A 144179-nucleotide genomic window follows, 5' to 3' on the forward strand; every position below is an offset into this window, starting at 1 on the left:
AACCCAGCAGCAGTTTAAAACAAAAACAGGGACAAGGGACATACATGTTGGAGTCACCAACATATTTTCAATCTTGTAAAGGGTCATTGGCTTAGAAAAAATGAGAACTTCTGGTTTATGGTAACTGAGAGTGTTATCTAATACATTCTTGTATGTTGTCATCTTTATATAAAGAAAAGATTCATACTCTCATGCATATCTGGCATTTTTGCATTCATAGATAGCAACCAACATTTTTCTCATTCTATTTCAAAGAACAAACAAGTAGTGTTGTTTCTTCTGCAGGACTGAGTACCTGACTCCGCCCAGAAGGTGGCGCTAATGCACCACTGACAACCATGACACCCTGACAACTTCAACAAGACCCAGAAGATTTGTTGGACTTCACGTCACGCTCAGATTGTTTGCAAACTTTGCACTAAATAAAAGAGGACTTTATCCTTTAATGCAGCGCACTCGTCGGGCAAAGTCAGTGTTTTATTACGGCTTCCAGCTTACTCATTGATTCTCTGGTAGCTAACTGTTAGCTTTCTTCGTGCACAGTTTATATCAGAAACAGTCTGCACAGGAAGACACTGTTGTTAACAGGCGTCCATAAGTCCACACAGCTGCACAGAGAAATAATGAAGATGGGAACAGCACTAATTTATGACGAGGAGATGACCAAATACAAACTGCTCTGGGTTGAGTAAGTACATAATTGCAGTCATAAATTGTGGTGCGTAAAAGTAGCTGATCAACCAAGCATGAATGAGTATTGCTTATTAGAATAATTGCTATATCACGGATGGGTTCATTTTAACTAAAACATATCAGCTATTTTCATCTCCATGCTCATAGAATGATGTCTGTACTGCTAACATACACGTTACTGTAACGTCGTTATTATCTGTATCTTAGGGAAGTGTATCAGGGGTTAAATATTTGATCATTTAGTTTTAAAGTATTTTCCTTCAGATTGGTGATTCTTGTCCTTAAATTATTTATTTAACGTTATTCTCTGGAGTTAGGTATGTTTAAGTGGTAGGAACTGAAGATGCGGTTTGGTGTAGGTAGCCGGGTTGGTTAGTGAGGAGCAACCCGTTTTTGCGCCAACCACAGACCCGCGGAAAATCTCGCGAGAGTGATAATTTTAACAGTAACCACGATCTTTGCCTAACCATAAGTGTTTTGTATCATTAAACCTGCACAGATGTTAACTACAGCGCTGATAAATCATAAAACATAAGTTGTTTGTACAAGGTGCTAAATGAAGGAAGAACGTGTACAAATCTCGCGAGATTTACGAAAATCAAGGGATCCCTTCTAGATAGGACCTCTCATGCAGAGAGACATTTGGGGATGACTGAGTTAGTTTGATCACATTAACGTTATCTGGTTAACGCTTTAAGACTTAAACAACCAGAAAACTCTTTTTCATGTCTTTTTTCACATAGTTACTTTGCGCTGTTCATCACTTTTTATTTAGTCTTTGCCAACCATCTCTTGCTGCTTCAGCTTTTCTACTCAACAATAACATATTTGATATAATTTGAGATATTTAAGGCGATATTCTTCTGATTGTGTTTGTGCCAAATCAGACACAGAACAAGCAAAAAAAGACAAACAACAGTTCTGCTTTTATCAGTTCAATATGGTAAAGATTCTGCACATTGAATATTAAATGTGAGACTTTTTCAGCTTAAACTCAGTGAATTTTGAAAAGAAATTCTCATTCACTCATTTCATCTAGTTTCTCAGCTCTATGTGCACAAAAGTGAAAAAAACAAAATGACTAGGCTGCTAATCACAGCATTTTGAAAACCAAATGGTCAAACACAAAGTTGTACTCCAAATCATTTCAGCATCAAGCCTTTGTCAGGGAATCAAACAGATCAAATGGAGCAAAAGGCCCTTTTATATTGTCTTCCACTAATAGGCATCTTCCATTTGGAGTTGCTGTATGTAAGCATTGCCAGTGTTTATATTTACTTGCTCTTTAATTCATCATACCCTCTCACTTAATTTAAAGTGCCTTTTGTTCCACTTAATCTGTCTGACTCCCTACCAGTTAGATTAACCTGTCAGAGTTTGTCTTACTGTCTAACATGACCATGCCGTGACAATAAAGGCATTTTAATTGTTTTTAAAAAAGAATGCTTTTGATTTTTTTTTTTTTTTGTGATTTTTGAGTATACGTGTCCCTCTCCAAAGATCATCTCAAACAAGTGCATTCATTAGTTCATAATATACAAATCTTGAACTCAAAATTCAGCACATAATCTAACTGTATGGAGCTTTTTTTTTTTTCTCCAGTCCTGCGTGTAAGATCGAGGTACCCGAGCGTCTGACAGTGAGCTATGAAGCTCTGATCAGGAATGGTCTGGCTGATCGCTGTGTCTCCGTACCTGTCCGTGAGGCAACAGATGCAGACATTCTTCTGGTTCACAGGTCAGTCTTGATGTCCTCAAAGTGTTCCCACCGTGCTCTGTTAACTTTTCGACCTCTGCATGCATGAGCCTGAAATAAATATTAGAAGTCACTCAGCTGCGTCTACTTGGCTGCTCCCAACAGTGAGGAGTACTTGGAGGCAGTGAAGACAACACCCTATATGACTCTGGAGGACCTGAAGGAGTTCACCCTGCAATATGGTGACGTCTACTTCCACCCAGTCAGTCCTACACATAATATTATTATATTCGTATCTCGCCTTTGTTTATTCAGTGGTGTTAGAGGGACAGTGTCACTCCCGGCTAATTATTTCTCTTTCTTATTTACTGACCTAGAACATCTATCACTGTGCCAAGCTTGCTGCAGGGGCTGCACTGCAACTAGTGGACAGTGTTATGACGGGGAAGGTGAGGAATGGCATGGCTCTGGTCAGGTGAGGCTGTTAACCAGTCAGACACAGCAGTCCTGATGATGCCACATTGAGTGTGCACAAGTCTCTCTTTTGTGAGAAAGGTCGCTTTTGTTTGTGGTATTCAGCTTAAGTGCTGGAAGGTGTAGTCCACTGATAAGCTGATAGCCATGTAATTATGTCATCACAGCTCAGACTTTCTAGTAAGTGTTTGTGTCATGTAAAGTGAGAAAACTCCTGCACGCTGTCAGCACTGACTTAATCAAGAAAGCGAAGTTTTGGTCATGGACAGTTGTCAAGTATTCGCTCAAAATTGTTTTTTTGTTGTTTTTTTTTAATCAAGCAATCAATGTAGGAATCACATTACAACCACATGAGAGAGTCAGTATTTAAAATAATCTTTTAATGAAGACAAACATTGGAGCCACTTATTCAGGAAAGTTAAGAAAAATGTTGTGTTAAAAGGCACCAATATTACAAAAAGAGGCCAAAAAAAGTTCATTGGTCATGGTGAAAATTTGAGGGGAACAGTTTTAGAATTTTGACATAGAGCAGCTTTCTGAGATTTTTTTTTTTTCATTTTTATTATATTTTTTGTATCCTCACAAACTAAATGCCAAGCATTTTCTTGTAAGTTGTAAGACATTACTTTGTTCTCTGTATAGACTAAATCAGGGGTCCTAATAATCATTGATCACAGTAGGATCACTATGGATTACAGTCAATCAAAACAGCCAACCGTATTTCTTCTTTGTTATTCCAGCTTCCAAAAAGTGTGATAAAAGTTTAAATATTCTATTTCTCCTTTTGTTGCAGACCCCCAATAACCCACTCAAGGACCCCTGTTGATCCCCAGACTCCAGTTTGAAAACTGCTTGACTAATTGATTAGTAAATTATTAAAATTATGATGTGCATTATTTCTCTGTTGTTGTTGACAGACCTCCAGGACATCACAGTATGCACAGTGCTGCCAACGGATTCTGTGTGTTCAATAATGTGGCCATAGCAGCTCGATATGCAAAGCAAAAATACGGGGTTAAAAGGTAACGTGACTTTAGTTTTTTTTTTTGTTTGTTTATTCCTGCAACTATGAGAGAGGTGAATTCTCTAAAAGCTGCCGTATATTTACATCATTTTGTTCTTTCAGGGTGCTGATAGTTGACTGGGACATACATCATGGTCAAGGGGTGCAGTACTGTTTTGAAGATGATCCGAGGTGAGTCTTTTCTACTGGAAGGATCCTGAATTTTATATGTGAATGTTCTCTTCTGGCATATTAAACTCTGCATACTGTACTTCTTTTCCCCCAGCGTGCTCTACTTCTCATGGCACCGCTATGAGCATCAGAAATTCTGGCCTAACCTTAGAGAATCAGACTACGATAATGTCGGCAAAGAGAAAGGTGCAGGATTCAATATCAATGTGCCGTGGAACAAGGTGAGTAACCACAGGCTGATGTTTATGTTGCTTCACAGTGGAGCAAACAAGTAGCTTTATTACATTTTGAAACTGAAACCAGGAAATATTCATGTGTTTTTTGAGTTGATGTAAGTGCTATAAAGCAATAAATCCACTACTTAATATCAAATTTAATCTAACTAAATTTAACTACTCTTTAATTAACTAATCCTGATCACAAATTTGCTTTGATGATCTGGTGCATGTTTGTGTATTTATTACTGAGTTTCCATTCTCATATTTCAGGTGGGAATGATGAACAGCGACTATCTTTCAGTCTTCTGTCACGTCCTGCTGCCAGTCGCATATGAGGTTAGCCATTCTGGAAAATTCACATTTTTCTAACAGGAAATAAATAATGTGTTGGAGATTATTTACCCACGATTCTTTGTCACAGTTTTGCCCAGACTTGGTCCTGGTGTGTGCAGGCTTTGACTCAGCCATCGGTGACCCAGAGGTACTTAATATAAATCATCATAACGAAGCTTGAAATTTCAGTTACAGTAGTACTGCAGATTTTTGTGTGGATGCTTTATATGGAACACCTTTGCAGTCTATTGCAATTCAACTTTTCTGCCATAAATTCTACCTTTACAAAGTTTATAATGTTCAGTTTTCGGTGACATTATTTTAGAATTTGTAAATTAAATTATATATTTATTACAGGGTGCCTAAAGGTCCTTAAAATCTCTTAAATTTACTAATAAAAGGCCTTGAAATTTTATTTTCAGGGTGAAATGTGTGCCAGCCCAGACATCTTTGCCCACCTCACTCATCTGCTGATGAACCTCGCAGGAGGGAAACTGTGTGCTGTGCTGGAGGTCAGTCTGCACAACATACTGTGTATTTAACATCATCACAGATGTATGAAACAGTCTCAAAAACGTCTTCAAAGTCAACACCTGCCTTCCCAGAGACACCATCCGTTCTTTTGTTTTTTTTTTCTGCTGTTGAATTACTTGTACAACAGTGTTAAAACACAAGCATCTGATCTGTCAATACACATCTCCGTGTTACTTTTCCTAGTTCTAACCATCTGTGAAAGCTCTGCATATTTCTGCCATCATGTTAGAGGAACTTTGGGTTGTAAAAGATTTCACTGTGTGACTGTTTTCCAGGGAGGATACAACTTGACTTCCCTGCACCAGTCTGTGTGTCAAACAGTTCAAACTTTGCTTGGAGATCCTGCGCCTCGGCCCTCAGACCTCGATGGTCCCTGTGTAAGGTCTGTTTCACCGTCACTCGAATTCACGTGCCAGACCTTTATCTTGTATGCGTGTGTTTTATAATTGTAATGTATATATAAGTTTTCTCTTTTCAGTGCAGTTGAGTCCGTTCACGGTGTCCGATCAGCTCATAAGCCGTACTGGTCCTGCCTCAAACATGCAGGTATAATATGCACAGAATTTTTGAGCTGTTGATTAAAAGAAAACTGATTTACCATTGCATTCCTTTACCATGTTCAGACTCACTCAGATATCACATTCACAATTTGAAATGCATCCGTCTGCCAAATTGGGGAGGTCAAGATCCACTAGAATGCATTAAGAAATGCAGATTTCACTACAAAATGAACTGCAACTCGCTTAATTCTGAACCAGTTTTCATGAAATTTTATTTGTTAAAAAACACCAGAACTCGAACATGATAATGGTTACTTGGAATTAAATTCACTTACTGAGGGAAATCAAATCAGCTCTATACCAAATCATGAACCTTCTGAATGGACACAACTTCCACTGGAACAAGCAGGTTTGATTTGGAATAGAATTGGTTTAGTTATTAAAACAATAAAAACTCACAAAAGGTGAAATTCTAAATAATTCAAACTTGATGTTGCCTATTTATGAGAGCCTGCTGGTGGAAGTTTCGTCTATTCAGCAGGTTAATGTTTTGGTATAGAGCTGATTAGATTGTCTTCAGTTACGGAAATTAATTCCAACAAGTAACCAAGTTCTCACGTTTATTACAAAATAGATCTAATGAAAATCAGTTCAGAATTAAGTGAGTTACGGTTGATTTTGTAGGTCGGACTTCGCGATCACTCCTGTTTATTTTGTTCCATTACGTTTATAGTCATTGCTTCAAAAAGTCTTTCATTACTGCTTTTTTCAGCCGACCTACCCAACTCTGATGTCAGCACAAAGCGTGTTAAATTAGAAGAAGTAGAAGAAGAAGAAGAAAAACCATTGGAGCAGGAAGAAGAGAAGAAAAGTGCAGAGGAAAAGGTGTGGCCGGAGCCTCCGATACGTGTCGCTCCTCCTGTTCGCACTGCTGTCGTTCTCCCTGATGGCGTAGCTTGTCCAGACGGGTGTAGAAACTTCACCTCATCAGAGGATCCCGACTCAGCCATAGTCAGAAAACTCAGGTATACAACTGTATTAGTCACAGTAATGGACTTCATTTTTTATTATTGACTCAGAAAGAGTTTATCAGAGGAGGATTAGTAATTAAATAATAGTTATAACCATGATTTTAGCTTCTACGTTATACAAAAATGTGTTGTTTTTTTCACAATAAGGGAGAATTTCCTCAAAGATGCAGATGACAGCGATACTCTCACAGCCCTCTCCAGTCTCATTTCCCTCGTAGAGAAAATGGAGAAGAATGAGGTACAGTCATGGTTTTATTTATGTCTTTTCCGACTGCTTTGATGTAATTTTCTTATAAATACAGTTTTTGGTTTTGCTGACCTGCCTGCATGAGCTGCACACTGATGTCATTATACTTAATTACTGCCTCTCAGATCTGCAGTGGCTTGGCTCTGGTCCGTGACGTCTCCATGGCGATGATGTGTGTTGTCCAGCATGCTCTCAGTAAACGGTACAGCAATGTGGATCTAACCCTAATGTACAGCCACTGTATGTTTTGATATTACTGAGATAGAAAAGTGACAGCTGGCTTTTTAAAAAAAGGTTCTTACATGGGAACGTCCACCATTGAAAGAACAGTTTGTTTGTTTTTTATTTTGAGAAATACACTTAACTTGGTTTCTTGCCATGAGTTGAATAAAAAGGCTGATACCACTCTCACGTCTGTACACAAAGGTGATGTAGCCTAGTCTACATACCAACACCCCTTATGCTAACCTAAGGTAACAGTGTCCTGGCTGTAACTTCATATTTAGCAAACAGACATCAGAGTAATATTGATCTTATTTAACTCTTGACAAGTAACAGAGTATTTGCCAAAATGTTGAACTAACCATTTCTAGTCTTTGTGCTAAGCTAAGCTAATTAACTGCTGGCTGCAGCTTCATATTTGACATACAGTCATGAAATCTGCATCGATCTTCTCATCAAACTCGCAGCAAGAAATAAAATTAGTGTATTTATCCAAATATAGAACCCGAATATGTACTGTTTTTGTTTGTGAGTTTGTTGTCTGTTGAATGGAGGAGAAATGTTTACAGCGTCCATAAATAAAAGTATACAGTATATCTGTGTCAGACTGTTCAGAGGTAAATGTTTTCTCTCAAGCTGACTTTACAGAGTATGAATTTACATGTTTATTAAAAGCTATTTTTAGTGTATTATATAATCTGATTTGATGTCGTTTGTTCCTCATGCAGGGTTTTGGTTGTGTGTGTTGGGGACATGATGGGCCCATGTCCCGGCACAGAGGATGGGTGATTATCATTTGTACTCACTGTATTACACTTTGTAATAGAACTTGTCCCCCTTTTGAGCCAATGAACAGAAACATTTGTATGCAACAGAGTGAACAACATGCTGACAGAAGTCTTTCCGTCTGTAGGAAAACACTCCTGGTGCATTTCTGCAACAAGGAATCTGAAGAACAGAAATGCAAATATTACATTCCTGTGTGTCTGAAGAAGGTACTGTGTATTACTATCACGGTTAATTTGTCATGTGTTTTTTTTAAATGGTCTTTTTTTTGTTGTTTTTTAATATTTGTGTTTAAATATTCTATCTTTGACTTTTTATCATACTGTGGGTTTCTGGTATCATTGCATCCCTACAAGATATAGTGGCCAAAAGGTGATGACTAATAAATAAGAAATGCATGAAATTTTAAATACTTCTGATATAGACATATTATAATTTTAGTTATATTTAGGTTTTTTGCGCACTAAAACAAAATTTATCCATTTGGTTTAATGTAATGAACACAAATTGGACTTTTTACAGTATCTCAATAAATATTGCATCACATTGTTATTGAGATAATACTGTCTACATGCACAGGATGTGTGTGTTTTGTTAAATCACAAATGGAAGTGCATCCCAAGTGTGTGTGTTTGTCCCCCCTCAGGGCTGCAGTGACGTTTCTGGGTTCATGCAGGCCGTGTTGAGCCTCCTTCTGCCTCTGGGATACGAGTTTGATCCCAGTCTGGTTCTGCTGGTTCGGGGGCCAGATTGTGGACTGTGTGACAGTGTGTGGCAACAGTTGACAGGCCTGCTGCAGGGCCTGGCACGGGGACACACACTGGCACTCATACAGGTAAGAAGACAGAGTCTGGTTTCACCAAAGTACAGTAAACAACATCTCATTGCTTAAGTCTTAGGCTTTATTTTTGCAGAGGCTTAAATGGCAGCATGTTCTACTTTAGCGGTCAGTAATTTTGTCTTTTCAGGAAGGAGACAAGGCGAGTGTTGCCCCCACAGCCTCCTCTCTCCTTGGGGGTGCTGCGCCCTCTCTGGGGCAGCTTCGTGCTTCTCAAACAGAGGATGTGGAGGCGCTGGAGAGGCTGAGACAGAGACTGCAAGCAGACTGGAAGCTACTGCAGAATACAGGTGAATTCACAACAGCAGCATCACATGATAACATTAAATCTGACATTAGCAGAGCTTAAACTGACCTTTACTGTATTAATTAGAATTTCTGTTTCCTACAAACAGTGCCAGAAACTGGAAGAGGTGATGAGAACTGAAGCTGATCCTGCTCCTTTTTGTAAAAAAAAAAAAATCATAAAACATGATAAAGTTTTACATTTTTGACAAATAAAATTAACTGTTTTTCTAAAATGCGTAATCAGAATTAATTAAAATATTGTGAGCCTGTTGGATTGATTCACACTGATTTTGATACATAGATTGACACACGACTGCAACATCGTAAAAGAATCGTTTACATCAGTAAATGCAGACGTTACAGGTGTTATGAATTATGATGAGATGAGAAACACAAATGGTGATTTTTTTTTTTTCCATTGATCACTCCAGCTCTTATTTCTGTGTGAACTGATTTCAGATATTTGTCGTCAAAACATAATATTTTCTCATTCGTTTGTTTTTATGTTATGATGATGATGTCTGTGATTTTGGAATAGTAAATAATAATGTAGGCCCCTCAATTAAGGGTCAGTCAGTCACTAGTCTTTATATGTGGTTTGTAAAGGTGTTTCATTATGTTTGCAAAGGGACAATAATTTTGGGATGTGAACTGTATATGTTGAGGATAATGTGTGATAATATTGATAATATGTGATATATGTGAAGGTGTGTAAGTACATTTACTTAAGTACTGTCCTTAAGTACCATTTTAATTCCATAGCTTGGATTTTGAATGAAGGATTTTTACTTCTATTGAAGTATTTTTATAGAAGGGTACCGTTACGTTTACTTGAGAGAATCTAAAGTCAAAAGTCCACTTAGAAACTTTTAGAGGACTTTAAGCCACATGATGTTCATTTCTCGAAAAAGTACAATGTGGAGGACAGTAACTGACAACATTTTATTTTTTCATTTCTTCATGCAATCCTCCTGCTCTGTGTTGATTAATTCACCCAATGATAGGAAAGCCCCCTCATTTGTGTAGTGAAATAGAAATGCATAATAATTGTAAAAAGATAATACAGATGACAGAATACATACACAGATGAATTTATGTCTTATTTTATAAATTAATTTATGCTTACATTTATATTTGATATTTTTGGTGCATTTGATTGCATATTAATTTGTTTATTGAGTCATTTCTTTTTTTTATTATTATTTTGGCAGTTATGATCCTCCATACTATGAAGGTCTGAACAGTTTGTTTCTCTCCACCAGATATTTATTTATTTGTTATTTAACAATAAGTATATAAATCTGAATTTTAGCCTAGGGACATTACTGTATATTATTATTATTATTGTCTTAACCTTGTTAAAGCCTGCCGCTGGGGGGCGCTGTGGGAGGAACCGTCAGTAAACAGAAGCAGATGAAGGTTTTTTGCTCACATGTGAGTCATTCGTCTGTGTTGATGTCTAACAAGCAGCGCTCAGTCCTCCGGTCTGTCTGTTGTCTGACTGCCCTGAATGTGTCAGTTTGCCGTCTTTTCGCTGTGATTGGATCGTACACCGGTGCCTGAATGCATCACAGGGAGGAGTGACATTATCAACAGACGTTAGACAGAGAGAGAGAGAGAGACCACAAACGCATCATCCACTGAAAGATGTCTGGGACCGCAAAAATGAAAAAGGACGAGTCTTTCCTCGGGAAATTAGGAGGGACCCTGGTGCGGAAGAAAAAGTCTAAAGAAGGTGAGTTATTTTATGTTTTTCTTTGATTTTTTTCCTAACATCATGAAAGGCCTCTGTTCTTTTTGTTCTCCTTGTATTTCTGTCCTTGGTGCTGCAATCACATGATGCGCTATTAAAATATATTCTCCTCTGGGACATCACTGCACTTTAATCATGAGCTGTACACATGATTTACAACATTTATACAGACATTTTAGTATCTTTCTTTGACATAATATAGCAATTCGGTTGTTGCACCCACTTTCTTCCGATTACTAATCAATTATATGTTCAAACATGAACATATTTGGAGCTCTGGTGTAGTTTTAATAAGGTTTCCTCTACTTTAAAGTGAATGAGAGGGGAAACAAAGCCTCTGAGTGACTTCACAGGAATTCAACATGAGGTAATAAACATAAATAGATCCTACAGTCAGTGACCGGTGACAGGAATGCAAGGTTATGAAGATAAAGGTGTGAGAGGATTTCTCTCCTCGCTGTCTTTTGATTTACAACACAGCCTTTAAATTTTTTGTCCCAGTTTTCCAGTTGCTGCTCAAACTATTTTCTGCCCTCCCACAGGAGAGTCACCGTGTGGTAAGACAGACAGCTGCAAGGTTTAACGCCCCAGTGTGTGTCATCTGTGTGCGTGTGCGTGTGTGTGTGTGTGTGTGTGTGTGTTCACAGGCATGTGTTTGTAATCTCCATTAAAGTAGGTCCACCAGCAGGAGGACAGACAGAGACATATTAATTGCTTTGGAGGCTCATTAAGTTCCATGTGTCTCAGGGTTTTAACAGTTTGAATTCTCTCAATCAAACTGTTGAAATGAGTAGTTCAGCCTCTGAAGATTTGTGAGACAGTCATTAGTATTTCTTCCAGGCAAACAAAACTGAATACATCCGCATGAAGGCTTCTGGGTGACGTGTATAAAATGATGCACAAGACATCTGCATACAGCTTTAATGAACAGCTGCAACTATAAGTCAATTAATCAATTAGTAACTGGCAGAATATTAATTGCCAATCATTTTGGTAATCTATTAATTGTTAGAGTCAATTTATTAAGCAACAATTTTAAGGATTTTTATTTTTATGTTCCATATCATTGTAAATAAATATTTGCCCTTTAGACCTTTAGACTGCCAGTATGGTGCTCAAAATAATGAGACAGCATCTCAAAGTAATGATAAACTTTCATTATTTTGATAAAGTTCCTCAATATTTTGAGACACTAACTCATTATTTTTGAGAAAGTCCCTCATTTTAATGACTTACAGGATCTTCTTTTCAACGTGTTAGTGGAAATTGGTTTCCATAGTGACCCTAGTGTTTGGTCTACAGTATTTTCTATGGACACTCCTATTGTTTTATACACTCTGTTATTAACAGAAAAAGAACTGAAAATAACTGTCAGTTGCAGCCCTAATATACAATACTGTCTCACCAGAGTAGAATAAGGTGATTTTTTTTTTTTTTCCAACCGATTTAAGGGTTTAAACAGAGAAACCCGCAGACTGTTTCAGTCCAGCGAGTTAATTAGACGATAATCAAGAGGTGGAGTCGTGGTGTAATGAGGTAATGAGAATAATTGTCTTCCTGCTTAGTCTTTTGCTTGAAGCTTCATGTAGATTTGATGTAGATTTGCTGTTGGTGAGTGTAACCTGAGACAGGATTAAAAACCAGTGGTGACTCTGGAAGTCACAAAGTTATGAAGCTGTTGCATAAATGTGAGAGAGAGAGAGAGAGAGAGAGAGAGAGAGAGAGAGAGAGAGAGAGAGAGAGAGAGAGAGAGAGACTTAACTGATTTAGAAATTATGATATTTCATGCCAACATAACTAATATGATTAGCTGTGTAGCTGATAGACCAACTAGAAGAGATCTCTTCAGACATTTGTCTGAAATTCTGTCATAATTATTATATGAATTCTGAGTTATGGCCAAAAGTGTGTTTTGTGTTGTCACTGTGACCTTTGACCACCAAAATCTAATCAATTCATTAATTCAAATCGGTTTACGCCTGCCGGAGATATCTAATGCGTTGTTTCATTTATTTTTCAATCAAAAATGCCAAGCATATGCAGGTTCCAGCATGTTAAATTTGATCATTTGTTGCATTTATATTCCACACTTATAGTTCATTACATATCTAAAGGTTATGAACTTTTGGTTTGGCCAAAACAAGAACTTTGGAGGAAAAAAACCTGAACTGATGTCTTCAGTGTCTTCCGGTTTTGTAAATTAAGCAACATCTAAAGAAAATAATAAGCAGGTTAACTGATAATGGAAATAATCATTGATTGCCCCCCTAAATTCAACATTAATATAACAGTCTTAGAAATCTTACATAGTAACTCAAGTTCAGACTTTTGTTTAGACGTAGGAGAGAATCTTGTAATCTGAGAGTCTGAATCATTTTTATTCTTTGTTCTAGTATGTAATGAATGATAGAATATAAAAATGTAATGTTTCCTTATTTGTCAACCTCCAACATACTCACCAGTGGTCCCTACACTTTCTGTGAACAGATGTCTGTAAGTCGGTGCTGTAGGTGATGAATTCTGCAGTGTGGACAGAAGGGAAGCCCACACAGACACACAGCTGGTGTCTGGGAACTCTGTTTGCTTTGAGTGTAGTGCCCCTGTGTGGCCAGAGTGGATTAAAGCTCAGGTGGTACATAGCTGGTTTTAAATGTACAAGATCTTGGTAATTTTAGAGTTAGAAATTAGAATAACAGGAGACATATTATATGAGGTTTGGTTTTGCTGATAGAGCACAGTTAGCTTGTGGCCTCCCATGTTGCTGCTGTTGTGGTTTCTGTTACATCTGGGTGTGGTACCTTATCCTCTTTAAGGGGAACACCCACAAAGACGAGTCGCTGCTGGAATAGTTGCTTCACATTTGCTGAATAATCATTAACGGCATAATTGGTTTGTTCCTTTAAGAAAGGGGACGTATGGTTTCTTAAATCATGTTGACGCTCCTTAGCAACCAAACGGACATGTTTTAGCGCAGATTTAAGCACTTAAACCCTCCTCGTTGTATCATAAATGTGATGGAAAGTGTTGCTCAAGGCTACTTAAGAAGACAAAAAGGAACATTTTTGTCACAGTCCAGATTGCTGCGGTTGCAGACCCAGTTTTCAAACACACTGTGTGTTCGTGGCTTTTTGCTGTATATCCTGATAAACTGAAAGGAAGTCTGCTTCTCTCTGACAAGGCACAGCTCCCTCTGCCAGCAACGGGCACAGCTCTAACAGTGAAAGTTCAGTTAAGGCAAAAAAAAACAGTTTTCCTTTATAAGGACTGACAAGATGGGTGTTATGTCACATCCTCACTGTTATCATCCTAGGTTAAAGAGTATTTACACTCTGAAAATTCAAAATTTTACCATACATGTTTTAGGATGGATGCCGATAATAGTAAGTCATCTGTTTCGTTTTATTTTGCTTTTTCTCTCACTTCACCTATTGTTGCTTTTATGAAAAAGACACGGAGAGGAAGTGAGTACATTATGCATTAAGTTTGAATTCCTTATTTGTCCTTATTTGTTACTAACTTAAATCAACATTACCAAATACAATATATATTTTTATCCTGTTACTTTGTGTCTTTTGCTCATATAGTGACTTAAAAATTTTGGCTTTTCATGCAGATACTGTAAAAATTATAAAAACATCCAAATCACTGAAAGATAACATTGACTCAACAGTTTTGGTAATCTAGAATTTGATTTAGATCACTGATGGTTATTATCCTACAGAAGAATACTGCTGTGAATATATGCAGTCATCACGGTTTACCACATGCGATGACATGCATATTGATAAATATATAAGTAAACTTTACAACATTTACATTGTGGTGTTATTTTATTTTTAAAAAGATGCACTAATCTGTTAGTCTGTTGTTTATCATGAGAAATAATAGAGTTCAGAAGTCAAAGGTGGCCTCACCCAGCCTCACTGGTTGGGCTTAGAGATGTTCCAAAACCATTTTTTCATTCCCGCTACCTGTTCCAACAACTTTGCATAATGGCCGACACAGAGTGACCTGATACCAGTCTGTTAAAAAAATGCAAAGCAAATGCAAAGCAAAGAAAAAACAGATGCATTTTAAATTTCCCAGACTTCATATCATTACACAGGACATCCTTGAAATGTTTATTTTCCAACTGTAAAATATCCAAGCAACAGTTCAGTGAAAGAAGACCCTCATCAGAAGCATCTTTTAACTCTCAAACATCAGTATTGCTAACAAGTTTGCCTTAGAGTCTGAATAACATTCGCTTCCCTCTATCCTTTGACCCTTGATGAGAAAACAACCTCCGCACACACAAACCTTTAACAGGAAGAAATGATCAAGGGAGGATCTCAGGAAGAACAGCAGATTGTCATGCAGTAGGAGTTTCATGTACAGGATAGAAAGAAGTTGCAGTAGTCGAGTTACAATATGGAGTAAACAGAATTACAACATTAGGCTGCTAACAGCTCATAACATATGATAATAAGTGTTTATTAAGTGTAATAAGTTAAATAGTTTGAGCTGTCATGTTTAATACCTGCTGAAGGCCCCCTGTGGAACACACTCAGTGTCACTGTCATTTCCTGGCTGCTGTTACTCACTGCTGCCTGTGTTGGTGTAAATAACCAAAGCTATATTTAAGGTCCGGTCTGTCTTCTCCGTAGTGCTGCATTATTTATATCTCCCCCCGGTGTGCCACAGTAAACCGCCTCCCCCCTCGGGAGCAGTGGAACCAAAAGACGAGGTCGATTTACGCTGCTGTTTTACGATGCCGGCTGATTAAATACTATGAACATTTCTGTCTCTAAAGCGGAGGAAATCTGACCATATGCTGCTGCTGTTATTCTGACTAATCATTTTGTCTTTTCCCATAATGGTTTGTAATACTGCTGAGGAGCTTTTTATATGAATTTGTGCAATGAAGGCGGTGTAAGATAAATGCGCTTGACTGCAGGCTTTGATTTATATTCAATTAGGTAATTCTGTTAAGAGGAATACAGCTGCTGCCTGATTGATTATCCGCTGCAGCAAAACATATTAAAGGCTCCATTCACATGCTTATTGAGTTATTCACTCAAGGTTTATTCTCTTATATTGCTGTGAAATTACTAGACTGCAGCTAATTTTAACAAAAACATTAACTTAGCATTGGTTGTAGGAGAAAATACTCTTTTTATGCCATGCTGCGTGCTGGAGCTGCAACAGTTCATTTATTTAGTTGTCAGCTATTGCCTGTTTGAGTATATTTTTTTTAGTAAAACAAAGGGCAAAATTCTCTGATTCTGGCTTCTTAAATTTGACTGTTTTCTGGTTTCTTTGCTCCTCTATGACAATAAACTGCATATATAGGGCTTGTGGACAAAACAAAGCATTTTAGGATGTCATCTTGGGCTTTGAGAACATTTTATAAACCAACTTCTCGATTAATCGAGAAAGTAATCGACAGATTAATCACCAGTGAATAGAATCATTAGTTGCAGCCATGCATTTGTTCTGATATTGAATTAAAGGATATCCAGTCGACACCATACCTGTCATAGGTCAGCGAAGTCTGTCCCGTGTGCTTTGGTGCCTTTACGTCCAGTGTGGTGTCCCCTTCCTGTCCATGCACACACACATACAACACACACGCAATCCTCAGCGTCTCCTGTAACTGGACCGCTGAGGTGGGGTGGAGGGTTGTGACAGAAATAAACACGTGATGACGCCCCTGCCACTGCTCAGCCCAACAGACTGGGATTCACACACACACACACACACACACATACGCACATACGTACATACACTCCAGCATTTTCTACCTTCACTGCCATCAGGGGGGAATCCGGAGGTTTTGTAGTGGGATCATGGCGGGGCTGCTGTGTGGGACCAAGAGGAAGAAACAAGGTAGTTTGAATGTTTGTGGTTTTGAGGAACTTGGAAGTGGAAATGGGGAAGCAGGACTTGTCACCTTAGTGCACTGTAGGTTAATATGCAGCAATGTGTTGCGTGGGTTGTTTTAAGAGGTCATCGAGATGTAAGTACTGCTAGTCACTGTCTTTGTGAGTGTTGCTGGTATATTTCTGGACTGGAGAGTGAAAGCGTTTTTATTTCCATGCCTCATTCTGCATAAATCTGCTGCATTAAACAAATTACATTGTATAATTTGACAATTTTCCACTCACATTTTGCTTGGCTGTGAGCTCAATGCAAAGCGGCGGTAATGCAGTCAGATGGACACAGAGGGAGGAAGCAGCACAATTATGATGAAATGCAGCGAGCTCGCTCTGTAATTACAAAGCAAAGTGCTGATCTGTTGTGAGATTCAAGGCTTGAATCAGATAGGAAACCTGCGGGGACCCTTCCTCCCGGGATAATTCTGTACATCCTCTCTTCACACAGGCTTTGAAGTTAAGATTTTGTCCAGATTATATCATAAAAACACAGTTCCCGTCTTTCTTTTGTTATATTTTGAATTTAATTCAATTAATAAAATAATTTTACATGATTTTAATTTGAAAAAGAGCTTAAAGTGCAGCCATTTTTTTCCACTCTGCCTTCACCTTGGTTCTGCATGTACATTTATAAATAGCAAAGTCAATGTAATGATAGATTTGAGCCCATTGATTGTGCTCCAGACTGTTGCGGGTCTTACAAATTGAAATGCGGGATGATAAAAGCAATGTGGCCATTAGACGAAGAAAGCCTTGAAATCCCTGGAGTGTCTCTCCAGTCAGAAGTGAAAGCGCCTCTCTGCAGAAATGGATTTTATCCAAAGCCTGACTCAGACTGTGTGTTAGTTACTTTTTGTGTGTCTTCTCACCTTTGGAGAGGCCATATTATACTCTTTTTGGTTTTTCCCTGTTCTTTTAGTGTGTATCTTTTTGCACATGTAAAACTAAGTTCTCTTTCTACCCATATTTTTAGTATGTTGTATGTTTACACTGGAAAAATAATAATTAAACACACTTTTAACTCCTGAGATACGTTCTTAAATCACTTGATCTTAAGACATTAATGGACACTGCTGCTCCATAATGCAGTCTGTAGTGGAAAAGAAAGAGGCATGTAGGAAGTGACAGACATGTGACAGCACTGCAGTCACTGCAAAATGTCATATTATCACAACATGGTACATTATGAAGGGTGAATTGGTGGAATATAGTTTATAAAATGAATTTACTTTATGATTGTGCAGATTTGAGAGTCAAATAGTTCTAATTTAATGGTTTAGCAAGAATGTCTGTCTTAGGACCGTTAATAAATAATTACTAAGTATGAAAAAAACAGTTAACATGTTAAATAGAAACAAAAGGCTTTTAAACAATTTGGCTTTTTGAGTCCATCATGATCTGTAAATACACAGTATCATCATTTGACACAACTGTCTTTCACCTATTTAGAGAAAATATATTAAATTATTATTGTTATTATTAGTAATAGTAGTTGTAATGGTGATTAATTACTTGGCACTAATACTGAAAATTTAACTTTATTCTCAATCTTTGGACTTTATTCTCAAAAATCCAAAGTAAAAATAAATCTTTTTCATCTCATTTTCTTTCCCTGGGCTTAATACATGCTTACAGTAAACACAGAAACATTAGAGAAAAAAAATTCTGTGTTTAAAGAAGTTCCATGCCAAGTTAGTCTTGCACTTATGTAACACTGTCAGACTGATGATGCGCAGCCCTTTAAAAAGGATCAAAGTCGATGCAGCAGAACTGGGTTTATCGTCTTTTTTTATTCCACACTCTTCTTCCTTGTAAAATCCTGGTGCCAACATTACCCACAGTACATCATGACTGCTGACTTCTCACTGAGAGATGCAAGCGTGTCACACTTGTAGCGGCTAACGTAGCCTCTAGCCTCCAGCAGAGATGAGGAGCGGGCTACAGAGGTCTGGTAACCTCACCTCTCTCTTAATCCACGCCACCTGATTCTTATCATTTTCAAACTCGTAGTCTGACTCAACTCACACTGCCTCAAGTGATATCAAACTTCAAGCAGCTCCCACTGAAGCCACAAAAGGGTTTTTTCACATACGCCTGCGCTGCCCAAGACCTGCTAACAGGCTTTGATGTGTAAAATAGGTGGAGCTCCCCTTTAGGACTGTGGTAAAAGATTTAGAGTCCTGTGAAACCTTTATAAATCCAATTGGTTTTGCTCTGACTGTTACTGACATTCAGTCAAGACAAGTGGTGATCAAATGAAGTGTAGAGGAGGATCTGCTCCTACAGACTGACACCAGATTGACACCTTCACCGCAAGGGGAATTTGTGGCGATAGTGCACCAGTTCTGTTACCAGTGACACTGACAACTTTTCTCTTTCTCTCTTCTCACTCTCTGTCTCTATACTAATATAGATAACATTCTTCTTAAACACATTTTGGTTCATATAATCCTTTCAGTTACTTCTAAGCAGGACCTTCAATCAATTATGTTTGTGTGATTTGTTTAATTGAATTTGTTGTGCCTGTTTTTTTAGTTTTACAATGATTTTGGTTTGTGTGTGTGTTCTTGTCTAACCAGTGAGTGATCTCCATGAGGAGGGGAAGAATGCCATCAACGCTCCCATGCTTCCCACAGGGACAGACATCCATCCAGAGGACACACTGCTGGGTATATATACACACATAAACACATGTAAAGAGCACCTTATTTAGAAATGAGACTAGTAATGGGATCCAAAAGTACATTTAGTCAAGTATGCTAGTGAGTATTTCTGCTACTTTATACTTTTATTCCACTACATTTCAGAGGAAATAGATGGTACTTTTTACTCTTCTACATTCATTTGACAACTTTGGTTACTAGCTTGTAAAATATGAATCATTGTTAAAGATTTAACCAGTGGCTTTCACCCTTCTTCCATGTGACCTCTTACAAGAAAACTGTCTGGTCGTGGCTCCCTGTCACATTTCAGATGTCTATGAGTTGTTACAGCTCTACCAAAATGACATTTCCTCTTTAAACCTCTTAGATGGCCCCCTTTAAATCACTTTTTGAGGCCCAAAGAGGTAGAAGTTATTCACGAATGCACAAAAAGCAAAGATTAGTGAAAAGTACCCAAAATTCCTACAGACTTTAGCAGCAAAACCATCTCAAAATCATCTCACGACCCCTCAGATTTATGCAATGAGCCATTTTAGGGGCCCGACCCCGAGGTTGGGAACAACTTGACTTTACTGCCTTGTTCTATATTAAGTAGTTTGAACTAGTTCCACCTTAAACAGCTACAGTGAAATGCTGCTTCTATTATGTAATATAAAGAAATATGCCAGTCACAGGCCATTTTTGCAGAATGAGTACTTTTACTTTTGACACTTTAAGTAGATTTTCCTGATGATACTGTAACTTTTTTGGCACGTGACCTGTTACAAGAAAACTTTTGCTCTGGCTCCTTGTCACATTTCAGATGACTATAAGTTGTTTCCCCTCTAGACTTTACCTCTAAACTTTCTCAAATCACTGTTTGAAGAATAAAGAGGGAGATTATTCAGTATTGCACAAAAAGTAAACATGAGTGGAAAAATACCAAAAATCTCTGTAGTTTTATAGCAAATGTTTGTTTTTTCTTCTTTCCTGACCCTTTAATCATCTCAGGACCCCCTCAAACTTTATGTTGTGACCCATCAGAGGGGCCTGAACCCTAGGTTGTGAACCACTGGACCTTATTAATGCACTATTTAAGTATTTATTGAGCAGGCACAACAGCTGCTTATTCACTGATGAATCTATATTATGTAATATAGTAATATGCTAGTCATAGGCCATGTTTCTGTGGAATTAATACTTTTACTTTTGATACTTAAGTAACCTTTGCCATTGATAATGTACTTTTACTTTAAATACAGGTCTTTCACTTGTAATAGTGTATTTTTATGTTGTTGTGCCAGTGGTTGTACGCACATGGGAGAAGTTAGCCTTCAGGGCTTTGTGGCAGAAATCATGCTTCTTCACCCCAAACCATGCTTTTTCCCCTAAACCTGACCAAAAAGGGCTTTCTGTCAGAGAGCCTTGAAGGCTAACTTCTTCCAACAGCTACATTTACTTTAGTAAATGGTCTGAATATTTCTCTCACCGCTGAAACAACGTCTTTTATGTTAAAACACTATTACTGCCTGAATGTAAATCGTTCGTGTTAATTTATGACCAGAGGTGTTGTTGTTGTTGTTGTTGTTGTCGTTGTTAATGCAGTCACATTAACAATATCTTCAGCTTCCTAAAACTTATTTTGTTTGTAGCTCACTGACAGAGGTTACTAAGGTCACAATATGAATGTGTTGACACATGTTGACTAATGGGGACTTTGACAGTGGAGCAGCAGGAAATGAAAGTGGGTGGAGTGGAGACGCCTTTGTCTTCAGTCACCATGTGAATCACTATACGTGTGTTTGTATTCATGTGAGATAAAAATATGTCTGTATCCAAAGGAAATTTGAGTGTCATGAACCTTCGCTCACATGTCCACTGACTGTCTTAATGTGTCCCATATTGTCTTCATCAGAGGAAAATGCTGAGAGAATCATGCTGGACCCAACATCGCGGGAAAATCTTAAATTTAAAGATCTTCTGAAGGTAGTCGGAGATCACATGTTGTGCACAAACATATATTTACAATGCAATGAGAGCAGTAGAAAATGAAGAAAACGGCACGTAGAAAGTTTGTTAAAGTTTGATTGCGTTCTGCTGTGACTCCAGGTCCTGATTGACTGGATCAACAGTGAGTTAGAGGAGGAGAGGATCATAGTCAAAGACCTGGAGGAGGACTGTTATGATGGACAAGTGCTCCAGAAGTTATTTGGTGAGAAACTGGTTTCTTTGGCATCACAACACTCATCACGTTTTTATCCATACAGCTTCTGTAGGTCAACTTGTTGAATACCAGCATGAAAATCTGCATTATTATTAGTAGTAGAAAGTATTTAATCACTCTGTCAGGATTTAATTTATTCAGTTTGCAAGAATTTGGTCACTGACTTTTGTCCTCCATCCAACATACAATGGGACACAACAACATATTTATACTAGAGCAATAGGCTGCATCGTCCAATCAGAAAAGGAGTCAATTTTACAGCAATTTATCAGTGTATTTGCAATTTGTGGCTGAAGAGGTTGCTGTCTCACATGGTGAGTTTGATGTTTGACAAAATAACCATGACCAGAATGTAAAATTTTCAGTAAACTTGACAGTGAGCATTAATTCAATAGGCCGTCATAGTCAATCAATGGTCAAACTAGTATCACTATAAATTATAATCAATCAAACCGGCCAACCTTATTCCTTCCCTTGTTGTTCCAATTTCCCAAAAAATGTTAGAAGAGTTAATATATTCTGTTCTAACTTTTGCCGGGGACTCCCTAGACAAAACTTAAATTGGGTTATTAGCAGGAGTAAATTGGCAGCAGTGAAAGTCTTGCTTAAAATTACCCAAGCATGCAGTATTCTCTCAAATTAGCACTAAAACACACAAAACCAGAGAGTGTTCAGTGATTCTTCTTTACCAGCACTGTGTACGAGTTGCTAATTTAAAAAACAGAAGCCTAGGACTTTTTTTTTCTTGATGCCATTATATCAAAAGCATTATTTTATATAGTAGTATTGTATCAAAGTTTAAAATTCTGGTATCACAACAACTCTAATTAACACATTACTGTTTTCCCCAAAGTCCACTGGGATAAACGTGTATTCACTTAAGTGCTGCTCTGTCTAGTAAAGTTTCAGTCTGATTGGTCTGTCAGGCGCTTCCCCCTTGTGTCTGTTCTTTGTTACAGCAGGCTAAAGACTTCATATTTTCAGATTCCACCTTGACATGCAAACAACTGTCTTCCAAATTACTATGAAGTAATGTCACTGCAATAGCAGCACTAATAAAAACATTTGCATCATAATATTTGCAGATATTGGTGGGATTTAGGTTTTAGTGGTTATGTATGACATGCATTTTCAGAAAGCAGAAGTATTGTCTCCATGTGTGTACTTGTGTCCCATTATATTTCTTACATCATCTCATACATCATTATTTGTCATATTGCTTGACTCCCACGCACTCTTCAGTTCCTCTCATTTTTATCTGCATACTCAAGCTTCTTTCTTCATCTTCTTTGCTCCCACTTTCAGTCCTCTGTGAAAACACCAGCCAATTACTGCAAAATGTCTCCTCAGCTGTCAAACATTTACAAGAATAAAACATCAAGAACTCGCGTATTTATTTGCACAATCCACACCTGGTTCCATATGTCGCAGAAGAGTCATGAACAACATTTAAACACACAGTAGGAAATACTTATGTGATGTGTGATTTCTAGATTTCTGTTAAAGCCTTTTTCAGTTTTCTCACTCCATTATCATTTTTGCACCTCATGCAATCACAGTCTTTTATTGCATCAGTGGCCTTTTACTTTTTTTTTATCAGTGTTGCTGGTGTCTTCTCTTTTTTAATATTTGGAGCCACACACTTCAGATAAGCTTCCTAAATCCTCTTTCTTACTATCGCTTAGAGCAGAGAAGTCCTCTTTGCAAGTAATCTTTTTTTGTCTGCTGCCACTTGATTTTGTGCATTTTCAAGATCATCATGTCCTTTGTCCTCCAGCGAACAACAGTCACATGGATACAGGCGTGAAAAAAACATTTAGTTGTGCACTTTCCTGGTTTGAAGCACTGCATAACATTTGTCTTTTATATGAATGAAGCTGTTTTCTAGCTGACCTAATTTGGATTTCTTCCCTTTTTAATCTATATATACTTTAGTTCCTCTAATTTTTTTGTAAGCTTACCTACTTGAGCCTATTTCAGACATCGCTTTCTTGCTACAGTTCAGTACAGCACAGTACGGCTGCATGACACTGTATACAGTCATTCACGATTCTCTTCTCTGTGTAGAAAGTCTGAGTTGATATGTTGTATCTCCTCTCCCCTGTTGTTGACAGAAAAATTGTCAGGCAGGAAGCTGAACGTGGCAGAAGTGACGCAGTCAGAGATCGGCCAAAAGCAGAAGCTGCAGACGGTTTTGGAGGCCGTCAACGAGCTGCTGAGGCCTCACGGCTGGACCATTGAGTGGAGTGTGGACTGTGAGTTTAACATCGACTTCAGCGACTTTGCTGCTTAAACTCAGACTCCAGTGATTTAGTTTTGCACTTTCCTGAAGCTGAATGAACTTACAAGGGACAGATCAAAAATGAATGGTGAAAATTGAAGCAACAGAGGACGAGATATTAAAGCAATAAGCCCCAAAAGGCTGTGGTTTCACATCGTGCCTAACAACGCCCTTTAGCTGTTCAAAAATCACTGTGAATCACAGCCTTGTGTGGCTTATAAAACGATTACTACATATACCTTGCAAAGTTTCATAAAATAAACACAAAACAACAAAGCATGCAATAATTTATTGATGACGAATAATCATTCCTCTGCCCTGCAATGTGGTTCTTTAGCAACATTTAGCAGAACAGTTACCAAGCAACACACAGATGCAGCAGAACACAGACGCAGTAGAAAGCAAGTTTAAAGATTACAATGTTCATTAACATTTATCTAGATGTTGTCATTAACTGTTGAAGTTGTGTTCAATTTCTACTGAAAACGAAAATGCAGTGCTATTATTGGGGTTATTTTGTCAAACCTTGGAGAGCTCTTGCAGAAGCACAGCCCATTCATGTCTTAAGTCAACTAAATACTATCTAAGATAGGACAGAAACATAAAAAAAACTGGTGGAATGCCCTTTTAACACATAATTGCCTCTTTAAATTTGCATTGCAAATGTAGAATAAATCCTCCACAGAGTTTTTAGGAACTTTATAAACAGAGTTAAATTAATTCATGCTTCACCAACTGCTCCTTTGCTGCTTTTTAATATTTCTTTATTCTGTGGAAGACGCACAGACTGTTACCTTTCCTCTGTAGGAAACTCTTCGCATCCTCGTGTTAGTTTGCAGTTTGAAAGAGCTGACTCTCCTCTCTGATTTACTGTTACAGCGATCCACTCAAAGAACCTGGTGGCTATTGTGTATCTGCTGGTGGCTCTTGCGATGCACTTCCAGGCTCCCATCAGGCTGCCTGAGCATGTGTCCGTACAAGTGGTGGTGGTCAAGGTAAAGTGTCTCACAAACACACTCACACAGAGCTGGCATTCATCATTATTATGTGTAATGAGGCAGGGATAGATAGAAAGGTGTGTAGTTTAATTTGTGTATTTAATATGACTTTTATCTAACCTTCACTGAGAAGAATCTCTTCTTCAGGATCGGCAGTGACAACAATGAGTTACAGACGGCAACACGAGACAGATGATGAACAATACAATAAATTCATCTTACAAATAGCCTAAATGGAACCTTAAAACAAACAAAGAGCTGTCGTAACCCATAAAAATAGCAAATACCCGTGCAAAATAAGAATATAATGAGGTTAACACATCATAGTGACAGATCTGTACAAGTCATTATATTAATGTACATCAACAGCTCTTGTTATTGTCTCATTTATTAACAGATGCATTTTTGATTTTGTTTGAGCAGAAACGAGAGGGAATCCTGCAGACTGCTCTTGTGACCAAGGAGCTGACGAGCACCACAGAGTACGAGCTGATACAGTTTCTTTCACAATTCCTGTATAACTTTTAATACAAAGTATTAATGACGTTTCTTGTGCTATAAGGATATTTTTTCAAATTGTCTCTCTTGTGTCTTTTTTCTTTTTCAGAATGATGTTGGGAAGGTTTGGTGAGTCCCAGCCACATGTCATGCTACGATGCTATGGAAATGTGCTTTTACTGTTTTCTTTATTCAAGTATGTAAGGGAATAGTTCAACATTTTAGGAAATGAGCTTTGCAAGGCAGCTGAGATGAATCACTGCTCCCAGCCAAGAAATATTTGGCACATTAACACCCCTGTAAACCACAACTTGTCATTTTACACTTAATTTTCATATGAATTAAGCAAACAAAATAGAACATGTTGATTAGTGTGCTTTAAAGGGGCTTGTAGGTGGATTATTAAAACTTTTATTAGAGCGAGGCTAGCTGTTTGTTTGTTCATAGTCAGTATGCTAAGCTTCACTAACAATCTGCTGGCTGTAGATGTATATATTTACAGGACAGCTATGAGAGTGGTATCTTATCTTTTTGACACCTTTTGATATTTACAAAAATCTTAAGCTATTTCTTTAAGTATTTGAATTCTTCCTTTTTTACAACAGAGAGGGATGCCTTTGACACTTTGTTGGATCATGCGCCTGACAAGCTCAACGTCGTAAAAACGGTATTAAAGACCCTTTTTCTGCATGATAATGGACAGTTTTATAATCATAATATAATTGTGCTGTAAAAACTATTAATATTTTGTTAAAATCCTGTTACCAGTCTCTCATCACTTTTGTGAACAAACACCTGAACAAGCTGAACCTGGAAGTTACTGAGCTGGAATCTCAGGTAAGAGATGCAACTGTTCATCTACAGACTTGTAATCCAGCCATTTATTAAAATTATCATTGGTATGTGTGGCAAATTTCATATGTGCCAGAGTTTCGTCCTCTGCGCAGTTTTCATTGTCAAATACGTACAATGCAATCAGAACTACTCCTTCAGTTTTAATATTGGATGTGCTGTAAAACTTCATGCAGTCCGTGTGTTTGTGTGCAGTTTGCTGATGGAGTGTATCTGGTGCTGCTGATGGGGCTGCTGGAGGACTACTTTGTCCCCTTGTACAACTTCTTCCTCACCCCCGAGAGCTTCGAACAGAAGGTGACTACACTCCCAAAAAGTGAAATTTGTCGGCCAAGTGGTGCCAGATTGACTTTGCAAACTGTTCAAATTGATATTTGGATTTCCATTTCGTGTCCCCTCAGGTTCACAATGTGGCGTTTGCCTTTGAGCTGATGCAGGATGGAGGCCTGAAGAAACCCAAAGCCAGACCTGAAGGTATTTTATAGACGTACAGTACAAAAATATGACATTATTCCAAGACCAGATAAAAGACATAAAACGTGAATTTTCCAGAGGAGATTTTTATGGAGGCTAAGAGGAGATTATGAGTCTCTTGCACTCACAGGGGACCATTTAAAAAGGTGTTGAACTACTTCCTACAGTAGCAGTCATATTAAAGTTTGTCCAGTAGGTGGAAACCTTGTCTCACCCTTTGTTGTTGCTGACTTCATTCAGCCTTGAGCTACACTTTGTTGTCCAGTTTGAATAAACCAGCATGTTTTTATTGAAGAGGATGTAACAGCTTATAATTAAAAATCAAATTATGGCTTTCTGCCCTCAAGTGGTTGTTGCTACTTTGTGATTATTAGTTAGTTTTTACAGTTTTTTTTTTTTTTTTTACAGGGACTTGCATTTTATCAACCCATTATACTCTTCATACCCCCCTGCAGAGGTGGAAAAGCTATTACAGAAAATTTGGAAATAGCTTTCAGAGTGTGATCTAGTACTGTTAACTGATTGCATACCTGCATTATCTGTAATCAGTATCATACTGAAGCATTCTGATTGATATCAGGTTCTCATTGATCACTTTAGTTCACATAATATGATGCAGAAAGAACAATGCATATGATATTTTTTGTAGTGTAATTTAAATTAATCACTGCAAATTTAAGATTTAGACTACCTTATTTTTATGCTTATATATTGTTTTTTAATCACATTTATTGTCTTTTAGAACACATACAGTAACATAGAACAATATATAAAAATATCTACACCCATACATGCATACATCTGTATAGACAAAATACTGTACCACTAATAATGTAAAACTGCATAAATAAATTAAGAGAGACTGAGAGAAAGAAAGACAGAAAGAAGAGGAAAAAATAAATCTTTAAAAAGGATGATAAAATTGGGGTCATAGCACACATTTATGTGTAATCATAAAATATAATGTGCACTGGATAAAAATAAAATGACATAATTATAAATTTCCAGTGTGCTTGACCTCTATTATGTTGCTTGCTTGTAGTTGTCTATTATTTTTAAAACCATGTAGTCTTATCAGTGTGTTATATATCATTTATTTTAACAAATATTTGAGCTACAATACCCTTTCAAAACATGGAAATATTTTTCCTTCCAAACTGTATTACCTTTTCTCTTCTTCAAACGTGTTCCTGACTAAACAAAAAAAAAGAAACCTGCCTTTCCTCTCCAAAAAAAAAAAAACTGCTACCACCACTTCAGTCTCTTCTTATAATTCCTGCACTAATTACACATAATAGCTATTATCTTCATAGCTGCGTAGCTGCGCTCGTACTACAGTATATGTGTTCTGATTAGCATATAGTTTGCTAACGTTTGAGCACATCTGCATGAGAGTAGAGATCTCAAAGCTCTTAATGATATCAACAGTGTCAGCCAGGCTAACCAGGGAATGCAGATGATAAGGAGCTTAAGAAATCTTATTTTAAATGGTGATGCAATGGCACCGCCGCAACAAAAACGGTGTCTGGCTTGAATCGCTCAACAAAGACCTAGTTGTGATGAGAAATTACAACAAGCAGATAAGCACTTCTGTTGTACACCATGTTACTGACAAAGAGTACAGAAAGTGAGCCTCTGAATCTTTCTTTGTAAGAAGTAATACATCATATGATAATAATTTGCACATTCTTGGAAGCTATTTTAAGCTCTCTTTCATTTCCCAAATTACAAATAACCTTTTGAAGGAGGGTGGTCCAACAGCAATCATAGAAGAAGCTCCTTTGCATTGTAAATATGATTTTATGGCAGCACAGCCCATTTATTTTGTGCTGAACTGCTCCAAGGATACATTTTTTTCTCTTATGGTATTAGTTTAAGTACATGTCAAAGACCTAGATTTTCTCCCTGAAAACATTTAAAGTTCTGCAAACTCTAATGATCTCTGCTTTCTCAATTTTGTTTTCCAGATGTTGTCAACCTGAACCTGAAGTCCACCCTCAGAGTCCTCTACAACCTGTTCACCAACTACAAGAACTCCGAGTGAACTTTAGCGGTCTCGCCCCCTGATAATACTTTGAACACTGCCCCGTGCCTGCGCTGACATTCTGCATTGCAGTCTGGACACTGGAGGAGACCAACCGGGACTGAAAGTCATCATTATGTGGGACTTAAAAAGACCCATGGGGAGTAGCCTGAAAAAGGCTCTGAATGTTAGTATTTAATCTTCTCCAAATGTCAGTATTTATTTATTCCTTCCTCGAATGTTAACTGCAACCCAGGAAACCGTGCAACCTTTAGCCCTGCATTTGAATACACAGCCGCCACCGGAAAATGTATGAGTGTTAAAACTGGAAATCATTTGTGTTAAACTCAGCTCTCCATCACAGAATATTTGAGAAAGTTGAAAATGTTACTTATTATATAGTATCTAAAATGGTCTGTGTATATATTTAAAGACTAGTTTGACATTTTAGGAAATACACTTATTCATTTTCTCGCATAGAGTGTGGAGGGAAAATCGATAACCACTGTCCTGTTTGTATGCTAAATCTTAAGCTAACATTAGACCTAGCAGCCAGTTCGCTCAGCTTAAAGGTTGGAAACAGACGCAACTTCTGGAGATGAAAGATTAAGCCAATGAAGAAGTATCAAAAAGTGCAATTCCTTGAATGGTTATTTGAGGCTGGCTCCAAAAGAGTTAATCCCCATGCACCCCCGTGTTTGCAGTCTGATACAGAAATGGTTTTGGTCTCTAGAGAGAATTTCCCCGTTCATGATAACTATGGGGGGAGTGAGTTTTTATTTAACGCTCCTGTTTAGATGATAAAGTTATGCATAATTAAGTGCATGCCCGATTTGAGTGACAGGTGGGTGTCGTCACTGATGGCTAGCCTCGAGCTGCACCAATGCTCCACCTCATTTCTCCATTTTTGGATTAGCTGAGTCTGGCACTGCCAAGAAGGTGAGCTGCCACACTGTGAGCTTCAAAATGGCTCTTCAGAAACCTATGGGACATCATGGTCCATATTTTACATAGTCTATGCTGGAAACACCTTATGTGTTATCTGAAGGCGTCCAATAATAATTGAATGCAGAAGCGATTAGACTTACAACTGGTCCTTTGAGGGCCACCATAATCCTGATGTGGCCTGGGATGAAACTGACATCCCTAGTTTATTTCTGATTATTTACTATCGTATAGAAATGACAATTTAATACACTTATATATGGAATTTTATGAGTTCCATGAAAAAGCTATTGCAATGAACTCATATATTAGTAATTTACTTTGATGGGTCATAAGGTGAGACTGCTACAGTTTATGCTCCTGCTTTATTTAGTTATGTGGAAACAAGAGTAAATTAACAATAGCTTTTTCCTCTTATTTACAGATAAAAGCAAAACAATAAGTGAATTTTGTTTTAGATTTAGCTATGGCTAACTGTGACTATCTCACAAATAGCTCATAGCTCTCTTTCTTTAGCTGTCTAGTTGGCTGTGTTGGAGTTACTGCAAATTTAAAACATTGTTTTCGCAGAAGTTATATTATATATTTCTGTGACATAATATTTGTCAGAAGTGTTTGTTGCATTTCACCTTTGCAGGCCAGAGCTGCTGCCTCTGCTTCCATCCTTTTGCTATGATAAGCTAACCAGCGGCTGGTGTCATACTTACAGAACAGTAGGGTATCGGTCTTTATCTAATTCTCATAAGAGAGTGAATAAGCATATTTCCCAAAAGGTTCAACTATTCCTTTAAGAAACTTGAAAATGCTATGTATTATATATTATATAATATCTAAAAATGCTTTGTATATTCTTACTATAGCTTCATACTATAATCTCTTTCACAGCTGAAGGAACTGTTAATGGTTCTTGTTTACTCTGAACTATGCACACCGCATCCCAAGCCATATTTAAAAGCTGATGCTGTTGCCTCCTGCCTTAAGTGCAGCTCGTGCTCTTGCCGTCCCAGGAGAGTCGCAATCAGAGTGTCTTCGTATTGACTGGCCTTTTAGACGAGTCTCCGAGGAGGCCTGGACCTCTGCGCGGCTCTCCTGAAGCACAGCCGGTCCCGCGGTGCCACCCAGAGACCTGCTAAGATGTACAGTGCATGACCACTCATCCATTTTAGAGCCGGGCTGAATTATTGAAAGACTGGATGAGTCAATCTAAACTGTGCTCGCGCTGGATGGCTCACCCCTGTGTGTTTTCTTTTTCTTTTTTTTTTTTTTATCTTGCCAATCAAGAAATAAATGCCTGGAATCAAACAGAATGAGAATTTCATTTTATCTCTTACTTGTGTGATAGGTTAGATTTGCTTTGCCGTTTTGAGGGAGATTGGCTTTGGAACAGCCAATTCCTGCAATTTGGGTTTAGCTAAAGGAATTATGGGTTTATTTTAGGCCTTTATTTTCTTGTCTCATTCCTTTGTTGCTATGGTAACCTTCCACATCCCCCAAATTGCCCCTTTCGTCTGGCTGATGGGTGGTCTTTTCTCTTTTCCTCAACAAGGCTGGTGCACATACACCCTTAGACACAAAGGTGCTAACTAGAACCATAAAGGGTTCTTTGGCTTGGTCTATCCAGAGCTGTTCCATCTTCTAACGGTGCTAACAAGAACCCACCCAGGGGTTCTACTGAGAACCTTTTTCTATTGCAGGTGTTTTACCTAGGTCCCACCAAGAGGGTTCTATTGAGAACCTTTTTACATTCCAAAGATTTTATCCAGAAGGTGTTCTAGATAAAAACCAGGGAGTTCAACCAGGAACCTTTTATACATATCAAGGGTTTTATCTAGAACCCAACCAAGGGGTCCTACCGAGAACCTTTTTATATTCAAAGGTTTTATCTAGAACACACTTAGTGGCCATTCAAAGGGTTTCATCTAGAACACCCATACTGGGTTCAAGATAAAATCCTACAAGGGACCTTTTTATATTCCAAGGCTTTCATCAAGAACAGACTCAGAGTGTTAGACAGCAAACCCTTTCATATTATGGTACAAAGAACCCTTTGATTTCAACAATCCTTGCAGAACTCTTTCTTTCAAAAATGGGGGGGGAAAGGGGTTCTTAATGCAACCCTTAGACTCACAAAGAACCCCTGACAAACCCTTCCTTCAGTAAAGGGGTTCTTCAGAAGCAAATGGTTCTGGGTAGAACCCCAGCCCTTCAGGAAGAACCCTTGCGGAACCCTTATTTCTAAGAGTGCGCGGAGCTTGTTGTCTTGTTGTCTCTGTCTCTTTCTTTTCTTCTGGTGTGTTTGTCGGAGAACGGAGAAGGCTGGAGACCAGATGACAGCAAATTGATCCAGCCGGTCACAGATGGAGATGTGTGAGTCGAGCCTGAGTGGTTCAGGCCTCCGAGTGTCACGTTTCTCTCTGCCCTCCTGAAGTGTGGCTTTCAAAACAATACATTCGCACCCGAGAGTCCTCCCTGTTCTCTTTCTCTCGACTCTTACTTATTATTAAAGTCTCAGATGCAGCTTGTGACACAGGACATGAACGCCCTTATCTGAAAACACTGTGCGAAGCCAGTATCAAAAAGAGGAAGTGGTACCTTCTTCTCTGCCACATCCTCTCATTTGTGCTTATCTTCCCCTGTAGACCCAGTGACATGTTATTTTCTTTTAAAGCAACGGTTTGAAATTGAGTGCAGCCAGACCTTTTGTGTTGATAGAATTCATGAGAGGCTCTATTTAAATTGAGTACAGCCCTCCACTTCTTATATCGCTCTTTTGACAGGAGTCAACATCAGATAGGGAACTCAATTCAGCTGAAGTCACCCGATTCTGTCGAGCCACTCTCACCCAGAGTGCTGAAGGTAAGCTTATTCAAAAGCACTTTTTGTTTATGACCTTGTTTGAAAGTTACTGTCTGCCTCAGGAAAGGGAAGCCACACGCACTTTAAACATACAGGAAAAGAAAAAGTTGCACTCTGAGGCTTTTCTCTTCTCCAGATCCAGGAAACAACAGTGTGACACGCTCCAGGTCACGTCTGTTTTGTCAGACTGTGGTGCTTTATGTGCTTGTGCTGTGCTTTGTCTCTCAGACCATATGATTCAAAATGTTCAGAGGGAAAGGTGCAGCCCTGCAAATCTGCAGGGATCTACAGCGGAGCGTTTGATCTGTTGAGTGTGAGGTGTGCCACTGAAAAACAGAAAAGGAAGCGAGGAGACTTAACATCTTCCCTTTTTTTTTAGTCTGACGAGTTTTTGACCAGCTCAGTAGGATCCTGTGCTCCTCTGTGTTTATAGAAACTTCTGAACACCCTCAGACGTAAAAAAAAAAAAAGCCTTTCAAACCCAGCTCTAGAGATGCATTGCAGTTCAGCTGTTTGATGAAAAGCAGAAATTTACAAGTACACGATTTTCACACAACAGTCCTCTGCCTGGCGGTGCAATCAGCATCGTCCACTGCTGGTCAGTAACTCCCCTGCAGCAGTTCAAAGCTGAGCAATATGGTCAAAGAGCCCCCGCTGAGAGGGAGCGAGACTTTCTGCCAAAGATGTTGATGAACAAAGTGTTTCTTTCTTCAGTCTTCTGCGGTTTATATTTAAGTATTTCTTCACACAGCTGACTCCTCTGTAGTCTTTGTTGACAGGTGGTGAATTATCTCACCGTCAGGAAAAGTGATGGAGGCTGAGATCTTTGAATATCACAGTGAGGAGGACACTTTGGACACTGAGTCTTTTCAGGGTATGTGTGCATTCAGTGAACTGATAAATATGCCATCAAAAGGTTCAGTTACCCACCTATTAAATCAATTGGTCTCATGTTGCTTTCAAATGGCACTCAGAAATAAACATGACTCCATTTGAAGGCAGCATATATCAAATATGATATGTATTGTATATGTACATTGAGAGTTACTGGTACCTGCTCATAAGGGCTGTAAACAGGAAAATTTCACATTAAAAAGAGTAACTTTCAAAGTTCCCACTTGATTTGGTTAATTCAAACTACTGAAGTCTAAAATCAGCTTCTAGGCCTATCTTCAGAGGTTAATACCAGTAGTTTTGCATGTTTTAAGGTTAATTACCTTGAATTATATATCCTTTACACCACAGTTGACCGTTTTGTAAATCATGCTGTTGAATATTAATTCAAACACCTTTTTTTTCTACTTCTGAGCAGTCATCTGTTTCCTTTCATTTCCACTCAATATGAAAATCTATTAGCAGACTTGAGTTGTGCAATCCCTCACAACTGCATCATTAATTTTTGAGTTTTCTCAGACATTGTCATTATAATATAATGCAGTGGAGACATTTCAAGTCAATCTGTTCTTAGATGTGGAAAAATTGTTTTTTGGCCAGCATTAACATTCAATATGTTGTTCTTTTAGGCAACCAGTTGCCTATTTACAACTCCATTAGACAAGGAGCAATATTAGCATTTATTTAGAGTCCTGTGTCAGGCCACTTGGTCCAGTATTCACTCTTTTACCTCTGTCTTTGGTCTCCACCACTTCCCAGGGGAAAAATCCGCCACTTTGGCTGCTAAATGCTCCACTATGTTCACTAGCCAGTTGCTAACTTGGTCTGTCTGATGCTTGGTGGGTTTATCAGAGCTTTTTTTTTTTTGCTTCATTGAAAAAAGCTGACCACAGCTGGAAACAACAAAGTAGTCAGACTCTCTACTGCAGAGTTGGGGGTGATAATTCCCCCGCTGTTTGTCACCACAAGCAACACTGCTCACATAGATACTGATCCAAGTATATAAAAAATACTGAAAATGCATCTAAGACATGCATTTGATAATAAGGTCAACAAACGTGAAGTATGTGTGCAGCAACTTAGTAAGTGCATTTACTTAAGTACAGTATGCAAGCACTGAGGTACTTTTACTTGAATATTTCAATGCTATGCTACTTTTTTACTTCTACTTCACTACATCTCAGAGGAAAATATTGTACTTTTTACTACTTTTTACTAAAATACAATGCTCTGTTTACAGATTGAAAAAGTGGTCACCATGTTTAATTTACCATAAAGAACTTTAAGCTTGTATTCTGTCTGAAAGTATCATATTCTAGGTAGATTTACTGAACCTCTACCATGTTCACACTGAGTGAAACTATCAACATACTCTCATATTTTGTGCTTTTGTCACTACGCCAATGATACATGTGCTGTGCATCTTTTCCTACAAATTCACACCAGATTCAGCCTGACATATTTTGTATCTTCGCAAACATTTGGATCTCCACATAATTAACTCAATTAAAATACAATTCTGTGGGTTTAAACACAGTCGGGTGCTTTTGTTTGACTATGTTATGTTGCTGCTTGTACTAAAGTATAACATATGAGCACTACTTGCATAACTGTACTGTACGTGTGTGGTTAAGTAGCATCCATAGGGGTGTTGCCTTTTAATAAATAAAATATACAAAGTGCTGATGATAGATCTGTAAGTGTAGCATGTAAAATGCTGTGCAAAAAAAGGAAGTGATACTATCTGACCAACGCAGTTTGTATGTGTATCCACACAGGAGGGCCGCAGAAGCTCATTCAACCAACGTCTTTAAGAGACCCCAAATTTGAAAATTTAAAGGAGGTAAGAGATTAATTCCTGCTATCTACACACAGACCTTTGTCTGAATCTCTGTCTGCTATTCAACATTTATTGTAACATCGAAGTTTCTTCTGGATCGACACACATCCAAGGCTCTCTGTGTGTCCTGGAGATACATGCTACAGTACACAGGAAACACATTATCCAGCCAGCTGCATGTATGTATGTGTGCCGTGAAGAGCATGAATAATATCTGATGCAGCGAGAAAGGTGGTGGGATCAGTGAAATTTTAATGAACATAATTATCAGAGGTGATGGGAGACAGATCAGAGCGTCACAACGAGGAGTCAGCAGGAGTCTGCTGCTGTATCTGACTTTGAAACACACTTTGATTGGAAAAGATGGCAACGCAAGTGCTTCATGCACAAGGAAATGAGAGAATAAATAACTCAATAAGCCTGACACGGCTCATATGTACAGGTGACAAACAAATGAAATATCAGTTATTTTGCCATCATTTCCATCTACTCCAGGATGATATTATCTCTCAATGCTGATGGAGAGAATTAAAAAATAAAACAAGGGTTTCAAGCTGTTTTTTCATTTGGCAACAGAGAAATGTATGCAAGAAGATGAAAGTGTTTGATGCATCTGACTGTGCGATGAATTGTGTCTTGGTAGGCATTGGTTTGCTGGATCAATAGCACTTTGAAATCGGACCACATAGTGGTTCAGAGTTTGGAGGAGGATCTGTACGATGGACTGGTGCTTCATCACCTGCTGTGTGAGTTAATACACATTCCTATTCCTATTCCTATTGCACAGTCAATTTGTCATCGCCTCACTTCCACTTAATCATTATTTAAATTACAAGATGAGAGTCAGTAAATGTTTCCCCTTGTTGTTCACATAAAAGCTGTCATTTATAATATCCAAAAAACAGTAATTAAACTCTAACCTTTCAGATGATGATTTCCTGATTTCCACAGCCAGGTTGGCCGGGGTGAACTTGTCTGTGGATGAGATTGCATTGACCAGCGCCGCTCAGATCCGAAAGCTGGAAATGGTCCTGGAGGAGTTGGACAAGAGACTGGGCCTGCAGGACAGCAGCCGGATCAAGTGGAACGTTAAGCGTGAGTCATGGAGCTGACTGGGCTTCAGTGATGAAGCAACAAGTCAACAAATGTTCTGTTCTTTTGGCAGCGACTTTGAGTCACAACAGGATTTGGTGCTAGCTCAAGGGTGCCATGTTAGCTTTCACACCAACTGTGAAGGATTTGGTGTAGATGGATATTATTGACATTATGGGGTTCTGTTTAATCAACTGTCAGAGGATCTTTTTTTTCCCTGGTGCTGGGATAGAGAGCAAAGAAAGGCCACAACATTAAGTGAACAGTCACTCTTCTAAACTCTGTCCTATCAAGATGTGGCCTGAGAGGACAGAGGTCTGATCATTTCCATTCGAGTTTCGGTTTGAGCATCTGGATTTGTTTGACTTGAGCTGCATTTATAGTGCAACCAAACAACCTGTGTTGTTTTTATGAAGAAGCAGGCCTTAAAAATAAAGCCATGAGTGCCAAAATCTGCAGTTCCTCAAATGGCCACTCGAGGCTGGCTTCAAAACCAAGTCGATCCTTGCAGACTCTCATATTAAAACATTTTAAAATGTTTTGTTTATTATGCTGTGTAGGTATGTATGGCACAATTAGTTTGCCACATGACAGCATGGCCCTGCTCAGTTGTTTACCTCAATGAGAAGCTGTAGTTGTGCAGCCCGTTGCTTAAGAATTCAATTACTCTACTTTTTGAAACTGATCCTCCACCAAACATAGTGCCAAATATGATCACGGACTTGACAATCTGATTGGAACAACCTGCCCAGCTCATTTACACAGATCTATTACCTCCTTTCATTTATTTAAGGCGTATCTCTTTTTACTTATCTCCAGGCAACCCATTCTTGCTTCTTATTATACTTAAGTTATGGAAATAATTTAACTCTATTCTGTAGGTGCATGTAAAATCGGGTAGAGACCATTAGCTTATAGGTATGTGTACATTTTCTGTATGTATTTTGGCATTTTAAGGGTATCAGTGGGTGTGGGAGTTGCTATGCCTGGCAGAGCTTATGTTTGTGTATGTGTTAGTCTGTGCTGCTTTACTTTATGTACTTTATTTTTTGTACTTCTGCATTAAGGACCCCCCTTGAAAACAAGGTGGTTCCCTCTACTAAAGCTGCACTTGTTTTGAAACAGATTATTGATGGAATATTTCAGTCAGCACCAACCCGGGTGACATACATTTCCTGCTGCTTTGCAATAAAAGCCACCATGTTTCGACAGTTGAGTGCCTCTAATCTGAAGCAGCGGCAGCAGCAGGAGGAGATGTTAGGTTTGATTGATTCGGCTCTGATACAACTACAGGAGAGCACAGTAAACAAGTAAACAATGAGGCTGATATAAAGTTGAAAACACTAACGCTGGATTACATGCTGCATCATTTCCTGTGAATATAGATTTAGGTTATATTGCACAACCTCACCTATTTCCCAAGACGGCAAAAGGTCTGAAGAAGTCAAAACTCCAACAAATCTATGGTTGGTCTCACAATATATGCAGTGTACTGTGTTGCTGGAGTTTTGACCTTTTCAGAATCTGCCACTAACAATGAAAACTATTATATAGAGAAGTGCTGGAACTGCAGAAATCTTAAGGATTGTATGTATTTAGTGGTAATCAATCAATCAGTTAGGTATTTATCTCTTTTAGATTCAGATCCTTTAGGGCAGAGGGTGTCATACACTGTACAGATTGTATAGCCCCCCTGAGGCAAATTGTGATTTGTGATATTGGGTTATATAAATCAATAAAAAAATGTGACTTTCTTTGCCTCTGTACTAGGAGGTGGTGAGTTCTGTCATATCCGTACAAGTTGTTTTTTCTGTGTTTTGTTCTCTGCTGCTCGCCTGTCAGTCATCCACAACAAAGACCTTCTGGCCAGTATTCATCTGCTGGTTGCCATGGTGAGATGTTTCCAGCCTGAACTGGATTTGCCACTGGATGTGAAGGTTGAAGTTGTAGTTGTGGAAGTGAGTTTCGTCTGAAGCTTGAGCACTTTTTTTTCTTAAACACACCTTGTGGAACTGCTGCTCAATTTTTTTTTGGTTCGCTTTAATTTTCATCCAGGTCAACAAAAGCGGAATAAAATCAGATGTGCAGACAGAGGTCATAACAGAGGAGAGGTGAGCAGATTTCTGACCTGCTTGATTCTGTGGATGTGAGACAAACACGGCGTTCATTTCATATTTTCCCTTTGGCTTTTTCAACAGATATGCAGACTCCCTCAGCAATAGTGAAAGTGAGTGAGAGCGGTCGGAGGTTGAGCTGACTTGACATCTTGAATGTCATCGAAACAGCATTACAGCCTACAATGACTTTAACACACTCTTCTGGCTGTCTGTTCACCCCAGGGGAAGATCCCATCGAGCAGCTGCTGAAGCTTGAGGCTCACAAGGTCAACACGGTGAAGAAGGTATTACAAAGAGAAGTGCTGAGGTAGTTTTAAGAGTGAGTTTGGCAGTGAGGCAGCAAGTGTTGTGGTATAAAGAAAGGAAATAAGTATCATTTTTTACTGGATGCTTTTATTCCCAGGCCAACAGCCCGAACCCCCAAAATATCCAGTCGACAAAGATATAAAATCAGTATGTGCTCATAATTAAGAAACTCAAACCTATGATGCTTTGGATTTTTTTATTGATAAGAGACATTAACAATCAATTGCTTGTGAAAATTTTTGTTGGTTTATTTTCTGATGATCGTCGACTATCCACTCTGACATTTTTGTCCTTTTAAAAAACACAAGACAACACACACACGACACAGACAGAGGCTACAAGATAAAAAAAGCTGCACTATGATGTTTGGAGTACATTCATATACAAATACACGTGCACATACACGTAAATATGTCCATGCATAACTTCTGGGTTTTTTGCCACTTGGGAGCAGTGGAAAGAAGTTGTGAACACATCACTGACATATCATCACTTTTTAAGTTGACGTGGCAACTTGTTAGCAAGCTGTTGCACATTCAAACAAAATAAAAGCAGTAGTAGCAACAGTTTTGGTCTCTTCCATCTCCTGAGGGAATTATTTGGGTCTTCAGCAGTCAAATGCTCAAATATTTTAACCTGTTAGCTGCTTACAGTGTCTGTCAGCTGTTTATTGTCGAGCAGGTAGTGTACAGTGAGTGTTTAGAGGCTTTTTTAACGGGTAACAGTTGCCTCCTGCGGCCAAAAGTAACACTGAGAGTGGTGAGAGTGAACCAAAACAGTTGTGGTGGAACAGTTAAACAATGAGCTGAAACTATAAAACTCTCAGAGCAATGAGGAACTGCAGATTCAAGTGATAATTCTCTGTAGGTTCATCACTATGAATTATCCTTTTGATACATTGCTATAAATAAAATATTGATTATTGACTCTCTAAGGAGTAAAACTTCCACTTTTTCTGCTACTTCAGGTTAAATTTCTGCCTTTCTGGCTGCCCTTTGTTCTGACTAAATAATATCTATTTTGACATAACAGGACTCTCAAGCATTTTATTTTTATTTTGCATTTTAATCCTTCTGCATTTTTCCAGTTTTGAAGAATGAAACTTGTTTGATACCTTAATATGTCAGCTATATTTGGCCAGCGTGTATTTCCTAACCTTAGTTGGGTTTTTCTTTCCATTTTCAGGCGATCTTACACTTTGTCAACCAGAATATGTTAACCATGGGCCTGCAGGTGTCTGATATGGATAAACAGGTATAAAAATAGCTCAGCTCTGTTTTGGAGCACTGACAGGATCTCCTGTTTTGAAAAATGACCAATTGATTACTTCCCCTGAGATTGTATCACTTTCCCTGGATGGTGTCCAATGTCCCGTGTGTTTTCTGTCCAGTTTGCTGATGGTGTGATTCTGCTGCTGCTGATTGGACAGCTGGAGGGCTTCTTCATCCCGCTTCATGACTTCAACCTGACCCCCGTCAATCCCTCTGAGATGGTATGGATTCAGTATGGATTCCTGACACATTAGTAAGGGAAATGCATCTTTAGAGAGGTGATAAGTTAATAAGGGACAGAGACACGGTATACTGTACATCTTCTTCATCATCATCATCATCATTACTCTGCCTGTAGATGGTTTCAAGTGATGTGAGTTTCATTCACTACATATTTATTTATTAAATATCAACACTTCACAAGAGAAATTACCTATTTCAATTATAATTAATTTCATTTTTGACTGATCTTGTGTGAAAGTGTAGATACTACATTATTCTAATTCAGAAATACTCTGATAGTAACACACTTTTTAATTTCTAATTTGAGATAATCCCATTTCCCACGAGGGCACAGTAGATAAGTAGATAATGAGCAACAGTACTGAAACCTGATCCAAAATCGTCCCTATTACGATATATTATCTGATAAAATTAATATTTTACAATTCCCGTAATAAAAGCAGATGCATAATTACATCTGTGTCATGGCTCACTTATAATGATATCTTTGATCTCGCTTTACTTGAAGCAATAGGACGGGTCTATGAAAAAGTTATGACTCTTTTATCACAGATATGATGAGTTCATGAATAACTTAATATATAAAGACTCTGTGACGCTCCACATTGGACTTGTCTGATACCTTAAAAACCAAAAAGCTTCTGGTGATAAACACATTATACATTAGCCATGGTCCATAATGCATTATGGTAGATTATGCCTCATGCAGTTGTGATGGGATTATAATGTGATTATAATGTGCCACAATATGTTGCCATAATTTAAGTGTCTTGTTTTTACCATTTTACAGCCAATGTGTTAAATTTGATTATGATAAAATCATTAAAACCAGACAGATTTGCAAAATAGATTTATAGATTTGATTTAATGATCATTTAAAACAATGTAAATCTTTATATTATGCCAAAATGTATCAGCTATAAACATTTCTTCCATACATTAGAAGGCTACTGCATCTAAAACTCTGTCCCAGTGATTTGTACTGATGTGTGTACTTTTTAGTCGAGCACGGTGCGTTTGAGTTCAGCTATACTTTATGCCTGTAGCATCTGATAGAAAAAAATGCATAAAATGTGGACAAAGTGTTTCAGGAGCTCTTCCGTTCTTCCGATGGATATTAAATGAAGTAGAAAAGAAAAAAGTACTCGACTGGTATCACTTTAAAGCTGTCATCAGAGTCAGAATCAGAAATAATTTATTGATTCCTGGGGGGAAATTGGTCATGTTTTAGGTGCTCCCATTCAAGAACAGAAAATATATAAGCATAGAGAAATTCAGAAAATAGAAAATCAGTTTATAAAAGAATACAGAAATATATACACAAGTATGTAAAAAAGACAGGTACCATGTTTTCTAATCTGTAGCAACAAATATGTTTATATACATATAGAATTCTATATATCATGAAAAATTGAAGAAATAGAAAATAACCAATGTAAAGAATTATGTACACTACTGTGCATCAGATGCTGCAATAAACAGAATTTCATGTCATGTTGTTGTTGTTGACCTCCAGCTTCACAATGTGACCTTGGCCTTGGACCTCCTTAATGACACCGGCCTTCAAATGTCCAGCGTTGATCCACAAGGTGAGGAAACAACACACTGTTCTCACAACACACACTCTGCGTTGTTGACAACAGATTTTAACCAAATTAAAATGCGAGGCACAGAAGATGAAAAAACACCAACAGAAGGCCTGCGAGTGAAATAATTGCGACTGAAAAAAAAAACACACTAGAGCTCCAAGACAGCAATGTCAAACTAATTCAGATGATATCCTCTATCAAGAGCATTTATCTGTGTGACAGGGAAACGCCAAAATCTATTTGGGCGAGGAGGGGGATCGCTCCAGTAGTCTGAGTTAATCTCCACTGCTCGCTGGAGTGTGGGTTTGACAGTGTTTTGGAGGGAAAGATGGAATTGCTCGTGGAATATGAATGAGAACGACTCATGTCTCGCTGAGTATCAGTGTAGATGATTGGCTCAGTCCGAGGTCATCATCATTCATTTAGAGAGCAACCGCGAGGGAGACGGTCTCAAGGGGACGATGTCACACTGGAGCCTGCTGATAGACACAGGGATTTAACCTCACCGCCATGGCTATATCTACTCTGTGTGTGTGTGTGTGTGTGTGTGTGTGTGTGTGTGTGTGTGTGTGTGTGTGTGTGTGTGTGTGTGTGTGTGTGTGTGTGTGTGTGTGTCTGGAGGAAGATATGTCATCAGTATTCATGAGCGGTGCTACTGTATACCACCCAGTTATCACACAAATCCCAGAAATATTCTGATTTTATCGCTGCACTGTTTGTCACTTTCACTTGCAATTGCCAGTTATCAGATTCCCAACTCTAAATTCACAAGTTCAAGATTTGTGGCATAAAGTCTGAGCATTCATGCATAATAATCATGCAAGAGTTTGAGCATGTGCAATGTGTTAAGTGTTTGGAAATCCTGCTGTCTCACATAAAAATTCAATAAAAGATGAACTAATAGATATCACCATTAAAACTTCCCCAGTTGATTAGTTACATTAAGACATTTTTTTTTGTAGTAGTAGTTTTCTGAAATGTAATTTTTAAATATGCAGATGGGGATTACTGACTTTAATTTGCACCGATTTGCATACATTTGCATACAGATATCTTAATATTAGACAAAGCCAGGTTCAAAATTCTTATTTCATTTTGTTGACATATTCAAGTCAAAGGTTTTTACAGAGGGGATTTGAATATCTCTTTTTTTTTATCATTCATAAATTATAAAAGAGAAAACAGAACTTTTAGAAATAAAATGTTATATAAATCAGGCTGTGATTATGTATGAACAAAGACCTCCTTAAAAACCTTCAGAATATAGACAGGAATAAAACTACAAGGTTTGGTGTGTGTAAGTGCTACTGGGGTCTCTAACTCAGTGTTTGAGAAAAAAATAATTTTATTTTATTTTATTTTAAAATTCCATACAATACAGCTGAATAGGATAAAAAAAAATGTCATAATGAAACCTCCCCATTTGAGTAGTGACATTATGACTTTTTTATATTGCTCATTTTCTGAAATTTTATGAATACGCATTCACTTTTGGTGAATTTAGGAGACTTAGCAGCACGATAAACATTTAAATGTGTAGTTTGGATGTTTTCTTGTCACTAGTCTGATAGAAGATGTGTTATGGAAGCAAAATAAGCCAAAAAATGATGAGTGCATGAAAAAACAATATTTTTGCCTGTAGTGTTTTGGTCAGTTTGTAGTTCCAACTTACTGTACAAATGTACATTTCTAAAATGCATAATGCATGTATGTTGATCTCTATTTATACGGCTTTTGTCGTGGATAGAAATGCATGTAAGTTTGCAGAGATCGCTGTCCACTTACATAGTAGTGGATGGTTTTTCATGGTTTGAGTTAGGCTTCTTAGTTTCACTTGAGAAAAATCTTCAAGCGTAAGGTCACATTTTTTTTCTAAGGCTCTCTTAAAACGATTGCGAGGCACTCCTATGATCAATGAAACAGGTTTTATTTGCTGTAATCTTTCCTGTAATCTTTGCTCCTACTCCTAGAGATCCTTTTCTAAATCCATGTCAGTGTAAGTGATGGAGAACAAAATCCACAGTCTTTGTTCTGTGCAAAATAATATTCCAAACTTCAGATGAATTTAATATGAGGTTTCAGCAGTCAGATCAAAAGGGTATTTTACAAAGGTACAGTCACCATCCCTTGGCCACAGCTCAACCAAAAAGGAGGGATTTTATGCAAAAAAAGGCTGTAACATTTGAAGGTCTCCTCTTGATTTGACTAACTCAGACTGCTACGCCCCATAATGTATTTTTATACAGAACGAGGAGGGTGAATCTTGCCCCCTGTTATTTGAATTTAATTTGATTTAGGAAGAGGTCTTTCAATGGCCAGTGATTACAGCAAGCAAAATCTCTCCTGCATCATCCTGTCAGGATTTATTTCATAGTAATGACCTGCTGACTGTACATTATCCCTTCTGTAAAGTGCTGCCAGCCAGTCCACACAGTGCTTTCAAAGCAAATCCTTCAACATGACAATGAACCAGTGCACGAAGCAAGGTCTATAAAGAAATGTTCTCCCCACTTTGCTGTGAAAAAAAACTTGGCCCCAACACATTTTGGATGAACTGTAGCTCCGGCTGTTTGCCAGGCCTTATCTCCCAACATCAGTGCTCGGCCTCGCTAACGCTCTGGAGGCTGAAAGCAGCAGGTTCAAAAAATCGAACGGTCTTAGATGGCTGCTATAGCAGCATAATAAGGCCCACGGATTTGGGATGAGACGGTCAACAATCAGATATGGCTGTAATGTTTGGGTGTCCACTTTTGTGGAGTAAATAAATCAAAAAAGCGACTGAATTAGAGTGAATGAGTCAGTGAGTTACTGACTCGTCTCAGCGTGAGAATCAATCAGTAACAAATGGATCCACTTCACTTCCCTGCAGATCCGTTATTGACAAAATGCTTCGTATTCTCTCTGAGCTTGAATCTCCCTTTCACAATCACTAAAACTTCCCAACAATATTGCCAGCCAGGCGTCTACTATAGCCAGTAACTGTGAAGTGAATCCTCAACACGATAACTGTTAATGTAAGGAGTGGCGCAATTAATCTAAGCCAGGAGCAAGTGGCTAATTTAATTCATTTTTAGTGTCTTTTTAATTACCGGCATAATTGCTGTGATGGAATGAGGAATCCCAGCACTCAAGGTCTAAAACTGGAGCGTGCCGCGTGCATTAATTAGTTTAGCCAGTGGTGGAGTCGATCTTTATGTCACATTCATTCAGTTAGTGCATCTCACAACAGAGAGCAATTTTGTCGGGATCTCGTCTCACCAAGGACATATTGATTCAATTTCCATCTAATGTTGTTTTTTGTTTTTTTTTTGGTTCCCCTGATCTATGACCTGTTAGGATGAATTGTGAGAATAGTTATTAGCTAATGTTGGTAAAAGCATCCTCATGTTTTTACTGCCTCAGTGGCTTGCTGGATGCTGATGGTGCATTATAAATACTCACTAAATGTCTCCTGTGGATTATGTGACAGATATTGTGTCTCAGGACGTCGCTGCCACCTTGAAGGTCCTGTACGCCCTGTTCAAGAAGCACAAAGGGAAATGAGACACAAGTGAAGAGGAACCTGATAACCAGAAATACAAACAGAGCTGAAGACAGGTTGGGGTTTTGGTCAGCTTGCGGTTTGTTGCAAACATTGTACACGTACTTATTTAAAGGGTGCAGCCGACTGTGTTTAGATATTTTTTTGATGCTCTCAAGCTAATTTAAAATAAGTGCATGAAGCTTTAACACACATATATACGCATATATGTGGTCAGACCCACATTAATGACAGTATAATCAACTCATATTAATTAAATTGCCACACAAACTCTGACATGTGAATTTGGGTTTGAGGTTCTCAATTTTTTCTCAGCCAAGAACCTCTTGTGTCCTTTGAAATGAATTGATATAGCCTGCAGTGTATTTTACACTGCTTCTTAGTTATGTGAAGTAATAATACCAGATATTAGACATGTATTAAAATATTTGCAGCACGTCAACACAGAATGCCCATATCACATACACATACATCATGAATGTGTTTCACTCTGACAAGGAATGAGAATGAATGAGAAGATGCACAGTTTGCATTGGGAATGTTAAAGATGAATCATTAATCGATTAATTTATTATATAATATATGTTTCGTGTACCATTTCTCCAGAGCACACTCATAATTTGGTTTGGTCTGCCTTGTTAGTCTAGTTAAATGTCAGTAATTACCACGATACGCTACTAAATCCTGCAACCTCATCCTTTATTTTGTTTGTTTAATGGTTTGTGCTTCATGAATTAATGTTTTCCATAACTAATGTTCTGCTAGGATTGTCAAACTAACTTTAACTGAGAAAAAACATGTTTTGTAACTTATTAATTAATTATGATTAATCAGTTGTTTACACGTACAACCACTGTTGGAAATAAATTTTTGAAAAAATCTTATAACATTTATGTCTAGTTAAAAAAAATAGTTGGTTAGCAAACCCAACCCCTCACCCATTACGTGCTTTTTAGAGCTGATAAGCATCAGAACACCTGAACACAGGACCTTGGGAACCCTTTGTGTTCTCATTATGTGCTGTATAAATCTGGGTAACATAAGACCCTGGCAGCATAGCAATGACCCCATTAGCAGTTAGCTCATGAACTAGCCCTGCAACTAGTCACTACATCACCAAGCCTCCAACACCACCTATTTTATGAGGACAGGTGGATACAAAGGTAGACTACTAACCAGGCAAAGCAGGCAAACAAACCAAGCAGAAAACTGCCCGAGGGGCCCCAGAAGTCCCAGATTTTTTATGTTGTTGATAATTTGACTAATTGCAAAAATGGCTTATGTATTTTTAACACTGCAAAGTAAACAGCTGTGGCTCAGGAGGTAGAACAAAAACAAACAGAAACTCAGGAATGATCAGTAAAACTGCAGACATAAATAAGAGAATATAAGTGAATAATAGAAGCATAGACTCTCTTGATAAAATCCTAACACAGGCAGTATTAGACAACCAGCAAGGTACAATAAAAACAAATAACACTCAGATCGTGGTCAGGCATGTCTTCAAGATGAAGACTGAGAAGTTAAAGAAAAGAGATGAGCCTTTAGACAGGTTTCAAACATATCATTGGAGAGGGAAGACGAAGGCCAACATCTGAAAATGCATACCTGTTTTTTAATGGAGTGGGTGGGGATGGGGATGGGGATTAGTTCAGAGATGTAAGCTCGACAGGTCGTCCTCTAATCACAGGGTTGACGGTACGATCTCCAGCTCCTCCTGCCCACGTGTCGGAGCTTGCATGCATCAGTGTGGGTGTGTGTGTATGAGCTGTTGAACAGGATTTAAACTGTAAAGTGCTTTGGATAAAAACACTTTGGATAAGAGTGCAACATAAATGCAGCCATTTTCAGCCCTAAGTTCTGCATTATTGCCTCATCTTGTGGCCCTGGTTTATAGAGGGGGCATGTGTCAAATTGATCTGGTGGCGAATATTCCTAAATAAATTTGTCTTTTGCCGTGTCATTTCCCCAGAGCTTGTACAACATGAAAATCCAAAGTGTTTATACCTGTTCCTAACAGCCACACTGAAGACAGGAGAGGGGGGGAGATGCCACATCTTTTAAAACTGCAGATAATGCTGCACATTTTCCAGACAGCCTCTCCTGGAAGACATTCATAGCTCCAGGCTCCGTTGTTCACATAAAAAAGTGACAGAGATAGTTATATAAAGAATGAAAAAGGAGAACTATAGCTGACCAATCACTGTGCTATTCTATTCCACCATCCAAGCACTTCTGATGGAGTATACTGTCCCCTTAAAACCACTTTTTGGTTCTTTAACATGTTTCAAATTTGGTTCACATTCAGTCTAAATGTACGTGGTGCAGATGGTAGTGGAGCCCAGTGCTATTTTTTCCCACTATCTCTTCTCCTCTTTCCTTTGTCTACCTTCCCTTTTCAGTCTGACACCGCTGGAACATGGCACTTTTCATTCTTGCCGTATAAAAACATCTTCCCTCGCTGCCACTCCTCAAATAAATACTGTGAATTAAAGAAATTCATATTGTTTACTGTGATGTCTGCTTCTTCCATGTGTTCCCATTGACAGCCTGTGACCTCCTCTGTTCCTTGTCTGTGAATGCAATTGTCATTTCTCAGAAAAAACAAAATATATATATGTGTGTGTGTGTGTGTGTGTGTGTGTGTGTGTGTGTATTTTATTTTTTGCCATTGTACTGTTCACAACTCAACGTGACACAAATGTAGAGAGGGCACAGCGGGCGGCGATGGAGGGAGGCACGGGATGAGAGACAGACAAAAGATGTGATTCCATCAAAGCATTTTTTGCAAATGATGTGTTCAATTTGAAAAGTGTACTAGAACTGGGAAAAATCCACTTAATTATCCCCTCTGTTGCAAAGAGGAGTAATTTCTTTGTTGAAAAGAAATTTATGCACACCATTTGTGACTCTTTTTTTTATCAGCTAGTTCCTCCTCAGTGTTAAACAATAATATCTCTTTACCACCGCTGCCTCTCTGCTTTAGTTGTGTGATGTAGTTTGTGTATTAACAAATTGCAGAGTGAGTTTCCTTGTTTTTGTCTCACGGTTAAAATGGTACACTAAACAGTAACTACAACCACGGTCACACTTTTTCTCATTCTCAATCTGTTTTTCGTGCAGATCAGTTTGTTGACATTCAGGAAGCCAATTTATTCGTTTCCACCCATGTGATGGAAAATACTCTAAATTCACATTTCATTTTCTCTGACATTTCAAAAAGTTTGCATAAAATTTGCTCAGCAGTCAGACGGAAACATAGCTACTGTGCAGAGAGAGACAGAGCGAGACTTAGGTGTGCGCCGCTCTCGTTCATCATGTAAATTGGCCATTTCAGCTCACAGTTAAAGGATTATGAAATGAAAGCGGTTTCTCTTCTGTTTGTCCAATTTACAGCCCTTGAACTCTTCATCCTGAGTGATTGCAAACCAGATTTGCTTGAAAATTAAATTGCGCATTACTTTGAGGAGCAAAAAATCTATTGCAGTACTTGGTCTAGCCATGAATGAACACAATAAAGTCTCCTTTTCATGCATGTTAAGGCTCCTCAAATACAAATATCATATCTTAGCTTTTGATATCTATCATTAGGTAGCCTATATAAACATTTGGCACACAGTCTTTCGGCATACACTAGTCTCTGTTTAATACTGATGCCTCTATATGACCACTAAGCAAACAAGACCATTACAGTGGAAACACTACTACTTATATCCACAAGGGTCTTCAAAATAAGCAAAATCTGAAAGTTCCTCATCATAGCTTAAAGTAAAAGTAGTAATACCACAGCATAAAGTACAAGTAAAAGTCCTGCATTCAAAATCCTACCAAAAAATACAAAAGTATTAGCATCAAAATATACTTAAAATACCAAAAGTAAAAGTAGAATGGCTCTTTTCAGAATAATATACAGTATATTATATTCTAGTTTTTCTAATTATTGATGCATTCATGTATTAATCTCTGTAATGTTGATTTACTTTACATACTGCTACCTTCCTAATCTTAATTAATAATAATCATTTTTTATCATGTATTATATATATATATTATTGTATTTTGTATTTATAATCAGAATCTGCAAAATAATAAATAAATGTACTTGATTAAAAAGTACAACATTATCCTCTGACATGTAGTAGAATAAAAGTATTAAGTATAAAATGGAAATACTCAAGTAAAACACAAAAATAAAATTTATATTCATAAAATGTTGTGTATTTCAGACAGAGGGGTTTTGAGTTCGGGGACAGTCTGTATCAACCTTGCTTAAATATGTTTCAAAGCATAAAATGTGTATTATTGTTCCGATAAATGATTAAAACCTTGATACAAGTGTCTTGCCTGAAAGGAAGTGAAGTGTTTGTGCAGAGACAACTGAGCTCAAATAATATATGAAATGCATTGAACTATATTCATGAAAATGTACAAAAACCCAGCCTAATCTTTACCTGTTTGATTATCTGTGTGTTGTGAAACATAATTGCCATTGATCTGCTTTCCTGGTATGATAAATGCGTTTCAAAATACTACTGTAAATGGCAATTCAAGCTATTTGTCTTGTTCAGAGGTAATACTGTGAATATTTGTGCTTTTAAGCCTCCTACCCCGAATCAATCAACATACGGGTGCAAACCATGAAGCAAACTGGATAAATCACAGGACCGTGTGTGTGTTGATACAGTTTGTGCAAACATTTGTGTGTTTTTGACAAGCATTCGTGATTATCTTTAGGACACACAACAACGTGAGTGAAAGTCAAGAGAGATTAATGTCTTTTAACTACCGTGTGCATATCAGCAAAAAGGTCACGGCTTTGGTCTGTCACCAGTTTCTAATCCATCAGAACAAATACGGATAAATTTCAGGATAAACGTTTGAGGGATTAAACCTGTTCTGCTCCGACGACAACACCTTCTTCTTCTTCTTCCTCTTCTTCTTCCATTATGACAACACATCACACTAATATTCAACACTTCAGGGTAGTTGCTGTATGGAAATAAATAATGTATATTACCTATTAAGGAAGGGCTGAGAATATTTTAAAAATCATTTAATGAAATGTTTGAGGTGGCTGAAAAGAGTTTAGTTCCTGGGGTGACTGATCACGCTGGAGGATTTCTCAAACTGTCCAGCTGTTTCAGAGAAAACTAATGGTGTGTCTCTGCATAGAAACCCACAGACGTCAATCTGAAATGTTGACAAGAAACATTTGTAATATCGGCCTCCCTTGTCACACTGAACAGACGCATCTCTCCATGCATGAAAAGGGGTGTAGAACTAAAAGAGCAGCATGACCTCAAGCACTCAGCTGTTGTTCTTGATATGTACACATATTGTGTTTATATTAGTTATCACAGAGGTAGCAGTATTATGGGTTGGAGTGTCACGCTGAGCTGAATCAAGAGACTTAAGATTACCGTTGTAATTACATTTCTGATTATTTTGATTCAAGAAGGGGCGATGCACATTAATTAACATGATACACTGAGTCATTTATGTGAGTATGTGCTCCTGGCGGGCTGATGGCATATAAAAAAAACAACAAAAGAAAGTATACAAAAACACAGAAGCACAAATAGTAAAACAACAACATAATCATATGATGTAAAGAAAAAGAAACAGTAAAGAAAACATACTGTACAAAAGCATATAAACACAGACAATTATTAAAGCAATTATATAATTACTATGACTAATTATGACAGAATGTGTGGTTGTGCAGTAACCACTGTTTTATAGATCTGGTGTGATGTTTCTTAGTTCTGATGTTCAGTAGGAAAAGACTGCCTGAACTTTTGCTATATGGTATTTTACAGTACTGGCTGGTAGTAGCTCTTGTAGATGAGTTTTGATTTTGTTTAATGGAGCCACTGAGCGGAGGCTGAATTAAGCCGAACAGCTCATCTGAGATGTGTTCAAAGCAGTCATTTTGTACGCTGTGACTGTACATTACTCAACATAGAAATAATGAGAAATGATATAAATAATAAGAGGAAGGATATAAAAGGATGAAGTCAGTGGTTCCCAAACTGCGTGGTGCTGCTGTTAGTAAAAAAAACTCTGATCAATCCTCTGTATGCTACTTTCCACCAATTAAATGACAGACAAATAATGATAGCAAGTGAACATAGTGGAGCATTTAGCTGTTAAAAAGCGAATATTTCCCTCAGGAGCTGGTGGGGAACAAAACAGAGTTTAAATGAGAGCGAATACTGGACTTACATTCATCATGTGCACATTACTCAGTAACTCATTACTGTAATATCATTACTTTACACAGTAACAAGTAGTGTAATTGATTACAATTTTCAAAACAGTGATCATATTGCAGGTACAAAAATATCACTGCATTACTGTTTTACATGGTTTGTTTTTTGTTCTAGGTTGTAATGATGCATGGATCGGCTCTGAGTTCATCCAAGGTTGCATGTCTGCATAAATCATCCAACCGCCAGCCATTCAGACATATTATTTTCTCCAATTTAAAGTCACTTTAATAAGACGATACACAGTAAGTTAGTGTTGTGTTTATGGCTTGTTGCTACTGCCCCCAAGTGGCCAAAAATCTGCTAATCCAGGGTTAACAGGACAAAGGTTAAAAAAGGTTAAAAGCAACTGGATTAAGAATTAAAATAAAGTGCAATGGCAGAAATTACTCTAGAGAAAATTAGTTACAAATTTTGACATTTAAAGTAATGAGATTAAAGGAAGTGAACAGTCCATTATGTACACAAAACAAGACAAGAATGAGCTGAAAAGAAAGACTCCTTTATGTTGCACTCTCAGTCTTTGTTTCCAAAATGAATACAGTGATGAGCTGGAGGAGCTCAATCAAAGGTCAGTGGCTGATGTAAAGGTCAAAGGTCACCTCCCCTGCTGCTCTGGGTGAACCAGACCGACCTTTAGAGACCCACAACCCGCACAGTCACAGCACTACTCAGAGCACCAGTGAAAGACGTCTGCCATGTCAGGCTGTCTCACAGTTTCCCTGCTCATATTGGGTCTTGCATCAGTGTTAAGGAACAGCGAGCGTTAAGCGTGTGCCGCCACAGTCAAGAATCGTTAAGGAGGTTATGATTGTGTTTCAAATGCACTCATTGTGGAGAAGGAGGCAGGAGAGGAGGCGTTTAGGAAAATTGCAGCAGGGAAATCAGCATTCAGTCTTTAAAAAAAACAAAAAAGAAGAGGATCTCTTGTGGTTTTGTAAGTGTATTTACAAGTGAATTATTACTGTCTCTGCAAGAAAAAACCAAGTAATTTATGATCAAGTTTCAAAAGCTTGAACTAAAATGTATCACAAATCACAATAAAAGTCAATCCCACTTATTTGAAAGTAAGGGTGCGCCCTGAATTTCAGGACGAATTCCAACCTAATAGTCTGAAAAATACCCAACTGGACCAAAAGCGCATTGTTCTGAAAATACACATTCTCCCAGCAGATGTTTGGGTTAAGGTTAGTGTGTTCCTGCAAGGACAGTGTGGTTTGGAGAAATGGGATGTTTTTTTCAGACTACTGGGGTTTTGGAATAATATAATGCCAGAACAATGACATGGCACCTTTCTCAGGAAGATCTTGAATGTAAAGATCTTGAAATATTTCTGACTCAAATAATTTATGCCATTTTATGTATGTTCTCTGGAAAAATTCCCTACCAGTTTTTATCATTTAAAAAACGAGTACATTGGGTCCATTTGAATTCTGCCAGAAAAAAAAAAAGAAGTGACACAGCCTATTATTTTCTCCCAAGAGTGAGCTTGTTATTCTGCTGGAAATAAATTATACTGAATATCCACACTTCCTCTTTGGTGCTGTGACCTCGGAGGATATAATGAAGAGTGATTTAAACTAAGTTCTGTTTACCCTCATTTTTTATGCAACAAACTACTGATCCTCCTGGGGGGAAACTTGTCCTCTTTATGTGACCCATCCTCAGTATTTATAGTGAGCCGAGGCTGATACCAAACATGGCCGTCTTTTTGAGTAATACAGAGATGCAGGGGAGATAATGCAAACACCAGAAAACACAGAATATAACCAAATAGACCTTCCTACTGCGAAGTCATAGCATGCTGTTTAACCACTGAAACACAAATTATATGTGTTTATTACATCAAATATTTTGCAAAATAAGCTGTTTTGTAGCAGAATGAATAGTTGCTGGACTGTGCAATGTCCATAGACAGTATTACTGGTGGAATCAGAGGGGGGTTGATTGCCCATGTTCAAAAAAAAGCAACAGAAGGGCCACCGAGGGTGCAAATTCAATGAACAAAATTAGAAAAAGTGCCACCTAGGGTTCCCTTTCACTGGACAAAATGTGAAAAAGTGAGCTCTGGGTCCTCCACAGCATCTTGGTGCCCTTTTTTATTTATTTTTTTATTTTCCACCACTGGCCAGTATTCTTACAGCAATTGGTGATCTCAGAGGAAACACTGTGAGTGAATGATTGTGATAAAACTCTAATTTAATTCCAAACACAATAATTTTTTATAGTTTTGGAGGTTTGTCCTTATCTCAACCCCCGCATGCTGTGTTGGAGGCAGAAAGTAACGGCAGCAGGCTGAGAGATTAAAGCTCAACCACCTGCAAGGTGCAGTATTGATCTTCTGATCAAACTGTATATGAGAGGAACTCTGAAAACAGACGTTGATCCAAACACTATACTGACGCAACACAGGAGCTGCTGCAGCAATCATCACTGTCATCAGTGTCATCATTGGCAACATAATTCAACTTCACCTTCTTGTTTGATTTAAAAATACCTACATCCACAAAAGACAACCAGGCCAGAGCCAATATGTGATTGGCTGTTGGTTTAATTGAGTGAAAATCTATTTTGTCTTCTATTGTGAAGCATTTTGTGATGTTTGACCTAGAAAGGTACAATATAAAGAAACTTTACATAACTAGCTCTGCTCTCTTGATCTGTTTGTGATGAAATTATAAAAGAAAGTGGTAATTAGGGAAAATCGCATTGTGAAATCAAGCTAAGTAAATTACCTGCAAACTACCTGACTTGCAATAAAATATTTTGTTGCAAAAAGAAGTAGGATTAATTTCAAAAATGTAAATTAAAATAAGATGAAATGAGCCTGTGTTTACATTTTCCAAGACAAAGTTATGGTGAGTAGTACATTGAAGATATCATTTTTATTTTGAAGTTATATTTTGTGGTTATGGGGGTGGAAACACAAACACTTTTCTGAAAGTCTGGATCTGAAAGTTCCTTGTTGTAGCTTTCGGCACACTACCCTGCCAACAGTCTCATGCTTTATGGACTACAAAAATGTGTTGGGGCCCCCAGCTGCTAATTCAGTTCATCGGTGTTGGTCACTTTTCTCTTCTAAATGCCAATTTTAACCAAAAGCCATCATTTACTGCCTTCTTGTCTCCAGTAGACCTTTTTCACAGCAGCCATATTGATTTGAAATACCTTATAAGGTGAACACAGGTGTTAACAATGACACTAATTAAAGTTCCTGCCCATTCAGCTTTTCCACTGAGCCAACATGCTCAATAGCAGCTCACTGACTCTGTCTGACCTGATGGAACCTTAATTAGTATCATTGGTAACACCTGTGTTTCCCTTATATTTCATGTCAAAATGGCTGCTGTGAAAAGGGTCTGTTCTTTACACTTTGACAAGAACACCTCTGTCCTTCTTAAAGGTAAGCTAAGTCTTTTTATTAGCTAGCTGCTTGTGCTGATGTGAATCTTGTCAGATGATGTGTTGTTTCTGCTGAGCTGGTGTTTGTGTGTTTTCTCAATAAGCCATGAGACGTGGCTGTTTTATTTTTCTCTCAGATCTGCTTGATGTCTTTGAGTTGTGCTGGCTGTTTTCGACTTTCACGCCGCCGTAAATTTATTTACAGGGTTGGAACCGGTGTTAAATGAAATTAACTTCTTGAAGTGTCTGACAGTGACATTATTTTTCTTTTGGTTGATGTTTGGCACTTGCATTGCGACGCTTTCATGCTGTTGATTTAGCCAGGAGTGAAATATGAACCCGTGTTTGACTGTTATGAATCTTAGGGGCAGAATTGGTTTTGTGCATATCCCCCCCCCACGCTTGTTGTTGTTGTTGTTGTTGTTTTTGAGGGCTCATTGCAGGGTCTGTTGGAGAAAATAATATTGTGTATTGGCTTTAGGGGTAAACATGACTGCACACAACCCATTCACATAATTATATCCGTGTGATATTGGCTTCATGGGGGGCATATAGGTTTAGCCTGTAAGTCACATTTTCTCCACACATTTCATATGCAGTTGAGCATTATATAAATATTTCAACTCAAAGTAAAGAGTTTATGTTACAGCAAGCTTTACTATTCTTCATATCTACATATCAACAGCTGCATCTTGCTGAGCTCCTGCTGCTTTGTGTCATTGCTCCTACATTCAGCTGCGTAGTATTATCTGCTCATAGTCATTTGCTGCTTATCAGTGCTGCATAACATTTCATACATTATCTGCTTAAAGTATTTTGTTTTTGTGAGTTTAATAAGCTTAATAATAATCTACTGCATAGATTAGCTTGCAGCAGACAAATCAAGTTGATTGAGATGTTCATATGTCCTATTTCAGTGTGCGAGAATGGTAGATTACCTGCAGTTTCGGGGGATAAAGTCTGCTATTTTCACTCTTGATCTCTAAGTTGTATTAAGCTTGTTGGTGTTACACTTGCGAGGAGTATCGAACACTGTTGCCAAATATTTACTTTGTACTTTTTTCATTTTGTTCTCCAATAACCATGCAGCTTCTTAAAATGTTAACCAACATCCTACTAATAAATAGGAAGTAGGAAAAAACATGCTTACAAATAAATTAGATAAAATTAATGAACCCGCATGAAGTCTGTGTTTTAATCAAATAGTATTAATATTATTTAATAATTTTCAAAGGTTCCCAACTTCAGAGTTTGTAGGCGAATCAGTCTGAGGGGTTGAAAAATGTTTAATTTAATTAAAAAACAAACAAAATTCTGCAACACAAATTCTGCTGCTTTATTTTTTTCTTCTGTGCTTCACACCTCTAAAAAATCTTTTCCAATGAATCAATCTGGAAAGGGCAAATCACTCTCTGGTTGAACTGCTCTCATAGATATATGCAGCCTGTGACAGAAGGATGGGTAGAAATTGAAACTTTAAAAAGCCAGACAAGCCAAAAAGGTCAAGATGCACTAAAATAAATACATTAAATTATATAAGGATTCAAGGACTTAAAGGTGCATTTGTGGCACACAAGTAATGTGTCTGTACAAAACCAGAATTGACTGGGCCTGCTCAGCATTTTTGTACATATACCACTGAGTCTGATTGATGTTAATTGCTTAATTGGGCCATGCAGTGAATTTGTGTGGAAGGATCTTTATTTGTATGCTGTTTATGTTTCCCCACTAATTTACTCAAGTTTTTTACTTTAGTAAAGTTTGTATGTCATAAGTGCAAGAGCTGTCAACTAGTTGTTAATTTGTCTATTTGGATCTAGCTGAGATTAGGCACATGGCTGTTCACACCAGACCCCCTTACTTGATCTATAAAAAGCAACAAATTCACATTTAACTAGAGGCTGTGGTGACTGAATGGGTTAAGCACTGGATTGACCCATGGAAGAGTGGGGATTGAGTTCTTTCCAGAGTAGCAGGAAGTAGGAGTTCAGTCTTAGTTAGGTCTTTAACTAAGTTTTCAGACTTAGTTGACTTATCATTATTATCATTATTTGTTTAGGAAAAAATCATTTTTTTTTTCTAGAATTTAACTTCTCGAATGCAACTATTTTCTTGTTTCTTTGGTCCTCTATGGCCTCTGTTGGTCAGAGCTTGCAGGGATCAACATTTTTATTTAATTTTTTTTTTTACCATTTTACAGACCGAAAATCATCAACAAATTAATTGATAATGAAAATCACCATTCATTATACTGATGACTTATTGAAAGAAGCTACCTAGAGGAAAGTTTAGATTCTCACAATCTTCTTTTCTTTGTCAAATGAGAAATAAATGAGAATTATTTTGAGCTGACTGAACTCTCATCTGTTTCTCCTAAGCGTCTTGAAAAAAAAGGAGCGAAACAAAATAAAAGCAGAAGATCTTTTGCTGAGCCGATAGGTGTCTCAGAGATTTCTCCTCGATGGCCTTATGGAGCAACGAGACTTTAATTTGACCACTGAGACAAATTTAAGATCTCATTTAAGACAACCGAGTTTTCTTTTAGATCTCACTGTTATCTCAAGAGCTGATTATTTAAGACAAATTTGACAAAAGAATATTTTAACATCTTCAATTGACCTAAAATTAGTCTCTGGGTGAAACGAGACACAGGCTATTTCTCAGGAGCTGAATTTAAGAAGTATTTTGAACTTTTCCTTTCCTCTTAAGTTCATTGTGTTGGACAATAACATCACTTTTACATCATATCATTAGCCATTAGTGTCTTGCACTATCCTGTTTTGTTTAGCATCAGTTAGGTGTGGTCCACCACAGCAGCATTACATGAACACTCAGAATGGCTACTTTGAATTGGACACGATGAAACAGAGACATTAATATCTTCTTCAGATGGATCCTAATGCAGTATGAGTGCCACACAAGATCCGGTCTGAGCAGACAGGGCATCGGAGAGACGAGGCCTAATGGAGTTTTAATAGATAAATGTTGGCAGGATGTATCACAGGCTCCTCAATAACAGCAGGATGTGGAAATCCAGACAATGGTTTTTAAATGGTGATGGATGGAGGCAATTGGTTTCATAACGCGCAGACGGGAACAGCGTTGGTTACAGGCATACTGGAAGAAGAAGGACTTGGATGGAGTGAGTGGAGGAGAGATGGTGAAGGAGTTTGATGAGCAGGACCTCAGCAGGATGATCAACAGAGGTGGATGATGGTTGTGGGGGGGAGAGTGGGAGTCGGAGCTTGTTAGGAAGGCTCAAAGGGACCTTGACAACGTGGTAACAAACTTCTCGGTTGCCGGGGGCCTTTGACGCGAGCAGCAGCAGCAGCAGGTGGCTGATTTGAAGCGAGGTGTTGAGGTCTGTCATGACCTGCCGCTGTCTGTCTTGCCCGTGTCTCTCGCCATCACCTCTTTGCTTTAATGATGTTTCCATGTTGGGCTTTAGATGCGAATCTGCCGGCTCCAGACGGTCACTGCTTTTGAGGTCGGATGAATCATCTCGCGGTTTATTGATTGACATTTTAAAAAAGCAAACACAGTTCATTCAGAGGCTTATGGAGCTGCTAAACCAACAAAAGGCAGCAAAAGGCTGAATCAGAAACACGACTGAATAGGCCTACATCAATTACATAATCTCTAATCAGTTGGTTGAACAAAATAAAACATCTGAAAATTTGTTTTCCTTTACTTCAGATCAGTTAATAAAAAAAAAAAAAAAGCAACTATAAGTAACCAAAACACATTTAGCTTTGAATTTCTTTACATGTTGAAGCGGTGTGCATGGGGCTGTAGTAAAATCAATACTCTGCATATAAAGAGTTTGAATGTCAGTGAATTTTGAAGAAAGGAAAAAAAAAAAGCTTCACTGGGTGGAAATTTCGTTTGTCTTAATTTGTCTTAAAATCAATCAATCAATAAATAAATAGCCCACAACAAAGGAAGAAACAAACTAATAAAATTAACAACAAACAAAACACTTAAAGCTGCAACAATTAATCTACTATTAATCAACTATTAAATTAATCTGTACCTGTTTTGATAATTGTTTAATTGTTTTGACTTATTTTTAATTTAAAAAAATGTCCCTTGTTGACAGTAAACTGAATATTTTTGAGTTGTGAACAAAACAAGATATTTGAGGATGTCGTCTTGAGCTTTGATCAACATTGTCTGACATTTTATGGACCAAACAACTAATTGATTATTTGACAAAATAATCGTCCGATTAATCAATAATGAAAATAATCATTAGTTGCAGCCCTAGAAACACTATATTAGGCTGAACAGTTTCACCATATTTTATGCTGAGGTCATCCAAAAGTAAAAGAAAGTTCTATTACTTTAATATTGTGATACTTACATTATATTTTTAACAGGTAATTAGCAACTGTATCTGAATAAATTTTTAAGCAACCCTCCCAACCCCGGTCATATGTGATGATGGAGAGGGATTATTTGCATGACTCTATGCATTGGTTTTTGGAAAATAAAAGTGTGCCTTAAATATTTGAAACTAAAAAGTAAGAATTGAAATGTACAGTCAGTCATTGTTGGCATGTTGGACCTCTGCAGTTTCTTCCAAGGCCAAGCATATCAGCATATCATTATAGCTAACAGGATTATTTTGTCTGGTTTATGTTAGAAAAAAGTCTTGTTCACTGTGTGGGGGGCTCGTCCTAAATGCTGCTATATCATACACTAGATAACTTGCCCAGTACTGTCATGCTCTTTGTCGTGGAAAGTTACACTCCACCAGTTTCCCAAAATATATTATTTAAAAGTACTACTGATAGAGCATAACCTCTGTCTTGTTTTAGCATGTTTAGCAATTTAATTTTATATAAACAATAGTTTGATCTTACATTTATCTTTATCATGTTACTAATATTCCATCTTAAGGTCTTCATTACTCACTTCATTACTTTTATTTGACAAGCACACATTTTCGATGCAGCTGTATTGTTTGTCCTGTGTTTTCCTTTCTGTGGCCTATAACTTTATTTTATTATGTCACTGTGCTGTTTCTTTGTTTTGATCTGCCAAGAGACTGCAGATAAGTGTTATCTTAATGCTATAATGTGGTGCATCAAATCATGACAGCTGTTAAACTGTCTCTGGTCCCTTTGAAATAAATCACTAGATAATATTAGCACTAATTAGCTATAGTGCACTACAAAAACAATATGTCTTTTGCAGATGTCCCTTGGTGATGATGCTGTCATTTCGCCTGCAACAGGCTGCTTTAGCCTCAGGCTTTTACTGTAACATCATATTTGTAGCCATTATGTGCATATGCACATAGGTGTAGCAAGAGTAACTATGGCAGGGCGTAGCAAACAGTCTCTCTGCCCTGGTTTCACCACTGATGTGGCCTGGGCATGAATGGACACCTATCTCAATAGAAAAACTGGAACTGTGATGGAGATAATAGGAAATAGATAATTAAATAGATTTAATGCGTGCCAACACCACAAAAATATGAGAAATGAGGAGCTGAAAAATAGAATTAGCTGGTTCAAAAAAGTCAAATTAACAAAGACTCAGTTTATCAAGCCACCAGGTAATGAACAGATAAAATGGCTGTCTCTTGTTCCACACAGTTTTAATCATAACAGTATTATTTATTGATTTATTCTGTTCAATTTTAGCTTTCTTTGATAGTCTTTTACCAGCTTTAAGCTTCTGTAGAGGTTTGTCTTTACAGGCCAAATGAAATAAGTGAGTTTTTTTTTTCTTCCAAAGAGCACTTGACACAGAGGGATTTAAACACACTGGAAAAGATAAAACTTTATTTCTCCCTGTCGTGACAATACAAAGTCAACAAGTGCAATAACAATCCAACTGAAAACGGTACTGTACATTCTATCTAGTAGTAAATACATAGACAGAACGTGGTGCACACTATCATCATCACCACCACACCCAAAAAGTGAGGTATCAACCACTACAAAGCTTCTGTGTACAGGTGGGTATTCAACTGTAAGGCAACTGTTACCATGACAACCTGGAGAGACTGAAACAGATGTGTGCTCCCGTCTTCCCATCTTTTTTTTATGTTTTGTTTTTTATTTTATTTTTTTTTTTTTTAATCTGGGAAGAGGGTTGAGCTGATACGATTTACAGTACCACATCACATCAGGCCAGAGTCAAGACTGTTTTTTTTTTTGTTTTTTTTTAACAAAACAGAAAACATCACAAAACCAAGTTGTAACATTTTAAGAAACGGGGGGGAAAGATTCCTCCTATATGTGTATCTCAAAGGAATCCGTTTATGACCCTGCTACTGCTTGTCAGAGGCAAAATGAAGTTTGTTTTCTTTCCCTGGGTGTGACAGTTATTTTATTTGTGATAAGAGCAGTCCTCCTTTGCTTCAATACAGGTCAGAGTAAGAGGATAGAGCCCTGAAAATAGACATGTTCTCTAACATATCAGATTTTTTCCCATTTACCCAGCATTTGGGACTAATTATATCCCCTTTGTGCTGCTGCACTTGTTAAAAACCTCTCCTCCCTGTTTGCTGCTGCTGTTCACACTTTGGGAATAAGGAGGCAGCTACAGAGAGAGAGCGAGAGAGTTTAATTTAGAAGCACTGCTGGTCTCTGGGCCAATTATTTCACTTGGACACATCCTATTCCTCTGCCCCTGAAAGTGATGGCACGAGCCTGCTGGGGCGCACACGCAATTAAACTTCAGGCATTGAAATGGGAATTAACTTGCTCTAACAATTCAGCAAATGTGAATATTATTGCTGATAAGTGAGGAGGACGCCGGTAGGACCCGCTTACAGCACTTGACCAGAGTTCTGTACAGAGGGTCCACTTAAACTTCACGTAATGGAGCGGAGGATGAACGGGATGGAAAGACCCGAGGCTCATGGCTCGTTTTCTGTCGAGTCAGACGCTATCTCATGTTAGTTTTGAGGACTTTGCAACGTGAGATTATGTAAACAAACAGGCACAGGATTGGGACAGACACACCGTCTCCTCCTGTACCTACTGTCTGTCCACCTGGCTGCTCATATCCAGTCTGGCACCAACAGCTGCTTTGTTTGTTCTAGGACAGAAATGACAGCATTTTGCGGATTACACAGAATTTTTCTCAGTTTATGTTTTAGTCCATGACAGAAGTTAGTCTTTGCCAAACAATTCCCAAGTTCCAGCAGCTCAGATGCTTCTTACATTGAATATCTTTGGATTCTGTACTGTTGGTTGGACAAAACAAATAATTTCAAGATCTCACAAATCACCAAATTATGAAAAAAAAAAACTCCAATGCATTTTCACTTTTTTCTGAAACTTTATAGAAAAGAATGATGAAACTAAATTTTAGATGCAGCCCTGAATGACTGAGCTGCAACATATAATCCATCAATTTTCAATGATTAAAGCTACTACAATGAACTTTCATATTTTGTTGAGTTTGGAGCCCCCTGTGGACAAAAGCGCTAATGTTTCTACCACAATACCACAAAATGGATAGATAGAACTTTATTGATTCCATAAGAGAAAACTTATGTTATACCAGCAAGTCATCAAATATAAAATTATTTAAATAAAATTCTGCTCATGCTTGCCTTTAACTGACCATCTTACTACTCACTGTAACTTTGCCTGGAAAAAATGTAAACACAGGCTCGTCTTTATCTGATTTCAAGGAGAATCCGACCCAGTGGCAGCCATTAAAAACAACTAATCTCTCTGATGGTCTCATTTGGTCTGTAAAGAGACATCAGTAATAAACCAAGGCTGTTTCACAACCAGTTAAACTCCTTGTAGTAGCTTCAATTGAGAAAATAATTGGTAGATTAAACAATAATGAAATTCATCTTTAGTTGCAGCCCTAAATGACTGAGCTGCAAAATTTAATCGCCTTGTTTTCAACAGTTAACTTTATTGCCAGCTACCTTGATAACTAATCTTCTGAATAATGTTTTAAGACAGAAAAAGTCACAATTTTCTGATTCCAGCTTCTTAAATGTGAATATTTTCTATTTCTCTCTTCCTCTATGAACGTAAACTACACACATCTTTGGACTATGGACAAAACAAGATGTTTGAGGTCGTCATCTTGGACTTTAGAAAACACTGATCGACATTTCTCACCATTTTCTAACATTTTATGGACCAAACCACTAACCCATTAATTGAAAAAGTAATGCACAATGGAAAAAAATCATTAGTTGCAGCCCTAGAGTTGATTTATTGTTTTACTGGTGCCAAATGTGAAGATTTTATGCTTTTCTTTGTCATATATAACAGTAAACTGAAAATCTATGGGTTCTGGACTGTTGAATAAAATGCGCAACTTAAATACTTGACCTCAGGCTGTCTTTTTTTTTTCTGACAGTTTATATTCTAAATTATTCATCGACTAATTGAGAAATAATTGGCAGATTAATTGGTTATGAAAGCAATCATTAGCTGTGGCTCTAAAGTAAAAGCTTTTCTTTAAAAAGTTTTAATTGTTTTCACTTTTCTTCTCACAACGCTGACGCAGAAATGGCTGGAGACAGTCTTTGATATGAGTTCATTATCCAGACACACTATATGTCCATTTCATCCACTTCACCTTCTTATTAAACATAAACCAATCTGAAACCTCTTTGATACACCTCAATGATTACCCAGTGCTCATTTGGCTGGCACCTCTGACTCTCACATACCATGTCATCCTTCTTATTAAGCTACTGTACATTATTGCTGACACTGGAGGGGGTTTTAATGGTGTTTTTTTACATTTTCTATTATGGCTAATCTCTTGCAATTGTCTATTACCAATGTGGGATGTAGAGTGCTCCTTATAAAGGAACCAAATGGATGTTCATTTGCATCATATTGCTAATGGAGCTGTTTTTCAGGCATCTCCGGTAATGAGGAAGGGCAAACAAGTCATCGGATGAGGTTACCCCGGCAACTGTCTCACACTAACTTTATAAGTAATGGTCTCAAATGGGCTTGTAGGCTCAGAGCCAAGAGTTAAGGTTATGTGTAACTTAGCATAAAGCTCCTTTGCTGTTGTGAAAGCGTCCCTGATCCTCATTAATGTTGTGGGTTGAATAACTTGCGGAGATTCAATATCCCTCTCCTCGTGACCGCTAAACCAAAGAGAAACCTTGACGCAAAACCTTTAGATCTACAGCAGTTTAACTGTATGGCGACGTGTCCTCGTCGGACACGTTACAATATAGTAGAGAAATCACTTGTTTTGCAGAAAGGAGACCTAAAATATTTCATACAAGATATTGTTTTTCAACATGGCTGCAGAGACATTTTGTGTCTGGTTTCAGTAAGTAACAAAAACATTCTACTCTAAATGCGATGCTCAGCATCAACCTACGCTGTTACATGTTCCGAATGTTAACCACTCATATATTTCTCTGACTAGTTCACATAAATAAATCACCAAATAGATAACCCACGACTGTGTCTAACTGCTACTGAACACAAACTGACACAGCAGTGTAATAAACATTTTATATCTAGAAAGATGAGCTTCTTCTTAAAAACCTCCAAGCCTCCTCGCTTGCAAGTGCAGTTCATCCAGTTCAGCTTGGATTTGTTTGGGATACTCCAGGTCTTGGCAGCCATTTCAAGGGGTCACTGAACACCTGTGAGCAGCTGAGTGTGTCCGTCGCTCCTCTGCTGTGGCAGCAGCAGTAAGGTCCTCCGTTTTTCCCGGCAGCCTTTGTCCAGCTGGGTTTCTAAATGCTGAATCAGCCTGCGTCTGTCAGTCCATGGGTGCGTTGTGCTCATTAGAAAGGGGCAGTAGTCACTTCTAACTACTACAGTATGGCTAGCCCACCACTGGTGTTTGTGTCTGTGGTCCAGAGAGGGGCGTCTGCGGGGCATCTCCTCTGTACCACCTAAGGAAACAAGGTGTTGCTACTCTTCAGTTTGTCCACTCGCAGCATCATTCTGCCCAGAGAGAAACAGAGATTTAGTATTAGCACAAACATGTTCGGCTTTAAAAACATTTCTTGTGCAGTTTCTAACTTTAATAAGTATAAATCTAAGAACATTTGTATAAATAAGGTGCCAGCTGTCATGTGAGCTTAGTATAAAATTTCTGCCTCTGGTTGCACTGTCTGTGTACTGGTTCTAATTCTGTTTTTTTTTTTGTTTTTTTTTGTCTGTTTGGTTGTGTTTTTTATTTCATTGATTAAGTGGACAAGAGACGGGATGAATTGGAAACAGACGACACCAGCTGCCAATGAACTTGAGGTCTTCTGGAGTGTAAAATGTTGGACCTTTTGAAGTAGCTGTGGTTGCAAACAGCAGCATTATAATCATATGAATGTTCTCAAAGTGTTATTTTTACCTCACTTTTCACAATAAAACATTCTGTAGTCAACTGTGCAATAGATAGACGAGAGCCATTTGATAAAAAGGCAACATTTTCTAAAATATTCTCACCAGCTTTGATTGTTACTTCCCATGTAATTAGTGCTGAGTAGACTCAGATCCATTCTCACAGTCTAATTTTGGTGTGGGAGGGTCTAGTTTGATTGCCTCAGATATCCGGTCTGACTATAATTTGCACTGGCCAGTTGGGTCTTGGTTTCTCAAATGCAAATGGACCAGTGCAAACCTCTAATTTGAGCACCAAAAAAAGTCACCGCACTGAGGGGGAAGGGGTCAAAGGTCATCCACTGAGTGTCAGTAGACGTCTGGAGAAAGATCAAGAAGGCCACGCGCATCCGACCTCAGGGACTGCGGGTGCTTTTCATTATGCTAACTTATGCCTCCTTGTGTCCCTGCTCCTCCTGTGACCCACAAATTCAATCCAAAGAGGGGAGAGGAGGCTTCTGGAGGAGCTTAGAGTGAGTAAACAACACGGGAGTCATTTATCAAATGGCGTGATGCATTAATTCACATAAGTAACTAACGCTGCATAAGACTAATGCTATGGAAACAAGGATTTCTCATTTGGCAGCTTCACATTTCTTCCTCACATCTCTCACACCCTCGCTGGAAGGAGCAAAGATGCAAGGAGGAGACCCAAGTACTTAAAAGTAATGAAAAGCACCCTCTATCTTTGAATGATAGACCATTCTCTCACTTTTATAGGACCATCTCTTATGCTCATACTTAGCTCACGTGATAACAGCTAAATCATATTCATGACAGCTGGCATACTTCATCCGCTGATTAAAAGGCTCCAAGATGTGGTTGAAAGCTTTTGAAACCCAATCAAGTGAAGAACGAACATTTTAAGATAACATACGTAGACAGATCTTTTATAGATCTCATACAAATTGATCAAACAGATTGAAATTAATTAAGAAATAAAAGGTCTGTCATTGCTTCGTCCTTTCCAAACTGCCATTTTAAAACCCCTGCACGTCTGCATCATCAAATTCTACATGAGTTGTTTGGGGGAAAAAAATCTCCTGGATCCTACTGAACAACACGGGCATCTTTTAGCTGCATGGCTGAATCTCATATCATTTTGTGTGTGTGCTTAATGGTCCACATTGATTTTTATATAACAATGTATTAGCTTGAAAATGAGCACAAGGCCCGAAAACACAAAGACTAATAAAACAGCTTTTCAAAAAGCGATCAGATTTAAAGGAATATTTTACAAGTCTGTAATTCTTGTAAAAACTTTCAGCCCATCCCACCTCTATGAATCATATCCACCGCACCCATTCCACTGCGCAAAATAATGTAACTACTTTCCAATGGGAAAATAAGACTCCACCTCCTCACCGTGTTGATTTATGTTGCATTCTAGTGCAGACAGGATTATTTGTTATCACTGCAAAACTGATGCTTGTGCTCATTAGCACAGGTTGCTTTTAGGACCTGAAGGTTATTCGAATGCACTCTTGAGAAAATGACTAAAATACACAGACAATGTGTGTCAACAGATCTTTTAAAAGATCACAAACAAAAATAAAAGCGCAGCTTGTGGCAATGCCATAAGTCATTCTGCAAACTTCCAAAGAGCTAAACCTGTTCTCCTGCTCTTTGGCTTTAGCCTGCAGCAGAACTCTGTGCCTGGCTGCCTTTGTGCAGCATCTATGATGTTAATTAACTCGCACCACATGGAGAGTGTTGCTTTAATTGGACAAGGTCTTGGCATGCCGCTCTGTGGACAGACAGGCCAGGAATAATTTCATAATGTACAATTCTATTATTACCCACAGAAAACCAACCAGTGAGTTCAAAGATGGATGTGAATATGCAGGAGACACAGCGAGTCTTTGATCACAGTCAGAGAAAAAAGATGTGAAATGCTGTTTTAGCTTCCAGAGTGTCATTTCCTCTGCAGACAGAGCACCACATGTTTAAGTGTTGGTGTTGGAGGCAGTTACCTGTGACCAAAGTGATGAACACCCAGACTGAACAAGTGGCGGCGACTCCATTTACAGTACTAGACTGGGTGATAACACTGAGTCACTGCGGTCTCGCTGTAAGAGGCCGTGTTACGAGCTCTGGTGAGTCAGGTATATGCTGAATGCAGCGACAGATGCCACCTCGCATGGTCCACTCTATCCATGGATGAGCTGGCCCCAGTAAACTATCAACCTTGTGGGAGTGGGTGGTTACTGGCACAAGGTGCTGCTGTAACTCGGCGCCATGTGATTTATGAATCACCAAGATACTCCTTGATGTGCTGTGGTGCCATTTGATGTTGCCCAACATCTCATTTCTCCCACCAAACACAAGCAAAGGAGCTGCTCACTTTTTTATATTTTTTTTATCTTGATTGCCTGGCTGTTTTTGCACGTTACGTTTTGATCAGCGCTGACTAAAGACAAAATAAATTAGTTTAAAATATGCAGTAAAGCCAGACTCAAGTGACAGCAACAGATCAGATATTTCCTGCAGTTCTGAGAGGGTGGAGTGTCAGCGTGGGCACACTACAAAAGGAATGTAAAATAAGTGATTATATAGGAGATTCTCACTGCCAGCTGCTTTAAGTTTTCCTTCTGGTGTCAAGATATCCAGAAGATGCCACTTCTTCCCACTGCTACTAATTGCTAGAGGTGGACTACTGGGCAAAGAGGGTTGGCACAAACTGGGATCCAAGCCAAACTTTTAATGTCCTAATAGCCACGAGTGGACAACCAATCAGGACTTTAATGTTGCTGAGTACTTAATGGCAATAGAGAAGGAGCTTCCAGGAACAGCTGAGTTTATTGCCATTTAAGGGTTACATGAGAACCCTGTTCATCTTTCTGAGGCCAAAATGTCTTTTTCTTCCTGTGGAAACCAGATAGTTTAGTGATAGTGGAGCAGTTCCTGGTAGTTTGTGTCTAAGGTACCACCACAGCCCTGTCAGATGAGCTCAAGTAACCCTTCAATGATGGTACCCGAATGTTTCAAATGTGTTAATTATAAAGAGGATGTTATTTAGAGGAATAGTTCAACATTTTGAGAAGTGTGCTTGGGGTTTTTTAGAAGAGAAGATCAATACCACTCTCATGTCTGAATAGTAAATATGTAGTTAGAACCAGCAGCAAGTTAGCTTAGCTTTAAGACTGTAAACAGGAGGAGAACAGTTAACCTGGCCCAGTCATAAGGCAACAAAATGCCTTTAACTGTTAAAATCATTTTTCATGCAACACACAATGATCTGGCATTGACATCATTGAAGCCTGGTCTCTTTCTTTCAGATGTTTAAAAATACCACTTTTAAACTACCACTTAAAAGGGCAGAGGGTTGATGCTTTAACTACTGATACATCTCTCAATTTTAACTCATCTGCTCACTTGCAAAACTCTCAATTGCAATATGTGATGTTCAGGTGTTTCGGCCGACTCAGGTTGGTTAGAGGTGTGTCCTGTGAAGCTGTCATTATGTAGTCGGTAGTTAATTGGTTATTGTGACAATAAATCTACTTCTTGGATCATTTTGTAGGCTGTATATAAATATCTATAAAATCTAAAAACAATACATTAAATAAAATGTCACAAATGTCAAATAAAAACACTGATTGCCTATCAACACTGACCATCCAGAACAAGCAGAACATGACTTGAGTTTGGCGTCTAGGTTCTGACTTCATCACTCCCCGCAGGTTAAGTAACATAGAGATATAAGGGGAGTGATGAGCAAATTCTTGAAACCCCTGAGTTGGAGCCACAGGTGGATGCTGGGGTGGTGGGGGGGTTAAAAGAGCAGGCAGCGACACTGTGCAGGGCAGCAATGCATGCAGGCAGAAGGGGAAATGGGAGGTTTAACAGTTTAAATGGACTACCAGATTGGAAGGGTGCGTTCAGTATGTACTATCGAGAGTGAGGCATGTGATTGGCGTGATTGGTCGAGTTGTCTGCCTGAACTAGCTCACAAGCGTCGACACATTTATTGCACTTCACAGTAAAACACAGCAGCATCTGTCTTGTCTTTTCACTACAACTCTGCATCAAGATTTAGGGAATTGTTACTTCAAGAAAAAAAACAGTGCCGGTAAAACTGTATTTCACACAATAACTATGGACTATTCTGTGGCTCCTGTGCAGCACTGACTGCAGGGACAAGGTGTTTCTGGTACTCATTCTATATGCTATTACAGAAAAAGACTAACCTTCAAACAGCGCAAATGACTGGGTTGATGCTGCCATTAAATGCCACATTACCCTGCGAGTAAACTCCCGTCTGCTGTCACTTCCCTGCCCATAAAAAAAAAAATGCATTCTACCTATCGTGTGAAGATAAACTATAACATCTGGCTTGACAGACCTGTTGTTTTTCTCTGACAGACCTGTTGTTTTCCTCTCACCTGGGTTTGCAGATCATTTGGTGAAAAATGGCACCACTTAAGTTTCTTTTATGCGTTCACACCGGTCTGAATACATGAATAGGAGATTTTTAATAAAAGGTTATCCATAGAGACAAAGTAATACATTTCCCAGGCCGCCCACACTGAACCCCCAGCAGTATATACCAGCCTGCTCATGTGGCGATATGGTAAACAGTATTCCCACTCTCTGACCGCCAAGCTGCACTTTCTCTGAAGAAACAGATCTGTGCATGTGGAGAAATTATTTGATACTTTGACTTGCTGTCAGGATCACTGTGCCGTGCTGGTAAGCATTTGTGCTGGATTCCTGGGTTGTTTTTAGATGCTGCTGCGCCAGTTGTGGGACTTGACCCCCTCTCTGTTTGTTTACAGTTGGCCAACAGATGTTCAACTGAGTGAACCCAGTTTTTCTGAGCCATTTACCCTGCGTCCTCTCTGGGGATAAAGATCTGTACCCCCGCAAATAAACCATAGGCCGTTTGATGACGCACTGTGTGGGCAACATCATGTGTGGTATACGTTCAGAATCGGTCATTGTGGTTGCTTAACACATTTAACAAAAAGTGTAAGAATTATCTGGATTGTGAGAAGTGTTCCACTGTGTGAAACTGCAAACAGGCTATTCTAATCCTGCCCCAGAAATGGCTTGTGGCTGAATTTAGCTCCCAGCATCTGTCACTTTTTTTTACTAATGTGACTGATTATCTAGGAATATTCTTAGCTTTATAAATGCTGTCCTGTTTATTAAAAAGCGATTGGACTTTTTATAGAAAATGATGTTGCACAACATTATCTCACATCGCTACGCATCCTGAAGCAGTTCCCATCAGTCATCAGCGTGAATTACCATGAACTTTGCCTGCTCCCCTTTTCTAGGCTCACTTTATCAATGAGCATTTTGCTGCAGTCTCAAACACCTTTTTATAGACATCCTCTGGCTCCAAGCCGGAGAGCTGCCAGAACAGGTCAACCTCGTACGTCCAGGATTGATGAGTCCTATCATACCGAACTGACTTCAAGTCTAATGAGGAGGCGCCATGGATGTGTCTAGTCTTAGTTAACCATGTTTCCACCAGCAGAGCAGCCCCCAGGATCCCTCTGCAGCATCCCGGCTCCTATCTATGGCTCGCACAGTCCACACTGCTTCTGAAAGCCATTTGTCAAACCTCTGCCCACATTAAATTATCATGACCCGAGAGAGATGTCTACCTCTAGGAAGAGGCTGTGAGCCCCGGTCAGACAGACAGGGTGTACAGAATCTGAGACGGAGAAGTGAATGAAAAATTGACTGCGCAAAACTCCAGGTTTCTTCACACTGCGCTGTGTGATTGTGCAGCTGTATTATGAAAGCCTGAACAATGTCTGCCAAAAGAAGAAAAGTTCCCTGTGGCTGCTGTGTGTTATAGATCACTCCTGGCATCGTAAATCATCTCCTATGTTTTAACAACAGTCACACGCAGCCCAACAAACCTTGAGACTCCTGTGAATGCTCTCAAAGGTAATAAAAAGATAAACTGAAAGGACAGCAGATGGTGTTTTGCTATGGAGGCTCCATGAAAAGGTTTCTAATGTGACTCCTTTGGGTTAAATATGAGTTAGGTTCCCCTGGCGGGCCGTGAAGCATTCACATTATTCAGTTCTTTTCTATTCATTAATAATGACAGCTCCCTAATGAACTGGTCAGACTTACAACCAAGATTTTTTTCTTTTTCCCTTTTCAAAAAAGAGGTTGATGTCGAGACAGAGTGCAGCTATTTTGAGATGAAAGACAAATACAGATCAGATGCTTTGCAGAAAATTATCCTTTGGTGGGAGGAATGGGAGATTTCTTAAAATATTGATATTTAAAATATCTGTATTACTCAGACTGAAACCATAAACTTAAATGAGTGAAATCTTTGCTCTTTTAACAATCATAGCAACTGGTAGAGTTAGTGATATCATTGCTAGGCCGTATTCGTGTGTGTGTGTGTGTATCTTAGTGTGCGTGCTGCACTCTTAATAAGGAATTCAAGTAAACTGGGAGCCTGATATTTGAGCTTCCTCCCTGTTGGCTTGGGAAAAGTATGCTAGAAATGCTCTAATTTGTCCTGCTAGACACGCAGTTTCCCTGCCATGTTGCTCTCTACGTAACAAAACACTGAGTACAAAGGAAAACAGACAGACGAGAAAATGAGACACAGAGAGAAACTGTTTAAAAAAAAAAAGAAATGAAGAATCTCTGAAAAGGATCCTTGAATTTCTCTCTAAGCATCTGTTACACTCGTTGGTTTTCCAAACAAAAACAACAACAAAAGTCTCTACACTGTAATGTGATTATCAGAGTAGAACAAATCATATTTTCTAAAAGTCAGCACAGAATTATGTAACAAATCCTACTGTATGAGTGTCAGTTTGGTGGTTTTTAGTTTTTCTACATTTCTGTCTTGGTGCTCTATCAGGAACAGGAACCAAATAAGAGTTGTGTTTTAATTTTGATAGACTTGCATTGAAGCTTGCAGCTCGCTGTGCGTGCATCAGAAATCGCTGTGCTCGTTATTGTGAAACTGTCTTTATGGCCCTAGGATACACACACAAATGTTTTGTTTTTGTTCTGAAACTTTATAACTTCTAACACTAAATATTCATCATCATTCTTATTTTTTGAAGCGGGGTTGTATGAGCTACATTTCCATAGTGTACGACCTATAATAGATGGTGGTCAGCAGTTTGGTGAAACAACCGGCAACAGCAAACTTGCCTCTCATGTACGTCTCCCATCTGAAACTTTCTATTGCGCACTAGAAAGGACAGGCAGTGGCTAGCTGGTTAGCATGCTAACCTCAGTAAATATATCAGCTTTTCACATTCTGTTAGTTAATTTTTTTTTAACATTTTAGATTAAAATTCTGTTCACATCTCTCACATTGCATATTTTACTAATGAACTGATCTACAACAACAAAAAAAACCCAACAGTCTTTTTCAGCTACCTGTCTGTGATGTTGAATTATTATTTTCACACTGCCAACTCTCCCATAAAGACACCAGCTGTGGTTACCAGGAGTTTTGTGATGCAAATCCTAGTTTACAATTTGCTGATTTTTGCAGCTCTACAGCACACATGCATGCCAAACTGCAGGCTGGCAGCGGTGATGCGACAGACAGCGACTCACCATGCGGTGGACGTGTTGTAGGGCAGGAGCGTGGGGCTGTGGCTCTCCCCTCTGAGGCTGTGTCTGGGCTGGTAGTGGCTGCTGGGGACCATGGGCTGGGCTTGAGCCTGGGCTTCGCTCTCCTCCGGCATGGACTGGTGCCACTGGCTCCGAGCCTTCTTCAGCCAGCGTCCCCCCAGACCCCATTTCTCCAGGTAGACCCGGCACAGCTCGTAGTTTATGGCTGAATAGTAGAGAAAGTCCAGCGCCAGCAGCACCATGACGAAGAAGCCGTAGATCCACACACCAACCAGGGCTGTATAATTACTGCAGGAGAGACAGACTGGGGGCATTAGCACAGTGTAATCTGGGAAAGATGATGATAAACACTCCTCACATGCTCAGAGCTACCATCCAGTTACCCTTAAGCTGGGCCCTTAAATCCCCAAAGCTACCATAAAGCTGCCAGGTGTGAATGTTTGCTGTTCATGTGGCAAGACCAAGACGTTCATCAAATCCTCCCTTGATAAAAGCTAGTTGAATATAATAAATATATTAAAAAACCCTCCATCTGTTCCATTCGCTGCTTTTTTTAAATGCTGCTTCTTAAATTGGACAAAGAATTTCATTAGCACAGAAGACTTTTAATCCATCTCATATTGGCTCCTCCAAAAGTCTGTACTCCTAGTCTTCACCTCTCATAAATTTTCCTCATGTATTACATGATCCAGCTGGATTTATGTGGGGAACATTTGAACTTTCTTTTTAGTCCGCCCACGCCCGTAAAGCACAGCAAGGTGAATGGGCCAAAATAGCTTCCTGAGAACTTTGAGAAGCGGTATTTGCCAAGGCAGGGATACCAAATAGAGCTGCAACAATCAATCGATTAGTTGTCAACAGTTTAATCAATCAGTTTGAGAGAAGTTTTAGAGAAATAAAAGTCAAAATTCTCTGATTTCATCCATTAATATTTTCTGGGTTTTTTTACTCCCCTATTGCTAGTAGCAAACAAGGTAATTTGTCTTTATGGAGTCATAGGAGTGCCATAAAAAAAGAAAAAATCTTTTAAAAGATTTTTTTAAAAATTGTAAATATATAGAGGAATTGACTACTCAGCCTGGGCAGGAAGGCTTGCACAAACCCATGTGATTTACAGCATGGCCCTTTAAGGAAAACCAATAGGGAAAAGGAAAAAGAGAGATATAGGACACAAATAAATAATTGACATTTCATAAAGTGAAAATATACAGAAGGAATCACTGAATTATAAGCAAAAAAGTAAAGAATTTTTAATTTTTCTTGCCTTCTTCATTTATTCTTTTTTATGGTACTCACATGACTCCATGCATCATAGCATACTTAATTACATAAGGCAAATCTATTCAAGCTACAATTTGAGTTTATATTTATATTAAGCCTGATCTACTGTATTTATACTCAAGATTTCCTTAATTCGGAGTTAGTGCATTTTAGAAAAGGTGTAATCTCTGCACCAGTGGTGAGTCAAAATCCCTCCACCATCTTCCATCCTTTACATTTGTGTAGCTCACAGCATTTTACATGTGAAAGTCTCCCTGACACCCAGGGGCTGGGGGGTGGGGGGCATTCAGCTGCCAAGCCTCTCAGTCTTGTAAAACGTCATTTCCTGGCAGTTTTCCGCGCTGGCTGCTAATTCCCGTAAACATTCCCATAGTTTTCAGCCTGAACTTCCACGGAAATTTACAATGCTGTTTGCTGACAGAAATCCCACGTTCCATGCAGTGAGTAAACTGAATATCTTTGGGTTGTGACCAAAACAAGACATTTGAGGACGTCATCTTAGGCTTTGGGTAACAGCAATCACTGTTTTTCTCCATTTTCTGATAATCTCTGAACCAAACAACAAATTGATTAATCAAGAAAATAATCAATAGCTTAATTAACAATGAAAATAATCACTAGTTGCAGCCCTATTACCAAATATCTGGGTGTGATGTCCCCATTTCCATGGCCCTGAAGGGGACATTCAGTGGAAGAATATCACACAAATTGTCTCTCAGTTTTTCATTCTGTATAATAGAAGCACCTAATAGGGCTGAATCACTTTCAAATATGACACAGGATAATACTTGGAAATGATTTATTTGAAGGGAAACTTATCTTTTATGTAATTTCAGCATAGTTTGCAATTTATTTGACTGCATGGATTAAAGCCATTTTTTAAAAAAGTGATGTCCAAGTGCTTCTAGTTCAGTTCATGAGAGAAAATCCTCTTCTTTCTAAAAAATGATGTGGCCTCGGGGATATTTATCTGAATATATGGCTTTAAAACGAACAACTGAGTTTTTCAAATGAGCACAAAGGCAGGTGAATGCAACTGCAACACTCGCATCTAAATGTATCCTTAATGGCATTTACCTTTCCTCACCTCATATTTAGAGACACTTATCTGTAATTTTAGTTGTGTGTCTACTAAAGCAATTTGAAGGGCCAACAGTCTTTCTATGTAGGACAGTATGTGTATTTTAACCTGGGGTTAAACAAACTAGAGTATGTGCAGAGTCCTCGGAGGGATCGATCATGACCACATGGCTAAAACAAATGTTATTCAATATTTAACATGGTTTCCTCAGAGAAGGAAAGCAGATGAAATTGATTATCTGTCAAAGGTGTGTGCAGCTTTTCTTGCTGCTTTTTTAAAATTTTATTCTCAGATGACTCGTCCACTCTGAATCTAATAAGATTCTGCAGCATTTCAGCTCCTCTGAACCCCTCGGAGGACGAACGCCTTTAGTTTTACCTTCAACTGCAGTAAATCTCACACTATAATACCATTTTCATCATGCAGTGTGAGTCGAGAGCAGAATTATGGCCACTTTAACTCGCTTGGCCAGTGGTAAATATCAAACCTGCTGTCATATCGCCCAGTGAGCCAGGATGAAAGAGCGGCCCAACAGGCCATCTGACACCAAAATGAAATATCATGACCCGCTGCAGGGCAGTGTGAAGCGTCTGAGACAGAGGCATGCTGGGAGGGCGTTAGTACAAAGAGCTGTGGCTTTGTCACCCAAACCTCCTGCTGAGCGCTCCAAAAGGGTTCATCCCGAGGGGCTGAGGTTCTACCCAGAACCATTTGCTTCTCAAGAACCCTTTTTTGAAGGGTTGTCAAGGGTTCTTTGTAACACTAAGGGTTCCATTAAAGACCCTTTTCATCCAAAGAACCTTTTTTTTTTTTTTTTTTTTTTTTTTTATAGAAAAAAGATCTTCCAGAATCGAAGAAGTCTTTTCATCAAGGGTTCATCAGTGTTTTTTTGTACCTTTTAATAAAAATGGCTCTAGGTAGAACCCCCTGGGTGGGTTCTAGATACAACCCTTGGAACATAAAAAGGTTCTCTGTAGAACCTCTCAGTGTATTTAGATAAAACCCGTGGAATGCAAAAAGGTTCTCCTGAGTGGGTTCTTGTTAAAACCCTTGGAAGGTGGGGAGGCTTAGAATAGAACATCCAGTGAGGGTTCTGTTGACCCATTACACCATAGGAGGGCTCTCTGTGGAACCATAGAGAGCCACAGAGTTAGGGGGGTTCTGAGTAGAACTTTTCACATATGTTTCTAGATATAACCCTTTATGTTGAGTTCTAGGTAGAACTCACTGAAAGATTCCCAAAGGAACCTTTATAAAACAAAAAGGTCCTCCTCTGTGGACAATCCAAAGAACCCTTAATGGTTCTAGTTGGCACCTTAATTTCTGAACATGCAGAACAAGATTTTTCTGTACCCTTCACTCTGCTTACATCTGTTCATCCTGTGATGAAACAAGTGTGTCTTCAGATGTTTGTGCGTGTCCTCTGCATGTGTAGTGTGGTTTACTAACAACAATACTACCACCCATCCATAGATACATGTATTATAATAGCATACCACAGTGATACTTGATAGAATAGCCTGCACTTAACACCTGCTTTGAGAGTGTTCATGCGGAGGCGTTGCACTCACAACACAACAACTGCTTTCAGCATCTGCTCTTCTCTGTGGTGGTTTTGAATGCCTCTGTAGGGGTGGATCAATGTCAGCGAACCCTCTGAGTAAGAGGCAAACGGTGTCAACGAGTGCGATACTGTCGAGGGAGTGAAATGCTTGCAAGCATGCGAGACTTTAACCGTCTGTTTTCATCTGATCTGAGGGAAATGTCATTCCTGAATGTTTGCACCACCATAGCCGTTCCCATAATACTCTAGCTTCATTTTTTTTAACCTAATTACCCGCACCAAGCCAAGGAGGTTGTTTTGATCACTTTTGTTTGTGTTTTGCAGGATATCTCAAAAAGTACAACAAAGGTTTCAGTGCTATTTTGTGGAAAGTTCCCAGATCAAACATGTTTGGTAGGAGTGCTTCCTGGACTCTCACTGAGTTCGTTTGAGGTGCTTTTTGAAGAAGGATACACGTGTCTTTTAAAACAATTGAGATGCCTTGATTGTTATGACATGGTCATAAGTCCATAAAACAACCACCAACACCTTTCAGCATCGAGCCCTTTGACTCACTGATGAAGAGTCAGAGTTTAAGGTCTAACATGACCATATCTTGACAATAAAGTAATTTTAATTGTTTTAAAAGAGTGATTAGAGTTTTTGTGATTTTTTTTTTTTTAAGAACTGATTACCTTTGATGTAGCCATTAATGAAGAATTTCACATTTTGCCTCATTACTTCTAAACCAAGAAGCAGAAACGATATGTAAATGTCCTAGTTAATCCTAATTGAATAGATAACTAGTGGCTATCAATATCTGCTTTAATAATTGATAGATTTTTTTAAGCAAAAATGCCAAACAGGATTTGCTGCTTTTCTTTATCATTTATGATTGCAAACTGAATATTTTTGGAAATAATCAATACGTTTTAAGATGTTGGGCTCTGGGAAGTTGTAATGGGCATTTTTCTCTATTTTATGATGTTTAATCATCTAATAATTAATTGGAAAACTAATCACCAGATTAACTGATAATGAAATAATTATTATGCTGCCCTAGATTGCTAACTTCAAGGTTAATTTAATCAGAACAGGTTTCGTCCATTTCCGCCTTATGCCCTATGTTTTCCTATAATGGGACAGCAACATTTTGTAGGTGTGACATATTTTTGCAAAATCTGATGACATTTTGCTCACAGCTGGCACAACTGGAACATGAATGGAAATAAGTTGGTGGTCATGAGTCTGACTCACTTAAAATTCTGTGTATTTCATGCTTGTAAAAGTCTAAATATTTGCATACAGGGTGTGAAAAAAGCAAGAGGTCATCACTAGTTGGCAGGTAAAGCTGCATTATGAGACTGGGAACAGTTAATACTGTAGTATTAGTATGTTGTGAACATATGTATTATGTAGGGAAAAACAAATGCACTGGACTTACTCAACCGTGATACTCCTTGTTAAAGGATTTTGATGAGGACGGGTAGGAAAAGAATGTAATTGGAACATCCCTACTTCAGACTGGGTTCTGTCTTTTTCCAGTCAGTAAAACAGAAGGTCTGACGAAGGGGTCCGCTGACCCGGTAGGCCTATGGATTCCATGGATTTAGTTATTCTCCAAAATCAACATGACCAGCTGTCCATCGTTGTGTGCATTTTGATTCGGATCCAGGCTCACATTCGTCAGCATTTTCTGTTAAATTAACAAATTCAGATTGGGCAGCTTTGGCGGAGTTATGCACTCTCTGCAGGCTCTCCGGGTCATAATGACATGACAGAGAGGTGCACACGGTACGTACTGGGGCTGCCACTTTGTCTCTCACCAATGAAACACGGCCAAACTTTGGTCTGTTGTGTCAAGAAGTTAAATAGAGATGCTAACACATGAATTTATCTCATCACCGTTGGGTTACTGTAATTCTGTCTTAATAAATGTTCTTTACACCAGCTACAATCATCTATCTATTTTAACCTCTCTGCATTGGCTTCCCATTAATTATTAGAACTCGTTTCAAACTTTTGGCACTCACCTCACATGGCTAGAGTTCACAGTATATCATGGAGCTTCTGCACCCAATAAATAAATGTCTTGTTCTTTTTTGTATCACTGTGTTTTCACCTGTTTATTGCACTAATTAGGCTATCATATAATATACTGTTGATGTCATGTGACCTGTTTAAATCAGCTGACTGACTGCAGCCGCCACTGCAGGGGGAATTTGCGAAAAATAGCTAAAGAAAATGTGTTTGTAAGCTCCTAATGGCAATCTTTGATAGTCTTATCACCCTTTTGTTGTTGGCTGTCCTTCAGCCTGGATTATAGTTATCATAGCTTACTTCTTCATCATATTTGTCTATTATTATAGTTTGCCTTCTGTTTGTAAAATATGCAGTTGTGCATTCAGTAGACTTGTCCATGTTTGTAATTGGTCAAATGCTGCAAACCCTGCCCCATTTACGTGAGCACACTCATGTCTAGATTGTGAGACCCTGGCTTGACTTATCAAGTTGATAACCACTTGATAACCACCACTTAGTGTGATGTCTTTTGTTAGGTTTAGTGAACCAAAAGATAACCTGGGTATGTTGAACATGCTTTGCAGCACAGGGCCCAGGTCTATCATTATTCTGAAAACCTTCCAAAACAAACAGAGCCTTGCTATTGGTGATGTCCTTTTTATAAGCTTTTGCAAGGGCAGATGCAAAGTGCAAAGGGGTCAAATAGGCTGAAATGATACTGTGATTTTTTTTTTTTTTTACTCACTTGTGTGCATAACCGTCTGAGATGGTGGTGAGGTTGACCTGCATGACCATCTGGAACTCAGTCTCGTTGCAGCAGTACTTGAAGGCGGTGTTGTTGTGGTGGCAGCAGAACATGTAGGTCTTGTTGTCTGACAGGCGTGGGCAGTGAAAGCCGAAGTGGTAGCGCCCCTTTTGGTCAGAGTAGGGTTCGCACACTCGGTAGTGAGCTGAGAGGGCTGCAGTTTTGGGGAAGACAAAAATTCAGATGTGCAGTTAACTCAGAAATGATCAGGAAGGAAGTATTTTAGTAGCACAGGAGACAAAAACTCGGCTCAAGACCTCTGAGGCAGAGTCCGTGCTCGTCTCTCTACTCTGAAAAATGGCAACCCCTTATTAGAATTATTGATGGAAAACAGCACTCAATGAAACACCTTTCAACCTCCAGCAGCCACACTACAAAACAAAATACTGGATGCTTTTAGTTTCCTTTGGAAGCCTCAGAAAAGACATGAGTGGAGAGAGTGCATTTAATAATAATGGTGCAGGACAAGGGTCAGAAAACAAACATTAATATGAAAGGAGACATTACATGGAGTGTACAGGCCTGGATGATAAAAGCTCTGTTATAGTTATTTTTGAAGGAACACAACAACCCAAAAACATACATAGGAGTACAACTAATTTATTAGGTCACTGTTTCTTGATGCAAGCACCAAATATGGTCCTCAGACCGGTTATTTATGTCAGATTATAGAACAAGATGGTGTTTTTAGTTAATGTCAGAATAAAAAGTTACATTAATACATGAGCTGAACTCAGATGAAAGGAGCAGGTCTGCACCAGTCTCTTCACCTGTTCATCAAAGCTCAAGTGACCCTTAAACTTCTCCTACTTCTTCTTGGCAGATGGAGTCATACAGGATGACAGAGTCAGGGAGTTTATTACGGAGCAATGCAAAGATATACGGTACAAATTGTACTCGAGCTTATTTGCATTCATCTGTAGCTGTGCGTTCACATCCCTGCAGCTTTAGGGAGATGATGAATCTGCATCGCTGCTGTTTGTTTTTGTTCTAGAAGCTGGCAGACAAACTTTTGCTTGAAAATGAAATCTCAGGAATCTACTTCAGCAGCAGCTGAGCCTCTGTCTGATAATAATAAATTACCAATCTGTCAGAGAAATGAACCAGATATAATGAGTGTCAAATTACAGGGCTGATGATGTTTAATTCACATCACGATGGACCAGGACACTTGTTCAACACCTTCATAACTAATCAGTAGCAGCCTTTTAGCATCCTTTCACTTTCTATTACTGATAATAAGACTAACGATTAATGTTTGCCTGGAGTCAGTCCCAGTGCACAGCATAGGAATTATATAAAAAAAATGTATAAAAGAAACTTTATACTTTCTACCTGCCCAAAATATGTGTTCAGAGACCATATCACAAATAGTGGATGGAGCTACCTGGTCTGAAAATTGAAGCCAGTGCAGAAGTGCTTTAAATCTGCAATCTTTATAATGGCCTCTAAATTCAAAAAGAAGTCATACTGTATAAAGGCTTATGGGGAAATGACTATTTCTCACTTGATTTATGACCTCGGTAAACAGTTTCCTAATGAGTTTATCATCTCCATTGCTAGTTTCAAGACTTCTTCAATACTGCATGATGTTCATTTAGTAAATCATGGTCCTATTTAGAGTAAAACAGATGATAAAACAAGGGCAATGCAAATGCAAATAGTTCATGAAACTCAGACCAAACTTTGTCATTCCCAGGATGTCAAATACTGATGTTTTGGGTTAGTAAAGCATCCCAAGCACTGCAGAGCTTCTCTGCAGGTACAACCAGCACCACACTTCTAGTGGGTCATGATTAATGATTAAGAGGGATTATGTTTATATGAGTCTAAACATTTTTTTGGAAAATGTTGCATATTACACCTTTTAACGAGGAAAGCCTCTTTGAAGTTATAATACATATAATTATAGAACAGATAACAAAATATGCCAAAAATCAGAATTAGACATTGGAAATGTGATTATAAAATCGCAAAAAAAGGGATTTCATCCTGGAAACAACCTAAATAGCACCATACAACAACCCGCGGTGTCTAAAACTAACAAGAAATTAGACTTAACACCTCAAGATCCTAAAATACCTCAAAACATTGGCAGCCAGATATGTAGAGACAATATGTAGAAATATTTTACAGTTGAAAAATAAACTTGCCTGCTGTGTCTGATGGACAGACTGTGCAATGATGAAACCATTTCCTAATTACCACAAATATTTCTTTGGCATTTCTTTACTGCAATTGCGTGTTTCTGATTTGCAGACATGCTGATACGATTTTCTGAGCCAAAAGCTAAAGTCGGACGATGATATCAGCCGTCCTGAACGATAAATCAGTCTGGCTTATTTTGTGTGTGTCATCTCGGGAATGATCAAGCAAACAAGAAATCAAAGAGGTTCCTTTATTACAGAATCAGCAGTCTGTGCCACTTCATGTGAAGTGTGCCCAGATTCATTTCATTGTAACTGATTTGTCTTTGTCTTGTGTGTTTCCTTTCATCACTGGAGCTGAAAAATCTGGCAGTGTTGCCAGTAAAGGTGTTGCTGTGATTTGGTTCAAGGTCCACTTATGCTGCGGGGTGATAGAAGTCTTTCAGTAATCTCAGGCAGAGACAGATCAGCATTTGAAAGGAAGGGGAGCTCTTTCAGGTTATAATGAGCTTGGGGTGTCAAGCCATCTTCCCTGATTTTAGCATAAGAGGGAGTAAAATGAAGCCGTACTGAAGGACACAGAAGGATTAGAAGTCAAGAGCAGTTTATATAGTTTATAAAACTCTTCATTTGACCTTTGCATTGACTGCACAAGTTGTTGATCAGTGAAATGGTTCTGCAGTAGGGCTGCATGATAGTCTTAACACATTATAGTTACATAAAAGCTTTAAAATGAAATATCTTATTGGCTCCAAATCCAGATATTTCTGCCAGTAAGCTGATGCACTGTCTTTCATTTTGGAATAAAAAAGTATTTTAGATTGAAAAGCATTGCATCTTACTTTGAAAAGCGTTGTATTTATTTTGAAAAGCATTGTACTTTACTTTGAAAGGCACTGCATTTTATTTTGAAAAGCACTGTATTTTATGTCTGCATCTGCCAGTGGACCGTCACAGTGAGAGTAGGCAGAAAAAATTGCTGAATCCAGAAGAGAAAAATATGTGCATATATTGGTACTGCCATCTGCAATCGGTCAAAATAAGTTTGAAAATATTGCCATATCAGGTATCGGCAAAAATCCAATATTGTGTATCCGCATTCTGCAGTAATTCATGTTATTTATATCCCATAAATCCTTGAATGTAAAGAAGGGGTCAGCAGTTGTGGGTGCATGAACCAGCATTCAGGAAACAGATGCCCTCAGCATTAGAAGTGGACCATAAAGTCCTGTAACGATGCAAGACTTAAAGGTTTGGAAGAAGAAGAGTTCAGGGGAAGTCTCTGGCTCCTCAAATGAGCAACAGCTGGCTCTGGAAACCTCACAGCTGTAAACACACCCACCTGCTTAATTTCATTAACACCTCTTGAAATTTAGGATACAGTTAACAGCTTGGCTCTTGCGTTACAGTACGTTTACAGCCTGCGGTCTGAAAGCTGCCATGGCTCTTTCCCACTGCCTCAACAACAGGCAACATCTGAACATCAGTCAGTGCTCAGACGTCATAGTTATTTATTTATTTATGGCTACAGTCACACAGTTTGCTGTCTTTCTTCTGAAGCATGAACAAAATGTTTGCTGTAATAGTGTTTCATTCATTCAGGCTCATTAATTTTGAGTTTGCATAAGGTGTAAATTGTATTTCTAATTCCCTTAATTTAAAGGGACAGGACACCCCACAATCAAAAAACATTTTTTCCTTTTACCTGTAGTGCTATTGATCCATTGACCGATATAACCTGGCACTGATTTTGGGGTGAAATGTCCCTTTTAAATATAAGAACGGCATGAGTATGAGCCTCAGTCCCAACTATGTTCTTGGTTCATTTTGTTATGAAAGTGTGAGGAAAAGGAGCATCATACTGCCACCATCTTATTAATAGAAAAACAACAATTTGGCATCAATCATATCAAGCAAAAATGGCAAAAGAAAAAATCACTTTCAGCTTTGGGAAACTTTAATAGCAATTAATATCAAAGCTGTTACAGGAAACTTTCATCTTATGTTGATTTGTGGCCCCTGTGGACAAAAGTGGTATTATTTCCACTGCCACAAATTATAACATCAAAAATCAAATTATCTAAAAAAAAAATCTCCTGCTTCTTTTCATCTGGCTAATGTACTGCTCACTGTAACTTTGCCTGGGAAAATGTAAATATAGGCTCTTCCGGTCTGAATGCTGACACGATAGCAAGCATAAAAAATAACTATATAGGAACAATCTTCTCTCTGATGTTATTGTTTGCTTATGTAGGTCATACAGTGGCATCAGTATTAAACTGAGACTGTTTCACAACCAGTTAAAAACTTCCTGTTGTGCTTTTAAATAGGTGATATCAATCACTTGGCTATGATGTGCCGGTTTAATTCAAACTGTTTCAAAGAGAAGTTAAAACTAAATTGTTGAAAACATATTACGTGTTTAAAAAAATTAATCACCATTTTTAAGATTGGAGGCTACAGTCATTTTATTGTACAATCAATTGATTCTGTTTTATAGTCTATAATGTTCATTTTCCTTATTTTCCTTAATTCTGAGTAATTCTGTGTGGCAAATTTGTGGAAAATCAGTACAGTACTGCCGACTCTTCATTTGCTCCAAAAGTTGCTAAAAGTTGCCAAATGAGGCGCTTATTTGCATTTTGATGACATCTTCACACAGTTATTTGCATAAACCTTATTGGTTGCATCGGTTGCAGCAACTGAAAGATCATCCATCATATTTTAAGTTTTTTAAAAATCTAAAAAGGGAGAGGATCAAATGAACTATTTACATATTTACAAGTTATTAGAACATCCTAATCCAAAGATCTAGAGAGTTTTTTTTTTAGCTTTCCTCTCACTTTCTATTTCATGTCACCCTTATCCTAGAAACTAACTACAACTGAACTCCACTCCTGCAGCAGGTAGTGTGCTCTGTCCCAGACACTGCACTTACCTGCATGTCATTCCCCTGCTGACACTACCCTGTTCCTGTCCTCTCTTCAGCTGTCTTATCAAAGAAAGGCATAAAAGGCCCCCAAAAAACATTTAAAACATTTTTTCGCTCAATCCCTCTGTGAAATAAAGTCCCTGAGAGGGTCTTAAAAGTTGGTAAATCTAGCGAGAAAGTCACCAAGTTGGAAATGCTGCTCTCTATCAAGATAATAAAAAAGCAGAAATTAAAGGTAGACTCATTAACTGAGTCTCATTCCCAGGATGTCAAATTCTGACATTTTGGGTTGGTAAAGTGATTCAAGCACATCAAAGATGGTGGATATCTAGGTATTAAACCCATGTATTCAACTTAAAAAGTTGTTAACATCATTCCCACTCACTCTGCTGATTATTATGCATTTAGTGTTTATTCCAAACCACTACGCACTCCTGTTAGCTCTTGTGCTGATTTCTCCCTCCAACACTCACTTCATCCTCCTCTTGCCCTATTTTGTCATTTTTAAACTTGAGTTGGCATCTTTTCCCTTGTGCATTATGTATAGCCTATTCCATATCTCAGAGATATGTGTTGGCAGGGTTCTTCTCTTTGTACCTTTTGGGTTATTATGTGCTCTCTTCACAGTTTTATGCTGCATGGCCTCATTTAGAGAGCGCCGTAAGGTTCAGAGCTTTTCCTGCCAAGCGAGTACACTTTTTTTTTTGGCAACAGTCCCTCGATGTTAAGTATCTCTGACTTAACTTTTGGCCGTCAGATGTCAGCTTCTATTCATAAAATTGTTTCTTTTGCGGTTGATTCCTGTATTTAGTTCATGGCACTAGTGGCACACTCAGTAGAGGACTGAGACCCACATTTTGGAGCATCCAAAGTTTGTAGAAACTGTTCCTAACATGCCTAATATGAGCTCACCCTGAAACTCTTATACGAGTGTCTGGTGGCTCCTGTTATTATAAAAATATGAACTTTCGAGGGTCAGACAGTCAGACTCACTGATAAGCACACAGTAAACTTTACAGACCTGCAGTGGACAGCAGGAGGAAGATGACCGTCAGGACATTGAAGGACTGCCGGCTGGTGATAGTCATCTTCTTGTCCTCATGTGGGAAGAAGGGAGGGAGCAGGAGGGAGGGAGGGAGGGAGGGAAGGGGGCCTTTCTTTGCTTTAGCTGGACATTGGCATCCTCTGCTTGTTGACAGCTCTTCTCACATGGCTGCTGCTGCCGGGAGTCAGGACTCCTGATGGGAACAAGACAAGCAGAGAGTGGAAAGATTAAGATATTTGATTTGGATTTCTGGAAGTGCCACCCCACTGTGTGGACAGCTTGTCTGGCGGCGAGCTCCCATGATGACATCTGAAATCGGTCTTTAGGTTTACATAATAGGATGGCTCGGACATTAATATTAATTGAAACTGGCAGTCTGGCGACACTGGGGCTCAAAATTGTTCCATTCCTGCAGAAATCCCCATGATGATAACAGTTTTTCTGCTTTTGACAGGAGAAATGCCCTTGACACAGTCTTTTCCAAAGCTTGGAACATATCTATGTATTCCAGACCTAGACTTAACAATTACTTAATTAAATGAGAAAATAGTCAGAAGATTAATTGGAAAGAAAAATAACAGTTGAGTAGTGCTTTAATTTATGGGTTCATAATTTTCAGAATAATGTAATTTGAAATTAAGTGCAGGGACAAAAGAAAAACTGATAGTCCATAGCAGGTCATCTGAATTTGCAAAAATGGGAAATGTGTTGAAACCAGCAAAGAAGTCAACACATGGAATAAAGTTTTCCATTATAAATAAATGATTAACCATGTAAGTCATGTAAAACCTTAATAGAAGTTTCATTAAATATTGTTTAATTTCCAAGAAATGTTATACTCTTTATTACAAAAAACCACACCCATAAAATAAAGTGTTGCGGTTAGTGGCACCCTAATTATGCACTAATTTGGGCTTGTGACTACACTTCCCTGTGAGAACATGCAGCCTAATGCTTTCTGATACATTATATCAGCAAAAGATTAAAGGAGCAATATGTTAGAATCACAAGATTTTGGCCACCTGCCAAATTCATACTCCAATCAAACAGGGGGAAGCAAATCACCACAGCTAGCTGCTAACAGTAGCTGCCGTTAGCTTGTTAGCTCAGTTAGCCATGCAGCTAGTAGTGGTCCTATTAGCTGATTCTGCCAGCCAGGACTGGGAGCTCAGACCACCATGATTGTTGGTGTTTGTGCCTCTATATAGTAATGTTTCCACTGCAGGAACTTTCTCCAAGGACTAGGAACTTAAGAAGGAACTCAAAACATTTCCACCACAGGGACCACAGTCTAAATTGAGTCATAAGTGACATTATAATGCTTTGGACTACTTTGCCTCATCCCCATGGGTCTTTAGACTGCGGTGGAAATGCACATAAGTACTTGAAAAGCAGTTCCTGGGACAAACAATTCCAGGTACTCTGGGTGGAAACATGACTTTCCACAGGAGCTTTGAAACACTGGGAGGAGGAGCTTTTTAGGCTTGGGGTGAGGGGGACCCACATGCAAATCTTAGCGGGAAGTGGCATCCCAGTTCATCAGTTTATCCTGTTGAGAACTGAGGTCTAATTGCCAGTAGTTATTCAATTATATAACTATGCTTGATAGTAAAGAAAAATGTTACAACTGCAGTTAAAGTGTGGTAGTCTTGAAAAAAAAAGTGTTGTTTTTACCAAATATTTAATGAATTACACGGATCTTGCTCTTTCAGCACAGTCAGGGCACAGAGATTTGATTACAGAACTGCTGAAGAGCGGTTTGCTTGTAAATGATGCATCGTGGGAGTTTGTGAACTCTTCCTCTTCCGCCCGAGTATCACTGTACAGATACTATTCAAAGCGGCATCACAACCAACTGTCCACTGATGCTAAGTAAGATTAATGGGTTGGCTGCACATTTTGCTTAGCTACGCTTGTTTCCGTTCTTTGGCAAATGTATTCCAGAGGAAATTGTACATAAACGGTCCCTATCCATAAATTAGTTAAGGTGATTTTTATGGTAATTTATTGCAAACTCTGTAAAACCACCACCAAATGCAAATGGTTTATTGACAAAGTTAATGAGAGGTGAATCTGACTTTTAAGTGTCAACCATATATGACAGAGGAATCATAAAAACATGGACAATAATGTCTAAATTTAAGGGTGTATTGGAAGACACCAAAGCTACCTGCCTGCACAAGTTAAATATGATCCTCAAAACCATAAAATCGACTCCCTCAACTAAAGTATCAGAATCTACCTTTGAAAATGACCCCGTATGACTAAAGAGGGCTTCAAGAGCGGCAAGTTTGTGCAAAGAAAGTCACACATCCTCTCTGTAGAAGCTGCAAGGAAAATATTACAAAACTCAGGTCTTAAATAATTGAGAAGCTGACAGCAGCTGACAGCTGGATAGAAACCACATATAAGAGCAACAAGGGCGTATAGAGGGCCATTGATGTTTTCTTTGGAAAAAAAAAAAAGGCGGTGGTGGATCACATCCAGTTTAATGATGTATCATCACCATCTACTGTTTGTGTGTTCACTTAAAACAAAGTGGTGTCAAAAAGACAGAAGGTTGAGGGCAAGAGTGAAGAGCCATAGCTTGCCATATACTTTCTAAAAAAAATCTTCACACAATATGTCATTTGTCAGGTCTGAAAAGTCACGCATACTTTTATAGAGCAGCTATGTTTGAAGCTGAGGTGATAATGTGTTTGTCATAGTGAGGAGGAGATGATAAAAAGACTAGCAAATATGCTACCTAATAAAAAAAGGAATTAAGTTTACTGCTCGCACCCGGGGAAGCCACATTTACCAGTGAGTGTTCAATACCACCTCTGAGGTATGAGAAGTGTTAGCTTGATTGTTGTTCAGAATTTGATCCAGATTTCTGCAACTATTAGTCAGTTAATTGACAGAAAATTGAAAATGAATCTGCAACTATTTTGATAATCGATTAACTGGTATTTTTGCTTGAAAAAAGACACATTTGATAGCTCCTGGTTCTCAACTGTAGAAAAATTCAGGGGGGAGTTTTGTTCTCACATTGTAGTGACATGAAAGTGTGTCACGTTTGGACTGTTGCTCAGACGTTTTTATTTTATTTTACCTTTTATTTATTCAGGGAAGGTTCACTGAGAGGAGGCCTCTCTTTTGCAGAAACACCCTGATCAAATTCAAACCGTGACTCTAATTCACACCTGGAAGCTGCCCAGTAGAACCACAGACTGATCTGCCAGCCACTGAGCCGCTCCACTTGATTGGCTGGGGTTAAGGGCCTTTCTGAAGGACACCTCGGTGGTGGTAATGAGGGACAAGTTCAAGTTCTGTCTCTCACTTTCCTCACCCAGATTTACCCTGCTTGCTGAGCAGATTCAACCGGATTGAACCGCAATCTCATTTCTCTAACCCTTTATGCCACAACTGCCTATAAGTGACCTTATGGAGTATCTGAAAGTGTAAAGAGCTGGTCAACGTACTTCAGGTCGGACGTGAAGACCACAGCTGGCACACCTGGCTAATCAATGCAGAAGTCACGTATGACTGGTGGTTTGACAGTTTCAGAAGGACGCAAAAGTTTGGTGATGCAGATCTCTTCACTGGTCCAAAATTGAGGATCTTATCTAAAATGCACTGAAACCTGACTAAACCATAAAAAGATATCCAATCTGAAATAAGACACACAGGTCGATCTGAATAGGCCTGAGAATAATACCTGTACACCAGGGGTTCTCAAAGAGCAGCCTGTCTCCGATAAATGTGACACGAAATGCATGTATTATACTTTAATACTACCATTTAAACACTTTCACTTCAATAGCTACATTTAATACATCAGTCAGCTACAGAATTGAATTGCAGCCCTCTAACAAGCATCTGTCAGGTCAAGACACACTGTAGAAAGACCATTGTGATCTGTGAACTGCCTCTAGTCTGCCTCTGTCTGTAGTCGTGTCAAGAAACACATCCACTTAAAACCAAAAGGACCATTTTGCTTTCAGCAAACCTGTATCTTCATCTCATGTAGAGTTCAACTTTGGTCCACTTGACCAACAAAATTGTAGCCTCAACCAATAACAAAGCATTGTTTGTGGTTGATCCCACTTGACTGTCATTGGCCGAGATGGGGGTCTTTCCTTGCTAAAAGGACTGGACAGACCAAAAACCTCCTCCTGTCCACTACAGCCTCTCTCCTTCTCCTCCTCACCAGTGCCATAATATTTCTCTGCACTTCAGTACACATTTTCCCATCACAAAACCCTCTCTCTCATGTGCAGCAACCACAACCACTCGAATGGACTACATCACGTCCTGCACTGTCAACACTCAGCATGACAAGATCAGGCGATGGTCATTATTTGTGCATGTGTGGCTGTGTCCTGATGCATATTTGTCTTTACCCTGGCTCAGATGCAGCCTCCAGCTGTTTATAAATATGGTATATAGCCACATGGATGTGAAATCGAGCATTACTGGAAAAATATGTGCCTGTTTAATTGAGCCTCCACGGATATACCAATGTATTGGAGGAGGGTTAAGTTGTGTAAACACCTTGGAGAATCCCAGTTCCTGCCAGTTACTGTTCTACCTGTTCCAACTCCTACTTGTTGCAATGTTTGGTTACACATGACCAAACCAGTATACAAAGCTTTTACTATGGACCGCATGGCCAAAATATGTACGTGGAGCCCACCAGGCTGTTTCTGTCAGAGTCCTTCAAAGCATTTTAGATCCAACAAGCTGTTCCCTCTTCAAAAAGCCAGGCAGCTGAGGTCCCAGGAGGCTTGTTAGATTGGAAAAAAACATATAAAATGCCACTCTATTTACTCCTGGTGAGAGCTTCAGTATGCTGCCAGATGACAACATGTGCAGTACATCGAGGGATTCCCATCCTCTCAAATCCCCCTACAAACCGACTCCTCTTCCTTCCTGCCGCTGCGGCCTCTTAAAAGGGTTTTATATACATTATTTCTGCTCTCATTCACATCATTGTCACCTTACTTCCTGCGCTGTACAGGCAACAAAAGGGCAAGGTTCACTTCATCACAGCGCCAGGCTTGTTTGCAAAGAAGTGTATGTGAAGGGTTTGTGTAATGAGCCTGATGGTAGTGAAGCATAACATGTACTGTAAATACACAGGCGTACACGTAGACAAGCATACACAAGATAGTACACAGTACATAGCTCCCCGGGACTGAAAATAGAACATACAGTACCGCCCAGCTGAGCAGGCATGCAACACAGATGGAGGGTCTAGCTCCTTGCTGTTTATGTCTGAGATCAAACTAAAATATACATAAAGAGCGTGACAACCCGGTGTTACCACTCTCTGAGTAAATGCAAAGGCTGTTATGAGAGGAAATATCTAAAAAATTAACAGACTCCTGGGGTACCCAAAAGCACACAGAGCTTGTTTATTTGTCTACACCTTACTTACTGTTGTTGCCTGAGAGAAGAAGGAGATATTAAGTGACCAATTACTGCAGCAACCACTGTGAATATAACGGCACACTTTTCATCACAACGCAGCAGGAGACCCAAATCTGTCAGAGGTTTGATGAGGAAAAGTGCAGTGGAAGACTGTGGGCTATTTGGAGATTACACACAGCGATACGCCGGGCCTCATCTCATGAACATTCTCGACCAAGTCTTATTTTTGTTCAAACATTAACTTCAAAGTCTGTGACACGTTATTATGCTTTCTAAAAATCATTATTTATTTATTTTGGGCTGCCATGTCTTTTATCCGAGAGGCTTTCAAGTTTGTTAAGGCATGAACTCGACATTACGATTCTCCCACTCTACAGCTTAACTTTATTTTTAGGCCTGTCATTTTGAGTAACCTTTTTTTTTTCCAATGGATGATAGAAGTTGGATATTTATGCACCCTCTGAGCCTCGTTATTAGGTTTGAGTTTTCCTCAGAACACACAAATACACTCTCTGTTGCTAGGCTGGCCCAGGATCCATGTTAATGTGCATTATCAATCACCCTAAAACATATGAGTTCGTGAGTGAAGTGCAGTTTAGAGATGAGACTCCCACTTCACACAGGCGATGAGTGCACGCCGGCTAAGTGACTGCATCTCGTATCTGGATCTGCTGATGGGCTCGCATCCAAATACTGATCAGTATTCTGCTGTAACGAGCCCTGTGCCTAATTGATGCTCCCTTTGACTGTCATCATAATAAATTGGGTTTCATTCACTTTTGATGACATTAGAGCGTCACTCAGAAGCCCTTCAGCGATGCATTAGAGTATGAGCCCATGTTGGGAGACTTGGAGCCGTGATCTAATGATAATCAGTGGCACAGAGGACTGAAATATGTGCACTACAATTGTCAGTGAATACAGAGTGGCAGTGAAGTGGGTGGTTCGGGAATATGCAGGTGTACTGCAGGGTGGAGTTGTGGATATCACAAGATCAACGCCCCACTTACACATGGCTTTTGATGGGAAATCAACTTGCCCAAAGTCAATTTTTACTTGCCCCTGTACACATTGTTGTAATTTGATAATCCCTAACAGGTAAAACAAACACCTAAGTTAATAGTTATGTTTAATCTGGAGCTGCAACATCAATAAAATGTTAGAAAATAGTGAAAAATGTTAATCCCAGTTTATCAAAGTCCAAGGTGATGTCTTTAAATGTCATGTATAGTCAGTCCAAAACCCAAAGATATTTCGTTTTAGCATCATAATAAACATAGAAAAGTGGGACTTCCCCATATTTGACAGATAGGAAACAGGCATTTTGCATGAAATATTGCTTTAACAATTAGGCTAATCAATTATCCAAATATTTTAACAATTATTTTTTTTTCTGGTTGGCAGATTTACCTGCCTGACAAGACATTTTACTTACCCCAGGGAAGCTGGCAAGCCTGTTGAGCCCTTGCCTTTTGAGTTTACACCTGGTATTTTTAGTGCATTCTTGTTATCCTCAATGAGATGAGATCTCTGTGCTCCAGAGCAAAGGTGGTGGCAAATCAGCCCCAGACTCCCTTAAAAATCATTGAATTTTGTGAGGTGTTGAGTTGGGGAAAACTTTAGAGACTTTGTTAAACCCTGTCTATGACAAATTCTTAAGTATTTTTCTCCTTTTGTACATTTAAAATGTCGTACAATGTAGAACATCAAGTTGTTCCTTTTCTTTCTTTGTATAAAAAATACTGGCACTACTCATGTGTTGCAGTAGCAGCATGAATAGACAAATTATGCCTTGTTAACAACAGATCAGCTGCACAGATGTTATTGATTACTGTATATCATTCATTTCCCACCAGTGTGGCTTTCATTTTTCATGCAGTTCTGTTGAATAATGCATCTTTTGACACTTTCAATGAACAGAATAAACAAATTCAATAATTAAGAGTGCCCCCCTCAGTCTTGTCACTTGCTTGCTCTTTAAATTTGAGTAACGACCTACATTTTACGTTAGCAAAACCAGTGTCATGTTGTGTGCAGATGCCAGCACATTGCACAGATTGCATTTACGCCTACCTAAGATCCGAACACACTGCAAGTCAGACTACCTCTAGATATGGTCAGGCAGATCCATCTCGATAACATCTCCAAATACAGGTTGCATTTTGGATACCAGGTGTCCGTGTCCGTGTCCAAGTCCATGTTAAGACAGTCTTGCATGGCTGTAAATGCCTTCAGAGGGGTCACCACCAATCATTTTCTTTGCAACATAAAAAAAACTATTTTAAATGGCATCTATAAATATTAAGCTCTTTTGTTCTAATTTATATCTGAAATATAAGATTTTATGATGACACTGACCAAGAAATTGTATCTAAAGTGGATTGGTCATGTCTGTCCAAGACCCAGTCTACACACTGAGGTTTGTATTGGCCCTAATGCCGATCCAGTGGATTGGATCAGTGCACTCCTACATGCCTGACAGGTTGCCAGTTTGTCCAAGGGCTAACATATATGTACACAGACAAATGAACCATGAACGCTTATGAAAAAACGAAACCTATATATAGAGGATCGAAATTAAAAGAGAAGAAAAGAAGCCGACAGAACAGAACAGATTCTGCAAAATGTCTTTATAAACATGGTGTTTAAGTTTTTCATCACACTACCAGTGGGAGGATGTTTGACATGTTTTTTTTTTGTTTTTTTTTTACAGCTGGAACAGATAATAATTCACCAGAGAGGTTGACTTTAGGTCAAAAGCAGTTTAACTTGCTGTAAATATCACTGGAGTGTTATTTTCTTATTTATTTATACCATTCTTGCAAAGAACATTCATTATGTGGAGACCTTTACGAGCCTTCAGTGCCAGTTATAACCTCAGGCTCTGTCCAGATTTAAAGCTGGGCAGCATAATGCTGATTTAAATTTGATTATTTGATTTGCTGTATTTAATTTGGACAAGCTGCAAGAAAGAAATGCAATTCCATGAACATAACATTTTGTTTTAATACCTTTAAAGCTTTCGCAAAAGCTCCCCATTGACTCTCATTTTATAACGATACCTGGCGAGTCGAGATAAAAAGGTCCCCTTGATTCATAGGTCGTCATTTTCCATTATTTTAAATGATCTAAATAGTCAGAATTATGGCTACACAAAAATTCACTAGTTAAAGTAACAAGAGGATGAATTTCAATGAGTCACTCAGGTAACATATTACACAAATACCCATAAAAAGTAATGAGGGTACAGAGAAGAGAAGGCATCTTTCCCATTACAAACTGATGAAGGCCTGTTAGGGACTCAGGGTAATAACTGCGTATTCATTTGTGTTGTATCACTGAGAGCTGCAGATCTCAACATAAATTTGCCTGATGAACACAGGTTCCTCTTTAGTTTATATGATCAGTCACCTGAATAAATTTTCCAGATCAGATATTCTAAATAAAGCCCCGAGGCAGCAGTGTGTTTTTGGTCTGGTGGCTTGATGTCGCTGGGGAGACGTTTACGTCACAGAAGATGTGGAGAAGAATTTAACATGTAGCAATTAGCAGCAACAATGCAGTGTACAGGAAATGAGTTCAGTCGATCTAAAAAAAAAAAAAAAAAAAAAAACCTAGGGAGAATAACACAGCGGGGTTGCCATAGAGCTTGTTTGGCCGATATGGAAACATAATAGACTCGGCTATTGTGCAGAGCAGCCACCTTGCTGCATGGGTGGTCTGTTTCTGTTTTTGACTCGGTTATGGTTTGTTAGCCTAACACAAGCAGGAGATGAGAGAGAGGCTGTAATCAAACTTACATCTGCTGCTGGCTTGCTGTGTTTCTACCTGCTGGGAAGCTGTCATGTTGATGGAAACCATTGTGCTTCCTTGTTCACTTTGTCTCGCACCCTTAATTCATCACCAATTTGGATCACACAGGCAGATTGGAAAATAATAGAGGTATTTGTCTGTTTATATACAGTATGTTGATAGCTTCTGGTGGAACTGGCAGAGCAGCATCACATTGTTTGGATAGATTATTGGACGTGGGATTATATGAGGTACTTATTACCTATAATAGATGTTGGTCGGTACACCCCAGAGTTGGAGAAAAACAAGAGAAGTACCAGCATGGAAACTAAGCAATGAACTGCTGTGAGAAGGGTCAGCAATTTAAGGTACTTTAGCCACTTAAAAAAGGTCCACACAGGCATCCTTTTTTGACAGGAAACCTTCATTACATAAGCCAAATATCACTCTCTCCAAACCAACCAAACTCCATAGGCAAAATCAGTAATTTTACCTTGCAGAACACAAGTGTTGCTGGTCTACCACTGCCCCAATCTGTTGGTTTGGTTATGTTATTGTGTGACTTTGGTGAATTCAAACAGTCCTTTTTAAAACACCGAAGCCACACAATAACACAAACGATATAACAGATCCTGGCAGCGGTAGACCAGAAAATCATGTGTTTTACAAAGTAAAATGACTGACTTTGCCTATGGAGTTTGGTTAGTTTGATGGGACTTTTTTCCCACCAGAAAAGGTTGTTGTTCAAGTGGTGAAAATATTCTAAATATAGAGTACACTTAAACTTTTTTAGTGGTTAAAAAGCGTTTTACTGCTGACCCTGTCAACAGCAGTTCAGTGCTTAGCTTCAGTGCTGGTATTCCTCTCTGCTTCTCCTAAATGGGGTTGTGTCGACCGGTATCTACTCTTGCTAATACACTGACTATCTATTATAAGTAGGTAGCGAGGTACTATAAGTACCTCATAAACCCCATATCAAATAAAGCTAACTATCCCTTTAAAGACATTTTACTGTGCTAAGACTTTTAGTTGAGGGGAATATCAGCAACCGTCTGGAAATAAACCTCCCCCAGCAATTGTTCCTAACACTTCTGAGCATTACTCATTTCACCTCGCTACACTGCTCCAGGCTCATTTCAACTTCAATGAGCAACTAATATCAAAACTATGGAGGTGATGGAAAAAGAAATCTGATACTTTTTCTCAAATTTTAACCACATATAGAAGCGGGGAAGGGGTAATTGCATAACACGTCAAAACTCCGGGGTCATTAGTATCATCCAGTAACTGATAGGAGAGTCTATTCTTGACCAAATGAGAATTTAACAGGGCAATTCTTCCTTCAGTAATTTTTGCTTGGCAGTAAATATATGCATGCAGTGAGGGAGAGACGGCTAATGAGACAGCTACTGGAGTCTAATAAGTTGAATTCATTATACAATCAAGGTCTCGGAGTCAGTTGGGGGAAGAACACTTTTAGAGCCTCATCCAATATAATCTAGATCCACAAAGATCCATGTGATGCAGTATGAATGAATCCAGCTCACTTGATGCTACATTTGCTTTTGAAGGAGACTGGATAGTTAAGGTTATTGATACAAACTTTATCAGACAACAGGAGAAGCAGCTGGAGTGCTTAGCTTCTGTCTCTTTTGATTAGCACTGAAAATGTTGCAGGGTTTCTTCAAGTTTGAACAAATTAAATTTAAGACATTTTTAACTGTTTAGCACTTATTTGAGAAAGTTTGGTCCGTTTTCAAGCAGGAAAAAAACATGTCAGCCTGGTCACAAAGACCACCCAAACTTGCATGTGTCGCTTAGTGCTACATCACACATTTCGTTACTCTGATTGGTTGTATGTCTATCAAGTTGTGTCTGGGGACATTTTGGTCTGCACTCCCTGATGAAAAGATAACAAGAGATCCCAGACTAACTGACGTTCACATTTGTGATAGTTTTTGCTTGTGACATACTGTATAGTTTTGCCTCTTCTTAAGCCACTTAAAAATGCTACACCAGTATGTAACTTGCAAAAAAAAAAGATGGGAATCACTGTTACAGTACAGAAATGAAATGTCCAGTTTAGTTTTCTAAGCACTTCTCGCGCATGTTGATGTAAAAGTTGAGACTTAAAATTCACTCTTGACCTTGGACATAGCAGTTGTCAAAGAAGCCCCACCACAGGGTCCATTTAGTAGCTGCTCTGGTTCTTCTTGAATGTCTTTAGCGACTTGACTGCTACGAGCAATTTGAATTTGTCACTTTGGTTTTTAGAAAACTGCAATGGCCATTTGTCACAACAATTCATAAATTAATTCAATAAGTAGTCGACAGATTGATGGTGAAAACAAGCTTCACTTGCAGTCCTACTTTTGATTCGAGTTTGAAGTCCTTGCGCAGCATCTCTTCGACTCAGAGCTTTGCCTTTGATCAAGCAACTCAAAGAATTGGGTGTTGTTGAGCTTGACTGCTAAATGTCACAGAGATACATTAGTTGTCGCTGTTAAATCGCTTTTAAGGCCACAGAAAGCCTTCCAGGAATTGTTCCACAGCAGCTCCCCACACTTACACTTCCATCAAGGTTTGAGCCGCCTGCAGGCTACACAGAGGCCTCATCTGTCAGTGCATCACAGCTTTGGCACTCACATTCAGTCTTCTTTGGTAGTGAGACTGTGAGTCATGCAGAATAACCGGACTTGTTTTGGCTCCAGGGTTTGGGAGACATATCCCGTGGCCTATTTGGGAGATACTGTCGTGTCTGTGTGCATCACAGACACCAGACACAAGCCAGCATTGTTTGTTTGGATTTGCTTTAACACCCCACTCTGGGCTGAGTTGGTTTCTTTTGGAAATATTCCCCATCATCATCCGCCTGACCCTCGACTTAAAATAGCTTCCACCCGCAGACAAATAGCCCAGTGGGAATTTCAAAAATGAAGAAAGAGAAAATCATGACATGGGACAGTAATGCATGACAGAACTGCGGCTACAACACAGCAGCTTGGTAATCTTTGTTGTCTCCCCTATGGCGTGCATTAATATTCAGACTACCATGGTTGTGAGTGAGGCAACACTACACCAAAAGTTGGCTCTCAAAAATATAATATTCTATGTGATCTAATAGTTATCTCACTGCATTCAATTCAAATAAACTAACATTAAACAAGCCTGAAACAATAAAAACACTAATCTGAGGATAGTGTGCGTTTGATTTGTTGTATGGTTATACATTTGCCCTGCACAGAAATGCAGGATAGGGCTGTTGCAACAACCACAATATTGACAGACAGCACTATTGACAAGCCAGCCACCGTGGATGTCAAGCAATTGTAACAACCACTATGTTCATGTTTTCATCTTTTTTCATGAGGCTACGTCCTTCTTGTTTTAAACCTCAGAGCATGTTAAATGAATAAATCAATGCTTCAAGAAATCCAACAAGCAATACGAGGGCCAGTAATGGTTGAAGCTCAAGGATGGATCAATACCAGCTGTTTGTGACCTGCCTTCAAACTTGAAAGCTGTGGGTTTTGATATGTTTCATGTTGTTTTACTGTTTATTTTGTAGGCTAGACTGCTGAACTTGGTGTTAGCATGTTGCACGGCTAATGTGGCTATTACCACAGGCTGGGAAGATGCTGGACTGATGCTGTAATACTGAGGATATTGAGGTGCAGTCAAGAGAAACTTTTTCAAGATTAAGCCTCTTTTAAAGCCAACTAAATAAAGGGTTCAACTTTATACTGCAGCACTATTAGCTTAACTAGCCTTAGCTTTGGTATTAAGCTCTTCTGCTCTATGCTGGCGTGTGTGTGAACACATACCCTGAAGATAATGATATAGTCAACGCTACATTTGAAAAAGAAATCGTCAAACTGTGGGAAGGCATTTACTTAGAAATATTGTTCACCTGAGTAGCACCCAGCAGCTGGCTTGCTCAGACCATAAAGCTAAAGTGGCCCACTGGGCAGCAAGGTGAGATCCACAGATAACGTTTCACATATCGATACCAAACCAACTTACTTAATTTGCAAAAACAAGCAAAAGATGGCACAAATACCGCATACTGTGCTGCTGAGCCACCGCAGGGGAAATTTCTTCACTGCCAAGGCCCAAATGATTGCTCTTACAAATTCTGAGACGATTTCTCTGGAGACACTGTCTAATCTAAAGCTTGAAAATAAACTACTTGCCTCCTAGACCCCCTACCAGCTAAATTTTTATATGGATCTCAAGTCATCCCTGAGCCCCACAAGGCTGAATATTATAAATTTACTAGAAGGAGAAGTGTCTTAACAACTTTAGGCCCATTTTATAAACAATAAGCTTGTCAGTCAGCTTCAGGGCCTGTCATTCCACTGAAACTGAACTTACTAAATTTGTAATTACTGTTTTGAAAGCCAATTTGGGATCTCTGGACTGACTTTTGTTTGGTTAAAGTCCTACCTTTCTGAAGGAAAGTTGTGTTTCCTGCTGTAATAATATCAGTATCTACTGATGTGAAAAATGGTTTACCACAGGGCTCTGTTCTTAGCCATTTACTTTTCTCTATATATATGTCACCTCTTGGCTGAATTATATGCAGTTAAAGAATACATTTCCACTGCTACCTGTATTGGCGGGTAATCACTCTCAAATCATAAATCTAGAGGCTTGCTTGTCAGTGGTGGAAAAACTAGATGTCATATTATTTCCTGCTCCCAAAATCGGATAAAGTTGAGATACTGGCCATTGGCCCTCATCAACATAGATACCAGTTTGACCAAGTTGCAGTAACTCTTGATAATTATGTGATTTCTCAAAGTCAAACTGTCAAGGATCTTGGTGTTATGTTTGATCCTACCCTCTGACTGTGAATTAAGTTATGGCACAGGATGAATGTCTATTTAAAATACTCCTGGCTGTGAGCAAGAAAGACATGACACAGGAATGGCTGCAGGCGAACCCTCCAACAAAGGACTGCAATTGTATTTGAAATAAGCTGTGTACTAAACCTGACATTCACCTTTAGACTACAATCTGATCATACAAAACATTAGGAAAATAATGTACCTATAAGATGTAACCTATTAGATATGTCATTGGAGGATCCTGTTTCTTTACAAGTATGTTACCCAAGCTGCCTGAAAACATCAATAGAAATGAAGTTGGGGGGAAAAATCCAACTCTGCACTGACTTTTACGAGCTTGTCAGATCCAAAAGTAGCACACTGAATGCAGAGAAGGGTGTGAGTTTCCCCTCAGATAACCTCCTGAACAATAGTCTGTTTTAAGAGACCAAACCTCGTGCAACTTAGCCCTGAAATAGCCACGACAGATAAACTGCAGAAACTGGGAGAGCCTCTCGTACACCCTGAGGTCCCAGAGGTCGCCGGGGGCAGCGGTCACAAGACAACCTCACGCTGTACTGCCAAGAATACCGCCAATGAGAACGGATTATGCTCCACACCGCTCCACATCCAAACGCTAATGGTGTTCTGGCAGCCGGTTTATATGGCCTGTTAGAAAAACCTTAAAATGCAAGGAACCGTTTGTGCACCGTTCCAGCGATCATTATTGGACGTGTTGGTTGACTGGCCCTCGTAGTGGGATTGCACCTCATTAATGAGGCTGTCCTGGTTTTGACCCTCGGAGAGAGTGAACTCACCTCGGTTTGCATAAGTTTGGCGGATCTTGTGTGAATAAAAACTTCCTATCATGTCCTGAAACGCTCCCCGAATGCCACTGAGTTCAACTCTTAAGCTCTAATATCATAACTATGAGCTAAATGCTCTGAAGTCTCTGCTAAAAAGGTTTAATTTAGCAGATTTCTGTGACTGTGGAATGATTTTTTTTTATTATCAGAATTAACAATAGCAGAGTTACCTGCTGTTATTCACTGATAAAATGTGGACGTGATTATCATGTCTATTTAAATTATTAGTCATTATTGGAGAGAGGGATTATAGTGAGCCATTATATTGCATGGTGAATCAAAAATTATAGTCATTTGAGCCCATAATGACTCAAGTCTTTATGTAACATTATTTCTCACAGCATAGTAAGAACATACAGTATGTTTGGTGCTACAGTACAGACAAATGTTCACACACACGCACATAGCAGTTGAGTTTACACACCATGTAATGTGGTTTTTCTGATGCGGTAGCTGACTTGAGAAACAAAAGCCCAATCTCCCACAAACATACACAGCTTTTATCCACATTCATGCCTTTCCCGCCTCGTAACAACAACACTGAGCATTCTGCTTTAACGATGAGGTCCACCTCCAGTGAAAAGAGAAACCAGAAATAATGCATTGTTTTGAGGGAAGGCAGCAAACCCTAGAGATCTGCCCCTGACAACTGCTGGCTCAAAGGCCTAATCTTATACTCTGTCAGTCTTTTAGACCATTTCAGAGGAGGATGTACTCTGTGAGCTTTTGATACGAGGAATAATGAACAGACAGAGGGTTTCATGTGGGATGGGAGGGCCGGCATGCCCGAAAAAGTTTAAGAAGCAAGAGGCTAGTAAATCAAGCTCCTCACTTGCCAGGTCGAAAAAGAATCAAACTATTAAACAATTCTGTTCATTCATTAATCATTAAAGCAGTTTTGCACACTAAATGCTGTTTTCAGCCTCTCAGATATTGCAATTTCCTGCTTTTCCCTGTTTTAAATCATATTAAACTGAAAATCTTTGGTTATGGACTGACAAAACAAGATCAGACTCTGGATTAAACATGATAATTAACTTTAGTCTTTGTTCTTATTTGATAACCATTAATAAATAAGCCATTTTGTACAAAAAAAGAAGCTTGGCATTGATCCCTGTGAATAACCTATTAGTGTGACAATCTCAACTCAAAGGTCCACTGACTGGCTTTTTTTTGCAGCTTCCCTTCAACAGTATTCCAATTCACTTTCCTTCACATACACAAAAGACTAGGAAAAAGCAGGAAAAAGAGTAAAAACAAACATTCAGCTGTACAAGCTTTAGTCTGGTTTGCAGAGGTCCAGAGGTGTGGAATGAGACTGATAATGCTATAAAAATGTCCTTATCTGTGTCTGTTTTCAAAAAGAGCTTAAGGCAGCAGTTACTATTAAAATGTGTTGAAGCTTTAATACCCTCCACAGCTGGACGTCTACTCTGAAATCCATTTAAACTGTACTATTATATTCCACTTGCCATATGTCTCTATATTATTGTATCTCACCTATTTAACAAATGTTTATACTGATGAAAAAAAAAACATTTGGGACCATTAAGTAGTTTTTTTTAGCTTTAGGTAAGATTAGTGTTTAGTGCCTTGGGGTGATTTGTAGGTTGTAACACTTACTGAATAATACATGCACTTTTTAAAATCGAGACGTGTTGGTAAACATATCTTAAATACTATTTGCTTAGTGTCTGGGGCTATTTTGCAAACTCCAGGGAGCTTTAAAGGGTGTCCCATTTCACATATCTTCAGTATGTCTTATGTAACATTCTACTTGTTTTAAACTGTTTTGTGAATAAACTGAAACTGGTATACCAACATTTATCACATTACATTATCATGCATATTTGCAGCTCCCCTCGAGCATCACAGTGAGTTTCAGCTTGTTGTCTCCCTGTCCAGCCTGCAGCCTTTCTGTTTTGGTCACTCTCATTGCCATAATGCTGCTGTCTTGCTGCAGTAGGCAGCTGTTTTTGGTGAAAAAGCTCTAAAAGCCCACTGTGCATCATCTGCTCAGCACCAAACAGAAGACAGACACAGTTAGTGAGCTGGTGAACATAGTGGAGCATTTAGCAGCTAAAGAGACAGATATTTCTCTCAGGAGAAAGAACAGTGTCGTTATAAGAGATACTTATCCAAAGTCAGTGTATTGCAGTATATGGTAGTCGGCACACCACCAGTTTGGTGAAGCAGCAGGAGAAGTGGTATAGAAAGCTAAGTACTGCTGTTTACATGGTTAAAACAACATTTTCTGCTGAACCTGTCCACATTACTTAAAACAAGTAATTGCAAGAGTAAAGCAAGCATCTTAAATGCCAATCCAGAGGTTGCATGCCCAGCTGTTCCTTCGCTCCCCTCACTTGCCCCTTCTTGTTGACACCATGGATGCATTTAAGCTGTTACCTCGACATGCTCCTCTTATCTGGTGATAAAAGCTTTTTGCGCTACGTTGCAAGGCTGAGCCAAAGTGACAGAGGCTCTGCTGCACCTCCGGCTCAGTAATCAACAACCAGTGTCCGAGAACGACGTTTAACCCTTCGTTCACTCACCGTGCATCCCTGCTGTCACTCTCGTCAGCCCTCTGCCTACGACAACGCAATAAGGGAGGTCAGCCAGACGGATGGCTTTATATGGGAGTTGTTGAGAGCAGAACATTTCAGTTAGTCTTTATCTGCTTTGGATTTAGAGGCATAAAGTTTCTTTAGAGACACCGCTACTACTACTGTCACTCCATGCTGTGCTTAAAGCGATTCTGAGATACTTGTGCTTTACTTCATTATTCATATTTTCTCCTACTTTATATTTTTACTCCACTATGATTCAGTAGGAAATATTGTACTGTTTATTCCACTACATTTATTTCACAGTTGTAAGATTTTACATACAAAATATATGATCAGCTCAGGATACATTGCTTCTTCATATATCAGTACTGTAAGTGCCGTGCCATTGTTCCAATGGCTCATTATTCAGAAAACCCAGTAGTCCAAAAAATGTCCCACTGGACCAAAAGCCTATTTGTCTGGGAGACCGTTATCCCAAAAACAAATGCCCATTGCTCCATATATGAATACAAATGTTCCTGCAGTAGCACACTAACCCTAATTCCTAACCCTAACAACTGCTGAGAGAGTGAGTATTTTCTGAGCAATAAGCCCTTGTAGCAATAGACATTTATTTTCAGGATAACGGGCTGTCAGCCGAATGGGCTTTTGGTCCAGTGGGACATTTTCTTGATTACTGGGGTTTCTGACAAATGGTCCACCAGAACAAGGAGCAGTCCCCATACCGTAATCCCACCTCAAACTACTACACTATCAAAAAACTTCTCACATGTTAATGCATCAATTCTAATAATTAATAATAAGTACTTTCCACCAAGCAATCTGATTGGACAACTAGAAAAAATCGCCATGACAGGACACCGTCATACTTTACCATTTCTGTGACAACATTAGAGCTGGATCAAAAACCATTAGCCGACAATATTGATGTAAAATGAATGATGATTTATACGCAGGGTTGTGAAAATAATCAGAGGGGAAACACTTTTCATCACAATAAATCACAACCACAGAGGGCCTATATTGGCTATGACCTCCTGTTAGGCCATTTCTTGCAGCTGTTAAAGCAACATTTATAGAATAATTAAATCAACTTTCTTTAATGAGTATAATTTATGGTACTATTAGATTGCTCCTGCACAGGCTTGTTAAAACAGGTGTGTTTCTCCCTTGTGTGCAGCAAACAATTTTGTGGCTGCAGTTAAAATTGTCGTTTGTTTTTTTTTTAAAGGCTAAACGCCAACAAATATGGATGGAAGATAAAAACATGTCTGAACTCTGGAAATAATTATGCCTATCTTTTTTATCAATAGAAAACCTGTGGTGCAATATTTTTTAAGTATAATATACATAATATTTTACACTTGAAAGGAGTCATTCTGCATCATGAGTATTTTTACTTTTTACACTTTTGTTACATTTTGACAATTTGTAACAGAGTTTTTGGTAAAACTTTATTATAAGTGCTTGTAATCTGCATTAGTTAATAGGTAATAAGGCCCTTATAAGATGCTTATTCTTTCATATGTAAGTGATTATAGCATAAAAATGTTAAGAAAAGCCGTATGATGTTCTTATAAGTTTAGCCTATTATGTCAAATCTTAACTAAGCTTTTGTTGTTGCTTTATTAAGATTTGTACACACATTATTATGCATTTATTAGCAGTTAAATGCTTTACATCTGGTACCTACCGACATGTATAGTTAAAGTGTAAACAATGTTTATTAATGTTAATTTATCCTTTATTATGCACTTATTACACTTGTTAACACTTATATTGTCTATTTACACATGTATATAAGGGCCTTATTACCTATTAACTAATGATTTTAATAAGTACTTTCATATAAAGTGCTGCCAACTATTTCAGTATTGTGGTACAACAGCTGTATTTTATTTAGGTAAAAGAAAATGTAAAGTATATGCACAAAAGTAAAGTGCAGTGTCACCATGAGCAGGAAACCATATTGCTTGTTGTCATGTATTGTTTATAAAGATGAAAACGCTGTAATGTAGATTCAACGTGACGAAATAGTCCAACTTTCCTCTGAGACCACAAAGATTTATATTTGCAGCCAGGAGGGGCAGAAAAAAACAAGCACGATGTTGATCATTACAAGTGTCCACTCATTACTGGTCAGACTTAACAGTGATCTATGAGGGGAGGAAGTGGACTGAGTTAACTGGAGGTTAAACACAGGTCGAAGAGGAGGCCGCATGGATTGGCTGCTCTGGTCACAGGTCAGATGCTGGGACACCATATAATGAGAATTGAGTGGGGTCAAAGAGAAAAGAGTGAAGTCATGCATAAAGATTTAGATGTCAATATGTCAGTGTTATGGTCATGCTCCAAGTGTTTCCCTTTCTCAAAATCACCCTCGAGAAAAGACCCCTGACCTTCTTCGCTCAATTAAGGTTTTTGAGAACTGTTAATGAACTGATTATGATGTTAAATATACAGATAGAACTTATTATTTACGCAGGGGAATTAACAATGAGTATACATACTAATTGCATAATAGGTTCACTACAGTAAATATTTGCCCAACCTGTGGTTTTCCTTAAGTGTTCATTTTTAATTCCTCTCATGAATGATCATTCATGCGTGATTTAACTGTTTCAGCTGGGTCAATACTACAAGAGCCTCACAGGAGTCTGAATCGATGTAATTTTTTTTTCCTGTTTCGACTGTGTTGACCAGACACACACTCACGCACACACAAACACACACGCACAGAAAGCAAACAGTGCATTAATATTCAAAACAGCCGGTGGGTGAACCTGTGTCTGAATTTCAGCAGCTTGTTCGTTATTTCGTTATTCTTTCAGCCTCACTTTTCAGCAGCCGCACAAAAGGAAGGAAATGCCTTCTTGATGCTAATAAAATCCTCTCTCCAACACCCCCAAAAACGACAACAAAGCTCAAAGTGATGTTCAAAGGCGCCCCGACATATTGACATTTAGATATAATGAAAACGTTTAATGGGCTGTTTTATCAGCTGCAAACAAGCAGAGAGCAAAAAGTGCCATCGTGTTTGTGTTATGATTTGTGTGGCTGCTGAGAGCAGAAGTGTTACAAAGCGCCCAAAGGGGTCAGGATGCATATAGTTACTACGTGGAGCGGGCTACTGATATTAGCATTGACAGAATAATGGAACCAAGTGCTAGCCGGCTTTCTGCCTCTGGCATCTAATGGTTACAGCATTGAAGTACACAGGGGCCACATGGAGGGAGAGTGAACCCTTACAGCTGATGAATAGAGACAGTGTGTGCATGGTGTGTGTGTATGTGTGTCTGATTCGCTCTACAGGACTCTGCTAGATTATCATCTGTTCGGTGGAATCTGATACGGAGGGGAAACTGGCATCAAAGGCAACGCTTCATCAAGGAATCTGTTTCTGTCAGCCTCCCTCTTTCTCTTTCTCTCTCACACACATACAACTATAGACACACACATACACACACGCACTTATTAAATAAATATATATATATATATATATATATATATATATATATATATATATATACTCTCAGCCCCTCAGCTGTAAACACATGCATATGCATACTGTACACACACAGAGCCCAGGGCAGGGGAACTGGGTGTGTGAACCCTCAGGAGAGAGATGTCACGATGGCAGACAGACCAGATGAAAATGAATGCAGAGTTTTCTGCACCGCAGATCGGAAAACAAGACACTTCTGTGCACACTGACTGGCTACATGCTGCTGTTTATTTTGGGTTGGAGAATGTAATTATTTGGTTGCCTTTGCAGCTGTTGATATTATTAATGAGTTATACTCTCAGCTGGAAACTGTTCAATATGATTTGTTGTGGGGGGTAAATATGGGATGAACACTTAGAAAGTCAGATAAAAGCCTTTGTTTTGTTCAGATGTGCAAACAGACGTATCTCAGTGCTGCACTTTTAGCTTTGGAGCAGATTTTCGAGTTGTGTTCGATTTCAGTTTCAAAGTACAACTAAAGGATAGTGCTCCGAAGAGCGTGCAACTCTGCAATGAACATTAGAAGAAATATCTGAGTGTCTTCAGGGGCTCTCACACTGGCAGTTTATTCTGAATCTTGGAGTTTTTCCACATAAATATTTTGTTAACTGAACACTTTTTTCTGAACGCGAGTCCAAACAAGACACCTGAACTCGCTGGTCTGTGGTTAGTTTGAGTTTGTTAAACTATGTTATGGCTGGCCTGCAGTCAGAACACAATCCAGCCTCCTAATGGAAGAAAAATTCTTGAGTTCATATCACGGTAACCTCATTAGCAGCATTCTTACATTGTTTACAGAGAAACAAACAAGGACAAAATGCCTCATAGATACATGTGTAACAACCTAACTCAACTACAGGCCATGTGATAATTACCACTTAAAGTTGATTAATTGATTAGTTGATTGTCAGAGATACTCTGCAACTGATTAATTGGCATTTATTACACAGCTTTGTTGAACACTTGATTCTGATTACGATATTCTGAGGTTTGTTATTTCTGAATAGTAGCCTGTTGCTGGAAGGACTTGAGGACAAATGTAAATAGTTCATTTTAACATTTAAAATCAATAAAATCACCTTTACATCAACATTTTGAGTCAAATTACATATTTTTTCATGTAAGTAGCTATGTAATAAGCAGGACAATGTACAGTGAGCGGGTCATTATTGTGAAATAAACCCTGACAGGCTGACACAGGTCCTGCAGTATCACTTACTAATTAAGGGAAAAATATCAGTCACTTGTTGCAGCTTCTAAAATATTAGAAATTGTTGATTTTTCCAAATTTTTATGATGATTAACTGAATATTTTTAGGTTTATGACTGTTGGGTGAATTAAACAAGCAATCTAGAACACTGAAAGAAACTTGTGACTATTTTATGACATTTTTGAAGTAAACAATGAATAACAGTAATCATCAATAACCACTTTACAATACGACTATCCTTATAAATGGTTTATAATTAGATTATTAATCAGGCTGTAACTGCTTTATAAATAATTAATAAACTGTTTCAACACATTAGATAAAAAGAACAGTGACCTGTTACTTGCCAAACGGTGAGCCCACATTTATCTGTACTGTTAAGCCTCTGTTACTTTGTTCTCCATCAGCCAGTATTTATTCCTGTCAGCCTCATCACATAATAGTTAATAGGTTATTAGCTATTAATCACTGTCAGCATATCTTAATAGTATCTTAATAAATTAATTTAGTATCAAATTAACATATAAAATTGCCAGATTCATAGTCTAAGGCTTTGGCAGTATTGTTTATCTTGACATTTTCAGCATGCAATGTTTTATACTTTACTATAAGGCTATTATTGCCAGTTACAAATGATATTAACTCATTAGTAACATTAATTAATAGTAAGCAGTAACTGGATCTTGCCAAATAATGAGCAAACATTGATGTATGAAAACTATGTTATAACTTGTTTATAATTGTTAATGATTTATAAATAATTTTCAACCTAATTAAGAAGCTAATTCTAAAACATTTATTATCATTTTAGTCTTGCAGTGTTACTGTAAAGTGCTATGAAAAAGTATAATTTGGTGCACTAATGATAACTTTTAACTTAAAGAGTGCTTTTCTTCTTCTTCTTTTTTTTTTTTTCAAAAAATCTTTGTGGTTTGTACATGTGACTGTGCTCACTTCAGCTGGGCTCGTGCGGCCCCACGATGATGAAGGTCAAACAGGTGCCGACGTGGTTTGCAGCTGCACCTTGATAGGAGGAGCAAAGCATTACGAAATGAACCGCAGGTCAGAACAACAGTAAAAAGTCCAAAGCAAGCAAGCTTAGCAAAGGGTTAGAGGGAGGGGGGGCAATCAGATTTACAGGTTCTGACTCACCCGAATCCGGTGTTTGTTTATGGTCAGCCTGTCTTCCCCTTGCAGTCCTGTGTTGTTCATTTAGAGTATGGATTTCTTATTTGTGCAAGTTTAGAATATACTGTATCATATCTGTTTTAGATCTCAGTTGGTAGGAGGCAAAAAGATATTTATATGAGTCATTACTTAGTTAAAAATAATAGACGCTTAGTGAAACTGTAGTGTAGCTGATAAAAAAGCTGGTAAATAGGTTCCAGCAGCTTTTTTTTCTTCCTTGTGGCTTCCTCTGGCAGAGTTAGTGGGATGGTGGTGTTCATTAGGTAATTAACTTTCTGCTAGTGTATTGGAGACATTTGGGAGTATAGAGTTTCTTGGCTGACAAAATGTTCAATTCCCAGTCAAAAACTGTCTGTCTGTGTGTGATAAACTGGGGACACACTTCAATCTCACCAGCAAACACAGTTTCAGCTTGTGCTCACTCCTAAATAACCCACTCTGTCTGCACTCTGATACGTCGAGATATACGGCCGGATTAGGTGTGCAGCAACGATAGCTGAAAATGCTGCTCGGTGTAGCTGGGAGTTTTCTCGCCTCATCTGGACCGTGATAAGAGCCACCATCCGTGAGATGACGATACCGCAGTTGTATTAATTTCAGCTCAGCGCCCCTGACTTTTATGTTTAAGATTCAGGCACCAAAAACTCTTCCTCTGCCAAAAGATTGTCTGCATCTGCTGCCGCCAGCTACTCTGCAGTTTTGACACCAGTTTGATCATCTGTTCTGAATTTGAAATGCTCCTCACTCAAAGTGTTCACCTTGAGGGCTTCTGCCAAGCCACCGGTCACGACGCCTCTCCCTACTCCGCCTCCCCCGGTGGAAGTGAGACCGTGTGAGTGTGTGCGCATATGCCTGCAGGGAAGTGAGTGTGTATACTGTACTGTGCGAGTTAATGTGTGCACCAAGCAGACATTAACACCCTCTCAATGTCAATGACTCCTCGTCATAGGGAAAGTCAGCGAGCCACTGATGGACTCACTATAACTGTCCCTGTGAGGCAGACAGTACTGTGTGTGCCTGAGACAAGGTGACACAGGAAACAGTCCTCTACTCATGACTGATGGCCAGAATTAACTGTCCCGAACTCACTAATGTTCTCCTCTGGAGGTGATCATGAGATGAAAAACATGTCCAGACTAAACACAAAGCGAGGACAGTTGCTGCACTAATCTGCTGCGGAATGACCCTTTTTTAAAAGCAGATTGTATAAACACATCCTGCTGAATGTAGAACAACACCTCTGTCACTGAAGTGAATGGACAGTGAGGCTTTGGCTTATGCAATATCTCTCCTTTTGTGTCCAAACACACAGTTCAGAGTAATTGCCCTACAGTTCGTGCCTCCACCTTTGTTAACACTGAGAACATGATATTCTCCATTCCCTGCCTTTTCTTTAATACAGTTTTAATCAAAACAAACTCCCAACTGCACAGTGAATATTTAAAGGAGAAACCTGTAATACATTTACTGCAATTTATCATAAAATCATCCTTTAAAATTTCTAATCCGGACCTAAAATAACTTTTCCTTTCACATTAATTAGAATTCAAATTAATGCAGAATGTTTGCCAAATGAGTAAGTGCCTGTTTATGAGTTGTAAGAAATTATTAACAACCTTTTAGAGGAATTAATAGTTAAATTGAGCAAAATGTTAATGGTGCCTGTCAGGCTGGCAGGCTGAAACTGGGCTTTTGATTTCTGGATAATGGGCTTAGCTTTACATTGACAGACAAGTGACGGTTATAAACAGCTGATCAATTTACAGTGTAAGGGGGACGACAACTCGCTTCAACCATCGATCATATAATAAATAGTGCTTCAACCTATTTAATATACAATCTATGGCTCCAGCTCGCTATTTGGACTGCTGTACTCCTTCATGGACATGCAACAGCTACATATTGCTTCTTTAAAAAACTTTCTGTTCTTCAGCCTGCGTCAGAGGCTTTTGTTACCAGGAGCCAGAGGCCAACCTCAGCGTCTCTAGGCACTCTTATCTTATCCACGCTGAGAAATGGCTGTGAGAAGGCTTTGTGACAAATGGTGAGCAGAACAGGCCTTTATTGGTTTCAAGGAGAATTTTTGACGAAATACTGTAAATAATCATGGCTTCAACAAAGGCAGAGTCCTCAGGGAGCTCATTTATGGCGTAAATTGCACAACTCATCCATTCATTACAGAAATTGCACAATCCAGGTATCGCAATATTTCAAAGGGGGGTGTGGTGTTTTTATGAATTTCTCCCTTTCTCCCATCGTCTGACAAGTTGAAAGTGTGAACAGTTTCTCCCACTTGTGATGATTAAACGTGAGGGCTCACCTAGGAGACTCACTGCCTCCAATATGCACCAGAGATGTATTATACCTGTGCACGCATGAACAGCTGCACACAGACACACTTTCTTTTGCAGTACACACCCTCAGAATAATGTTCACTGTCATGCAAAACCATAAAGAGCTCACAACTGCTGCCCCTCGGCCAGGTTTTCATGCAGACACAGGTTTTTTTTTCACGGAGGAGAAGGCTTTTGTGTCAGTGAACAAAGGGAATCTCCTTCCTCCTCTGCTCCTCTCTCCCCCAAAATCCTATCATGTGCCACCATTCGGCTCCCACACGCCTGTTTCCAAGTTACCGGCCGCGTCGGCTGCCAATCTCGCTTAATTGCCTCCTGTGTAAAGTGATGGCTGAGGAGCGCCGATGAGAGCGAGCTGTCCTCGCCTTTTCCTGCAGCTCGCTCACCGCTGCCTCACCAAAGGAGAGACTCCACCTGAGAACAGCCCTGTATACCTTTGGGAGATTACACAGTTGTGTTGACCCAGTGTGAAACTTCAGTAACCAACCTGGAGGCTTATGGTGCTGTGTGGAAAAAAGGAACAGAGCTGCAACGACTCATCTATTAATCAACTGTTACATTAATCACCAACTTTGATGCTGGATTAGTCAGTTTGAGTAACGTTTTAAGAAAAACAAAGTCAAAATTCTCTAGTTCCAGCCTTTTAAATGTGAATATTTTCTAGTTTCTTTATTCATTTCTGACAGTAAACTGAAATTTTTTGGGTTGTGGACAATACAGGACATTTCATCTACATTTTTCAGCATTTTCTGACATTTTCTAGCCCAAACAATGAATCAATTTCTCAAAAAAAAAAAAAAAAAAAAAAATCAACAGATTAATCGACACTAAAAAGAGCATTAGTTGCAGTGCCAGTCTCTTTGATGTATCTAGGGGACTTTTAATTTTGGGTGAGAAACTGTTCAATTTAGAAAAACTGCTCTGTGAGGACATTTAAGAGACACTAGGGGATGGGAAGCACATGAAAATGAATTGCTTTGAATAGGAAATGTCTTGTTAGAGGTAACAAAGTAAAGAACAGACAGCTGGCTCTGTTTGTTTTAACGATAAGCAGCTTTCCTCACTAACCTTGCTCCAGCTTGTAGAAAAAGAAAAGCTCTTTTTTTCGCTCACACTCCCGGTTGCAGAATTCACCACCCTGTTGCTCCTTGTTTCCTCTTCCTTTGTTGCGTCTTCCTCACAAATAGATCCTCCTCATCCTCGGGACCGGGGCTAGAATTAACAGCTCATGAGGGAAGCCAGGCGGAAGGGAAAGAAAACACACCAGAGAAGAAAAGAAACACACTCTTCTCGCCCCTAAGTCCTCCTTGGCAGTGTATCCCCATCCGTCAGAGCACGGCGACTGAGAGAGTGTGAGGAAGAGAGAGAGAGATGAAACGATACGGAGTAAGTGGGCGAGTGAGTGAGAGAGAAAGTGAGAGAGGGAGGGAGGGGGAGAGAGAGCTTGTGTGTGAATGCAGTTGAGGGTGATCCTCTATACTGTCTGAGCTGCTGTTTATCCCTCTGTCTGTCTCCTCTGGATGCATTCCTTCCCGACAGAAGCCACGAGGTCAGCTGCTTTTACAGTAACGAGATTTGGTTTCCTCTTGAGGGAAAAGACTTCCTGTTACTTCTCCACTCAACTTCCCTCATGAGTGAAATCAGCCAGCGTTTTATGCTTTTTAAAAGCCTTTCTCTCCTGCTTTCTCCGTCTCTTGCAAAGACAACCCCACTCTCTATTTCCCTCTTAATTTATTAACAACCTTGTGACAGTTAATCTCCTTCTCTCTCCCAACACTGCCCGTCCAGAGGTTGGGTCCACTGGCAAGGAATGCGCTGCAATTTAATTTCGAATAAACACTGTATAAAGCTACAAACAAACAAAGGCGGTCATCCGCATATTCACAAAATACAGATGCAATTTGCATGTGTAAGGAAAAAAGGCTCAATAAACTGCTACACTGACTGAAGAGATGCATGGTTTGTGCACATACAATAAGAAAAAAAATAAAAGTGCATTAATGGAGCATGTCACACACATGCATCATCTGAGGGCGTGTTCACGCTCGCCTTGTTTAGTCCAGTTGAACCGCACCCTAGAGCATTTAGCCCCTTGTTTGTTTTGGTCTGTGTGATTCCAGACTTGAACTACCGCTCTCTGGTTGGCCTCGAAGGGGTGGCCTCAGACCTCTATCAAGTAACCTCTGGATTGGGTAATTTCTGGTGTGAACACCATTCAAATGAATGGAGGGCACTGCTACGAGAAACACTGTCCGATGAGGGAACACATCAGGACATAAAGCATGAGTCTGCTCATTCATGTAATCTGCCACCTGGAAAAATCATCCCTAGTAACCAAAGCTTATGGGGAACCAGTCTAAATGCAGGTGGTGTCATTGTTCTACAGTCATTACGCTGTGCAATCAACATTTACTTGATAATGATTAGTTTATCCATTTCCACTTCAAAGACAACACTTTGGACTGCAGGAGATTGTTATCTCTTTAACTATTATCCGACAATTTGAAGACATAACAATTAGTCGATCAATTGAAAATAGATTAACTTATAAAGAAAATCATTATGTGCAGCTCTATTGCATTTCTTGATAATTTTGTTGACAGCACAGATGATGCTTAAGTGCGATACCAAAGGCAAGACTGGCTTGCTCAAGGGCACTAAGGGACTTGTTGCACCTTCTGGCCTCCTCCTAGCTCTATTCATTAACACTTTTGATGCTGATAGTAGGTCAGAAGGGTAGAAAATAAATAAATAAATTGGTCACCAGCGTGCTGAAAGTCATGATGCAATTATGGTAAAACAGTTCCGACCTCTGTACAACAACCAACAACTACTATACCTACGTAATAAAAAACATTTTAAGGCATGTGGAGGCAAACTTATTTTCTAGCATGCAGGGCGGTCTACATGGCACTGCATTGTGAGCCCCCTAGAGGGCACTTCATCCTGTGCCATTGGGCCACTCTGGAAAGCATTTTATCTTGTTTGTCTCCCATAGGGACATCCACGGGAGCATTTTTGTTGTGTTCTTGTGCATGGAGGCACCATATTGGAAACCCCCACTCCAGAAGTCCACCAGTGGTCAACACTAAATTAAAACTATCTAAATTATTGTTAAAATTAAACTGAAATATCACTTAACATCTCACTAGTGCGAACTGTCCTGTAACATTTACAGGCATAGAGACAATTGTAACCGGTGACTTCTTGTCTTGCGAGTTTCAGCACAGCCTGTGTGTATGAACATGGTGTATCTGTGATACTCTGCCTTTCTTCTCTGCTCTGTCGACTCTTGGTGTGACATGGCAGCCAGAGAGCCTAAGCGTCTCATGAGTACAGTGCATACTTGGGTCAATATGCACATGAAGCGATGGATCAATCAGGTCACGCACACCAGTGAAAGGTGATTCAGGGGCCAACCTGACAGCTTCCTCACTTATGTTGATAAAGTGTCAAAATGTCATGAATCACACAGACAGACACACACACTGCGGGCAAAGTGACAGAAATCCTCGGTCACACCACAGATGAAGTGATAGAGAAATCTCTCCGCAGTGGGGAAACGAACCGTATGAACATATGGCTGTGTCATCTTGACGCTGCACGTTCGCCCGCTGACCGGGTGAGCGGGAGGTGCTCCCGTGGAGCACTGTGGGTACTGTGCCGTCTCGACCGGCGGGTGATGCTCCGGGACACATGGCCGCATGCAGCAGGAGGAGGGGAGCTCTGATAAGGACCGGTTTCTGAGAAAGGGAGGACAGGTTGACAGGGAGGCTTTAGGCAGGTTGAGAAGGGACTGAGCTGTATGATGTTCAGCCAGGAGGAAGTATGCACAGGAGCGATATAATGCAGCCTCAGTGTGTGTGTTTGTGTGTTGTAACAGCTCCTGCCTAACCTGCTGATATGTGAGTGTGGAGGATGAGTTACCGTATTTTCTTTTGTGTCTGTAAAGATACCAAAGGAGTATGGCTGCATTTGCTCCTATTAGGGATTTGATGCCTGCAAAATGTTCCAAAAAAGTTTGGACTGAGCCATGTTTTTTGACTACAAAGCCACACTGTTACACACTGTAACATGTGCAGAATGTGTCTTGGCAGTGTGTCACTAAAATAAGCAGGGACATCGCTGAAAAAGACGTTTTGTCTTTGTACTGTGTCCAACTTAACAAAACTCGAAGGATTTGCAAATATATATTTTTTTTATTCACATTTTTTTGCAGCTTTTTTGGAATCAGGGTTGCAGAATAACACAAATTCTAACACAAAACCCAGCCCAGCTTTTATCTGGATCTCTCTTTCTTTCCTGGACTCATCCTGCCAGCGGCTGCATGCTTTTGCTTTCGTTTGCCTTTAATTTTGTTGTGCGTTTTACAACACCTGACACTTCAAAATGCTCACACATTCACATTTAAATCACTGATGTTACTGACTGACACTCCCCACAGTTGTAGTTATGTTTTTAGTTGTTACTTTATTGCAGAAAATAGCTTAATTAACCATCATCCATTATGTTTATTGTTTTGTGTTTGTCGTGGCCCTGTAGCGGGGTTATGACAGTGTCTACATGTGGACTTTTTGACAAAATAACTGAAAACACTCATGGCCAGTCATTTCCAACTCAGTCCAATCATCCACATGCCATCTTTTGTGCTGTTCCACATTTGTTTCCAAAGACAACAGTCAGCCAAAATCAGTTTTTAAAATCATATTGCATTTGTACTGCATGTGAACCAAAAACTATAAATGTGAAAATAAACATGAAACCATGACAAAAGCCATAAAAGATAATTTGTCACAGAAAAGAGCTGTGCTGAAATTCTTGCCAGGATTTCTGTTTTTATATGGCTCGTTCACCCACAGTGCCAGATAGCAAATATTACACATTTCCTTACAACTCTTATGAAATATTGAGCGGCTTGAAATGTACTCGGGAAATGAGGTCATCATAAATGAATGCAAAGCAGGGAAGCTGTGCGGATGGTTCGCTGGCGGCACTTAGTCACAAGATAATGTCTCTGATGACTGTACATCAGACACAAAGTATACCGACGTCTTTCATACTCTAATTTCACCAGTCATTGTTTTCCGTGGTTGGACATCAGTGAGAGTTTCACCTCCAGGTGTGCGCCCTCTCTGTGGACTGGAGAGTTTGTCGGTGGCCGTGCTGAGGTGCACGGTTGTATTCATGACAACCTCATTGCTTGAATTGTCTTCAACACAGCTGGGCTCATTAATAATACAAATGGCTGTGAGCATTAAAGTGTTCATCATCTCCATCATACCTGTGCCTTCTTAGGGATGGAATCAAAGTGATCCTGTTCTAGTTCCCGTTTCTGTTTCTGTTTCTGTTTCTGTAAAAACTTCCTCCCTCCTATGACAGATTCAAATGATAGAAGTTATTCTCTCTAGCGTGGCCTTTCCTCCTTTTCACCGAGCTCCGGGAGATTTCTCTGAATCTTTTTAGGCGGCTCCATAAATGTAGAGGATCAGCTTACACGGTCCACCATTAAACCTGCAGGGTATTTGATACAGATGTGACTTTCAATCTTCAAAAAATGAGATTTCGGCTTAGCTTTGTATTATATGGTCCAAGTGTAAGGAAATGACTTTTTGAAAGGGTTGTCTGTATTTCTTTTCCTTTTACCTGACTGAGACCCCCCCCCCCCCCCCTCTCTGGAGCTGGGTTATCTTCTATTACAGTGATGGTTTTTAAAATGAATTTAGGTTCTTATGCAAAATGTAGCCCAGCTATGAGTTAGTGTCCTCCAGCTGATGCTGCACAGTCCCAGTGGAAATAAAATGAGTGAATGTTGTTGTCAAGCTTTTCTCAGGGGCCCTGCTTAAGCGCACTAGATAGAGGTCAGAGGAGGCATGGGGAATTGTGCAAATCCCTGCAAGTCATTGCATGTCCTCTGGTCTTTAGATGGATGCCGCTAATAGAAACTTGCATCCAGCTGCTTTCTAATGACTCGACCAATCATTAAATGCCACTTTTGGACATTTAGGTGCATTTTTTTGCTTTTGCTTTGGTTGAATTAAAAAGGTCAGACAGGAAGAGGAAAAGTGAATTTGGCCATTTAATTCCCTAAATGAGAAGTAACTGTTAGAAGTAGGGCTATGACAGTATGGATATTTTCTTACCACCATGATAAAGCAACACAGTCCAATGGAATTTATGGATTTAAAGCAACTACCTTAGTAATTATTTTACTGGACTTTATCAAAGCATACTGTTGTGAGCTCCTTTAAGGAATAAGGCAGTACCGAAGTGTGCTGGGTGCATGTGCAAGTGCTCCCAAGATGCCTTCAGTTGAGTCTGTCGGCCTATCAGAGGCTGTGCTGATCCATAGATGTATTAATAGATCAATGCGCTGATCTCACCATGAGATTGACCCTTCAAAATAAAATTTGCAGTGATGACAGTAATGAGCTCAACTGCTCAGTAGGCATCACATGACCCAGCTTCCAAACAGCAACTGTCGATTCTTAGATTTGCAAACTAGCCTCTGCAGGTCTGTAGAACTTTGTTGAAGCAGTGCATGGGGCTCTATGAAGAGTGATAGAATTTGGAGCTGATTCTGAAGTTGGTATCGAAGGTCTGCAGGTCTGTCAAGCGTAACAGTTGCATGGAGCTCTTTGAAGCGTGAACTCTGTGTTTCATAAGTATGAAAAATGGTGTCTTTTTTTGTAGTCTTTCAGCAACAAAAATGCAAGAGCATGTGTGAGGAAGGAATTAAATGTTGTCTTTATCTGCTCTAACATAAACTGTGAATGTTAGCATGTACAGCTAACTGGCTTATCACCTGCAGTAACATTACCTCCAACAAAACTTGTGTTAGATACCACCGCATTTGACAAACTCATGCCTCATTCGCAAGGGTCACATTAGGAAGTGGATGTCAATGTCTAGGCCAGGTTAGCTTAGCTCTTATCCTACACAGCCCTTCAATAACATTATGCATTTAAGACCAGTTCACAGGAATCTCATTTTAAAATGTGTCAGATGAAAACATTTAAAAGTCAACGGGAGATGACTTCTCGGCTGGTTCAAGGAGTTAAAGCATTACCTTACATCAGCTAGCTATACAGCCAGAGACGACATTTTAACCGACAAAATCCGCAGCTGACAGCTGGAAATGAGATGCTGCTTTTGTTTACTGCTCTATAGAATCGAAGACCCAATGTTTAAAAAAATGACTGTGAATTTCCACATTAAATATGCCAAAGTTAACATTGTAAATATTATATGTGTAATGTCAGAATGTAAGGCTTAAATGACATAGCAGCAGTAACTAAGGAGGGCAGGACTTAGCAGCTGTTACTTGTTGCGTTGTTTTTCTTCAAATATGAGCATGAAAAGTAGGTTTTCGCCAGGGCGAGGCTGGTGAGGACACCCCACCTCCACCCTTTCATGTGGTTGTCACATGCTGGTGCTGACACAGTCTCGACTATAAAAAAAAAAGAAAAAAAAAAAAAGAATCAGACACAACATTGACTCTCTGTTCACCAATCCCCTGATGGGTGGTTGTCCACATGCTTTCCCTCATCCAGGCAAGTGTGTCCCCCTAATTGCCTCGAAGGTAGTGTTGCTTGTTGAGAAGCTCTAATCCCCATCTTGAAAGCAATGGGGTGTCGCATTAACATCAGCAATTACAAGATTCAATCATAAACTGCTCTGCCATCTGAAAAATATTAGGATAATAATTTTTTCCTCCTCCGAAAACAAACAAACCCAGTGAACACACTAATGTGCTGCTGAACGGGTGATAGCTTTTATGGCTTTTTTTTTTTTTTCTCTTTGAGTACTTCTTGTTCTGAGCCGCGCAGCTCAATTTCTCACCAAAATCAACGTCTGGAGGGAATTACAAAGTGTGATTATATGCATATTTACACACATAGAAATTAGCTTTCATTGTTGCAGAATATAACTTTAAATGGGATTTTTAGATCAAATTGTTTGGTGGATGGATTTTATGAGATTCTGAGTCAGGAGAGAAAACTCCAAGTCAACTTTTCCTACTTTGAGCCTTTTTCGACTTAGAATAAGTGGAAAGGCTCTCTGACAGGTTTTGAGTCATACCTCCACTCTTTTTTGTTTTCTGTCAACCAGTCGTACATCTAATCGATGTCAGCTCCCACTGCATGTGAAGTGACAAATCGGCCCTGGCATCACACTGAAAGAGCTCTGCTCTCTCAGAGTCACTCTGTCCAAACCTCAAACTTTTTGTGACTTGTCGTCATGCTGCCAGAGACTCAGGTCAGCTCTGGTGTTGCTTTTTCTATTCCACCATCATTTCACCGTCATCATATAATTACTGACATTTGTTCTGTCAAAACAACAACAACAACATTGACTGTTCTTCCATCTGAGCACCACGTCTGCATTGTTATTTCAACTTGAGTGCCATTTAGAAAGGAGATAGTGTTCATTAGGAAGAGACGGATATTTGATAGGACGGAAACAATTACCCGATTAATAGATTAGCCAGTGAACAGAAAAATATCAACAACGGCAAAAATGCCACACATCCACTTGTTCCAGCTTCTCAAATGTGTAGATTTGCAACTTTTCTTAAGATTACGGGTGAGGAAAAAAACATGCAATCAAAAAATGTCACTTTGGGCTCAGGGAAATTGCAATAGGCCTTTTTCACAATTGATATTGATACAAAATTATATTTAATACACTAAATTATTAAAGTTTCCGTGTATGAAGATTTACAGGGACCTAATGACAAAATATGGCAGAAATGTAATGCAATATTCATAAGTATGTTTTCATTAGTGTATAATCACCTGAAAATAAGAATCGTGTTTTCGTTACTTTAGAATGAGCTGCTTATATCAACAATGGGCACAGGTCCTGTTCCACGGCGGCCACCATGTCGAACCGCTGTGTTTCTACAGTAGCCCAGAACAGACAAATGAAACACTGCCTCTTGATGTGGCCTTGCACATTTTTTGCAAGTTTGGTGACGACCTCTTACCTCGCGAGGAAGCTGGATTTGTGAGATTGCAAGATTACATGACAGCTTGGAGCCTGGTTAGATAGACTATCAGTTTGTGTCAGCACCAGAGGTGGTGCAAGCCTATCAGTGCAAAAAAAAAAAAAAAAGGTCCACACACCAGAAACTGCTCCTTTTGGAAATTTAATAGTATCATCACATGTGACGTTTCGGGCACCGGCCCTTCATCAGACATGAACAAGACAAGGAGTCACACCTCATCATGTGATCAAACATGTAGCTATACAGAGTACAACACACTACGAAACCAGCTAGAAATTACATCATAAGAAATACATTTACAAATAGATAAATAAATACAAAAAACAGGCCAGCAGTGCCTGGAGTATCACCTTGAATACCGCATGACGAAACATCAGGTGAAAAAACTGTCATAATGACACACAAATTCAAGGTGAAACTGTGGAAGAAGATATTTTTATAATTCATATATTTTTTAAACATTTTTTAAAAAAAAGAGATACTCAGTGAGAAACATCACAGTGATGTAACAAAACTTAAACAGCGAATAAACATCCCTCCCACAGCAATGGAAAAATACATGATACGATATGATACGGAGCCTATCAGTGTCCTCGGAGGGACCACTGGCAGCCACGAGAGAAGCAAGAAGCATCCATGGAAACGGCTCGTCTCGAACAAACAGTGGCGGCTCTTAAAGAGGTTAGCGTAGATGCTGCCATAGCATCAGCTCAAGTCGTGTTACCTGTACAGACTGGCACATTACAGACTCAACCCGTTCTCTTCAATCTGCACAAAGTTATAGTGGTGACACAGGGTCTGAAATCCTGCTGTGAGGTCAAGTACTAAATGAGGGGATTTAATTAAAAGAGTAACTATATATCTCAGTTTTAAAAGACAAAATGCTACAAAACTCTAATAACCCAAATGACTTTGTCTTCAAAAAGAGCCTCTTTTATGGGCAAATAGGACCCCTCTTTAATCATAATGTGCCTTCCAGCAGCACCAGCAGCCAGTTGTGAGCAGTCTGCATCCATTTTTTTAAAAACGGCAGATAAATCAGTTTGGAACAAAGCTCTTCAAATCTCTTTTTGTGCAACATACTCAAAAGATGAGGAGGCCAAGAGTAAAGTCATAAGACATAAGAACAGCTCCATAAAATATTTACCAGCTGCTGTCAATAGTATATCTGCTCTTTTCATCCTTGCCTGTGTATAAACAAGAAAGCCTCAGAGCACTGTCACCTATCATAATACTTCTCTCTGAAGCCTCAGTGGGGAGGGCAGCTGTCAATCAAAGTCAAACAGACTGATGAAACTGGAGGTCAATGTAAATTTTGTATGAGGTGTTGGGGGAAAAGCTTTCAAAATGAATTTACGCATATATCTGCAACGCTCCTAATGTGAAAATCCACACTGGGCTTTAACAAAATAGCAAAGAGTCTGTCGCCGTGGTCACAGTCACCGTCACGGCTGGGACGCTGTTATTGCTATCATAAAGCTGTGGAATTACTTTTTTGTTTGGTGAATAAAGAAATGCATCATTACAACAATCCTCCCCTAAGATTAAGTTGTTTTTGTGCAAAGTTTAATAGCTTTTCACCTCAAGAGGAACCGTGTCTTTTCACAATGATTGATGCCTTCACTGTTGATTTGGTGCCTGATAATTAGTGAGAAAACAATGAGTGGGATTCTCAGTGTTGAAATCAATTCCACTCTCTGAGAGACCCGCTGGCTGCAAAGGATTTTTTATGTGGTCTTTTGTCTTTACAGCATCGATAATAAAATAAAACAGTGCTTCAGGACAGGCTGTAAAAATGGCCGTGACTGTAGAATGACTTATGAGCAGCAGGGATGTAAATTAGCGGCTTTTAGGGCTCCTGTGACAGACTTTAACTTGATAAAGTCACGCTGTAAGACAGAATGAGACAAAAAGGTGGGACATAAATGGAAAGAATTAGCAGAATTGAACACATAAATGTGGTGTCTAAATTCAGAGATGTTAGTAACTGATGGTATCTCATGCTGCAACCAATAAAAATAAAAAATCCTTTGAAACTATATGAATACTCACTAATTAAAGCAAAGATTAATTAAGGAAAATAATGATAATAAAGTGGCTAAAATACCTTTTGTTGCAGACCCCATCCACAGCATGCTGGTGCCCCTCTAACTGGCAATTGGCATCTACTCTACATAATACATCGATTATTATTAAGTATCTCATACAGCCCCACTTCAAATAAACTGAACTATCCCTTTAATTAAGATTTTATATATTTTTTTAATCCTGTTGGGTTTTTTTTACATTTTGCAAACTCCTATAAAGTTCAAGTAAGAAAATAAACTGAAACTCAATGAGGTGCCGCCTTTTACACAGAGTAGCACTTCAAGAACTTTCTGTTTCACCTCTATTAAGCCTTTTATAGCTCAGGCTTCTGTACCATGCCAACCCCACTGATAGCTTCAGCAATGTGCTGCTACAAATTAAAACCAGAGAGGCAGCGTGAGAGAGACCATCCAAGACGATACGTTGAAATACAACTCATTCTGGCATTAACGCAAAAATGTTTAACAGCAACATTAAGCTGCAAATCTTTGTGGCAAGAGGCTTTTGTTATGTCTGCCCGAGTCCAATCCAACACACCTGGAAGTCTGGCTCCTAGCGTCTCAGACGGTGATTCACAGCTCAATGACTTGTCGACCCGGCGTGCTCTCTCAGAGGAAAAATAGATCTAACATTTGATGAACTGACCTCCTTTATCAGATTTTTTGACCACAGAGACTCATTCTGGAGCAGGCACAAACGGTGCACTGCCAAATTCAACTGTGAGTGGCAGCAATGAGAATCTAAACGTGCTCATTTATGTCTCATAATGTTCTTCTCTTGTCAATAACTGTAATATTTACTTTCAGATTACTGAAAATGGTCACTGACATGATGGTCTGCCTTCTGTCGAGTCAAACCTATTAAGCCCCTTTCAGACATGCAGCCTTTTGCATTAAGTTGACAGCAATTTACCATGTCGGCCTCATGACTCGATAAGCTTTCCAGTCACTTTTATCTCATAGTTATAATGGCAATCTTACCAGGTCAGACCAAATAATATTTCACATCCAACACGACATAAGTGAATCGAATGCAGATACATGAAAAGGCTGCAGCAGCATGAGATAAAATACACAAAAGAAAATCTAATTTCAATGCTCATCTCCTGCTACCTTCCAGATCACTGTAATTTATCATCTCTTATACACAAAATCATTTTAATATACTTAGAAGCACTGTGTAAAAGCTAATTTTAAGACATTTAGGAGATTGGTCTCCACATAACTAAACTACCACCCTGTCAAGCAGTCAAGTTGCCCTTTACATCCGTGTCTGTCCAGACTCATATAACATGTGTTATGATACAGTTCATTGTTCGAGTCCAAGTGGACATTTGTGCCAAAGTTGAAGAAATTCCCTCAAGATGTTTCTGAGATATCATGTTCACAAGAATCAGACAGACTAGAGATCACAGTGACCTTGACCTTTCGCCACCAAAATTTAATGAGTTCATCCTTGAGTCCAAATGTACGTCTGTACCAAATCTGAAGGAATTCCCACAAGGCGTACTTCAGATGTTGCGTTTATAAGAACGGGACGGAAGGGCATACAGACAAACCCGATAACATCCAGCCACAGTCTTTCGGTGTATTTTCAATGTTTAATCCATCTGTGTGGATGAATCAAGGAAAATCCAGAAAACGCTTTATGTATAGCTTGTGAGCAAAAAAGACTGTTGTAAAATTCCATCATTTTAACAGACAGACGAAGAAATGTGTCTTAAAATGACTTTTTTATAGGAGTCTGGAGGTTTGAGACACGAACTGACCTCCTGACCTGAACATTTTTTTCCACTTCCAAGAAATCCAATTAGGCTTCACCAACCTTGAAATGTCTCCAGAGTCTGTTCATCACCTCTAAGCCTCAGTGCTTTTCTGATTTTCCATATAGACTTTACTATACATAGAAAAAATCAACAGTATTAGGTACTGTATATTCCCCAACCTCCTGCGAACAAAAAGTTCAGAAAATAATATCCAAAGTTTGTTTGAGCTGAGTAATTCCTCTTTCATTTCTGTTTTATTACACCATCTTGTAATATGATTTTACAGTTTCAAGTTGTAGCTTGTCTGAATATCAACACTTTGTTAGGTGGCTGGACACCATCTTCCTCAGTTATTAATTGCTTACCGAGAAACAAATGGGTTTTAGGAAGTCCTACAAAATACCACAACAGAGCTCAACAGTGACTGCCCACTTTTTCAGCGGCTCTGGTTCCGGAAGTGAGTTTCTCATTCATCCATTCTGTTGACTTTTCAGAAAATACTTAACGCTACACAAAGAGTTTTAAGCCTGGAACCAAGCCAACCAACTACAAGATGAATTGTGGCAATTAAAAATTGATTCATAGCAAAATAAAAATAAGATTGGAAAACAGACAAAAGACAAAGGCACAAGACTGTGTGTAATTGTTTTAATAGTGAAGAAACTAACCACAATCAACTGCAAACTTTTATGGTGTTAACACTATTAATGCAAGTGTTGTAACATCTTGTAGTTTGTGTTGTGTGTTTATCTAAATGATTCACTGCGGCATAACAACATGAGCACAATTCGTGTCACGAATGGGCTTTTCACTTCCAGAACCTCACTGTTGCGCTCAGTGGGAAACCTTTTCTTCACAGAAGTGCTTTGTGAGCAGTTGAGAGTTGTGCTGCGAATGTAAAAATCAAGCCAGTGTCGATGTGTTAAAGGACCAAGGTTTATGTGGCATCCAGCAGTGACCTTGCAGATTGCAAACACCTTATCTCACCCTCCCTTTCTAAGCATGTAGGAGAAACTACGGTGGCTGTGAGAGCCAGTGTTTGGTTTGTCTCTTCTGGACTACTGCGGTGCAACATGGTGGCATCCATGGAGGGAGACCCACATTCTCTGTAGATGTAAAAGGCTCAGTCTGAAGTAAGAAAAAAACAGCAACAACTTATTTTCAGGTGATTATACACTAATGAAAACATACTTAACAACCTCAAAATAAATCCAGGGAGCCATCCTGCTAACGTGGCTAAAAATGCAAACCACTACTACAACCGCTTAGACTGCACTTAATACTGAAGTTGCAACTTAATGAAATAAATCTGAAAGCTACACAAAAATGATAACTCGTGTAAAATCCATGCAAACCTCAGGTGGTACTTACTGAAGGGCCAAATAAATTATACACCATCATGTGCACTTGTGTTTCTGGAGGAGCATGCAGATGCTGCATTTTAATTTTTTTTTTTTTTTTGGCTTAATTGCTAAAACACATATTACCTATGACAGAAATACAATAATAGACATTGGAATAAGGAAGTGTGTGGTGTGGATTAAGAGCAGTGGACCTTGAAACGATCCCTGCCCACGGCAGCCCAGTCAGATGATCCACACCAAATGAGGAGCAAAGGAAAGAGACCTGGGATGAGAGCCATGCCAGCTTGGACTCGAGGCTGCTCCTGGCTATTTCCGGTCTCAGGAAAATGAAATGGACGAAATGGGATTTAAATATTCACTGCTATGCCCACACCTTACAGAGACGAGCACCACCACAACATTCAAGGTGTTGCTGCTGACAGGTGGGCTGTGTTCTGTGTCGACAGGACAAGAGTAGGCAGATTCTGTGTTTACATCACCTAGTCTTGGTGCTGAAACGCAGACAAAGTTGATCGACTATGTTTCCCAGTTCACCGTATTATCATCACTTCCCTGGGTATATACATGTTCATATATATACGTTTAAAAATAACTGAATAGATTGATAAAATATTAAATAAAATACAGTTTTATACAGTTATCTATACCTTCTTTCTGTGTGTAGTATGAAGACTACAACTTTTATTATGTTGTGCAAACCAACACCTTTAACTTGAATAATGAATCAAAGATTGTCCCTTTGATTGCCATGAATGCAACAACTGTCTTCGTGTGCAATGGAGAGGAGTAACTGAGATGTTGAGGTGGTATTTAGTTCACCGACACAAACATTAACTTCCACTGAGGCTTTAACGGAAGTCCTCCGCAAAGCCTTCTACAGGAAGGACTCACAAAGACTGTCAGCACCGCAAATGACTGTTTGTATAATGTTTACCTTAGAGGCTTTTATAGACACAGTCATCCAGAGGAACTGAAATGAGTCAGTATGTAACAGCTCAGGGACACAGGCGCACAATGCGCAGTTGCTGTGGGGACCAAATCTCTCAAACTTCCTCTGTAACTACAACACTGTCACCACACTGCGGTCTTTCTTTGACAGATTTATAGATAACAGTAACTTGTAGAACACAACATTGTCACCAGCCTCATTACACTGTGGACCTTCACCCTCTGTCTGAACACTGGTATTTATGAAGCTGTGAGCATGATATATTTGATAGTTTTACAAATCATTCCATAAATCCAAATCTTCTGTGTATTGACAACAATGATTGTCCAAGCATAGCCTAGCAGTCATAACAAGGCCCACCAGGCCTGTAAAGTTTTGGATTTGTCTGCATTTAAAGAGTTTGGATGGCGGTGTTTTTTTAACAAACAAGAGTATTAACTCTGTGTTTATCTGCAGTAACGTATGCTGCAAACATTAGCATGTCTGGCTAACTAGCATTGTGTCCAAAGGCAAGAGGTGTACAATCAGCTAACTACTGTACATTATTCTGTGGGGTTAAAGGTTACTTTTGCAGAATAGCTATTAGCTACTGTGGGAGCCAAAATGCTACTATGTCAGAATTTTGAGTAACGTTAGCAGCTCTGTTCTAGTGAAGTTTACACTCCACCAAAAGCTACATTAGACAATGTTACAAGTTTTACAAACTCATCAGTTATTCCTCATTTTTAAATCCCTGTCCTTACTTTCCGTATTTTCAAATGGACTGTTTGAAAATATGAACATTAAAACTAAATCTAAGCACTGCTTGTCCATGTGTGTTTTCTATAGCCCAAACCATTAAAGGCTGTGTTAGCATTACTAGTTACCTACAGCTGATAAAACCTGCTAGCAACAGTCGTCATTGCAGCCGAAAAAAATAAAATAAAATCAATTACTTAAAGGCGCAATATCGAAGACCCTAGCCTTCATAATGAGAACTGCAGTCCAAATAGTGAGTTGCAGATAAACCTATTTAATATACCATCTACGGCTCAAGTCCCATTTAATATAATATCTATGGCTGAAGCAAGCAAGAAGAGCGCAACGTTATATTTTGACAATAACAAGCAACAATGAGTCCTACACTGATCAAATGTTTGTAAGTGTCAGTTGTCTGTCATTAATGTAAAGCTATCGTGAAAACAAAAGCCCACTGCTCTGAAAATACACACTCTGGAGTTAGAATTCAGTGACAGCCTGTCTCACTGCCATACTCCATTAACATATTGCTTAATTTAAACATTATAAACATCTACTTCTTCTAAAAGGTCATTTAGGTGGTTTCTTATTACTCAAAAAGAAACACTTACTAATTCAGCAACTATTCTGTATTAATTTTAACTCTTATAAACATGAAATGAAATCAAAAACAGATGTCCAAGACCAAAATGAAAATCTCAAAGGAGAACATACTGGCTACAACTAAACATATTTCCTTAATCTCTGATGACATATCATGGTCATTTTATGATTTTGTACAGTTAATATAGTACAGATTTCTCCTTTAAAGTGGAAACAGATAACTTTTCAGCTTTCCCACCCTACCACTTTCCAACTGGTATTATTGTTTGCACTGCTGTCGCAAAGGCAACCAGATTGCTTTCTATTTTCCTCGTAGCCTAGCTGAAATTATCAACACCACTCTGGAAATAGCAGAGAAGAAAATAGCATGTTCACTGAAACTGTCACGATTTCATATTGATTTTGGGAAACAGGCAAAAGCAAATGTAGTGGTGCAGACTGCAAAGTTATAGCACAGTTTGAGTAATGTTTTTTCTTCGCACAAACAAGTAATTACAGCAGGGGTTAGTGGAGGGGGGAGTAACATTAGGGAAACATTAGGAGAAAAGGTGCAAGTTCAGATGTTTAGTATATAATGGAGACAAATCTAAAAGCTGATGGTGTCATTATTCTATAGCCATTACTCTGTGATGCCTCTAATGGCTATAAAGCAATTTACTGCATAATAAGTTAAAGCAAAAAAGTTGTCTGTTTCCACTTTAATTTTGAGTGGTAAATCTGCCACTGTAAAATGTGTATGTGACATGCAGATCGCAGTTAGTCACTCGATAATTACATTCTAAATAGATACTAAAATGAACAAAAACACCTACAGTGCAGTGAGCGCAAGCAGTTACCTTTAGAGGGACAGATAAGAAAAGAGAAGACATCTGTGGCAAAGTTCTTGTCTGAAATTGCTGTTGATTAGAGAAGGAATAATGATCAGCACTTTAATTGTTAATCAGCATAAGAGCCATTTGATGTGATTGCACAAGGTCGTTAGACAGCTACTGAGTTGCATTCAAGAGCCCCCGCGTGTGTGTGTGCATCTGTAAGTGTGTGTGTGTGTGTGTTGCGCTGCATAAAATTACGGTGACCTGAGGATGTGAGTGTGGCTCTGTGGAGCACGCTTCTCATGACTGATGAGCTTGACCTCTGACCTCGGTGTGTGTGTGTGACGGCACTGCAATATTCCTCTGCTTATAGAGAGGCTGCTCATGCACTGAAGCCCGAGTTAGGAAATGCTAAGATGTGCTGACATACTGATGGGAAATGTGGTTAAGAATATTTCATTTTAAGTTTGATCCAGCAAATCTGAAACCTTTATCCATTTCTCAGGCTCTAATTAGATAAATTATAGTATGCTCTCTGTTCAAAGATGGCTCGGCTCTATTTATAAAAGCAAAAAGTGGATAAGGATAGCAGTAGAAACTTATTGGAATTAAAAAGGCTAGCCTCTGAATATAATTGCTCTGATTTAATTAGACAAAAAAGCTATACTATAAGTAGTGACATTCAAAAAATATTAAAGCAGTTGCAAATAAAAACATCGGTGAGGCTGCCTTTAAAAATGTTTTGCCACTTCAGTGATCCTCTGGTATAAAGGAAGCACTTTGTGCTGCAGGGACTGGAAGTGAATGCAACTCAATAGCCTGAAGCGTGTGTGGTGAAACATTAAACTGTAGATAATCAGAATAATTCATAACTATTGATTCACTAGACCTTCTCCGCCCTATCGACATGTTTTAAGCGTGCATACTCTACATCTGTATGCGTGTAACCTCTGCTGGTCTGTGTGAACAAGTGCGTGTTGTGTGTATGAGTGATGACCTTGTGCATGTGTGTGTGTGTGTGTATGTCCTCTGTGTGTGTTGACGTCAGGTCTACTCCAGCCTGATGGTCAATCATACGCAGCCTGATGAGAGTCACATACATTTTGCTGAGTGATTCACAGAGGGTCATGTAATGCAGATGCTGAGGAGACCTTGGATAAATGAAATATAAGCTCATGTTATTACAGTTTCTGGTTAATTAAAACCAGTCAAAGACGTGTAGAAGTGCATGGGCATGAAAAACAATATAAAACTCCTTCTTTTAGCCTAATTAATAACATAAAATGGAATAAATCTTTTTGAAAAATTGTGCAACCGCTCCAGAAAATGCTTGTTTTGTTTGGATGGCAGGTGGAAACCCTCAAACATAGTTTCAGTCAACATTTAAACCACTGTTCTAATTCTGTGCACGCATGAGGTATATTAAACTGCAGGTAACCATAGCAACAGTACTTCTACTTCATGCTACATTACCAGTTAATTCTCACTGGTGAAACTGGCACACTAACTATGGGTTAAACACAGTTTCTCTTTTTTTTTTTTTTGCCTTTGGGAAAGTGACCTTAGTACAGTGGTGGAGGACGTACTCAGACTCTTATTGGGGCAATCGTGATTATTTAAGCTGAACACAATGATTTTGCACCAGAAGAGTGCAGATCTTGCAGTGCAGACCTGAAAAGAATATTTGGATGTGTACTGGATGCAATCACCAATATTTGGCTATTAACTATAATTTAATTTCATATCTTATATATTAGATTTTTCAATAACTGTAACAGATTTAAATTGCATTCATTTTATAATTCCATGTAAATAGTTACATGTAAGTAGTTTCTCTCTAGCACTGCTATTAGATGTGAGAAATTTTGTCATTATTAGCATATGGATTCTGGCTATGTTGTGAGGTCACAGTGACCTTGACCTTTGACCTTAAATCACTAGTGAAAAACTTGCTTTTGGATAACAGCACATGACTCCTATGACAGGTCTGGATTTCTCGTAAATTGTGTTCATACCTGAAAGGAAATTCAAAATACAAGAAAAGTGGCGAATGCCGCAAGTTCTGCTAAATCACTTGTACAAACTACTTTAGAACAATTCCGTTTGTCTGACTGATTCTTCTATGAGGCCCAATGCTTCTGACCACAGTTGTTGCCAGCATGGAGCCAAAAAAACAGTATTTTTGAAGGTTTTTCAAATATTCTGAATCACAGAGGTCGTTCAGCATACAGTTATGAATGTGCACAAAAAAAGCTGATGGGTCGAGTAGTGTGTGATGATTCCCTCCAGACTTACACCTTGCAAAGGTAATAATTGTTTGAATCATTCCTGACTTCATCACATTTGTTGTGCCTCTGTAATCTGTTTTCAGATATGCCGTATGTGAAATATATGCACTGGCCAGGATTAATCCTTCCTTCAACAATGTACACACAAACGTCTCTCTTCTGTGTCTTCCAAAACATCAACTGTGTGAACATTGTTACATCATCCCACGTGCTCCAAATATGTCACCGTTTCCTGGAGTCGTGCCACAGTTTTCGCAGCTTCGGTTACCGTTTCTTCTCTTGTGCAGCAACTATCTTCCAACATCGAGATGCAGATTTCAGCCTCAGTAATTCTACCCCCGAGCTGCTGAACCTTAGTCTGAAGGGAATAAGGCTCCTTTTCATTCCACCTATATCAGTCATGATTCCTGCTAGCTAGCTCCGTGGCTGTTTCGAACTGGGTCTTCCCCGTCGCCACAAGCTCTTTTCCCTCCTCCTTCTTCCTCCACATGGGTCGTCTCATCTCTTTGACTGACATGTTCTCCAGTCGTTCCTTGCAATATCAGGTTTGCAAATGGGTATTCATAAGTGTATTATATTACTTTAAGAGGGATATATTGCGTTAAACTCTGCAGTTCTTTGCTGTGCAACCATTCTGGATGTCGTCTCATGTGACTCAGATTGAATCTTTTGCATTCATCTGTATAAAATCAGCTGGATGAAACTAACTATTTCCACATAATTTTCCACCATTTTAGTTTTGACTGGCGCTATTTTAATCATTTTATTGCACCCCCTTCTTCATGGTTTTAATGGCATGGACAATGGCATTTTGTAGCTCTGACCTTCTAATATTCACATAAAGGCAGAAGATGGGAACCACGATATTTGTAATTTCATTTGCTGATTTTCAGTCGTGTTTAATTTTTTTAATGCATTTTTTAAATTCTGCTGGTATATTACAGAAATAATATTAATATGCACTGTCCCTGTCAAATAAAGTAAATAAAAAACTGAATAATATTAATAATTAAAATGTATTTAAATAAAAGTACATATGTATCATCTGCAAAGTTTAAAATATATAAAAAGTTAAAGTATGCCAGATGCAGAATTGTGCCTTTCTAACTTTTAGATTTTTATACTGTATACAATAGATGCATTATATTATTGGATTAATAGTATTTATGCATTAAGATTTAAGGAGTCTGAAGTTTTATCTATAGGATCATATTTTATGATGATCGTGCTTTTAAAATCTTAAATAAAAGCAAATTAATGATTACTACAGTTATAAAATAAATGTAATGGAGTGAAATGTTTACCTAAATGAAGTGGACAGAAAATACTCAAATGAAGTAAAAGTACCTCAAAACTGCAATAAAAAGTATAGCACTTGAATAAATATATCAACTTACTTCTGGCTCTTGCAGTTAGGGCTGGGTATCTGTACTTAATACTTTTAAGGTATCGATCTAAATAATCCAGTTCAAAGCAGCATCAGAACTTCTTCTGTCAAACAATACCTGCATTCAATCCTGTCTGCACTCAGGTCTAGAAGAAAATGATTTGTATGGTTTTGCTTGCAGCGATCACCACAAGTATTCCTCGGTTTAATGCAACATGTGATTGACCCACTTCTGCAGCTTCAGCTAGCAGCTACATTCAGTTTGTGATGGTGAAGTCAGGAGTGGCGTATTTGACTGAGTCTGCAGTTCAGCATGCTGAGATGCCAACTGAATGTTTTAAAGTATGAAAGTTAAAAAAGGTACTGAATGAAGTACTGGTATTATAATTGCGATGGTACAAACTCCATGCAGGGAGCGAGACGGTTAGATGTGTCTGAAAGCTCCAGACATCAGCTACAAACCCCTATCAGACCAGCTTTTCTGACTCCCAGATGAGCTAAACAACAAACAAGGCATTTTTTTATTGAGGAATCAATATGCTGTCACAAAAAACATAAGCTACTACAGGATAGAGAGAACAACTCGCCGAGGAGGACCTGCACTGTCTCTCAACATGTGTCCTGCCAGCTCATTCCAGGATTACTTTAAAATGGTGTCCTTGGTCGTCAGCCTAAAATCCTGCAGTAAAAAGAAGCAGGCTCCTCTCATATTATATAAACCTTTTGTTATTCCATCCAGTGTTTGGGTTTGGCTACACAAGACTAAGCTGTCAAATCACCCAAGAATGAATCATCAACTCCAAGATCATTTGTGAAACCAACAATATAATTATAATAGCTCACAGGAAAGCAGGGAACACAGAGTACAGGAAAAAGCAATTAAATGATGATAATTTGACACGATAAAAAGGAATTACTGCAAAAACTAAAAACTTTGCACTTTGAACAGATCTTAAAGTTTTTATTTAAAGCTTGGATTGTGATAACAGATGTTGCTTGGTTTTGTCCAACAATCCTGTGGTCAAATCCTCTTGTATGCTTCTCCCGTACTGCTAATCTTTATTGCTTTTCAGGGAATGACCCTAAATTAATCCCAAGAATCCAGTACCTCTGAGAACCCCCATGAGGAAGACAGATGGACTAGAGATTTATTAGCAGTATAGATCAAATAGCCCCAAGGAGACCTGCAACATGTCATTTATTTAGAAATGTCATCAACAGAGGCGAGATATAAACCCTGTGTAATGTCACAGTAAATATCAATCATCTTTCTTCCCGTCCTCCTCCCTGCTGAGACAATATTTGAATTATCTACATTTTCGTGAACACAGTAGAGCTCAGGAGTCCTCAGCCTTAGTCCTGAATCACCTGCAGGACATCCGGAGATTACTCTACAGGTCTGAGAGGGTGATAAACCAAAATCTGATTTGCAAATATATTATCCCGTTCATTATACATGCGATAAATGCTTTGCGAAATGATGAAATTTCACAACCGCAAGGCAGCCTCCACCACGAGAATTCTGCTTCTGTTTTTATGTCACAGTTTGCCAAAATCTGGTGATGTGTCTGTTTGACTTCTCTGTAATGTTCTTGTTACCACATTAATAATTTGGACTTCTGACAACTCTAAAAGCCTTATCTGTTGAGATTTTTCCTTTTCCATTTTTGATCTGGAGTGCTGTGCATTGTGCATTAGTTTCCCTGGGATCTGAAGAAAACTGCAAATCTAATCATAGCAATGTATTCACACTCAAACCCCTGCTGGGCCAACAGTGACACTGTTTTTGGGATCGCCTCGAGGAAAGGCGAGATTAGCTTTGATCGTATACACACACACACACTCGAACAGACATATTGCGCCTTGTCTTTCATCTGTTCTCACTGTTTGATTCCATCTGTCAATTCTTCAGACTTAATGCACCTCAGGGTCTGTGTTTTGTCTTTCTGTGTCTGTGTGTGCGCGTGTCCCTCTGAGACTGGTGGGAAGAAGAAGAAGAAGAAGAAGAGAGAGACAGAGAGAGACAGACTCTCCTGCCCTCTCTGCGGCCTTGGAAAAAGCCGACAAGGTGATTTCAATTTGATTTGTCATGAATCACAAAACATTATCTCAACATGACACAAGACAGACACTACACGCAGGCTGTGACCAAACACTTGGAAGCTGACGGCGTGCAGAGCAGCATCCACTGCACGCTGGCAAAGCTCAAAGCCTTTAAGGTTCTTCTTTTCCTCCCTTTTCTCCTTTCCTCTTTATTACCAAGCTATCATAATTCGAATTAATTCAATTTAACAAAATCAATTGAAACATCAACAATAACACAAATGTATTATTTCTATACTGTATGCAGGTTTTTGCTTGTAGAGATGTAACAAGTCAATCCTAAGGATCAGCGTCAGGGCCGACCCGGCATGTTTTAATGGATCGCTATTGGCTAAAATAAAGCCGATTAAATCCTTTCATTATCGCACTCTACTGTGTTTTATCCACCTCAGCCTTCTCTACACTGCAGCATTTCACTGCGTATGTGAGAGACATTTAGTGTGCGAGTGTGAAAATTATTTGGACACACCGGTGTGAGTGACTCCGAGTTCAGACACAGAGGTTGGCAAAAATATACGGATTCGATAAACTCCAGCAATGTGTTATCTCCAAGAGTGCAAAACATTCAGGCAACAGCTTCTCATCTTTAGCCAACGCTGGCCATCACACTCACCGGTTAAAATGACAAATGGAGGCGGTGATGGCAGTCGGCTCTCGCTAATTACACTTGTAATAATCAAACAATTATTTCATTTTCATTTTTTGATGCAAAACTGCCAAAAATGTATAGTTCCAGCTTCTCAGATGTGAATATTTAGTGGTTTTCTGTGTATTTTAGGATAATAAACTGTCTTTAGCTGCTTTTACATCCAAATGTATCACAAATTTCAACTGAATGGGGTTAAGTGGCAAACAAAATTGCGAGTGAGTGCTTGTTTCCTTCCACTATCATTATGCTGTTATTAGGAATTGGTCCATTAAGATAAGGTCACCAGCCAGAAAACTGTTCTACTATTTCAGGAAAAAAGGGTGCAACAAGATGACGTAATTAAAAGAGCACCAGTCAAAATCTTAAACTGTGAAAAACAAGGTAGAAAAGACTGTGGAAATCTAACATTTGTGTTTGTGATGTGAGCGAGGTTACATAAACCCTGTGTGGAGCGATTATGGAGGTATTATAGAGCCATGGGAGCAATGAGGAGACTGTCGGGGCAGAAACAGCTGATCTGTCATGTAAGTTAAACGTTCCCTTCATCAGAACTTATTCTGAAAAAGAGTTTCCACCTCTTGTTCAGCACGATGTGTGTGTGTGTGTGTGTGTGTGTGTGTGTGTGTGTGTGTGTGTGTGTGAGAGAGAGAGAGAGAGAGAGAGAGAGAGAGAGAGAGAGAGAGAGAGAGAGAGAGAGAGAGAGAGAGAGAGAGAGAGAGAGAGAGAGAGAGAGAGAGAGAGAGAGAGATCACTGGACCTACAGCTTGTCCTTGGTATTTCTTGAAAACTACTGTGCCAATCAGCCTAATTTTCTGTGCACATTCATGACTGCATTCTAAAGGATCTCTGTGATTCTGAATTCTTGAATGATTATGTTTTTATGTTTTTATGGCAACAGGAATTATGTTTCCAAGTCAACCCAATTGTTGTGAATTTGATATCTCAAGAACGCCTTGAGGGAATAGCTTCAAACTTGGTATGATCGTCCACTTAGACTTGAGGATGAAATGATTAGATTCCTGATTTGGTAGACAAAGGAGAACTTTCATTTTGCCAAAAAATATACTTAAATATACCTTTTATTAAACTGCAGTTGAAGTTAGAGGTCAATATAGTAGTAAGTACCATATTAAATTCCTTCAAAATCTTCTCTACATACATTATATGAGTCTGGACATACATGAATATTAACTTAACTTGACTGGTTTGTGGAGGAATACAACTGTGAGGTAGTATATTTATTATTTGACAGCTCTATTTTATACGACCATTGATAGCTGACTTATCACTCTTCTTAACCGGCTGCTCGGTGCCACAACAGCAAGGGAAAACGCAGGTTAGGGTCATGTTAATGTGGGCGGAACAAATCCCGCTGGTTGCATTGCAGTAAGTGCTTCACCATCACCATCTGGCAGGGATCTGCACACTACTGACCTCTTCTGGCTATGTATGTAATGTTAATGCTGTCACTTTATTGTTTACTATATGTAGCTTAAGTTCAAATATTGTTTATATGTGCATTTTATTTAGGAAGAGTAGTTGTTGCCTTGACAACAATTAATTAGGACCCTTTCTAAACAATAAACAATCTTAAGACATCACAGATGACTCTAGAAAACCGGGAGGGACATTCTTAACTACATCTCGTTACAAACATGTACTGATCAGTGGGAGGATTTGGCAGAAGCCCCAATTCTCCAGTGTATTGGGTGTCCACACACACACACCTCACACACATGCACAGATGTACCTGAATGGTGGAGGAAGAAAAGAAACCGAGTGCAATTTGACTGCTCACTGAAGGGCCGAAGGCAGATGAGTGTTGACAGGCAGCTGCCTTCAGCTCCACAGAGCACAAGCAGCCAGGTGGAAATTCACCAATACAAAGTTATTCAATTTAGAAGCATTTTTACTCACTGAAAAACACCCTTCTTTTGTTGCAGTAAATTGTTCAGTCTTAAGTGCTGTCCATTAGGCTCGTTGAGGTGGGCGATATCACTGCTGCCATATGGTGCACGAGCCTACACCGGCATAATTTTCTCTGCAACGTCCCTATCATCATTTTAATCATTTTCTGAGAAATCCAGTGAACCTCAGTAAGAACATTCAGCTACACAGTGGATGTACAGTACTGTTGCCGTCACATGGACAAAGAACTGTGATTTTAGATAAAATTATACCAATTGTGTTGAGTCTTCATTCACCTACTCGGTTCTGACAAGAATTATGAATTGTATGAGAGAAATCAATTTTTTTTTAAGGCTGTATTTTATTTTTATTGGACTTTCAGTGTCTAAAGAACTTCAAGTATGTTATTAAATCTTAAGAAGGTATTTTCTGACAGTGTTTTCCATTTATTTTACGAGCTTGGGGTCACTTTGGGAATCAGGAATCTTATCATAACAGAGGAGTCTACATGCCTCCGTGACCTTGGAAGTTTTGTTACTGGGGTCAGCGGCTACTGTTTGTGTCTCCCATGTCAAACTGGACTGAGGCAAGAGGTCAGATGAAAAATGATTCAAAGTCTCTAAAAAGAGGACAGATGAGGGACAGCAGGGTCTCCCTTCTGAAGCCCGGCCTGATGGAGACGGCCAGACTTGGACCCACAGTGCTTGGCCTCGGTACACAACATAGATCAGGCTTTCTACCGACGGGGAGAGAAACGTCAGGGAGCCGGAGCTCGTGAGGGAAGCTGATCAGTGGCAGCGATGAGGACAGACTTGAGCTTACCTCTGTGAACAGTGCTGGCTCTGCGATAAATCTCCACTGCTTGGGCTGGACTCTCTTTCTGTGGTTAGTTGTGACAGGGTCAGCTGGGGATACTCCAAAGTCCCCGGCTGTAAATCCTAAGTAAAAATAAACACAACCAAAAGTTACTATAAAGCAGCTGTAATTGCTGTTTTCATAACTGTAACAAATCAAACAATGCGAAATGGGACGTTTGTACTGATGAGACCTGCAGAGAACTGCAGTTCCTGTCATCTTTATGGAGCTTTGTAGTGTCTTTCAGCTCATCTAAACAACCAGCAGTAGGTAGGGGTCCATCAATACAGCAAAAAGTGAGTATTGAAACCATTTCAAATATTCAGAATCGATATGTACTGAAAAATCAATATTAATGACAAAACTAGCACTGTACAACACTTGAGCTCGAGCTGTGAAGCTTGTGAAGCCAGTGAATCATGTCATCATCATCATTTTTCTGTATCTGTTCAAACAAAATTATCTACATCTGTATTTGAATAGAAGTTGATTTAATATTGGCATTATGAAATTATGAAATGTATTTCCACAACTTAATAGTGTACTTTTCATTTCTCTCTCTTTTTATTTTAATTTTTGACTAAACTAAGTTTTACGAGATGAACCTCACCACCAGCCCTTTAACTGGAGTACAATAAACAATCAGACACTGAGAAAAATGTTTTAGAAATAGAAAGATTCTCTTTTGCATTGAAAATAGAAATTCTTTACAGTAAAGATATAAAGATATCCTTCAGTTGCGGAAAAAAAAATTAAATTTCACTAATGCTGCACTCCTGTTTCTCTATTTATTATTGTAAGTCAGTTCACAGTTCTAGAAAAACTGACATGTATATTAATATTATAATATATTATAATGATATCATAATATCAAAATAAACTACTTGTGTAGAGAAATAAAAGTAAAAAGTAGTTAGGAAATATCTGTTTCCATCACATTATTTGTGCGTTCTAGAACAATGTTTTTGGAATCAGCTGCATCCCTAATAAATAGGCAACAGTTTGCTAACAAGTTCAACATATCAACTATAAAAAGTGATGTCAGGGTAATGTTGCCCCCAAGTGGCAAAAAAACAAAAAACAAACAAACAAACAAAAAACAGTTACTGCAGGTTTAATATACGAAATGACTGACTTAGACTGAGACTGGGATCCAGTGGGCCTCATGCTTGTCTTGGTTCAGTGTGTAATAAATCAAGTCTAAATACGCCCCTAATGGCACACAAACATCCATCAGACAGTGGCAGACAGATGTGCGGTGACACACTGAGTGTCTCACCAGGCTGATGAAGCAGACATGCATCTGTGGAGATCCAACAAAATTGAATTCCATGTGCATATTACCATTTTAAAGTAATGCTTCTCATAATTTTGTCATAATTAAAAGCACCATGTTCAGCTCTCTCTGCTTTGTCACTGCAATGATCTCCTTTAATACTGAATTTCAATTTCATGCAGCCTCAATTAGCTCTCTTCTGTAATAACTGACACACAATGGTTTGTGAACAGAGGCACTATTCACATTGTACATGCAGAGAAGCAGAAAGAGTGAGGGAACAAAGAAGACCGCATGTAATACAGTCTCGACTGTCCCTTGTGTATACGCGTGTTTACTTCTTCAATCTGTATGTTAGGATGGTTAATTATTACATAACACACCGCAAATAGGATCAATGTAATTAGCAATATCGGTGTGGACGGTTTTCTTTGATGTTAATGAAAAGAAACGTTTGAAGAAGAAGGGGAGACGCTCACCAGTAAAGCCTGGTTGCCATGGCAGGGCTGACGCAAAAACAGGACCATCCGCGCTCCCTCCTCACATAAACACGCACAGTTGTTGGCTATTTTAAGCACCACAAGACTGTAATTTGAGCGCTCCATTTTTGACCATTGTAACTCAGGGTGCAGATGAGGGGGGAAAGGAGAGAGGAATCGGAGGCTGACAGGGGTGGAGGATAGGGTTGGAGTGAGAGTCTACCAGGTGGTGGTATAATGGGAACACAGCCCCAAGTGCCAGGAGGTAGGGTCAGAGGGGCCACTTGTTATCCCGCCCACCTTTGCCCCTTTAACACTCTTTCATCTGCTTCAACAGAGAAAGTTCACATGTAGACAGGCGTCTTGTTGAATTGCCTGTCGAACTCATTCTGAAAAGCATTTTCACAGCATGAGGGAAAGTTTTGTGTCTGTCGTACGTCGATAGAAAACAACTCGAATTGTTACGCTTCTTTCAGATTCTGGACAATTGCGCAAAATTGTTCACAACGTCTGTTGGTATTTTCATGTGGCTGAGCACACTGGGGAACCTTCTGCCTGCGCATGTGACATGAATAAATGGCTTTAGTGACTCATTCAAGTGTACTATACTGTAGTCGTACGCTGTACCCGTACTGACAGGAGAGCAGCGGCACTGGACAAATGCCACTTTGGATTCCTTGTGAGATGAGTGGGCGGCAGTCAGATCTATTCTAGGACCTGGATGGGTTTGCTTTTCAGACATCAATTAGCCTGGAAATAGCAGCAAGTCAGAGAGATTATTACCAGGATGAATCAGAGGGAGGCAGACACCTGCGCCGCACTGTTGATAATAGAAGATCTCAGGCAGCTGTCACGAACATTTGAGTAAAGTCAGAGGAGCTCTCATGTGACTTCATCTGCGAGTTTGTGTGAACCAATCATTTTATTCCTCGTATTGTCTTCTTCTTATCATTACTACTTCTATACCAGCTATTATCTTTCTGGAATCTTTATGGAACAGCAGCATTTAAGTAGTTACTAATAAAATCTTACTTTGACATGGAAATGATCCTTTCTCTAAGCAAAGTCAACACTTGACTTAAAGGGATAGTTCACCCAAAAATGAAAGTCCAAACCTGTGATGAAGTTTTATGAACAAAGTGATCGGAATTATCAATTGCCCATTTATGCTTTTGGTCACGGCAAGTCAAACCATGTTATATTGATTTCTATTTCCATTACCAGTAATAACACGCTGAGCCCCTGCTTACCCTGAAACAAGTGCATTTAGAGACTCAGCTCATGTCTTTGCCAGAGATCAGAGAGAAATATGCTAAATCCTCTGTGTGTACAGCTCTCAGTGATTTTGTAGCTTCTAACTGAATCTCTCAGGTTTGGAGTTTAGTTTCTTTTCTCAGTTGCGGTTTGTTCTTTAAAGTATCTGCTATAGTTTATTGTTTGCCTTTGCCGGATAGTCATTTTAAGTTATTGCTGCTGAAAACCCAACATTTCCTGAATTCGCTGCTTCAAAGCTTTTAAATAACAAAATAATGACAATCTTTCATTATGAAGAATTTATTGGAAATTACATATGTTTATCTGCCCTTTTATAGTCTCTTGACTCAAGATTATCAAGTCATCAGCAAAAGTACACACCCCTAATAGAGATGCAAATCCCTGCCATGCTGGACTGATGTGCCAAGTCAGATCGAGTCAAGCCAAGTCAGCACATGTGTATGTGTAAGTTTCTGAGCTCAGCGCCACATTTTTCAAAACAGGGCTAACTCCTTTAGGGCTGCACCTAACGGTTGTTTTCATGATCGATTTATCGGCCAATTATTTTCTTGATGAAATGTTTTGTCAATGAAACATTAGAAAACAGTGAAAAATGGCCATCAAAAATATCCAAGAGCACAAGTTCACAATATTAAATTTCTTCTCAGTCAGAAACCTACAAATATTCAATTTACTATGATGTACAGCCCAGAAAAGCAGTGAATTATCACACTTGAAAAGCTGCAACTAATTAAACCAATCAAATATTTGGCTGTTTTCCTTGAAAAATTAGTTGAACTGTTAACTGATTATCAAAATAGTAGCTGATGAAACATGCCTTGGGTTGCAGAACAGGCAGTGTGTTTTCTGCACTTACACTTTTTTAAGGAGCATTGATAATTTCGGTGACTCTCTTAACACTTTCAGGATCAGATCATAATGCAGGTCCAGTTCATATCTGACAGGTGATTTTAATTTTGTGCACCTCATTTAAATCAATGAGGGTAGACTAATTAGAAACACCTCTCTGTACAATGCAATACAATTAAGCAGCATGATTACAAAGTAATCATTAAGTTGAGTCAACTTCTCTCTAAACAGTTTCAACACAAGCTCATCATTATAACCTTTGTTAAGGCAGGATTCATTACAGGACTTTTGCATCACACTACATAACACACTGGCCACTGAGTGTATTTTGGCTATATACTGTTGGGCCTTTCAACATCAATTCCTGTAATGGGTAAAAACTCTTCCTGCTCATGACTTTTAATCACAAATGGCTCAGCTCCAGGAGAGATTAGCAACTAATCAACATCTTACAGCAGACAGACAGCCTGGCTCGGTTCTCACAGTCAGCGGGAGCAGAATTCACATTTGGTGTGGACACACTGCCTCTCCTGGCGCTACTTCAGGACTCCCATCCATCACCATGATCCCACTGCTCCAACAACAACTATATATTTCTCAAGTTATCATTTTCATTTGTGAATTGTATGGAGAAATACAAGAGAAGACATCTAATAAGTTGTACTGTGACTACACTGAACTCGGAACAGATCTGTTGTAAATGTAGCTGTCACGTCAACTTGTAGTCCTTATTATAAAGACGAGTATGCAGCGTGTCGGCTTTGGAAGGTGTGTTATCTACTGCTCTGAAATGAAAACAGTCAAAAATAATAGCACTGGCTGAGTCATTGACGTCACTGCCCTGACAGAGAGTCTAGGCTTAGGTCAGACTGCAGGCAAATCAGATTTGTTTCTCAAATCAGATTTTTAAGGCAGACCGTCTGCATTGTTATTTACAAATGATCAGAATGGATTTGTGTGTCCAGACATCACCAACCTGTCTGCATGGGTTGCTGTCAGGGTTGAGTGACATGCAAAAATATATATATTTATACTGTGTATTTTGACAGATATTGCAGTGGGGATACGAGTCATGATTTTAGTGGGCATGGTCATTTTTGCAACGTAATTTTTACTGAAAAAATCTGAAAAAGATGATGATGTGATTTTTACAAAAGCTTATTGTATTCACTGCTCAGTTTTCCTGAATTTATGAGATAACTGTTCATGTGAAGAAAAGCTGATTGTGTGTTTGTCTAAATTCAGGATCATTGTTCATGTTAAAAGAAATTTCTGTTTTTCTGAATTCATGAAATAATTTTTCATGTTCTCAGCTCAGCTCTCATAAATCTCACAAAATAAATTAAATCATATCTAATAAAGTCAGAAAAACAGAGATGATACGTTTTTGTGCATGACATTATCTCATTAATTCAGACAAACAGAGCAAGTCAAGTGAATGCAACAAGCTTCTGGAGATTTTTGCTGGAAGAATGCGATTTGTATGCCGGGGCATGTCTGTAGCTCAGTCGGTGGAGCCTACGCCCCACATACTGAGGCTCTGAGTCGTCTGCAGCCACCATGGGTTCGACTCCTGCCTGCAGCCCCTTGCTGCACATCATTTCCCCCTTTCCTGTCCTCACTCCAGCTGTCCTAACAAATTAGCGGTATATGGAGATTCATCATCTCACTCTCGTAACAAATGCGCTGTCACATCATGGTGCAGAAATCCTCCATCGCACCACACAAAGCTCAGTGAAGGCGGAGGCTGTTCGTAGACTGTTGTTCTCTGTACTTTCCTTCATAACACTCTGCAGGAGGCACAATGGATTCTGCTCAGCTGCTCAGATTCACTTCAGTCACTCAGGAATTGATGTTGTCGTGTGTCACGTTGCGAGTGACGCAAAAGTCATTGAAATACAAATTAAATGCATCTGTAGAAATTCGTGCAGAATTTAATTTTAAACCACCTCCTACTGTGGCTTGGATTGGATTGGCAAAGATCTTATTTCATGTGGTTTTTTGCTGTCCAGACTTTTTCAAAATTAGTCTGGATACAATCTGGATATACCAAAAACCTTATTTTGGCCGTCTGAAAGAGGCCTTAATCACCTCTTGAATCACCAGTATACTTGCAGAATACAATAATTTATAGGCATATTGTGACAATCTGAGTTTCATTCAAATATTTTAACAATACACATGGGATCACAAGG

General features: G+C 39.0%; 4 protein-coding genes across 7 annotated transcripts; 3 read left to right on the top strand and 1 right to left on the bottom strand.

Annotated features, from left to right (window-relative positions):
* Positions 1–390: 390 nt before the first annotated feature.
* Positions 391–9286, top strand: hdac10 (histone deacetylase 10). Its single transcript, XM_084734745.1, has 20 exons — positions 391–688; positions 2296–2430; positions 2554–2650; positions 2766–2863; positions 3780–3884; positions 3989–4057; positions 4152–4278; positions 4546–4611; positions 4697–4756; positions 5031–5120; positions 5418–5524; positions 5621–5688; positions 6415–6667; positions 6821–6911; positions 7046–7122; positions 7871–7927; positions 8056–8137; positions 8575–8763; positions 8897–9056; positions 9162–9286. The coding sequence occupies exons 1-20, from the start codon at positions 624–626 to the stop codon at positions 9191–9193; spliced, it is 2028 nt and encodes a 675-aa protein (XP_084590871.1). The 5' UTR covers positions 391–623; the 3' UTR covers positions 9194–9286.
* A 1176-nt stretch (positions 9287–10462) lies between these two features.
* Positions 10463–29080, top strand: parvb (parvin, beta). Of its 2 annotated transcripts, none has more exons than XM_084734355.1 (13): positions 10463–10789; positions 19302–19391; positions 21280–21350; positions 21474–21576; positions 23703–23843; positions 24749–24864; positions 25291–25349; positions 25475–25494; positions 25971–26032; positions 26134–26202; positions 26413–26514; positions 26619–26691; positions 28659–29080. In XM_084734355.1, the coding sequence occupies exons 1-13, from the start codon at positions 10702–10704 to the stop codon at positions 28733–28735; spliced, it is 1071 nt and encodes a 356-aa protein (XP_084590481.1). In that variant the 5' UTR covers positions 10463–10701; the 3' UTR covers positions 28736–29080. The 2 variants fall into 2 exon arrangements, with proteins under 2 accessions (XP_084590481.1, XP_084590482.1); XM_084734356.1 differs by lacking the exon at positions 10463–10789 and adding an exon at positions 14092–14187.
* Positions 29081–31910: 2830 nt separating this feature from the next.
* parvg (parvin, gamma) lies at positions 31911–45614 on the top strand. Its single transcript, XM_084734015.1, has 13 exons — positions 31911–32515; positions 33282–33389; positions 35188–35252; positions 35893–35995; positions 36201–36344; positions 38184–38299; positions 38397–38452; positions 38540–38568; positions 38681–38742; positions 39950–40018; positions 40155–40256; positions 41795–41867; positions 45337–45614. Exons 2-13 carry the CDS (start codon positions 33326–33328, stop codon positions 45408–45410), a joined length of 957 nt encoding a protein of 318 aa, XP_084590141.1. The 5' UTR covers positions 31911–32515; positions 33282–33325; the 3' UTR covers positions 45411–45614.
* shisal1b (shisa like 1b) lies at positions 40172–112922 on the bottom strand. 3 transcript variants are annotated; one of them, XM_084734016.1, is made up of 5 exons: positions 112658–112922; positions 85839–86055; positions 79679–79892; positions 72989–73294; positions 40172–40277 (listed from the first exon to the last, which is right to left on the bottom strand). In XM_084734016.1, the coding sequence occupies exons 2-5, from the start codon at positions 85903–85905 to the stop codon at positions 40265–40267; spliced, it is 600 nt and encodes a 199-aa protein (XP_084590142.1). In that variant the 5' UTR covers positions 85906–86055; positions 112658–112922; the 3' UTR covers positions 40172–40264. The 3 variants fall into 3 exon arrangements, with proteins under 3 accessions (XP_084590142.1, XP_084590144.1, XP_084590143.1); XM_084734018.1 differs by lacking the exon at positions 40172–40277 and adding an exon at positions 62616–64996; XM_084734017.1 differs by lacking the exon at positions 40172–40277 and having other exon boundaries at positions 72985–73294.
* Positions 112923–144179: the final 31257 nt, after the last annotated feature.

The sequence above is a fragment of the Lutjanus erythropterus genome, chromosome 13, assembly GCF_056507025.1.
Source record: "Lutjanus erythropterus isolate fLutEry1 chromosome 13, fLutEry1.hap2, whole genome shotgun sequence".
Lineage (NCBI taxonomy): Eukaryota > Metazoa > Chordata > Actinopteri > Lutjaniformes > Lutjanidae > Lutjanus > Lutjanus erythropterus.

What these genes read in the sequence shown, in the direction of transcription:
- hdac10 (XM_084734745.1), top strand. Translation starts at nt 624, where the DNA reads ATGAAGATGGGAACAGCACTAATTTATGACGAGGAGATGACCAAATAC. An exon ending in AATGGCATGGCTCTGGTCAG is followed by an intron (nt 2,864 to 3,779) that starts GTGAGGCTGTTA and finishes TGTTGTTGACAG; the next exon opens with ACCTCCAGGACATCACAGTA. An exon ending in CTCGATGGTCCCTGTGTAAG is followed by an intron (nt 5,525 to 5,620) that starts GTCTGTTTCACC and finishes TTCTCTTTTCAG; the next exon opens with TGCAGTTGAGTCCGTTCACG.
- parvb (XM_084734355.1), top strand. Translation starts at nt 10,702, where the DNA reads ATGTCTGGGACCGCAAAAATGAAAAAGGACGAGTCTTTCCTCGGGAAA. An exon ending in TCCAGAGGACACACTGCTGG is followed by an intron (nt 19,392 to 21,279) that starts GTATATATACAC and finishes TGTCTTCATCAG; the next exon opens with AGGAAAATGCTGAGAGAATC. An exon ending in AATGATGTTGGGAAGGTTTG is followed by an intron (nt 25,495 to 25,970) that starts GTGAGTCCCAGC and finishes TTTTTACAACAG; the next exon opens with AGAGGGATGCCTTTGACACT.
- shisal1b (XM_084734016.1), bottom strand. Translation starts at nt 85,905, where the DNA reads ATGACTATCACCAGCCGGCAGTCCTTCAATGTCCTGACGGTCATCTTC. An exon ending in CCTCCTGCTGTCCACTGCAG is followed by an intron (nt 79,893 to 85,838) that starts GTCTGTAAAGTT and finishes CCAAAACTGCAG; the next exon opens with CCCTCTCAGCTCACTACCGA. An exon ending in TCAGACGGTTATGCACACAA is followed by an intron (nt 73,295 to 79,678) that starts GTGAGTAAAAAA and finishes TCTCTCCTGCAG; the next exon opens with TAATTATACAGCCCTGGTTG.
- parvg (XM_084734015.1), top strand. Translation starts at nt 33,326, where the DNA reads ATGGAGGCTGAGATCTTTGAATATCACAGTGAGGAGGACACTTTGGAC. An exon ending in AATTTGAAAATTTAAAGGAG is followed by an intron (nt 35,253 to 35,892) that starts GTAAGAGATTAA and finishes GTGTCTTGGTAG; the next exon opens with GCATTGGTTTGCTGGATCAA. An exon ending in CTCCCTCAGCAATAGTGAAA is followed by an intron (nt 38,569 to 38,680) that starts GTGAGTGAGAGC and finishes TGTTCACCCCAG; the next exon opens with GGGAAGATCCCATCGAGCAG.